Source organism: Anolis sagrei, chromosome X (assembly GCF_037176765.1).
Source record: "Anolis sagrei isolate rAnoSag1 chromosome X, rAnoSag1.mat, whole genome shotgun sequence".
NCBI lineage: Eukaryota > Metazoa > Chordata > Lepidosauria > Squamata > Dactyloidae > Anolis > Anolis sagrei.
Window position 1 is genome coordinate 89,782,306 of NC_090034.1, and position 120,267 is coordinate 89,902,572.

The following is a 120,267-nucleotide window of genomic DNA, read 5'->3' on the forward strand; positions in this document are numbered from 1 at the left end:
ATCAAGAACGTCAAGATGATGGAGAAGAGAACATAGAGGAAGAAGGAGAAGAAGAAGAAAACAAAGATGGGATCTCATGGAGTTTTCTCCAGAAAATTATCAATTAATACCACAAGAAATTCTCCAATGGGAAATGACAGAGAACAGCCATGAATAGGGACATCAAAATATACTCTAATAACATCAACGGTCTCAATTCGCCAAGCAAACGCCAAAAAGCCTTTAATTTTCTGAAACAGAAAAATTTGGACTTAATTGCTCTCCAAGAAACGCACATCTCAAGCAGACACACAAAGCACCTTGTGAACAAGAAATTAGGCAATGAATTTTACTCATCACACTGTGGAAAAAAGAAAGGGGTTGTGATTTATGCGAAAGACTGGTTAAACCCAGAGCAAGCCTTCAAAGATATGGAGGGGAGATATGTGGGAATATTAATTGAAATAAAAAATAAAAAATGGCTTATTTGTAATATTTATTCTCCAAATGGGGCCAAAGGCAAATTTATAAAAAAATTGAAAAGAGAAATAGATAAACAAAGTTGGGATGAATTAATAATATTGGGGGATTTCAATGGGGTAGTGGACATCAATTTGGACAAATCAGGGAAGAAAAAACAGAATAAAACTAGCCAGCTGCCCAAGGTCTTTATACAACAATTAGAAAGACTAAACCTGCAGGATACATGGAGACAACATAATGGGAATACAAGAGACTACACATATTTTTCAGGGAGACATCTTACGTGGTCCAGAATTGATATGGTTTGGGCAACGAACTCTGTAAACCTAAAAATTAAAAAAATAGACATACTGGCCAGAACCCTCTCGGACCACTGTGCAATTGAGTTCGCAATTAAAGGAAGGAAAACAACATACAGATGGAGGCTAAAAGATTATCTATTAAAAAAAGAGGAAGATATTGAAAAGAATAGGGCACAATTAAAAGAATATATTGAATTAAATAAATTAGAAGAGACATCTAAATATACACAATGGGAGGCCATGAAGGTGGTCATGAGAGGATATCTCATGCAACAAGATGCGGTAAACAAAAAAAATAGAAATAAAGAAACTAAGGAGATTCTAGAAAAACTAACTGAAAATGAGAAGTTACTAAAACAAAAGCCTAGGGAAAAAAAAGAATTCTCATCATAAACACACTCAGGAAACAACTACAGTTATTACAAAACGAAAATTTAGAAAAACAAATGAAATTTGCAAGGTTAAATTACTTTCAAAACGCAAATAAAACGGGCAAATGGTTAGCAAACAAAGTCAAGAAACAAAAACAAAAACAACTGATAACCAAAATACGAGTCAAAGATAAAACTTACACCGAGGATATCGGCATAGCCAATGAATTTACCACTTTTTACAAAGAATTATACAAAGGTTCAGAAGCAAATAAGGAGAAAATAACAAAATACTTATGTGAGCTTAATTTGGCAAAATTAACAGATAAACAAAGAGACATATTAAATGGAACAATGTGTGAGATAGACACAGCCATTAGAAAATTAAAAAATAACAAGGCGCCTGGACCAGACGGATACTCAGCCATCTTTTACAAAACCTTCCGGAATGAATTAGGCCCCCTTTTTCAGGAGATCTCAAACAATATATTGGAAAAAGGAATTGTCCCCAAATCTTGGGAAAAAGCAAACATAGTCTTAATACACAAAGAAAACACAGATACAACCGAAATTAAAAATTATCGTCCGATATCACTTTTAAATAATGATTACAAAATCTTTACACTCATTATAGCAGAGAGACTAAAAGAATTTCTAAAAGAATGGATCTCCAATGAACAATCAGGCTTTCTCCCCAACAGACAAATTAAAGACAACACCAGAACATTAATTAATATAATCGAATATTATGAAAGACATAATGAAAAGAAATTGGCACTACTTTTCGTAGATGCCGAGAAAGCATTCGACAAAGTAAATTGGGGATATTTGAAATTATTAACAAAAGAGTTAGACATGGGATTCCACTTTAGGAATGTAATAGATGCAATTTACAAAAATCAAGAGGCCACCATTATAAATAATGGACAAGAAACCCAAAAGACGATCCAAATTTCCCAAGGCACGCGGCAAGGATGCCCACTATCCCCATTATTATTCATTCTCATAATGGAAACTCTAATAAGAAACATAAATGGAGATGCAAATTTAAAAGGACCAAAAATTTAAAAATAACAATATAAACTCAAAACATATGCAGACGATGTGGTGTGTTTCATTGAAGACCCAATAGAAAATATTAAAAATTGGTTAAAAAAAATTCAGGAATTTGGAACATTAGCGGGATTTTATTTAAATAAGCAAAAAACAAAATTGATAGTCCAGAATATGGATGGGGAAGCGAAAGACACTCTACAAAAAATAGCAGGAATTCAAATTGCAACCAAAGTAAAGTATCTAGGAATTAATATTACTAAAAGCAATGCAGCACTAATAAAAAACAACTATGTAGTTCTATGGGAAAAAATTCAAAAAGATATGGTAAAATGGGGAAAGCAAAACATCTTCTTCATGGGCAAAATTGCACTAGTGAAAATGATAATACTACCACAGCTACTATTCCTCTTTCAGACCATCCCAGTCATCAGGAACAATTTCCTTTTCAAAAAATGGAACTCAGATATTTCTAAATTCATATGGGCAAACAAAAAACCGAGGATTAGCCAAAAAATTCTAACAGACGATAAAAAACGAGGAGGCCTGGGACTACCAGATTTAAGAAGTTACTATGAAGCCTGTAACTTAGTAGCCATCAAAGATTGGACAACACTCAAAAACAATCATATACTAACTCTGGAAGGTCACGATTTAAGAGCAGGGTGGCATAGCTATTTATGGTACGACCGGAGAAAAATAGAAAAAAATTTCACAAATCATTTCATTAGGGCAGCCTTGATAAAAACGTGGGAAAAATATAAAAGTAGATTCTTTAGGTATACCCCACTCTGGATTTCGTCAGTTGAGGCAAAACATAAAAAAGAAATAGGGGCAGAAATTTGGCTAACCTATAACCAGGCACTAAAGAAAAATGAGGAAGGAAAGATGGTACCAAAATCTTATGAAGAACTCCAAAAGTTGAACCCAAAAATTACATGGTTAAGTTATTTTCAGATTCGGGAGAGTTTTAAAGAAGATGAAAAATTAGGTTTTGAACAAGAAAGGGGGTTATGGGATACAGTTATGGAGAAAAATAAAAAAATAATAAAGCTATTATACAAACAACTACAAATATGGAACACGGAAGAGGAACAAGTCAAAGAATGCCAAATAAAATGGGCTCAAGATTTAGGACACAATATTATGATAAATCAATGGGAAGAAATTTGGACAACTAAAATCAGATACACCATTGCCAGTGACATAAAAGAAAACTGGTTTAAAATGTTTTACCGCTGGCACTACACGCCAGAAAAAATAGCAAAATTTAAAAAAACAAACCAGAACATTTCGAACAAATGCTGGAGATGCGAAAGAAAAGTAGGTACTTTCTTTCACCAATGGTGGGAATGTGAGAAAATTAAAAAAATTTGGAAAAAAGTTCATCAGGCCTCTCAAAAAATTTTAAAAATGAAGTTCCCATTAATGCCAGAGACCTACCTATTAGGAATAACAAAAGAAACTAAAATGAATAAAAATCAGGACAAAAATTTATTTTTATTAAGCACAGCGGCCAGAACAGTGGTTGCGAAAAAGTGGAAGCAAAAAGAAGCACCAACCCAAGAAGACTGGATTATAAAGGCTTTTGACATAATACAAATGGACAATTTGTCCCAAAGAATAAACGGAGTGACCAAAAAAACAGACTGGACCGGCTTTAAGGATTTCCTAAGAACAAAAGAAATCTCAATTATAATAGATCTGACCAATTTCTAGAAGAAATAAGGAAAAGAAATATTGTCAGCGTATGAATTGAAGAAATGGACTACTTTTCATTGAAGATGAAGACTCTTTAGAAGACCCTGGGAAGTCACAATCATGGACAGAACTGCTGGTGACGGGCTCTCACAAACCCCCCTTTCCCCCCCCCACCAATCCACAACCCTTAACCCCCTCTCTTCCATACCCCACAAGGATCCTTCCCCCCCCCCTCTCCGTCCCCCATCCCCTGTTACCCCCCCTGCCCCTCACAATGTTGTAAAAACTGAAACTCAATAAAAATTTATTTTAAAAAAAAAAGAAAAAAAGAAAAAGCATGAATGCATTCCTAGTCACACTGCACATATATTATTTGTAATGCAAAAAAAAAAAAACACTTTAAAACAATTCAATAATTCAAATGAAGAACAATTTTAACAAATATAAACATTAGTATTTCAATGGGAAGTGTGGGCCTGCTTTTGGTTAATGAGATAGGATTGTTGTTGTTGTGTGCTTTCAAGTTTTTTCAGACTTAGGTTGACCCTGAGCGAGGGCCGGGTAAATGACATTGGAGGGTCGTATCCCGCCCTCAGGCCTTAGTTTGAGGACCTCTGGTAGACAGTAGACACCATTCCCACACTTTACCAGGCTAAATAAGCCAGGTAAACCGTGGGAATACCCACCCCCCACCCCCCTCCCCCCAAGCCCCCAGACCCCTTAGAAAAGTAATAAAAACTTACCCATCCTTCATTACAAGCCTCGGCCGGCTCTCCCAGCGCATAGGAATGATGCGCCAGGAGAGTGGGGGGGGGGGGGCGCGGGAGGAGGAGGGAGGAACATCGCTTCCCTTCCTCCCCCCACTCTCCTGGCACATCATTTCTATGCGCCGGAAGAGCCAGCTGAGGCTTGTAATGGAGGATGGCTAAGTTTTTATTACTTTTCTAAGGGATCTGGGGGCTTGGGGGGAGAGGAGTAGGACCTCCACGCGTTCTCTCGGGCTAGTCCCAAGAGAACGTGTGGACACCCACCCCAGAAAGCATGCACTTTCTGGGCTGGGTGTAGACAGGCCCCCAGAAAAATCCAGTTTTTTTTAACACGTATGCTTCTGGGATAAAGGCCTGTCTGGATCTTGCATAAGACATCACTCTGCTATATTCCCAAACTGGAATGGGAGGCATTTTATTGGTTCTGCCATTAGCTGTGGGTGGGGTGTGTATGAGTATGACAATATCTCCTCAAAACAAACCATTCTTAACTATCTAAACTTGTCATACATACCTGTGCTGGGGTTCCTCCCAGACCTGTCTTGCGATCTCCGCCACTTGCTGTACCAGTGGTCCATTGTATGTCGCCGTAGTTGAGCATAACCATGGAAATGTTATTGCCATTTGTTAAGACACACTGGAAAGTGTTTGTCTGTTGCAAAGACATACAGAATGAGTTAAGTTACAGCATTTTTGCGCTATTGCACTGCTCATCCACTGATCTTAAGATCTCAGCAAGTTAGTAGAGGAAGCATTTGTCCATCTTCTTTTGCTACCGCTATTCACTTGCTAAAGTATTCTCATTTATTTGAGTTCTTTGTATTAGAACTGATAAAGTGATTAATAATGATATGGCAGGCAATGTTTAATACTGGAGTGAGCAAATTGATTTACTGAGATAATGGGCTCATATAACTTGACATGTCCTTATTGCTCAGGAGACAATTAAATTGGTAAAACTGTGCCTTAAAACAATACTACTTAAGAGTTTTCGTTTGTATGCTATGTAGCTTACCTTATTGGAACGACTTCCGAAATAGGCCACATGATCCCAGGTGGCAATGAAAGCCCATTTGGCAGTGAAAGGCATATCAGGAAAATGTTTATTCATGTCCTTGGTTATAGTATCTAACATTATTGGGTCTTTTGTCTCCCGATACCAGATATCTCCCCCTAGCTTATTGTTGACATCTCCCCAGTATGGGGCAACAAAAGCCTCTCCATCTGTCAAAGGGATAGCTTTGGGGGTATATTCAGAGACAGGTTCATCAAAGGAAACCACACCATTGTTGTTAACCTGTGATAACACAGAGAACCGCAAAGCATGCATTATTAAAATAGGCAGAAAAGGAAAATGCTGTTAAACCGGTCGGTCATCCTAAGGATTACTTACTTCTAGGTATCCCAGAAATTCAGTTTGTGCAAAACCCCTTTTAAGCCAGCCAAAAATGTTATGAATGTTAATTCTTCTGCTGTGAGTTCCTTGGGAGCCTGCATAGTATAGTGGTTTGGTTTGTCTGATCTTTTAATTTATTTATGCAATGTTTCAAAACTATTTGTACATTATCTTGGTAATCCCAGTGGGCTGACAACTGAGACATAAGTAGAATATTGTGTGGTTTCCAGGCTATATGGCTATGTTTCAGCAGCATTTTCTCCTGTTTTGCTTTCATCCTAGGCTATCACAGATGCAGGCGAAACGTCATGATAAAATGCTGCTAGAACATGGCCATACAGCTTGGAAACCACACAACACCCCAGTGATTTCGGTCATGAAGGCATTCAACGACAAATAAGTAAAATGATTGGAAAATGATGGTTCTGTAATCTGTCTCTGAGGGTTTAATATTAGTGGGTCATAGAAACCTAGTAATTATCAAGGCCTTCCATATTTTCAAAACTTTGCTCCTAGTCCATTACCAGTATCACCCTGAGTATTTCTAAATGGGATGTTGTAAAGCTAAAGGGCAAAGCTATGATCCCCAATGCTTTACTAATCGCATGGGATGAAGTCCTTAGTAATACATGTCCTTTCTTTACTGTTTGGAGACGGCTAGTATCAGCATTTGCTATAAGCTGTTTCCGTTCTGAAAATTGGCATGTTTCACAAAATGCCTTTTTCATGCCAGAGGGAAGTGGTAAGTGTGTGCTCCTCTAGATGCTATTTGACTCCATTTCCCAACAGTCCTAGTCAGCATAGTCAAGGGTTAAGTATGCTGGATGTTGTAGTTCAAAAACATCAGGAAAATCCTGATTCTTACCTCTGCCATAAGATAGTAACATAATTTTAACAACAACCTCCACCTCCCAAATAGGATAATTTTTATCATTATGCTCTTTTTGTGTTTTTCTCTATGACAAAAGAAATCATACGCACAAAACAGGTGGTATGGTTCACGCCAAAGTACTTGAAAGGCTCTGACATATGAATTTCTGGTGATGTCCCATCATCATCCTTGGGGGTCTTCTGATCTCCTTCAGCTTCCCCATAGGGATACATAACATCTCCTGCAGAGAAGTACATACAGATCATGTACAATGTCAATGCCAACACAGGGCTATAAGGAAGGGTTTTTGTTTTTGTTTTTGTAAAGTAAACCCTCATTTACTCTCCTCTTCCAGGAGGTCATCACTCTTCCTTTTCTGTAAGTGGGAAGCCTCCTTAAAATGCCTTGGAGAGTATGTGCGTGGCTCTTCCTCCCTCCTCCTTGGCTCTTGGAGCTGCCACCTTGTGTCATTGCTCCTGCTGCTGCCTCAGTCTCTCATGCAAGGAAGATGACTCCTCTTTCCCCTTTGCATCTCTTACTCTCCTTCCTCTTCTCCTTTGTGCAGCCATGGCAGCTCCAAGAGCTGAGGAGAGGGTAAGAGGCGTGAAGGTGGAAGAGGAGGACAGCTTCGAGAAGGTGCTTCCTTGCATGAGAGATGGAGAAAAAGGAGAAAAGTGCCCAGCACAGCAGCAGCAGCAAGCAAACCAAACCATGCCATTGCCAAAAATGATGGGAAGGGGAGAGAAATCCCCACCCCGCCCTACCCCCTGTTGCTGCCAGTCAAAGAAGTGAAATAGTGAGGATGGGCTCTGGGCTCTGTGTGTGTGGTGTGTGGAGCATCATTTAGCAGGAATGAATGGTGCCCACCCCACTTCCCTGCTGCTCCTGCTGCTCCTGGAGAAGTTAGAGGACAGGGCCAGCAGAGGGAAAGAGGGAATGTTTTAAGGAGATTTTATCTATAGAAAGAAAAAAATCCCTAAAAATTGAGGGATGGCCCAAATGTTATAAAACTTGATGGGCTAAGAGTGGTATATGTGCTCTCCATGTGTGGTAATTTTCAACAAAGATCCGCATATTCAAAGCAATGGTATTCCCCATAGTAACCTATGGATGAGAGAGCTGGACCTTAAGGAAGGCTGAGCAAAGGAAGATAGATGCTTTTGAACTGTGGTGTTGGAGGAAAGTTCTGAGAGTGCCTTGGGCTGCGAGAAGATCCAACCATCCATACTCCAGGAAATAAAGCCCGACTGCTTATTGGAGGGAAGGATAGCAGAGGCAAAGATGAAGTACTTTGGCAACATCATGAGAAGAAAGGAAAGCTTAGGGAAGACAAAGATGCTGGGGAAAATGGAAGGAAAAAGGAAGAGGGGCCAACCAATGGCAAGATGGATGGATGGTATCCTTGAAGTGACTGCTTGACTCTGAAGGAGCTGGGGGAGGTGACAGCCAACAAGGAGCTCTGGCTTGGGATAGTCCATGAGATCATGAAGAGTCGGAAGCAACTGAACGCCCTAAAGCCCAAAAACTGAAGGGAAGGGGAACCTGGGGAAGCCTGCTCAGAGTGGCCAATGGGTCAAAAATTTTGTATTTTTGATTGCAGAACAAAAACACCCATTCAGAAAGGTGTCCCTTTCAGAAAGCGTTGGAAACTAAAATGGGGGTGGGTGGGCTTACGAATGAAAACAAACAAAAATGGATAGCGACAAATACACAAGCCTAATGGTTACCCTTATCTGAGCCATCATTAGTTGCAGCAGCAACAGAGCTCCACATCAGTAAAAGAGCAATGGTCAGGACCTCTCCAAACAAAGCTGTGATGCCAAACAAAGCACAAAGTAAGTGCTGTCCTTGTTTTCCCTGCACCATGGAGTGAAGGGAAAATAGGATGGCAGCACTGGCCCATGTAAACAGTGAAACTGGTTCTAAATTGGAACTGACTGAGTGCAGGGCTGCTCCAGAGTTTCAGGGAAGCTCAGAAATGTTCCCCAACATGTGCTAACACAGAACAAAACAATAGGATGGGATGGAAGTGGGACCTTAAACCTGCAACACTCCGCCCAAACAGGAATGGGACAGAAGGTATATTAGGAGACCAAAGTCCTTGGGTGTCATCTGGATGTCCAAGAGTGACTTCTGGCACAATTTGGGGTTTGTAGTCTATGTCATTGGGCCCTAAAAACCTTACTAGAATAAAAGTAAAAATACAGTCTATGATTGTATACTTCCCCTTTGTGTCTTGCATATTGTTTCTTGCAATTTGAATGTTAAATATGATATTAAAAGTTGTTAATAAAAGTGTTAAAGTTAATGCAAGCCTTAGAATGAATGTAAACATCCCACCTATAGTTTTATACCTTCCTTCCAATTTTGAGCTTTGAGAAAAAAGGAAATAGTTGCATTATTAAAATATATATCTTAGGGAGCTTTCACACTACAAAGTATTCAATTGTAGCAGGCAGTCATGAGTGCATTTCACAGAATCCTGGTGTCTAGTTTGTAAGAAGCCCTCTAGCCTAGCTTTAGCTTAAGATATCACCATGGTAGCTGAAGTAGAATCAAATGCAATAATTGTAACGTGGGACAGCTTCTAACCACCTTGCTAGAACGCCTTCTCTTGCTCTGACCTTCCTTTGTAATTTAATAATCTCCCACTCCCCAACCTGCTTGTTTGTCTTTCTGTCTCTTATATTAAAGTTAAAGATTTCCCCCGACATTAAGTCTAGTCATGTCCAACTCATCTCCATTTCAAAGCTGAAGAGCCAGCATTGTCCATAGACACCTCCTAGGTCATGTGACCAGTATGACTGCATGGAGTGCCATTACCTTCCTGCTGGAGCAGTACCTATTGATTTACTCACATGTGCACGTTTTCAAACTGCTAGGTTGGCAGGAGCTGAGCCTAACAGCGGGAGTTCACCCTGCTCTCTGGATTTGAACTGCCGACCTTTCAGACAGTAAGTTCAGCAGCTTAGCGGTTTAACCCTCTGTGCCACCAGGGGCTCCCTGTCTCTTATATATTTCTCAGTAAACAAATTAAAAGCATCACACAAGCAATATGAATGGGGAGATCCTATTGTTTGGGACCCTAACCCTCTAACACCCCTCCTGAGTGGGATTGGGATAGAAGATATACCATATTTCAGCCCATAATACTTACACACACCCTTTCATAAAAAATGGGATGCGACTATTATGTGAGGGGAAAAAAATCCCTGCCTTTGATTCTCTGGTTTCTGTTTTTTGGGGGTTTAAAAATATATATAAAATGCCTCTGAAAGGGGAGGAGGATGAGGGATGATCCAGCTTCAAACAGACAGCTGTTTCCATTTGTTGTTTAAACAACAGGTTCTGATTTCCCCTTCCTTCCTTCTTTCTCCAAAGGCAAGACAGTTTAGAAACTATAAAATGGGGGTCTCTGGAGCTCCACTCTTCTTTCCTTCCTCCTTCCTCCAAAGACAATGTACAAAATCGGAAATGGAAGGAGGGAAGATCTGAATTTCAGATACCTCAGCTTCAGGTTTTTAAAGGAAGGAAGGAAGGAAGGAAGGGGAAGGGGAAGGGGAAGGGGAAGGGGAAGGGGAAGGGGAAGGGGAAGGGGAAGGGGAAGGGGAAGGGGAAGGGGAAGGGGAAGGGGAAGGGGAAGGGGAAGGGGAAGAGAAGGGAAAGGAAGGAAGGAAGGAAGGAAGGAAGGAAGGAAGGAAGGAAGGAAGGAAGGAGGGCGGGCGGGCGGGCAGGCGGGCAGGAGGGAAGGAGGGAAGGAAGGGGGAATCAGCCCTAAGCAGCTTTGCTCCACTCTTCTTTCCTCTCTCCTTCCTCAGAAGGCAATTTACAAAATCTGAAATAGAAGGAGGAAGGAGGAAAGATCCAAATTCCAGAAACCTCCATTTCAGGTTTTTTAAAGGAAGGGAGGAAGGGAGGGGGAATCAGCCCTAAACAGCTTTGCGACTGTTATGCAAGGGTCACAAAAATATCAGTGTTGCCACCCCCAAAACGGGGGTGTGACTATTATGTTGTGGTAACTATTACCACAACGTAATAGTAACTATTAAACAGGGGCTGGATGGCTATCTGTCAGGTGTGCTTTGAATGCGATTTTTCTGCTTCTTGGCAGGGGGTTGGACTGGATGACCCACAAAGTCTCTTCTATCTCTATGATTCTATATGATGAAATACAGTATTTAGACCTGGCATGACTCTTAGCTTCACCTCTGGTGACCCTATTCTTTACCCTGCCATTAGGTGAAATCTGCTTCCCTGTAGTTGGAGGATTTGGAACAATGGCTTGAACATTAGGAAGAACCTGAACATTAGGAAGAACTTTCTGATTGTGAGAGCTGTTTAGCAGTGGAACTCTCTGCCTCAGAATGTGGTGGAGACTCCTTCTTTGGAGGCTTTTAAACAGAGTCTGGATGGCCATCTGTCAGGGGTGCTTTGAATGCAATTTTCCTGCTTCGTGGCAGGTGGTTGGACTGCATGGCCCAAGAGGTCTTCTCTGATTCTATGACATGGTAGTGAATCAGCATCGAATAACTCAGGTTCCTAGAAATATAGAGAAAATCAGTTGGAAAACAACCACCCGCTCATCACCCATAGTGATTAATATTTTACCATTAGGCAAGTCTTCACGCACTGGGGAAGGCAGAGCCGATCCTGTAACAAAAAGAAGGAAAAGAAGAGGAAGTTGGATCTCATGCCATTATCTGTGCCGATTACAAAAAAATTGCCAGGTACTTTCTGGATGAAGTCTTGAATACTGTAGTAGCTACATAGACATGGGGGTTTAGCTGTTGGGTAGGGCCAAATCAGAATTCTGCCCTTGCAAAAATTTGGGGAATTGCCCCCTGAAGTCCCCAATTTTTAAGCATTACAGACAGTGAGGTCTTGACAACCATTCATACCTAGAACTTTTCTATTTGTTGTATCCTTATTCCCTTATTCCCTTGACCTGTCCCTTTCATTGATTGCCTAAACCTTATTTCTGAATGTTCAGCTGTAATTTTAAGTTATTGCAATGTTAGAAATTTAAAGGAACAAATTCATCCTTATTTGGGGGACAGTCCTCGACTCTTCCCCCCCCCCCCCCACCTCCCATAGCCATGCCTTGTAATTAATCAGGAAGATTGCTTGCTCATATATATGTATGTATTTAAAATTTGAGTAAAGGGAGGTATGCACTTAATCAGAGAAAGTGAGGAATGCTAAGAGAAGCTCCCATGCTTTCCTCTAGAACAGTGGTTTTCAACCTTGATAAAATAATAATAATAATAAACTTTATTTATATACCGCTCTATCTCCCCGAGGGGGACTCGGGGCAGTTTCCAAGTAACATCACCGAAACATACAAAATAAATATAAAATTCACAAAACAACATAAGCATTAAATTATCACAATAAAACATGTATATTAAAAATAATCCTGCTTATTCAGAGCAATTAAAAAATAAACATTCCTAATGTCGCGATACAGTTCCTCATGTTGTGGTGACCCCCAGGCCATAAAATTATTTTCGTTGCTATTTCATAACTGCAATTTTGCTGCTGTTATGAATTGTAATGTAAATATCTGATATGCAGGATAAATTTTCATTCACTGAAAATTTGGCACAAATACCCGATCCACCCAATTTTGAATACTGGTGGGGTTGGGAGGGGGATTGGTTTTGTCATTTGGGAGTTGTAGTTGCTGGAATTTATAGTTAACCTACAATCAAAGAGCATTCTGAACTCCACCAACAATGAAATCGAATTAGACTTGGCACACAGAACTCCCATGACCAAGAGAAAATACTGGAAGGGTTTGGTGGGCATTGACCTCGAGTTTCGGAGTTGTAGTTCACCTACATCCAGAGAGCACTCTGGACTCAAACAATGATGGATCTGGACCAAACTTGGCACAAATACTCAATATGCCCAAATGTGAACACTGGTGGAGTTTGGGGAAAATAGACCTTGACATTTCGGAGTTGTATTTTCTGGGATTTATAGTTAGCCTACAATCAAAGATCATTCTGAACCCAGCCCACAATGGACCTGCACCAAACTTGGCGCACTACTTACATGGCCAACATTGAATACTGGTGAGGTTGAGGTTGGCTGTTTTTGGAATTCTGGGAGTTGTAGTTCATCAACACCAAAAAGGAAGAGAAGGACAAGCGGAGAGATGTTCAACCTTCTCTGTCAAAAGGGTTCCTAAGACCATCAGAAATATGTGTTTTCTGATGGTCTTTAGCAACTCCTCTGAAACCCCCTCGCAATGCCCCCCCCCAGGGTCCTGACCCCCAGGTTGAGAAACACTGCTCTAGAATTCTCTTTGTCAGTCAAGTTCAAGTGTCTGCAAAGAACTTTTATAATGCTTGCCAATGATTCATGGAGAAATGGAGGAGATCTCACCATTTTTTTAAAAAAGCAGATGAAAGACCCTCCATCACAACTACCACTGATCTGAGCTTGGCAGGAGAAACATAGCAGCAGTGTCTATTGGATTTAATCCCTTTCCTTATTGTCATTCTCTTTTCCTGTCTCTGGCACATCTTACTTAGATTTATTTATTTTATTATTTATTTACCATATTTCTACCCTGCCCTTCTCACCTTGTAGGGGACTCAGGGTGGTTCACATATATAGGCAGCAATTCGATGTCATAAGAACATGCATCAATAAAATAAACATATATATCAAAACAATCATTAAAAGCATATCAAACATTAAAAAGCACATATTTAAAATCATGCAGTCTAATATCGTAGTCTGTAGCAGTTCGAGATTGTCATCACACTATTCTGTGTTCTCTTATTGCACTGGAAGATTAGTAACTGCACGCTTGGTCCCACATCCAAGTTTTTAGCTTTTTCCTGAAGGTCAGGAGGGAAAGGGCTAATCTAATTTCACTAGGGAAGGAGTTCCATAGCTGAGGGGTCACCTGTCTCTCATCCCCACCAACTGCACTTGCGAGGGAGGTGGGACCGAGAGCAGGGCCTCCCCAGAAGATCTTAACCTCCTAGCTTGCTCATAGAGGGAGGAACATTTGGACAGGTAAACAGGGCTGGATTCATTTAGGGCTTTATAGGCTAAAGCCAACACTTTGAATTGTGCTCGGTAGCAGACTGGCAGCAAATGGAGCTGACGTAACAGGAGAGTTGTATGCTCCCTGTACTCTGCTCCAGTGAGCAATCTGGCTGCTGCCCATTGGACTACTTGAAGCTCCCAAACAGTCTACAAAGGCAACCCCATGCAGAGCGAGTTACAGTAGTCTATCCAGAATGTAACAAAAGCTTGGATTACCATGGCCAAGTCAGACTTCCCAATGTACGGGTGCAACTGGCGCACAAGTTTTAATTGAGTTTTAACTGTGCAAAAGCTCCCTTGGCCATTGCTGAGACCTAGGGTTCCAGGACCAGCGATGAGCCCAGGATCACTCCTGAGCTGCGAACCTGTGTCTACAGGGGGAGTGTAACCCTATACCCTGTTTGGCCTTTTGACTGACCAGGAGTATCTCTGTGGTGCCTTCCAAACAGGCCCTATATTTCAGGATCTGATTTCAGGTTTTCTGTTTATCCCAGGTCTTTATACCCCTGGTTTCATTTTCTTCCTCCATGCTGTCATCACATGTGCCTTCTAATCATGCAAATAGTGATGAATGAAAGTGAACTATAAATCTCAGCAACTACAACTCCCAAATGACAAAACCAATCCTCCTAATCCCATCAATATCCAAATGTATGCATATTGGGTATTTGTGCCAATTTGGTCCTGTGAATGAAAACACACCCTGCATATCAGATATTTATATTACGATTCACAGCAGTAGCAAAATTACAGTAATGAAGTAGGAACAAAAATAATATTATGGTTGGGGGTCACCACAGCATGAAGAACTGTATTAAGGGGTCGCGGCATTAGGAAGGTTAAGAAAGACTGCTCTAGGTGGTTAGAATGATCTATTTAGCCCAATTTTATGGAACAGGTTTGGAGAGTGATTTAATATAAGGTTCAAATTAAAGCACTCCCTAAAGCTACAGATGTAAAAGGACAACATTTTTATACATAGGAGAAATTTAGAATACTGCCTAAACTCATATATTCTTGTATGACCCCACTTCAGTAGTATCTCAAATTATCAGGTTTGTACAAGCTTGTTGATCTGTGATGTGACCTGCAGCCAAGAGATCCCACTCTGTTCAGTTATTCTTTTTCACTGAGTCCTGATCTACACTGCCCTATAATCCCGATCAATGCAGTTATTCCGCATTCTGAAACTGGATTATAGGGCAGTGTAGATTCATCCTGAGCCACCAGCTTCATATTTGTCTTTCATTTTAACTTACCCACAAGAAGTAGCAGGACAGTTAAGCAAATCTTCATGTTGGCTTCCCCTTTGAAAGTAAGCAAGAAAGGAGGAGAAGGAATTTAAAATTGAATCAAGAGATTAGTGTAAGATTATAATTATATGTTTGTGGTTTGTTGTCTATTTCTGTAGTTCATTCTCATCTAATTCAGGATTGAGTGGATACTTCCCTAATTTCATACATACTTCAGCAGAACCTGGATCAATGGTCAAGTAATTGAAAAGTTGCCTTTTGGACTTCAGCATCCAGAACTCCAAACTACATCCCAGTTGTCTAGGGGGCTCTATGAATGATATTCCCCCACCCCTTCAAAAAGTATTTCCAAATCCCAAACTTTGGCTCAACTTCCATAGTAAGGTAAGGGTAAAGGTTTCCCTTGATATTAAGTCTAGTCGTGTCCAACTCTGGGGGGTGGTGCTCATTTCAATTTCTAAGCCAAAGAGCCAGCATTGTCCAAAGACACCTCCAAGGTCATTTGGCTGGCATGACTGCATGGAGCACTGTTACATTCCTGCAGAAGTGGTACCTATTGATCTACTCACATTTGCATGTTTTTGAACTGCTAGGTTGGCAGAAGCTGGGGCTGACAGCGGGAGCTCACTCCATTCACTGGATTCGAACCACCATTTAAAAACCACCAGCCTTTTAGTCAGCAAATTCAGTGGCTCAGTGGTTTAACCATAGTACATTTTGGCTTTTAGGTAAAAGCAATTTGTCCTTTCCTAGAAGCCCAATGAGTTAGAGGAAAAGGGAGGGAGGGACGGAGGGAGAGCGGGAGGAAGGAAGGAAGGAAGGAAGGAAGGAAGGGTGGTCAGAATTGAAAAAAAATCAATTGATAGGATCATTGTTCATGCTTAAAAGGAAGGATTGACAATAAAACTCTTAACAGAAATTAAAGTGGGGGGGGGGGGATGATCTCATCCCTGGAGTGCTGGAAAAAATGGCAAGGTAAATTCCCAATAAATAAAGTAGATATACTCCCAGTAGGGTTTCTAGACAATAAAAAAGAACAGATATTTGGCAAAGTTATAACAAATTTGAAACAGAATGGAATGAAATTGATAAAAGACCTCCTAAACCCAGATGTGACAATTAAGGATTGGGAGACAATATATAGTTGGAGTACAATATAATTTGAAGCAAGCACTGATAGAAATATGGAAAGAGGATCTAAAGAATAATGATCCAAACATTGAGCACTGGATCAATTCAATCAAAAACATCAAGCATATAAGGCTTTGAGAAACACAAAGGAAAATGCTGACTAAATGGTACAGGACCCCAATTAAAATAGCTCACATAACTAAAACAACCACAAAACTATGTTGTCACAGATGTGGAAAAACTGGCTCCTATATCCATATGTGGTGGGAATGTGACAGAGTACAATATTTTTTATAATAAGGTAAAGAAGGAAATGGAAGAATTAATAGGGCATAAATTGGTTTTGAATAAAAAAGAATTTTTCACCCAGAAATTAGACAAGAACGAAAACATCAAAGCTTGGGGGGAAATTATAAAATACATGATAGCAGCCGCCCAAGCAGCTGTGGCCTTGGGGTGGAAAGACCATAGGAAGTGGGAAGTTAAAAAATGGTACGGTTACCTAGCAGATTATATGCCTCTATCTCTGAAAGAAGAGCCAAATATACAGTATGCCGACTTAAGAAGACCTGGGTTCATAAATGGGGAAGACTGATAGAAAAAGTTGAAGTAAAAGAAAGATATAAAGAGCTGCTGAACCATTCTCTTTACACGATTGTTCAATTAAATTAATATTTGAATGAAAACAAGTACTGTTCCCAGAGGGTGGAGAGAGGGAGAGAGGGGTGTAAAATCGATAGACACAAGTGGGAGATAAAGGTGGAATTGATAAGAACACTATGAAAATAATATTTGATATGTTTTCAATATGTACTTCAATATTTGAAAATGGTGATGGATTGTGATATTATTCTACCTGTATCAGCAATAAAAAATTATAAATTTTTAAAAAAGGAAGGAAGGGTGAAAAGATTATTAGAAAGAGAGACAGGAGTGGAAGGAGGAGAAAACAGGGTGACAGAAAGATGGTGATTCCCACTGATTTTTCTCTTTCACTTCAGTTTGGTGCTGTCTTGCTCACCTCTTGGGTCCTCCTGTCTTCCAAGTCTTTATCCCACAGGTTCCAGCTACCTGAAAGAGTCTGCTGCTTATATAGACAAGCTCCCCAATCTGCCCATGCCCAGCCTGCCCGTTGAAGTCATGACCCATCTTCTGCCCTGTTCTTCCCCTTCCTCCATGTAACAAATCTGGCCATATGCCCTGGGGACTCATGGCCAACCCAACGATGAGAAGGAAGTTCTAAATCCATTCTTAATCCAACTGCATATACCTGATTCAGAAGGCAAACTGAGGCTTTATTCAAAACCTCACCCACCCCAAAAGACAGGGGCTAGAGGAGAAAAGGGAACAGAAGGATAAACCGTGAAAGGTTGCATAAAGTTCCTGTTGCTTGCTGATGTTCCAATAGGGCAATGCATTTTGAGATGGTTCCTTTAGCCCAGTGGTTCCCAACTTGTGATCCATGGACCACCAGTGGTCTGCAAGAACAAAAATATGGTCCATGGCTTCACCATTATTACACTGTTGCCTCAAAACCACTTGGCAACGAGAGGGATTGGTCTCACGAAACCCTCTTATTGTGCTGAGGCAATGGGGCTGTCGGGAGGGGAGAGGCTGATTGCCCATGAAAGATTACTACTTACACATCAGCTTTAGATTATTAAATATGCTTTTCTGTAGGCAAGTAGATGGCAACTACTGGATGACATATGTTCTGTATCAGAAACTAGAGCTAATGTGGTCTACCCAATGCAATGTTCTGAATCAACACTCCAATAATGCATGCCCAGTGTGGAACACATCTCATCATGCTAAAACAGTGGATGTGGCTCTTAATGAGACATGTCACATTATTACGGGGTGTCTGCTCCCTACACCACTAGAGAAATTACAAAATTACACTGTCTACCTGGTATTGCACCACCTGACATCTGCCGGGAAGTAGCAGCCAATAGTGAAAGGACCAAGGCAGTGACATCTCCAGCCCACCCCCTGTTTGGGTATCAGCCAGCACGTCAATGACATAGTTTTCTAAGATCTACAGAGACACTCGCTGGAACACCCCAGCAAGCGAGAGTCCAAAAGTGGCAGGCTCAAACCCAGAACCTCAATCAATGGCTGATACCAAATGAGAGACTCCCTCCTGGGCACACAGAAAACTGGGCGACTTGGAAGATGCTGAACAGACTGCGCTCTGGCACCACGAGATGCAGAGCCAATCTTAAGAAATGGGCCTACAAAGTGGAATCCACGACATGCGAGTGTGGAGAAGAGCAAACCATGACCACCTGCTGCAATGCAACCTGAGCCCTGCCACATGCACAATGGAGGATCTTCTTGCAGCAACACCAGAGGCACTCCAAGTGGCCAGCTACTGGTCAAAGGATATTTAATCAACTACCAAGCTTGCAAACTTGTTTGTGTTTGTTAAAAATGTAATACAAATGTCTGGTTGTTGCTGACACGATAGATAAATAAATAAATAAATAGCCCCAATAACCAAACCAAATCTAAAGTTGACCAAAAACTGATTTGCAACCCTTTTGGTACTGATGTTGGAGAGTGGTCCCTGGTCAAACTGGTCCCTGGTCAAAAGAAAACTTTGGGAACCACTGCTTTAGCCACTGAGAGAAGCAGAAGAAAAGAGCTGTGATCTGGATTTAAAGTGGATTCATTCCCCAGGGTGATGAGGTAGTTAGAATTGAAAGATACAATGGGAAGGCCTATGGAATTCATTAAGTCACCCCTTCTTCTATAATTGGAAACCTGGGGACTGCTGTTTAAATGGCCCATAGTATCATGGATCCATATCTGGTGTGTTCAAAATGCCTCCATGCCATAATTTCCTAGCCAAAGTTGAGAAATGAAAACATCTGGGGCTCTGCGCAGGAAAGAGCCTGATAACACAAGCCAGCTCAGACTTGATGATCTGGAGGCTGAATGGAGGAATTTTTGGGAGTTGAGGGAATGGAGCTTTGGGGATTGAAACGGAAGTTGCCCATGATGTCTTCATTCATGACATTGCTTAATAGTAGTAGCATTACAGAAATTTCAAAGAACTCATTATGAGTGGATTTAATTGCTACTAAGTTTCTGCAATCATCACACACATATACTGTGTTCTGCCTATAAATGAAGCAAATAAGAATATTAGATGTAGACTTGTCTGATCCCTTTGCCAATTGCAAGCCATTCACTTCTCCATATGCCCTCCTGAAGGAGGCCTCTTGTCCTGAGTTCATCAATTTTTGAGATAACTGTACTTTCTCATTATTTACACAACAATCCATAAAGTATGCACTGATTTATATAGCAATATGCGTTTTAAAAGACAATTCCTAGGGTGCATCTAAACTAGGCATGGCCCTCCAGGTGTTTTGGACTTCAACTCCCACCATTCCTAACAGCCTCAAGCCCTTCCCTTTTCTACTGTCAGCATAGCTTTAACGGCTGAGCGGAAAAGGAAGGAGTCTGAGGCTGTCAGGAACAGAGGCGGCCCTAGGTAATTTTCAATGGTAAGCAAACAGTATTTTGCCCCCCCCCCCCAAATCAAGCACTGATATATATTTTCTGTTTGTCGTGGGAGTTCTGTGTGCCATATTTGGTTCAATTCCATCATTGTGGAGTTCAGAATGTTCTTTGATTGTAGGTGAACTATACATCCCAGTAACTACAACTTGTATATGTCAAGGTCTATTTTCCCCCAAGAGCGCCTCAAGACCGCCCCTGGGCAAAATCAATTATACTGCAAATGCTTACTTTGCCGCCCCTGGTCTGGAATGGTGGGAGTTGAAGTCCAAAACACCTGGAGGGCCCAAATTTTGCCCATGCCTGATCTATACTGTAGTTTTAAGCCATTTTAATATCTATGGTTCAATGCTAGGGCACTTTCTATTCTGTCTCTATAATTGGGCCATAAACTTGGATTATGATTTCCATGCAGTCTCCTTGATATTACTTGTATTTTGCATTGTATCACCTTTTGCTTTTGATGTTTCTTGTCCTGTTCTTAATGCCACACTGTATCTTTGTTATTTCCAGAGTAAAATGCAATGTAAATATTTGATTCAAAATGTTCCATTGTTGTCTACTTTGGCTACCTCACCCCAAGTATTGCAATGTTTGCACGTTGCATGATTTCTAGCTTCTCTGGATTCGTGCTTTTCACATTAAATGCTCTTATTAAATGTGTTGTGCAGCCCCAGATTTCCCTTTGACCTCTGAGCCCATCATTTTTGATGAAGTCTTGTTTTCCTGCTACTATCTTGTTTGCTTTGTGTCATTACTATGGGGTTTTCAGTGTGAAATGCCTCAAGCATTTCACTTTGTACCACTGCAACCTTCTACAATGCATTAGCATGAATGTCTGTGAGATTTCAATCAGTATCACTCCGTAATACTGCCACTACCAAACAGCTATATGCCTCCTCAGCAAAAGCCTAAATGACTTAGTAGAGCTTATCAATATTGTGTTGCCGAAGAACATTAGGAAGAACTTCCTGACTGTGAGAGCCATTCAGCAGTGGAACTCTCTGCCCCGGAGTGTGGTGGAGGCTCCTTCTTTGGAAGCTTTTAAACAGAGGCTGGATGGCCATCTGTCAGGGGTGCTTTGAATGCAATTTACCTGCTTCTTGGCAGGGGGTTGGACTGGATGGCTCATGAGGTCTCTTTCAACTCTATGATTCTATGAAGGCTTTCGTGGCTGAATCACTGGGTTGTTGTGAGTTTTCTGGGTTATATGACCATGTTCCAGAAGCATTTTCTCCTGATGTTGCACCCACATCTATGGCAGACATCCTCCAAGGTTGTGAAGTCTGTTGGAAACTAGGCAAGTAGGGTTTATATATCTGAGGAATGTCCACAGTGGGAGAAAGAACTCTTGTCTACTTGAGGCAAGTGTGAATGTTGCAACTGTCCACCTTGATTAGGATTGAATGGCCTTCAATGGGGGGGGGGGGGGGTGCACACATCCCATGGCCTTTCCGCATCTTCTGCTTGTCTTTCCCCATTTTAAGCCATTTGGAGTCTGTTGATGTGATGGCCCCCATGGGACTCCATGGTTGTGTTATCCTTATTGCTTTGGGCCTCCACCACTGTCAAGGCTGAACAAGAGAAATACACATTGCCCAAAATACACATTGCCCAAAACTAGAGCTGACCCAAGAAATTTTACTTAGCCTCTGTAGAGTTCTCAATCCTGTCTCTATGAAATGCATTTCCTGATGTGCCAAAATGATCATACAACTGCTTTCTGTGCCATATAATTAGAGTATGTTAATACTAGTATTGTGCTTTCGAAGTAAACCTTGACCTGCTTCGTTCCCGGCTTTCAGTGGGGGCCCCAATCCTTTTTTGGGAGCCTCCCGAAATTGGGAGGGCAGATATCTGTTTTCACTCTGGGGTGTCAAAAGATCTGTTTTCAATCAGCCTATTAAGGGAAGGGGGGCTTCCTGGGTTCTCCTTTTGTCATTTCAGGCATTAATGCTGTTTTACTCTTGAGGAGAGGCGCTCAACTCCAGGCAGGTGCATGCTTTAAGGAGGCTTCTTACCTGTTTCTTACTCAAGAGGAAGTGCTCATCTACAGACAGTTGCATGTGCTTTCTGGGCCTGCTCCACATCACGTGCACTTTCCAAGGGAAGAAGGCAAGTTCTCTTACTCCAGAGAAGGTGCTCAGCTGCAGCACCAGGCAGGCACGTGCACTTTCTGGGCCTGCCACATACATTTTGCAAGGCAAGAAGGCAGCCATCTCTTACTCCAGAGGAGGCACTCGGCTGAGCACCAGGCAGGCACCATGCTTTCTGGGCCTGTTGTACACAACATGCACTTTCCAAGGCCAGGAGGCATCCTGCAAGTTCTCTTACTCCAAAGGAGGTGCTCAGCTGCAGGCAGCTGTACACGCTTTCTGGGCCTGCAGCACACCACATGCAATTTCCAAGGTAAGGAGGCTGCTCACAAAAAGCAGGCAAGGAGCCCAGATCAGCTCTCGCTTGCTTTCGTGTCGAGCTGATTTTTGTACCAGGAGGGGGCTTCCCATTAAATGCTCCCAAAGGTACAAAAGTAAAGAAAGAAAGAATGAAATGAAGAAAAACAGTTCTGCACACAACCCTAGTCGATACTACTCTCCTGGGTCCATCCAGTAGAATCCTAGGATTTTTTGTTTCATAAGGTGCTTAGAATCCATTGCCAGAAAGCTCTAAAGCAGTCTTCAGAGGAACAGAGAATTTCAAGTATTCTTTTTCTTGAATTCCAGGAAGTCCAGGAACAAAAAGACATGCCGTTATTTGATAACCAAAGTATTATTATTATTATTATTATTATTATTATTATTAACTTTATTTGTACCCCGCTAGCATCTCCCGAAGGACTCGATGCGGCTTACACGGGCCGAAGCCTCAAAACACAATACAATAAAAACATAACACAACAATAAACAAAGCAAATCAAAACAATTAAGCAAAATAACCACAATGACAATACATCAATACATCAAGACACTATTAAAACTGGTTCGGCCGGCGCAATGGGGTACAGGGTTAAAAGTGCTGAGATGGCAGGAGGAACGTAGGATTAAAGTGCGGTGTGCAGCAACATTGGTTGCGCTAAAGTGCTTCTAGGACTTGGGATGGGGATTCCTAATCTGGGAAGGCACATCGGAACAGCCACGTTTTTAGGTTCCTTCTGAAAACTGCTAGAGTAGGGGCCTGACGAAGCTCTTTTGGAAGGGCATTCCAAAGTCGGGGGGCCGCCACAGAGAAAGCCCTGTCCCGTGTCCCCACCAAGTGCGCTTGCGACGTAGGTGGGATCACGAGCAGGGCCTCCCCAGATGACCGGAGCGAGCGTGTGGGTTCGTAGATGGAGATGCGGTCACGCAGGTAGGGTGGTCCCAAACCGTTCAGGGCTTTGTAGGTGAGCACCTGCACCTTGAATTGGGCTCGGAAAATAAATGGCAGCCAGTATCCAAACTATACTGAAAATTAAGGAAGGACAGAAGGGGAGACTCAACAGTAGCTGCCATTTTCGACGTTTGGGTTTCATGGACAACACATGGCCAGAAGGAAATGTGCAGTCTTTCCATTTTTGCAATCCTTGCACCACCACCACCACCACCCCGCTCCTGAAACACACACACACAAACAAATAAGAACATTCCTTAGCAAAAAATACTTTAGAATTCCTTTGTTTCACATTGTGCACACATTGTTGTAGAGAAGAATGGCAGTTCCAGAGAGCATGTTTCACCTTTAAGACAAGATGCATGATTTACTTTTTTTAAATGTGTGTTTTTCCTAATTCAGAAATGCATTAAAAATCCACCCCTAAATTAACTTTCCTCTATGATTCCTGGCAAATTCAAGAGACAAGGAAATGTATATTAGTCCGCCAAAACTGCCATCACTGTGTCGTCTAGCTCTCCTTAGATACAATGCAGCTTGGCATTGCTTCTTCTCTCTCCCTCTCTCTTGCCATTTAAAAGCTTAGTATTAGCTTAATATTAATGGCCATTCATCCTCATTCCTTTGCCATAGGATAAAGTAAAATAAAAACCAGAGAGCAGAAAATGATTTAAGATCCAGCTTGGTGTTGAGTGAAAAATGTAGACCTAGATTAGCTATTGATCCTCAGTTGGTTTGCTTCTGCAAAGAAACTCGGGATTAGGTGAGTGTACAAGGTGCGGCTTCTGTTTGCCTTGGCCATTCCGCTTGTGCTAAAGTCCCAAATGTTTGCGAATCGAGCCTTGGAGGGAGACCAGGATCTTACTGTGCTCTGGGCTTTAGTGTAATAGAATGCTACTTAAAGTGGTGCTCTGTGGTGCCAGCCCATGAGCTTTCAGCTGCTAGTTTGTGTTAGATTAGAATCTATGTGACTATGATAATCAAATATGATACAAATTGGGAGAAAAACTGTTCTTTTGCATGAAATATTGAGAAGCACTGGTGCAAAAGAAGGAAAGGGAATAATAGTTAAGAAGAGGGAAAGAAGGAGGGAAGGAGAGAAGGAAGGGAAAAAAAGAGTAGAGAAGGAAGGGATGAGAGAAGGAGGGAGAGAAAGGAAGGAAACATTTTGCCTAATGTGGAAGCCGGTTAGGTTCTGAAAGCTGCCATGATATATTTTCTGCAATTTTTGGTCAAGGAAGTCATTACTTTTCTGGATATCGGATTGTTTTGCATTTTACTGCAACACAATCCAACTACTCTTGGATATGTTTCCTGTAGGAAAAGTGTCTCTAATTTGCCTTGTTGTCAGTCTTGAGCAGCCACTTTTTCTTCCTATGGGTCACCTCCCTCCTCTGCTGGCAAATGTCCCCCTTATTAGATGGTGTGTTCAATCCCCATGTACTTTGCAGAGTATGAATCTGTGTCACACCCTTGTTCTGTGCCAATATGCCTTGGGCAAGGGCAGAAGATGGATCATGTCCAAATCTTAATATGTTTGCTGACCATTACATTTTTTTCAACTCACAGTCATGCCATGCACTCGTCTTTAGATATTGTTTACCCATCCCATGAACATGAGGACATCTCCTACTTTTTTGCATCCTGGGCCTGATCTCTAGCTCCTAATGGGTGATGGGACACAAAGGATGAGACCTGAAAGAAACAGGCCGGCCCTGAACTCTGGTAAAGTGTATCCACCTGCATTTCATGCAGTATGATGAATAAGATGGGCTAAAGCTTTCCTGAGCAAAAGGGTCAGTTCTAAACTGATATTGTCTAAGGTTGCAAGATGCAAGATGAGAACCAATAATCCTTTGTTTTGTATCACTCTATTTGGAGTAAGATAGACAGACTTGTGGTCTCTTCCAACTCCATGAATTTAAGTTCACATAAATTTGCCAGACTGAAATCTGGAGAAACCTTCTGTACGACCCTAAGCTCAGTGACTACTTACTGGGCAAATCTCAGAATCATAGAATTCAGAGGGGAGCCAGAAATTGTGTGAGACTCCCCATTTCATGTAGGAAATCCAACTAGAGCAGCATTTCTCAACTCGGGTGTCGGAACCCCTGGGAGGACAGTCATGAGGGGGGTGTCAGAGGGGTGTTTTCTGTGGTTCATGGGGGTTCTGTGTGGGAAGTTTGGCCCAATTCTATCATTGGTAGGGTTCAGAATTCTCTGATTGTAGGTGAACTATGAATCCCAGCAACTGCAACTTCCAAATGTCAAGGTCTATTTTCCCCAAACTCTACTAGTGTTCACATTTGGGCATATTGAATATCTGTGCCAAGTTTGGTCCAGATCCATCATTGTTTGAGTCCACAGTGCTCTCTGGGTGTAGATGAACTACAACTCCAAAACCCAAGGTCAATGCCTACCAGACCCTTCCAGTATTCCCTGTTGGTCATGGAAGTTCTGTGTGCCAAGTTTGGTTCAATTCCATGGTTGGTGGAGTTCACAGTGCTCTTTGATTGTAAGTTAACTATAAATCCCAACAACTACAATCCCCAAATCACAAAATCAACCCCACACTCCAAACCTCAACAGTATTCAAATTTGGGCGTATCAGGTATTTGTGCAAAATTTGGTTCAGTGAATGAAAATACATCCTGCATATCAGATATTTACATTATGATTCATAGCAGTAGAAAAATTACAGTTATGAAGTAGCAACAAAAATAGTTTTATGGTTGGGGGTCACCAGCACATGAAGAACAGTATTAAGGATTCACAGCATTAGGAAGGTTGAGAACCACTGGGCTAAAGCTTTCCTGAACAAGAGGGTGAACTGTAAACTGATATTGTATAAGGTTGCAAGATGATAGTCAGTAGTCCTTTGTTTTGTATCGCTTTATTTGGAGTGTGGTAGTACCTCTTTTTCAGCTAGATAGACTTGTGGTCTCTTCCAACTCCATGAGTTTATGCTCACATAAATTTGTCAGACTGAAACCAGAGAAGCCTTCTGTGTGACTCTAAGCTCAGTGATCTGCTTGACTACCTATTGGGCAAATCTCAGAATCATAGAATTCAGAGAGCCACCAGAAGTTATTGTGTGAGACTCCCCATTTTATGCAAGAAATCCAGCTAGAGTATCCTCACCCGATAGCTATCCAGTCTCTTTGGAAGAAAAGGGAAGAGCCCCCTGTCTCTTGATAATTTGTTCCTTTGCCAGACCGCTTCTTTTAAGTTAATCAAAATCTCCCCTCCTGTAATAACACCATGGGCATATTGATAATTATCATATTATCATATCAGTCTTTTTCTGTGATGACCCGTTAATACTTAAAAGCTCAACCACTTAGAAATGTTATTTTCACCAGCTCCCACAACCTTTCTTCATATGTTTGTTATACGAGGGGCTGCTGATAAGTCTTTGGCTTTGTGTTCTTGCTTTGTTTCTATGGTAACAAATGTTACAACACATGAAAGCCTTATGTGTATAATATATGCTTTCAAAATTTCATGTTTGTAACTTATGACAACAGTGATCTAGGCATGGGAGAAAACAAAATGGCGGAGTCTGAGGCGTTATTCACAGCAAATGAGAGCAGAGGAGTGATCAAATTCTTCGTTTCTGCAAGGAAAATCTGCAAAGGATAATCATGGTAATATGTTGCAGACATTGGGGGAATCAATGCCCTTCATATTCTACAGTTAAGAACTAGGTTGCCAAATTTAAAACAGGCCACTTCAGCACCAATGATGAGGAATGTCCTGGATGACCGAGAGTGATTGTTGTTCCGAGATCGTGAATGCTGTGCACAACCTCATACTGGAGAATTGGCAAATTTCAGTTAAAGGAATAGCAGGCATCATGGGGATTTCTCGTGAATGTGTTTGTATCATTATCCATGAATGTTTGAACATGAAGAAGCTCTCTGCAAAGTGGGTCCCCAAATGTTTGACAAGAGTTCAAGCATGCGAGTGAAAACTTTCCAGTCCATTTGTCAGCGTTTCTGGACTGATAAGAACTTCCTGGATCAACTGGTCATTATGGATGAGACCTGGAGTTATTTGTATGACCCTGAAACCAAGGAGCAGTCAAAAGAGTGGAGGCACAGTGGTTCTCCTCATCCAAAGAAGTTCAAGGTGCAAAAATCCGCCACTAAATTGATGGCATCTGCGTTCTGGGATAAGGAGAAGGTCCTGCTAGTGGACTACCTTCAGAATAGTCCCACCATCAATTCAAGGTATAACACTGAACTTTTGGACAAATTGAAGGCAGTTCTGAAGGCCAAAAGACGCTTCCAAAGGAATCTTGTTCCTGCAAGACAATGCCTCCATTCACACTGCACAAGTGGCAAAACTGGTGGAGCTAGGCTTCCAGCTGATTGACCACCCACCTTCTTCACCAGATCTAGCTCCCTCCAACAATCATCTGTTTCCAAACCTGAAGAAACACCTCAAGGGTACCAAATTTCACACCATTTCAGATGCCATGGCTGCTATGGATGACTGGTTTGAGGCACAACTAAAATCCTTCATTTTGCAAGCTTGCTCCCTCCACCCTCACATATTTATACGTGGCTATCATGTCTCCCCTCAGTCTTCTCTTCTGTAGGCTAAACATGTCCAGCTCTTTAAGTTGCTCCTTATAGGCTTGTTCTCCAGAACCTTGATCATTTTAGTCACCCTCCTCTGGACACATTCCAGCTTGTCAACATCTTCCTTCAGTTGTGGTGCCCAGAACTGGACACAGAATCCCAGGTGTGGTCTAACCAAGGCAGAATAGAGGGGTAGCATTACCTCCCTAGATCTAGACAATTTACTCCTATTCATGTAGGCCAAAATCCCATTGGCTTTTTTTTTTTTTTGCTGCCGCATGACATTGTTGGCTCATGTTTAACTTGCTGTCCATGAGCACTCCAAGATCTTTTTCACATGTACTGCTCTCGAGCCAGGCGTCCCCCATTCTGTATCTTTGCATTTCATTTGTTCTGCCTAAGTGGAGTATCTTGCATTTGTCACTATTGAACTTCATTTTGTTAGTTTTGGCCCATCTCTCTAATCTGTTGAGATCATTTTGAATTCTGCTCCTGTCTTCTGGAGTATTAGCTATCCCTCCCAATTTGGTGTCATCTGCAAACTTGATGATCATGCCTTCTAACCCTTCATCTAAGTCATCTAAGTCAGATGAGGCCTGACTTGTACAGAATACAGTAGGAGTATTCCTCCTCTACTTTTTTTAGGACACTATGGTTCTAGGGAAGGGGTATTGTTTGCCTTTTTGGACACAGCATAAAGCTTCTGGAACAATGTTCAATTGATGATCTGTTCACAGAGGAACATGCCCTGTTGGCTTCCAAGCTGCACAGGTGCCAGCGGGGCAGTTTCCTGTTTTGGCAGAGAAGACCTTTGCTATATCATACCCATCTCTACACAGCTTCTCACCAATAGGTTCTTAGCATAGCCAATCTTGAGGAGTGCTGGGGATGGCAGTTCAAAAAGACATGCTGTATTTTGCCCTTCAGCATTTCAAAGGATGTCAAATTCTTGCAAAATGCTCCTTAATACACTCTTATTTTTGTACATTTTAAAAGACCATTAAATAAACAATCTGACTTAGAATGATAGAGTTGGAAGAGACCTCATGGGCCATCCAGTCCAACCCCCTGCCAAGAAGCAAGAAAATGGCATTCAAAGCAACCCCAACAGATGGCCATCCAGCCTCTGTTTAAAAGCCTCCAAAGAAGGAGCCTCCACCATACTCTGGGGCAGAGAGTTCCACTGCTGAACAGTTCTGACAGTCAGGAAGTTCTTCCTCATGTTCAGATGGAATCTCCTTTCTTGTAGTTTGAAGCCATTGTTCTGCATCCTAGTCTCCAGGGAAGCAGAAAACAAGCTTGCTCCCTCCTCCTTATGACTTCCTCTCACATATTTATACATGGCTATTATGAATTTAAAAGTACTATTAGATTACTGCAGTCCAAAAGAGCCAGGAGGAACCCCAATTGGGGAAAGCTATAATGAATGTTGGCTGAAGGTAGATTGTCTCCTAGGAGCATATTATGAGAATGGTCTTCAGTCAGACCTTCATCTGCTTTCTTTCCTACCTGCTCCACCCATCCCAAAAGTTCTTGGCTCTCACTGCTGCCACGTCAGAATATGCCAGTACAAGTCACAATTGGCAAGTTTCTTCCTTCTGCAAACTGTATAGACCAGCATATTGTCGAAGGTTTTCATGGCTGGAATCACTGGCTTGTTGTGCGTTTTCTGGGCTGTATGGCCATGTTCCAGAAGTATTCTCTCCTGACATTTCGCCTGCATCTGTGGCACACATCCTCAGATGTTGTGAGGTCTGTTGAAAACTAGGAAAATAGGGTTTATACATCTGTGGAATATCCAGAGTTGGAGAAAGAACTCTTGTCTGTTTGAGGTAGGTGTGAATGTTGTAATTGGCTACTTTGATTAGCTTTTAATGGCCTAGCAGTTTCAAGGTCTCACTTCTTACTGCCTGGGGGAATCCTTTGTTGGGAGGTAAATCAGGGACAGCTAATCACATCCCAAGAAAGGATTCCCCCAGGCAGTAGGAAGTCAGACCTTGAAACTGCTTGGTCCTTAAATACTAATCAAGGTGGCTAATTAAAACATTTACACCTACCTCAAACAGACAAGAGTTCTTTTTCTCCTACCCTGAACATTCTTCAGATATATAAACTCAATTTTCCTAGTTTCCAACAGATCTCACAGCCTCTGAGGATGCCTGCCAAAGGTGCAGGTGAAATGTCAGGAGAGAATGCTTCTGGAACATGGCCATACAGCCTGTAAAGCTCACAACAACCCACTATATAGATCGGCATTTCCCAATGAGAAACTGAAGTACCAGAAATTTGGGACAATTCGATTCAGCTTTCTGAAATTTAAAAAGAGATCCAAACTGAATGCTCCGTACACTACTCTGCCTTTCCCAATATAACTGATGTAAATGGATGCATTCCTCTTCTGTTCCACACCATCCCACCTTGGGGCAGGAGGGTTAGGTGCATCATATTTCTGAGAAAGTTAAAAGTTCTAGAAAGTTTCTAGACAAAAATCCTTCTAAAGTCACAAATGGATCAGTTTGTACCGTCCGATTATTGTCCACATATTCAGGAAGAATCAGTAAAGATAGCAATGGGCTCATAGAGAATGCAGTTGGAAGAACAGTTGCAAGGAATTTAATATTTAATGGAATGAGGAAATCTCCCCCTCAGCAAAAGGGATTTGAGGATAGTGATGGTAAAGTTTAATTTTTCTGCTCCTTTGCGTCCTCTCCACATAGTATAGACAGATTAGTGTAGTGGAGGCCCCGTCTACACTGCCATTATAATACATATTGAGCAGTATTATATAACAGCATTGAACTGGATGCTATGAATTTATACTGACCATATAATGCAGCTCAATCTCTATTATAATGGCAGTGTAGCTGGAGCCAGAGAAGGAAGACAGCAGGGAAAGTAGCAGGGGAATTCCATTCCAAAGATCTGAGTCTTAACTTAGATTAGGGCTAACGTCACATCCAGGCTGCGGATAACAAAACACAGACCACGGATACTGAGTTCCAAAAAAGGGATACCAGCATATTGGTGGACCGCCTGTGCACGTGGCAAGACAAATAAGCTAACCCAATGTTCGCCAATCAGGAAATCTCACCAAGTTGAAGAAGAAACCACCAAGGTAATTTTATTTCGATCCAGCTGGAAAGGATGACAGCTTGCGGTAAGCTGTTAAAGGAAGCTGAGATACCATACATAGCAAAAACAAGCATTTTTATACAGTCAAATCTTTTGTATTTCCCGCTTACGCCCTAGCTGGAGTCAGCTTCGCTGTGATTGACAGAGTCATGCTGATGTCACGTCCAGCTGGGGAGGATTCCCTTGAAGATGTGGGACTGTGGGACCCGTCCACCAATCAGAGACCTTCCCCGCTTATGAAGCAGATTTCTCCTCTCCAATGGCTGACGGGCCAGATTTCCAAGGAGACAAAGGAATACTGATTTCTGAATGGATTGCCGTTGTCCCAGCCTAGGGACAGCCTAGGGAGGGGGCTTCAACCTGGTGAGGTTGTTTTTCTGTCCTGCCCTATCTGGTTTATATTATACTCTCTGGGCACGGACCCTTTAACCATGGTCCTATTTGAAATCACTACATTACTGGAGAGATACAGAGAGGCGGGTTCTCAAACCAGAGATTATCAGGACACTACACCAGAAGCATCGTTGGAGCAGAGGTTGGTGGGCTTGAAACAGAAGTGAAACACCAGGTGCAACCTTCCATGTTCACAGGGAGGTATAATCTACAATCTGAAGATGATACAGAGTTGGGATGAGACTCCTTTGGAGTTCATTGAGGAGAGCCAACAATACTTCAACTCCAAATGCTGGAAGATGGGAGCGTAGCAAGAGAAAGTGTCTGGAAATGTCATCCATGGCAGAAATTAGAATTGATGTAATCATCTAAACTAGTACTAAATATCTTGTTGCTGTGGAGCCCCCTCCTGACCAAGTTCAACAACAACATGGACACTCAACATTTCTAGCTCTGCGACATGGGACCAAGATCTGAAATTTAAATGATTCCAGCTGGCTTCTTTACGTACATACTGTTGAGCAATGAGTGATTAAGCATACTGAAAATATAGAAGAATTTTCTTGGAAATACAGATCCAATGTTTCTCTTCTAATTAATCTTAGTGTTTCCTGAATAAAGATGTATAAAGCTTGAGACCAATCTAACCTGTACTCCCCATACTTTGAGTCTTCACCCAGGCCTGAAGGATTTGCCTGACTCCTGTCCCTCTTATTTATTCATGAACTTCTGGGATTATCCAGTTTAACAAATGGGACTGAACCATTACCAAATTTCCTTATACTCTCAGAACCTCGACCATCAGGGACTTGAACTCTCATGGCTGCTACTGATCCTGAGAAAGGCTAAGATTCTCACTCAGGGGCATAAAACCATGATTTGGACTTCACATGACTCACAGACTCAAACAATGGATTCAAGTTATATGAAAAGGAAGTCGGACTGAATATTACAAAAAATTGCCTAACTGTAAGAGATGTGAAGGAGCTCCCAATGGCACAGTGAGTTAAAATACTGAGCTGCTAAACTTGTTGACCGAAAGGTCACAGGCTTGAATCCGGGGAGCAGCGTGAGCTTCTGCTGTCAGCCCCAGTTTCTGTCAACCTAGCAGTTCGAAAACATGCAAATGTGAGTAGACTAATAGATACCGCTCCAGTGGGAAGGTAACATTGCTCCAGGCAGTCATGTTGGCCACATGACCTTGGAGGTGTCTACAGACAACGCTGGCTCTTCGGCTTAGAAATGGAGATGAGCACCAACCCCCAGAGCTGGGCACGACTGGACTTAATGTCAGGGGGAAACCTTTACCTACCTTTACCTAGGAGATGTGAAAGACCTTGAAGTGCTTCTTGCAGTTGAAAGTTGGGGAATATGTGGTCAACCAAATCCCAGGCCGCAACTCCCACCATCCATTACCAATGGCTTTGTTGATAAGGGAGTTATAGTCCAGCAAGATCCTTTGGGGTGGCTATCATGTCAAAAAAATGTGCTTGTGACACAGCCCACAGCTATCATGGGAATCAAACAGAATATCCTAATTACTTATGGTTTCTGGATCCACCTTACAGTGAGGAGCAATGAAAATAGGAAGTTAGCAAGAATGATAAACAAAGACATCCAATTTGAATTATATGGTTTTTCATTCCATGCCAGAAGTTTAACAGATGAGAAGAAAGTGAAGCTAATCATTCAGATGTTCTACAATTTACTCATAACACATCAATGCAGGTTTGAGTATATGCTATTGTCTTCCACCTTCGGCTTCTCAATATCACACAATAACTGTTCAGATATTTTCACATTAAAAAAATAGAACTCTCCATTCTGCTTCTTAATAGTTACTCCATTTATTTTTATTTATTTATTTATTTATTTCTTGCATTTATTGACCGCCCCTCTCAGCCCGAGGGCGACTCGGGGCGGTGAACAGCAACAAAGAAAGACAGTGTACAGTGAAACACGACAAAACAGACCAGACAAATACAACATAACATATACTTATACTAAAAATCCGCTTCGTCAAGTCCTGGGGTCATAGCCGAATTTCGTAATCCTAGTTCATTCCAGTGTCATTCCAAGATACACTCAGTTGAAGGCCTGTTCGAAGAGCCATGTTTTCAGGCCCCTACGAAAGGCCATCAAGGAGGGCGCCTGTCTAACTTCAGCAGGGAGGGTGTTCCACAGCCGGGGGGCCACCACCGAGAAGGCCCGCTCCCTCGTCCCCGCCAGGCGTGCCTGTGAGGCAGGCGGGACCGAGAGAAGGGCCTCCCCGGATGATCTCAAGACCCTCGTGGGCTCGTAGGCCGAGATGCGGTCTGCAAGGTATTTTGGGCCGGAACCGTTTAGGGCTTTGTAGGATAACACCAGCACCTTAAATTGGGCCCGGTAGCAAATCGGCAGCCAGTGGAGCTGGGACAGCAGGGGCGTTGTGTGCTCTCTGCGTCCTGCTCCCGTTAACAACATGGCTGCCGCGCGCTGGACTAGTTGAAGCTTCCGGGCCGTCTTCAAGGGCAGCCCCACGTAGAGAGCGTTGCAGTAGTCGAGGCGGGATGTGACCAAAGCGTGTACCACCGTGGCCAAGTCAGACTTCCCAAGATACGGGCGCAGCTGGCGCACGAGCCTAAGCTGTGCAAATGCTCCCCTGGTCACCGCTGAAACCTGGGGCTCCAGGCTCAGCGATGAGTCCAGGGTCACACCCAAGCTGCGAACCTGTGCCTTCAAGGGGAGTGCGACCCCGTCCAGCACAGGCTGTAACCCTATACCCTGTTCGGCCTTGCGACTGACCAGGAGTACCTCTGTCTTGTCTGGATTTAGTTTCAGTTTGTTCGCCCTCATCCAGACCATTACAGCGGCCAGGCACCGGTTCAGGACTTCGACGGCCTCCTTAGTAGCAGGTGGAAAGGAGTGACAGAGTTGGACGTCATCTGCGTACAGGTGACACCGCACCCCGAAACTCCGGATGATCTCACCCAGCGGCTTCATGTAGATGTTAAACAGCAAGGGGGACAAGATGGAACCCTGAGGAACGCCACAGGTCAACGGCTGTGGCGTTGAACAGGAGTCCCCCAGTAACACCTTCTGAGTACGACCCTCCAGAAATGACCGGAGCCACTGCAGAGCAGTGCCCCCAAGACCCATCCCTGCAAGGCGCCCCAGAAGAATACCGTGGTCGACGGTATCGAAGGCCGCTGAGAGGTCCAGGAGCACCAACAGGGACACACTCCCCCTGTCTAGCTCCCGGCGCAGATCATCCACTAAGGCGACCAAGACCGTCTCGGTACCATGTCCCGGTCTGAAACCAGACTGTGCCGGATCCAGATAATCCGTGTCTCTCAAGAATACCTGGAGTTGTGAGGCCACCACGCTTTCCATGACTTTGCCCAAGAAGGGAAGATTGGAAACAGGCCGAAAGTTGTCCAATTTTGTGGGGTCAAGTGATGGTTTCTTCAACAGCGGCTTTATAACAGCCTGTTTTAGGCTCGCTGGAATCTTGCCTTCCCGAAGGGAGGCATTAACCACCACCGTTACCCACTCGGCCAATCCCCCTCTGGCCTCCTTCAGAAGCCAGGATGGGCAGGGGTCTAGGATGGACGTAGTGGGTCTCATTCCTCCAAGTATCTTGTCCACATCCTCGGGTTTCACAAACTGAAAAGAATCCAACAAAATCGGACAAGCAGGTGCTTGTGTCACATCCACGGAGACTGCATCTAATGTGGCGTCCAGCCCAGAACGGATCAAAGCGACTTTGTCTGCAAAGAACCGAGCAAATGCTTCACAGCGCGCTGCCGAGTTGTCAGGGCTCCCACCTGAGGTAGGGGGAGTTAAAAGACCTCTGACAACCCGGAACAACTCCGCCGGACGGTTTTTTGCAGACGCAATAGTGGCCGCAAAGAAAGTTTTCTTTGCGGCTTTTATTGCCGCGGCATATGCCCTTAGAAAGGACACAAACCGTGTTCGGTTTGACTCGTTTGGGTCCGATCGCCACACGCTCTCTAGAACCCTCTTCCTTTGCTTCATCGCTGCCAGCTCCTCAGTAAACCAAGGGGCTAGTTTAGCTCGGTTACTTGAGAGGGGACGTTCCGGAGCGATCTTGTCAACAGCCCTGGTCATCTCCCCATTCCAGAGAGCGACCAAGGCCTCGACATGATCACCTACCGCGGTGGCGGGAAACTCCCCAAGAGCCGTCAGGAATCCATTCGGATCCATTAGCCTCCTGGGGCGGACCATCTTAATGGGTCCTCCACCCTTGCGGAGGTTAGGGGGCGCAGTGAGCCTAAATCTAATCAGGAAGTGGTCGGTCCACGGCAACGGAGAGATGGACAGCTCCTCCACACCGCCACCCTGCTCCCATCCCTGGCAGAAAACCAAGTCCAATGTGTGTCCAGCACAGTGGGTGGGGCTAGTTATTTGTTGGGACAGCCCCATGGTTGCCACGGCGGACATGAAGTCCTGAGCCGCACCTGTGAGGGTTGCCTCGGCGTGGATGTTGAAGTCCCCCAGCACAAGAAGCCGTTGGGACTCCACCGCCAGGCTCGAGACCACCCCCGCTAGCTCAGGTAGGGAGACTGTAGTGCAGCGAGGTGGACGGTACACTAACAGAATCCCTATTCTGTCCCGGTCACCCACCCTCAGGTGGACGCATTCAAAATTTGTGGTCTGCGGGATGGGGCTCCTGGTTAGATGGATGGTATCTCTATAGACCACTGCGACCCCGCCTCCCCGTCCTCCGGCTCTTGGTTGGTGTTGCACGGAGAAACCTGGAGGACAAAGCTGGGAGAGATTTACGCCCCCTGCTTCATCCAACCAGGTCTCCGTGATGCACGCCAGATCTGCCCGCTCCTCCAGGATTAAGTCCTGAATCCAAGTTGTTTTTCCATTGACAGACCTGGCGTTCAACAACACCACCTTCAAGCCAGAGGGCCCGCTCACCTGGTTACACCAAATTACCTTAGGAGACCTATTGGGAATGGTTAATTTGGAAAAGCGGTCCGAATTAGGCCGAATTCGAGGTCTCCTTCTCCCGCATCTCCTCCTTCCCACCACGACCTCTATGGGGGCCCCTCGGCTAATGGAACACCTCCCCCCCTCCATGCCGCAATTCTGAGCCTCTGTTGGAAACCATCTTACAGTGACATATGCAAATATAACTCAACCTTGCACCTGTGTAAATCTTTTTTTAATTGATGTAAAAGTTGGTATTCCTTTTCACACTCTTGCAGTAACCAAAGTCACTCCCATATGGATTTGCCAAAGTGCTGCTGGAGGTCCCAACTCAAGACAGTCTGTGGCAACTGGAAGGGGGTTCAGAGAAGCATCTCACAATCTCACTGTAGCCTGAAGCAAAATGTACACATAATCCACTTAGACCTCTAGATCAGTGTTTCTCAACCTTCCTAATGCCACGACCTCTTAGTAAGGTTCCTCATGTTGTGGTGACCCCCAACCATAAAATTACTTTCATTGCTACTTCATAACTGTAATTTTCTACTGTTATGAATCGTAATGCAATTATCTGATATGCAGCATGTATTTTCATTTACTGGACCAAATGTGGTACAAATACCCAATCATCCCAACTTTGAATACTGGTGGGGTGGGGGGAGGGGATTGATTTTGTCATTTGGGAGTTGTAGTTGCTGAGATTTATAGTTATTTGTTGTAACATGCACAGATATCTATAACAACAATTACAAAAACTGTAGATTGCCAGTCACAATTTCTATATTCTAAGAATTTCTACATTGAATGTAACACGAGAACATTCACACGATTAATTAAAGACTGTTTACAGGAATTGAATCCAAAAACTATAAATGCTGATAGGAAATCAAAACAGAACTGATAGCCACCTATAAGAATTGAATTACAACATCATAACACTTGATGAAGACATTGCGAAACAAGGGAAACAACCCGGGAGACCTTGTTGTGTGTCACTGTCATTGATGTTGTTTATGGAAGAAGATCTTTCGACAACATAGAAAGTGTTATTTTGTGCCACTGCGCCGGATATTGTTTAACTGTTGTTTTGGAAGCTCTAAGCTCATTGTGTTGACGAAATATTGATAAACCATGTGTCATTGTTTTTGATGTTGTTTATGAAAGAAGATCTTTCAATAATATAGGAAGTGTTATTTTGTGTCACTGTGCCTGACATTATGTAATTGTGATTTTGGAAGCGCTAGTTTTACTATGTTAACAAAGTATTGAAAAATTATCTTCCAATTATAAACAGTCTTTAATTAATCGTGTGAATGTTCTCATGTTACATTCAATGTAGAAATTCTTAGAATATAGAAATTGTGACTGGCAATCTACAGTTTTTGTAATTGAGATTTATAGTTAACCTACAATCAAAGAGCATTCGAACTCCACCAACGATGGAATTGAACTAAATTTGGTACACAGAACTCCCATGATCATCAGAAAATACTGGAAGGGTTTGGTGGGCATTGGCCTTGAGTTTTGGAGTTGTAGTTCACCTACATCCAGAAAACACTGTGGACTCAAACAACAATAGATATGGACCAAACTTGGCACAAATACTCAATATGCCCAAATGTGAACACTGGTGGAGTTTGGGGAAATAAACCTTGACATTTGGAAGTTGTAGTTGCTGGGATTTATAGTTCACCTACAATCAAAGTGCATTCTAGATCCCACCAACAATAGAATTGGGCCAAACTTCTCACACAAAATCCCCATGACCAACAGAAAATGCTTTGTTTTCTGGTGTTCTTTGGTGACCCCTCTGACACCCCCTGACCCGACCCCTAGGTTGAGAAACGCTGCTATTGCCTGAAGCAAAATATTCACATCATCCACTTAGACCTCTAGATGACCCCCAAAGACCTAGTTGATGTCTGCAAATATCATCATTTCACATCTGACTACAGGAACACAAACAGATTTTTCAGTATCTCAATGACACTCAAGACCTCCAACACCCATTGAATTGCCACAGAGAAGCTTCAGTGGCTCTAGAGCAGAATTTCTCAAACTGTGCTCCTCCTAGTGTTTTGGACTTCAGCTTCCACAATTCCTAACAGCTGATAGCCTGGCAGGGATTTCTGGAAGCTGAAGTCCAAAACACTTGGAGGAACATAGTTTGAGAAACACTACTTTAGAGTAATTCTGGAAATCAGCAATACACAGCTGACAACTACTTCAGCATGCAAAACTATGACACTAGACTGAGATACATAGGGTTATGGTCCTATAGTATTAGGAAACAGAGCAGCAGATGGAGCATTCAGGGATTCTTCAATCCCACTGGAAGGTCACATTTACATGCTGCATTTTCTCCTGATATACTCGGTCAAAGTATTCACTTTGTGCCACTGTCAGGTGATTCTTCCAGTCCCCGGAGACTCCTGGAACAACAAAAAGAGAAACAGTAAATGCACAGAAGGGCAACCACCACATTAAAATGAATTGCCTTAAAATGGCCATCCTTACCATTGTGCAAAGTAAGATGGCAGGTACTGAAGGACACTTGAGACATTGTACGTATCCAAGTCCTATCTATTCATTTACAGCAACTCATCACATTACCAGCAAATGGCCATCAAGCAAGTCCGAAAACAGTACCATGTGTATCACATGACATTCTCTACAGCAGGGATTCTCAAACTTATTCAGCCAGGAAGCCCTTTTTGAAGCAAAAGTTTCTCACGGAGCCCCAAGAAATGTTTATATATTATAGTATATATTATATGTATTGTGAATATGTCAAGACTCATTGCATGTTAAAATTTGAGAGACAGGCCTGGCCAGTGGCAGATGGGTGGAGAGTGTTTGTGTGAACTAATTGAAACACACATGAACAAATTCCTATTGACATTACACATATCTCATTTGTACTGCAAAAAAAAAAGTGTGTGTCGGGGGTGGGGGGGGGGGCAAGAGAAGAATACAATATTTAAAATAGGGACAATTTTAACCAACATTAACTTAACAGTATTTGACTGGAAGACCCCAGGGGCCATCCAGTCCCAGTCTCTTTTGCCATGGAGGAAAAGCACAATAAAAGCACCCCCAACGGATGACCAACCAGCCTCTGGCATAATAGTAATAGTAATAATAATAATAATAATAATAATAATAGGAGTAGCCCTAGGTGCCACCCAGGCAACCCCTTTATGCTATATAGCAGTGGTTTTCAACCAGTGGGCCACGAGAATGAAAATCCAGTCTGTGAACATCCGTCCTTTTTATTTTATTTTATTTCCGTTCCTTTCCACAGAGCTGACCGGCCCTGCCCTGTTTGGTACTAATGTTGGAGAGTGGGCCCTGGCCAAAATAAGGTGGGGAACCACTGCAATACAGAAAAAGCACAAAGCACCCCGGCAGATGGCAATCCAGCCTCTGTAGTAGTAATAGTAGTAGTAGTAGTAGTAGTAGTAACAGGAACCACCCCAAGGATCACCCAGTACAACCGCCTTCTTCCTGCAGGAAAAGTATAATCAAAGCACCCCTAAGAGATGGCCACCTAGCCTTTGTAATAATAATAATAATAATAATAATAATAATAATAATAATAATAAGTTATTTATTTTGTATCAAAAGCATTGCATAAATTTGTATAAAACTGATAAAAATAGAAGGAGCACAAGTAGCTAAATATCTTTTGACCAAAAACAGGCAACAGCGACCACATTGACTGTAGCCTCAAACAATTCTTCCTCTGTACATGAGGCAGGACATTGCAGACAAGCATACAGATGTTGTCTGTTCTGCTCCACAGTCACACAAAGTGGAGGCTTCTTTTAGGTAGTGCTATTTTGCCAGGTTGCCTTTTGATTTGCCCACTCCACGTCTGAATCTGTTCAGGGACTTCCAAGTTGCCCATTCTTGGCTTGCCCCTGGAAGCAGACCCAAAAGCATTGCTTTTAAACACAACAACAACAACAACAACAACCACAACAACAACAGAAACCCAGGGGGCATCCATTTCAACTCTCTTCTGCCATGCAGGAAAAGCACAATCAAAACACTCTCTGAGGTGGAGGGAGTGATATAGGGTATTGGAAGCAAAGAAGGTGAGGAGAGGGAAGGGTTTGTGCATCAAGGAAAAGAATGTGAGCAGCAAGGGAGCCAGGGGAGAAAGGATCTGTTTTCCCGAAAGACACTGCTGCTGTTGTTTTGGCAGCTCCGGACTTTAATTTCCTTTCATTTCTCAGGAGGAGAAGGAAACAGGAGGAGGCAGGAAGCAACATGGCACTAAGGAGCCTCTGACTATCTTTTGTGGGGCCCCAAGAGCTTCACGGAGCACAATTTGAGAACCTCTGCTCTACACCCATAAGATCAAAGTGCAGTCTTTAGGCTCAATGGAAGACCCTGCCCAGTTGCCAATGTCCATGTAAGATTCAATTGCTGGTCTAGTCATCTTATTTATATGGAAAGAAGGGGATGCCATCTGCTTCTGTAAGTTAGGAAGTAAAATATCAATGGCCACTCTCCAAGTTGAAGCAAATACCCATAAGCTCCCCATTTCACTTAAGCTTTTACCTTTTCTCATGAAGTTTCCTGTGTTGTGATCAAAATATTTATCTGGCACCTGAGAGAAGTTGGACATTTTGTTATCCTTCATCTTATGAAAAGATGCATTTTCCACCACAGAGTCTATCTGCTGGCTGTTCAGGGTTTTTCCAAAGATCTGACCAAGCTTTTTCACACTATCTCGGGGATTCTGGGGAAGACAAGAGTAAGTAAGAAAGACTGGGAATCTTCAGCCTCACACCAGATTCCAACTCAAATATTTGCCCCTTGTTCCATTTTTGCAGGGTGGGTGGTTGACTGAGCATGCTACCTGAATGTTTCTTGCCTTGCCTGCTATTGTTGGACAAACAAGTCAGTTGAACAGGAGAAGAATCCTGGCCTCAAACATTCAATCTGCCATCTTGTCCTAAGCTGTGTCTAGGAAGGACAGTTCCAAGGGATCGCCTAACAGCATAGACATGAGACTGGACATGGAATTTCAGTTTGTAGGACAAGACCTTTTCATCTGTTCAAGAGAGGTACTAACTGCAGGAATATTTAGTATGTATTCATTTATAATTCATGTTACGGTTTGACAATGCATGCAGACCATCTAAAAGATTGGCCCTTTGTATATTCAAAAATGAGCAGTCCAGTCCAGCGGAGTTGATGGTGTAGGGGCATCACTTCATTGCTGGCATCCAGACAATGTGGCCAGTCCAGCAGAGTTGATGATGGAGGACCATTGCTTCAATGCTGGTGGTCTTTGCTTCTTCCAGCATACTGAGATTTGTCCGCTTGTCTTCCCAAGAGATTTGTAGGATTTTTCAGAGGCAACACTGATGGAATTGTTCCAGAAGTTGCATGTGCCATCTGTAGACAGTCCATGTTTCACAGGCATATAACAGGGTTAGGAGGACAATAGCTTTATAAACAAGCACCTTGGTATCCCTACGGATATCCCGATCTTCACTCTCTGCTTCATTTGGAAAAATGCTGCACTTGCAGAGCTCAGATGGTGTTGTATTTCAGTGTCAATGTTGACTTTTGTGGAGAGGTGGCTGCCAATGTAGCGGAAGTGGTCAACATTTTCTAATATTACACCATTAAGCTGTATTTCTGGCATTGCAGAGGGATTGGCTGGTGACTACTGGAAGAGCATTTTGGTTTTCTTGATGTCCAATGAGAGACCAAGCTTCTCGTATGCTTCTACAAAGGTGTAAAAGTAGTTTGTAGGTCTTCTGAATACACACAGACTACATTATCATCGGCATATTGGAGTTCTATAACAGACATTGTTGTGACCTTGTGACCAAAATCATTCCCCAGCTATATCCCTTCAGGAATGGCCCAAACTTGTTGACCTTAATTACTCCAATTACTCAGCCTGTGGATTGCAATTCACCATGATGAGTCTTTTTCTCTTAACACATACACAATACATGGTAGGGATCCCACAAGAAATTCTCCATGCACCTTAATAATTCGGTGGTCAAATGAGATTAATGTTTATTTTAGAAACAAGAGTGATTGCCTTCACTCCGTTAATAGTGTAGCCATCCAAGAAATCCATCTAAAAATATTAGCGAATATATATATCTGTAGTTGAACCTTGTGTACAAGCTAGCAAGCCTTACTGGGAATGGAACACTTCCTATTTCCTACCCGAGAGACATAGAACAGTTTCTCAGACAAAGGAAACAAAAAGATTGGTCATCTTTCTCAAAGAAAGAAGAAGTGACCTCAATACATAGAAGCAAATAAAAAGGCATTCATATACCAATCTAAGACAGGAGAGGATACTGTTTTGCCTCTCACCTGCTCCCATGATCACTTAATAATATTTGCAGTTACAACATTTTGCATGTGCTAAAACTTTAAATTTAACTTTTCTTTAATAATTAAGAAGAGAAAAGGGGAGGTTGTTTATGGACAGAAATTTTTGTGATAGGGAACTAGGATTTTTTCACCAAAATGAATATTGGCAGTACAGTAGATATATGAGCATAGCCAGAATTCCAACCATACATGCAGCAGCTCTTCATAAGTGAAGAAGAAGAAGTTGGGTCTGTCCTTCAACTCCATCCAGCCTCTCACATGGTCAAACCAAGAGCCAAATGGCACTAGAAGAGGAAAGCAGAAACAACGATTGAATGCAAATGCATGAGAGAGTATTGTGGTGTTGGAATGGAACAGGTACAACAATGATGCATCTAGAGCAAACTTGTCCAACAAACTTCAACCTCTGATGGAGTTTCAGGGGGTTAACCTGACATCATGTGAGTTGTAGTTGACCCACAACCTTATGCATGTTGTACAATTAAAAAAATGACTTTTTCAAATAACCCGGGCAACGCTGGGTATCCAAGCTAGTCTATATAAATAAAAATGTAATGTTCGTTTGTGGGATTAACGTAACTCAAAAACCACTACACGAATTGCCACCAAATTTGGACAAAATACACCTACTAGTCCAAGAAGTGACCATCACTAAAAAAAATGGATTTTGTCATTTGGGAGTTGTAGTTGCTGGGATTTATAGTTCACCTACAATCAAATAGCATTCTGAACCCCATCAACAATGAACTTGAACCAAACTTGGTGCATAGGACTCCTACAACCAACAGAAAATTCTGGAAGGGTTTGGTGGGCATTGACCTTGAGTTTTGGAGTTGTAGTTCAACTACATCCAGAGAGCACTGTGGACTCAAACAATGATGGATCTGGACCAAACGTGGCACAAATACTGAATATGTCCAAATGTGAACACTGGTGGAGGTTGGGGAAAATAGACCTTGACATCTGGGAGTTGTAGTTACTAAGATTTATAGTCCACTTACAATCAAAGAGCCTTCTGAACCCAACCAACAATAGAATTGGGCCAAACCTCCCACACAGAACACCCACAACCAACAGAAAATACTGTGTTTTCTGGTGGTCTTTGGCGACCCTTCTGACAACCCCTCATGACCCCCTCCCCAGGGGTCCTGATCCCCAGGTTGAGAAATGCTTCCTCAAAGCCATCCAGTCCAACTCCCTTCACCAGGGCAAGAAAACATAATCAAAGCCCTCCTGAAAAAGAGCCACCCAGCCATAGATATAGATAGATAGATATGATTCAGACACACACATGTATATGACAAATATAATATCATAGATTTGAAAGGGACCCCTAAAGAAGAACAATTATATGTTGCATGTTCCAGAGTAGGCAAACCAGATAATCTCTACATCAACACTGAAAAAGAAACAGCAAGAAATACTGTTTACCCACGACATTACATATATTAGAAACCAACACTTTCTCGTTACTTTATTTTCCAGATCACCAGACTGGGCCACAGCAACGTGTGGCAGGGGACAGCTAGTATTAATAAAATACCCAGAGGCCAACTATTGCAACATAACATGGAGCTGCCATAGGTATTAGGATTCTCCTGACCTGGTATTTCTATCACTAAATTCCATTTCATTTCTGCCCTAGTCAATGCATTAGCAATTTGTCCCACAAATCAACAGATTCTTGCATTCCATCCATTAAGATATAACAATAACACAAGAGTCACGACTGTGTTCTCAAGGTCTCAAGACCTTATTTCTGATTCTGGCTAAAAGAAAGTAAGTACAATAGTCATTAATTGCCGGTCTGCTGCCGTCTATGCTGAAAATGTCAGTTGATGGGTTCTTTCCATACCATCTCCTTTCAGAAATGTCTCCAAGAACTCTTCTATTGTCCCAGGATCCTGGAATCCTTTAAAAGATTTGGAAAAGTGGTAATGTGAGACCAGAACATCTTTGGGGTTGCGCATGACATAGATAATCTGTAAGAAACAAAAGGATTGCTTTCAAGAGGGGGACATAGCCAGCATCCAACATCTTTATTTTCATATTATTATTTCATATTCTCCTAGAATCACATCAAGGAGCCTCCCACATGCTTTTCTACATGATGTATCATGGTGCTGCAGAGTCAGCCCATATCTCTGCTGTACTCCATGGGTGCTTCGACCCTATTGAATTGACACTACTTGAACTGCCATGGCTCAATGCTACAAAATCCTGGGAGGTCTCATTCACCAGAATTCTTTAAGAGAGAAGGTGAAATACCTTGTAAAAATACACCCCATGACAACATATAAAAGTTTACATTATGACTTCTCCTACCTTGGCCTTGGAATTGAGAAAGGACTTGGGGAAAATCTGGAATTGTAGGTGAGAAGACAGACGTCTGGGCGGAGAATCTGCCAAAGCTTTTTTCAGGCCATCTTCAGTCTCAATCCATGGTGACCGATCCCACACCGGTAAACTGCGTACCCATGATGGGTCCCCATCATGTTGGATCAACCCCAAGATCTCCAACATCCAGTTGGTACCTAGGCAGGAGTCCATTGATTATGAAGCGGCCTCTTTTTCCCCAGGACTCTTCATTTCTGCAATACACCCACCCATCAATTTTCCTATTTCCCTTCCCTACCACTGTCCAATGGTAATTTTCGCCATTTTCAAATCTGGAGACAAATCAGAAGAACCAGAATTGGTCTTTGTAAGGAGCTGGTAATTAGATCTGTGAGTTCCTATGAGATCAGGATGGCACTTGTTCAAGTTGATACCCAAATATGAATATTCCTTTGGGTTGGGGTCAAGTGAAGATCTTCAAAAGGATTTTACTTTTCTTTTTAAAATTCAAGGAGCTTTAATAAAAAACATGACTGCAAGTTTTGCTTGAATAAAATTAGGTGTAGAAAGATATAGTGACGTGTAGAGGATAAATTGTTTTCAAAAGTTGTTGTTGAACATGTTCCTGCTCTCCTTCAACCAACAGACCAAGAACTTCCTATTTAAACAGATGGATTGTTTTTAATCTGGTTGGGGCAGTGCAATAAGGAGATTTATACATGCTTTTCATTGTTTTAAATTAATGTTTTGTTTACAAGGATTTCATTTAATGTTGTTTATAGAGATTGAATATCCCTTATCCAAAATGCTTGGGGTCAAAAGTCTCTTAGATTTTTGATTTCTTTCAGATTTTGAAATGTGCTTACACACAGTGTGAGTTATCATGGAGATGGAACCCAAGTCCAAATACAAAATACATACTTTTATACTTTACACCAGGGGTCCTCAAACCTTTTAAACAGAGGGCCGGGTAACAATCCCTGAAACTGTTGGAGGGCTGGATTATAATTTGAAGGGAAAAAAACCTGAATGAATTCCTATGCACACTGCACATATCTTATTTGTAGTGCAAAAAAAAACACTTAAAAACAATAATTAAAATGAAGGACAATTTAAACAAATATAAACTTATTAGTATTTCAGTGGGAAGTATGGGCCTGCTTTTGGCTGATGAGACAGGATTGTTGTTGTTGTGTGCTTTCAAGTTGTTTCAGACTTATGTTAATGAGGGCCGGGTAAATTACCTTGGAGGGCCGTATCCGGCCCCGGGTCTTAGTTTGGGGACCCCTGCTTTACACTTTTACCCTGAAGCAGGCCCGTAGCCAGGATTTACACGGTAGTACACGCTCTGGTCACATCCCGCCTTGACTACTGCAACGCTCTCTACGTGGGGCTGCCCTTGAAGACGGCCCGGAAGCTCCAGCTAGTCCAGCGCGTGGCAGCCATGTTACTAACAGGAGCAGGACGCAGGGAGCACACAATGCCCTTGTTGTCCCAGCTCCACTGGCTGCCGATCTGCTACCGGGCCCAATTCAAGGTGCTGGTGTTGGCCTACAAAGCCCTAAACGGTTCCGGCCCAAAATACCTATCTGACCGCATCTCGACCTATGAGCCCACGAGGACCTTGAGATCGTCTGGGGAGGCCCTTCTCTCGATCCCGCCTGCCTCACAGGCACGCCTGGCGGGGACGAGGGATAGGGCCTTCTCGGTGGTGGCCCCCCGGCTGTGGAACACCCTCCCTGTAGACATCAGACAGGCGCCCTCCCTTATGACATTCCGCAAGAGCCTAAAGACGTGGTTGTTTGAGAAGGCGTTTGACTAAGTGCTATAACAAATTGGCAATGATGAGTGGAACGGAATATGGATAACATGATTGGATTGTGATTCTATGATGAGACGTCGCGAATGATTTAGTGTAATGGTATTATTAATAGTGATGTTGTTATTGTTGTTTATGATATTGCTTTCATTGTAAATTGTCTTTTTATATGTTGTACACCGCCGTGAGTCGTCCTAGGGCTGAGAATGGCGGTCAACAAATGCAGTAAATAAATAAATAAAATAAATAAATTTTGATTCGGAGGGGGGGGGGCTGAGTTTGATTCGGGGGGGGGGGTGCTGAGTCTGAGAGAAAGAGGGTCTACCCTAGCAAACCTTTTTTATCGTTACCCCAATACCCTCATGCATATGGAATATATTGAGCATGGTGATCAAATCATGATATGAATAAACATAACAGTTGAAATAATGTACCAGTAAGGCATTCTCGTGCACCACCATGAGAATTGGGGGGGGGGGGGGGCTGAAGCCCCTGAAGGTAATTTTATACATGTCTGCCCTGAAGGTAATTTTATACAAAATATTTAAACTCTGTACATGAATTCTGTGTACATTGAATCATCAGAAAGCTAAGGTGTCATTCTCTTAACCACCAATATGGATGATTTTGGAGTATTTTGAATTGTGGAGTTCCGGGTAAGTGATGCTCAATCTGTACTTTTGTATTCCTGACTCTTTTAGCTATGTTGTTTTAACTTTTGTTGTGAACTACTTTGGGTCCCATGATGGAGAAAAAGGAGGATCTAAATTAAAGAAAGAAAGAAATTATTAAACAAAATTATAACGTATTAAACATGCACTTTCCTTCTGGTGCATCTGGAATGTAGCAGCTGTAAAATGAGAGTTTTCAAGTGCCCAGTTTAAAGGACTGACTTAATTTAGGAAGCCAGTGTTTGGATGCTCAAAAGGCCAGATTAAATTGTTAAGTCAAACAAGGTGTCAGAGTGTGGACACCTTTGATAGTCTAGGACAGTGGTTCTCAACCTGGGGTCCCCAGATGTTTTTGGCCAACAACTCCCAGAAATCCCAGCCAGTTTGCCAGCTATTAGGATTTCTGGGAGTTGAAGGCCAAAAACATCTGGGGACCCCAGGTTGAGAACCACTGGTCTAGGACTTTGAGAGCAGTGTGGTACAATGCTGTGTTTTTTGAGTGGCCTTATAGCTAACGCTCTGATAGCTGAGATCCTCTAACTTTATCCTAAAGAGATCCAAAACAATCCCTGTTTCTCCTTCACATTTAAATTAAGTTAAAATTGCCATCCTGCCCTTAAACCTGTCATCGGTGATGGACTGGATGAGAGCTAATAAGTTGAAGGTAAATCCAGAAAAAAACCCAGTTACTCCTGGTCAGTCAGAAGGTGGATAAGGGTGTGGGATTACAGCCTGTGCTGAATGGGGCCACACTCTCCCTGAAGACACAGGTTCGCAGTCTGGAGATGCTCCTGGACTCATTGCTGACCCTGGAACCCCAAACCTTGAGATGCCAGGTCTGGCCATGGTAGTCCATGCCTTGGTTACTTCCCATTTGGACTACTGCAACACTCTCTAGGTGGGGCTACCTTTTAAGATAGTTCAGAAACTGCAACTAGTTTAGAGATCGTGGGTCAGGTTACTAACTCGAGTACCATATCGTTAGAGGACGATTCCCATGCTGTGGCAGCTCCACTGGCTGCCAATTTGCTTCCAGGCTAAATACAAAATGCTGGTCATTGCTTATAAAGCCCTAAATAGTTCAGGGCCTGACTATTTGAAAAACCACATCTCCATATCCAAACTGGCTCAAGCACTGCAATCTGCGGAGGAGGCCCTTCTCTCGATCCCATTCGCATCTCAAGCATGGCTGGTGGGAATGAGAGAAGAGACCTTCTCCATGATCACTCCCCACTTCTGGAACTCCCTCCCAAAAGAATTAAAAACTGCCCTCTCCTCACCTTTAAAAAGTTGCTAAAAACACACCTATGCACTCTGGTATATGGAGAGGAGGAAGACTAATATGTCTCTATATTTATTACTGTCTAGATATGCTAAATCCTATCTAGATACTGGAACTGAGCTCAGTCTGTTGGCTGTTGGAACATTCCTACTATTTAATGAAGTCATTGTTGTTTAAAATGTTTCATCCTGTTAAATTTATACTATATGATTATGTCAGTTTGGGTTATTTAAATCTGATTTTTTTTGGTTAATTCTAATTCCATTTGGTATTAAGTTTTATATTGCTCGATGCATTGTGTTTTGCTGTAATTTGTTTATATGTTCTTTATAGGCATTGAATGTTTTCCATATGTGTTGGAAACTACCCTGAGCCTCCTCAGAGAGATAGGGAGGTCTACAAATAAAGTGTTATTATTTATTTATTATTATTAAGCTACACACATTATCATGTAAAGAAGCCCCGATAAGAATGTTAGTTCCAGAGTCCGCAATTACATAACTACACCACTGACCTGACTTTGGATAGGTGACAGTCACGATATCATCATCCAATATCTGGAATTCATTTTCCAAATAATTCAGTATTTTCACAGAAGATGATATGGTGGGGAACAAGATCCCCTTATAGTTAAAATATAACATATCTGATGTGGAAAAGCTGTATACACAGGAGAGAGAAAGAGAAGGTTTGTCATGCAGCAGCCTTAAGCCAGTTTCAGATAGGTTCCCTTCCTCATCACTTGCAATAGGTTAGAAATAGAAACTAGAAAGTTATTTACAGAAGGAATTAATTATAGAATATTTTTGACAAGTTTTTAAGAAATGCTTTCCATAATGTAGTAGCATTTTTGCTTCTTACTTTTGCACTGCTTTTTAGTAACCAAGCAAATATCTTAAACATGACGGGGTAAAGTTGTATTCAAAATTCCTCTTCAAATGTCTAAAAATGCCATTTTGGAGCTCTGAAAAGATCTTAATATGCAAAGTTCTAAATACATAGAACAGTTATAATATCAGATATCAAACTAAAAGTTGATAAACAGTTTCCTTCCCATCATTAAAATGATAAACCTGTGGTCAATGCAGGATCTCTCTAAATTAAAGGAAAACATTATATAAGGATAGAAGGAATTAGACAGCAGTCCTGGTGGAAACTTCCACTTACACACACCACACACATTGCTTGGGAACAGCTCTGATACTATGAGTTTGGGACTGACGTTCATGGAGCTATTTCACAAAACCGAAAATATAGCAAAGACATTCCTTAACCTACTATCATAGTATGTCCCAATACTTTGGGACCCCAAAGGATTCCCGACTCACCTCAAAACTCAGTGTGTCGTCCCACGCTTTGCTATCAACTGCTTATGATCTTTGCTCTCTCTCTTGCTTTGCTGTGTTGCAGGAGCATGCCAGCTGCCCTTTAACATGAATTAAAGCAAGGCATCACATGCCCATAAATGTACAACTCAAACAATAGTGTGTGTGTGAGGGGGGGGGGGGGCAATTCAGACAGAAAGTGACAGAGGGTCAAAGTTGCCTAAATAAAATGGAAAACGTTCAGGAAGAAGAGGAAGCAATTAACATATTCATGAAGATTACATGAATAAAAAGATAAAAATTCTGCTTGTACAGCTGTGTGAAGCTGTTCCATGCAGAATGCAGTTTCTCAGTATGGATGGTGCCTTTAAAGCAGTAATTCTCAGTCTTTTTTTGACCAGGAATCACTTTGACCATAGACCAAAAGGGTTACGATTCGGGTTTTGGTGAACTTTAGATTTGGTTTGGTTATTTGGGGTGTTGATTCAGAAAACTGCATTGGAGAGACCACATCAGGTCTAGTTTCTGATACAGAACATATGCCCTCCAGTAGTCACCATCTGCTCGCCCACAGAAAACCATAATTAATAAGCCTTGGCACTATAAGAGGGTTTCGTGAGACCAGTCGCTCTCGTTGCAATGTTGTAGTAACGGGTGAGGCAGCAGACCATATTTTAGTTCTTGCAGACCACTGGTGAAGCAGTTTGTTTCATCATCATCTATATTCTGCCATTTCTCCAAAATGATACTTAAAGTGGCTTACAAATAAAAAAAACCAGATACACTATAGTTAAAACACACAAAGGTCAACATAAAAATGGAATTATACTTTAAAAAATGATTTTATTAATTTACAAACTAAATAGAAGATAGAAAATGTTACAGTTAAAAATTTTAAGTTAAAAGGTTGAATTAGATGGGGAAAAGTATGGAAAGTCTATTGGGGTATCTAAAAATACTTACCTAAAACTATGTAGGGTCGATTTGGGATATGAAGAAAAGTAGAAAGAGAAAAAAATGACTTTGAATCTTATCATCTGTAGCATAAATTATCCAAACATAATTCCTTATGATTCTGCTGTCCCCTCTTCATTTCTTCTGATCAGAGAACGGTTATTCTTTTTGTCTTCACTTTAGTTCTATTATCAATCCTATTTTCTTGTGTCATATGTTATTTCACTGGTGTCCAGTTGTTGTTGTTGTTGTTTATTCATTCAGTAGCATCCGACTCTTCGTAACTTCATGGACCAGCCCACGCCAGAGCTCCCTGTAGGCCGTGGCCACCCCCATAACCTTCAAGGTCAATCCAGTAACTTCAAGGATACCATCCATCCATCTTGCCCTTGGTCTGCCCCTCTTCCTTTTCCCTTCCATTTTCCCTCCCATCGTTTTGTCCAAGCTTTCCTGTCTCCTCATTATGTGGCCAAAGGCCTTCATCTTTGCCTCTAATATACTTCCCTCCAATGAGCAGTCGGGCATTATTTCCTGGAGAGTGGACTGGCTGGATCTTCTTGGGGTCCAAGGCACTCTCAGAATTTTGCTCTACACCACAGTTCAAAAGCATTTATCTTCCTTGGCTCAGCCTTCCTTATGGTCCAACTCTCACATCCATAGGTTACTATGGGGAATACCATTGCTTTGACTATGTGGATCTTCATTGCCAGTGTGATGTCTCTACACTTCAATATTTTATCGAGATTGGTCATTGCTCTCCTCCCAAGAAGTAAACATCTTCTATTTCCTGGCTGCAGTTTACGTCTGTAGTAATCTTTGCACCTAGAAATACAAAGCCTGTCACTTCCTCCACGTTTTCTCCCTCTATTTGCCAGGTATCAATGGGTCTGGTTGCCATAATCTTTAAAGCACTCCATCAGTGCTCAGCTCCTGGACAAGAGACTGAGTCAAGCTGTTTCGCAGTCTTTCACACAGGATGAGGAGTATTTTATTACTATTTATAGGACAGCAATTATTTCCAAAATTTGCTTCTGTGTCAGTTAGCATATTATTGCTTTTGGTTTTTTAAATGTTTTTATTGTAAACACAGGGAGAATAATATCAAAATCAGTCACCATCTCAAAATACATACAGACTGTTGTAACATTGCTGATTCCACATTTATCTCCCACCTGTGTCTTTCAATATTTCTCCCCTCCTTCCTCCTCTCCCCCACTCTCCAGGAACAGTACTTTCCTTCATTCAAATATTATTTTAATTGATCAATCATGTTGAGAATATGGTTCAATTCTGTATATTTTCCTTTTCCTTTGACTTTATCTTCCCCATTTCAGATTCCAGTTCTTCTTGATTCGACCAGATGTGTATTTAGTTCTCCTTTCAAGGATGTAGTCCTGGAACATGAAGTCTGCTAGATATTTTTAAAAAATTAACTTTCAATTTTCTATGCCTTTCCAACCCAAGGCCACAGTTGCTTGGGTGGCGGCTGTCATGTATTATATAATTTCCACCCTATTAATTCTTCCATTGCTTTCTTTACCTTGTTATAAAAAAATTGTACTTTGTCACATTCCCACCACATATGCATATAGGTGCCAATTTCACCACATCTGTGCCAATACAACTTTGTGGTTGATTTAGTTATATGAGCTAGTTTAATTGGGGTTCTATACCATTTAGTCAGTATTTTCCTTTGTGTTTCTCTAGTCATTATGTACTTGATTTTTTGGGAGAGAATGTGTGACCCAACCAAGGTTTTCCTGGTAGAGGTGGGATTCAAGTCCTAACCTCATGTACTCCATTTCTATAAACTGGCATGTACAGGTATGGAAATCGCTGGCTGTTTTTTGTGTGTGTGTGTCAGGAGCGACTTGAGAAACTGCAAGTCGCTTCTGGTGTGAGAGAATTGGCTGTCTGCAAGGACGTTGCCCAGGGGACGCCCGGATGATTTGATGTTTTACCATCCTTGTGGGAGGCTTCTCTCGTGTCCCCGCATGAGGAGCTGAAGTTGATAGAGGGAGCTCATCCGCCTCTCCCCAGATTCGAACCTGCAACCTGTCGGTCTTCAGTCCTGCCAGCACAGGGGTTTAACCCACTGCGCCACCGGGGACTCCTGTCTGTGATCCTATAGATCCTATATGATGTCTACAAAGCATAAAACTTTGCAAGTGTACTTTGGGGACTTCTTATCTGTCCCTTTCCCACCTCCCACAAAAGACAGCTTCTTAGTTCTTGCATGCACTCCTTTAAGAGGCCAGGGAAGAGTAGGATGCACCCAAATAGCACCCAAAGGCACATCTAAAGCTATGAGAAAGCACCAGCCACCACACCTACCAACTCTGGAGATGTATGAGGTCAACAGCTGCTTTGCCTTCCAGCTGCAGAACTGCAGGCAGACACTGCCCGGACGAACTCTCCATTCTCTTCCTCTAGCTACTAAATAATACATGGAATACAAGCATACTCTGTATTGCATTGTACAATGAGATGTGAGATGTGTTCCAGGATTTGAGTGTAAAGTCTGTAGACAGTCTATGCTTGCAAAACGTGGACTGTCTACAGACATCACACTCAAATCTTGGAATGATTCAATCAGTGTTGCCTCCGAAAAATCCTGCGAATTTCTCAGGAAGACAGGCAGACAAATGTCCGCATGCTGGAAGAAGCAAAGACCACTAGCATTGAAACGATGCTCCTACACCATCAACTCCACTGGACTGGCCACATTGTCCAAATGCCCGATCGCCATCTCCCAAAATGGTTACTCTACTCCCAACTCAAGAACAGGAAACATAATGTTAGTGGACAGGAAAAGAGATTTAAAGATGGGCTTAAACCCAACCTTAAAAACTGTGGCATAGACACTGAGAACTGGGAAGCCCTGGTCCTTGAGCACTCTAACTGGAGGTCAGTTGTGATCAGCAGTGCTGCAGAATTTGAAGAGGCATGAATGGAGGGTGAAAGGGAAAATGTACCAAGAGAAAGACGCATCAAGCCAACCCTGACCGGACCGCCTTCCACTTGGAAACCAATGTCCTAACTGTGGGAGAACATGCGGATCAAGAATAGGGCTCTGCAGCCACCTATGGACCCACCACCAAGACACTACACTTGGAGAACCATCATCCTCGGGCTACAAGGGATCGCCTAAGTAAGTAAGCAAATAAGCATAAATACAATGAGATATTAAAAGACTCCATGTGAAAGTCAAAGCACGTACTGCTTATGTAACATTTGGTTATATTAGTCCATGTAAGTAACAGGATTCCAATTAATGTTCTTTTAGTAAGCTGACTTGTGCCAAGTTCATTCTGTCCACTATTGTTAACTTGCAGCAACTCTCCAGAATTTCAAGGTGTTACCATCCAAGAGCTCTTGGTATTCCCTGATAATTTCCCTTAATTTCTCAAAACAGATAAGTTAGACCTGCTCTGTGGCACTGCTCTTGTAGTGAAACACCCCTTCTTCCGGCAACGCAATAGTGGACACCTTTGAAAACTCCATCTATAATCAAAACAAGTTTAATTTATTGAAATCATCAAAATTATGCAAATATATACAATCTGAGTGCACTGATCCATGGTCACATAAGACAGCAGAGAGCCAATACAGTAATCTATTTACACAACAAAGTGACATAATAAAAGGAATGTTCTGGGGTGCTTCCTAACCCCAGGTAGATATTGACCGCTGCCATATCTGGGGGGAAAGGAACATTTAGTATGTTTGGTCAGCAAACATCAAACATATCTGATTAGCCCAGCCAAGAACACATGACTTTTTCAGGAAATCAATAGGTGGAAAAGTTTGTGCAAGTGTACATAAATATGCTTTAGGACAATCTAAATGGTTGTTCATATGGTTGGGATTTGCAAAAACATCTACTTATATCTGCCTTGTCTTCATATATATTTCCAGTCTACCATTTCACTCTGAATAGTGCTTCACAGATGGGGGAACTGCCTTGTAAAATTCCGATGGCACCTCAATATACTCCTACCCTGAGGCATAATGAAAAATTTAAATGGGGGGTTAGATTCGGTATTTAAAAACTCTAAAATCATAACAGTAAATAAAAACAGAGGAGCTCCAGACAAGAAATAATCAAGGATACCTAATCACCTCTCAATAAAGGATGTCCCCAGGCAGTATGAAGTCACACCTTGAAAACTTCTGGGTCATTAAATGCTAATCAAGGTGATCAATTGAAACATTCACACCTATGTTGTTGTAGGATGTGTGAGGATGCTTGCCACAGATGCAGGCAAAACGTCCGGAGATAATGCTTCTAGAACAGTAGTTCTCAACCTGGGGTCCCCAAATGTTTTTGGCCTTCAACTCCCAGAAATCCTAACAGCTGGTAAACTGGCTAGGATTTCTGGGAGTTGTAGGCCAAAAACATCTGGGGACCCACAGGTTGAGAACCACTGGTCTAGAACATGGCCATATAGCCCGAAAAACCTATAACAACCCAGTACAGTGGTTCTCAACCTGTGGGTCCCCAGGTGTTTACCAGCTGTTAGGATTTCTGGGATTTGAAGTCCAAAACATCTGGGGACCCATAGGTTGAGAACCACTGACCCAGTGATTCCAGCCATGAAAGCTTTTGACAATACATATTCACACCTACCTCCCAACAGACAAGAGTTCTTTCTCCCACTCTGCACATTCCACAGATATATAAACCCCATTTTCCTAGTTTCCAACAGACCTCATAACCTCTGAGGATGCCTGCTATAGATGCAGGTGAAACGTCAGGAGAGAATGCTCCTGGAACATGTCCATACGGTCCAAAAAACTTACAGCAACCCAGTGATTCGAGCCATGAAATCCTTCAACAACAGTACATATTTATCTACTCATATTTGCATGTTTTTGGACTGCTAGGTTGGCAGGAACTGGAGCTGACAGTTGGGAGCTCACCCCATCTCACAGGTATGAACTGCAAACCTTCAGGTCAGGAGTTCAGCCAAGTTCAGGTTGGCACCTCCAGAAGCCAGAAATGAAAGGAGAAGCCTCTGCCTTTGTTTGTGTTTGTGCGTCTCATTGTATATGATTGTACAGACATTGAATGTTTGTCTTTGTATGTAAACGCTGAGAGCAGAAACGCTGTAATCTGCTCTGAGTCCCCTAGGGGAGAAGGGCGGAGTATAAATAAAGTGTATTATTACTCCCCATCCCCATCTTAGATTGGGGCATCTGACGATTTGATCTGAGTTGTTGCTCCCTTTTTCAGACTTGAAGACAACACACAAACAACAGCTCCTGAACGCACAAGTCATAGCAGCACACAAGCAAAACTCCTGAAGGCTCCATTGAAACACTAAAAGATTAAAAATAATCCCCACCCAATGAACTTAAAATACTATGGTTGAATGAAAAGTAATGCTTCCACCTTCGTTACTTGGATTTGGATGGGAATATTTTAATAAATCAAATGCAGAAATAACCCTTAGGATGTGCTCTTTAACTACCACTATTTACTTTTCCACATAATCACCAGACAATTGGATACATTCCTGCCAACGATGAACAAGTTTTCTGAAGCCGTCACGGAAGAAGTCTTTGCGTTTTCATTTCAGGCATCAGCATTCTGGGTATCCATCGTGCACAGATCTTCCGATAGCCAAGCAAAGCATTAATGTGACCCACACGTTCTTGTGAAATGCCTATTATGCTTGAAATTTGGGGTGACACCTACTGCTGTCAAGAATTCAATTACTGCACGTTGCTTAAGTCGCATGGACCGGCCGTCTGTGCAGGGTTCCATACTTTGCATTTTAACAACATAACCGTTCAATGCCAAGGCTTCCCACCAAAATGGAACTGTAGAGGAGAGTCTACTGTACAAGCTAGTACCTGCCGCATACCGGTACTACCATCTGTTGAGAAGTTACTAAAGTGGAGGCATTACTTTTTATTCAACCCTCGTAGTAGCTATCCTAGAGGTAAGATTAAACAGGTACATGTAAATAACTTATCACATCTCCTTCTGCTTCATTTTGCCTATTCAGAGGAAAACACGATCCTAACAATTATTGGGTGTGTTGTCGGAGGCTTTCATGGCCAGAATAACTGGGTTGCTGTTAGTTTTCCGAGCTGTATGGCCATGGCCAAGAAGCTAGTTGGGATGGCAAGAGGATTTTTGGAATTCTACCCCCAAAATGTAGTGTTTCCAAGCTCTGGAAATGTATCTATAGGAATAATCTCCCCTGACCATTGCCTTTCGACCCACCAGAATCAAAAGCGGAACACTTTGGAGCATGGATCCAACATTAGTTCCAACAGGATCCACTTTTATTTGTCACTGTAGGCTCAAACAGTTCCATCACATGGTGTTCTAGATCTATTTCCTAACAAGCATCCTTAACATACTTCATGATTTCCTTTTCCAACTGTTATCCTCTCCAGATTGTGAATCTCTTCCTTTAGGCCATTACTCATGATATGAAATACCTTATTCTATTCTCTATCTCTACCTCTTTTTTAAAAAACACCTACACAAAAAAGGGTGCAGAGAAAAAAGGATGGAGAGGCCACTTCAGCAGCCTCCCTTAGGTTAGTGCCAATTATCTTCTTACAGCCAATCATCTACAGATAGAGCCCTCAGTAGCGCAATGGGTTAAACTCTTGTGCCAGCAGGACTGAAGACCAACAGGTCAGAGGTTCGAATCTGGGGAGAGCGTGGATGTGCTCCCTCTGTCACCTCCAGCTCCCCATGCAGGGACATGAGAGAAGCCTCCCACTAGGATGGTAAAACATCAAAACATCCGGGGATCCCCTGAGCAACACCTTTGCAGATGGCCAATTCTCTCACACCAGAAGCGACTTGCAGTTTCTCAAGTCATTCCTGACATGAAAAAAAATCTACAGATATTTGGAAAATGAGACCCAGTAGTCATAAACCCTGAAAACAAATCTTTGGGTGATGAGAATCACTTTTGTGAGGGTTTCCTTCTTTTCTTAGAAGGATTGTCAAGAGTTTCTGGGGATGTATACATTAATCTAATCTGAGGATGCCTGCCATAGATGCAGGCAAAATGTCAGGAGAGAATGCTTCTAGAACATGGCCACACAGCCTGAAAAACCTACAACAACCCAGCTTCCAATCTGTGTCTTCACTTTCAAAAAGGGAACTGCAATGGCGTATTTTTATAACCCAATATTGTTCAGAACCTTAATTCCAAGTGCACTTGTCATGCAATCTGAGAGTGAGCTAGACCAATCTTTGAATCCACAACAGCCTCATATTAACCAACCCAAAGTGTCCTGAGATGCAGGGTGGAAATTCATTCATAGTTGAGCAGTTAAAGGATGAGAAGCACCATTCGTGAGACAAAAATACAGCAGCAGAAGTTTCCTATCAGTAGAGTGAGAGATACTGCAAAGGCTGGCAAAGCACGATGACTGCCAGTTGGCAAGGACTCCCTTGGTTCATTTCTGTAACACTGAGCCAGTCCAAAGTACAGTCCAACAGGTGCCTGTGTTTGTTCCCTTGCAAATGTTGTTTTCTCTGGTTTGGCTTTTTTTTTCTTTTTAAAGCAGCAACATCTCACTGAAAGGGAAGGAGGCTGGAGCAGCCGTGGCTCATTGTCACACTTTCTGTGGCTTCAGTACTGGATCACCATCCCGCTGGAGTGGGAGTGAGACTGCAGGAAGAAAACAAGAGATGGATAGCTTGAGAATTCTCTCATTGGCCACAGAATTCGGTTGAGAGGATGGAAGAGAATGAATGGCACTGAGAAAGAGGGTTACCAATCGCCATTATGCCCTTCCACCACAATGTACTAGTTCAGTGTTTCTCAACCTTCCTCATGCTGCAACCCCTAAATACAGGTCCTCATGTTGTGGTGACCTCCAACCATAAAATTATTTTCGTTGCTACTTCATATGTCATCAGTTGGGGACCAACTGCTGCTCTGAGCCAGAGTGAAGAGGGGGGGGGGGGGCACCGTGTCTCCTGTGCTATGCTAATAACATAATATAGCATAATTTAATATAAGATATTGTATATACATATATTATTTATAATATTATAATATAATGCAATATAATACTACTAATAATATGATATTATAATTATATATTTATATTACATGTAATATTACTAATAATATTACAATATAATGGTAAAGTACAATATAATAATATTTAATACTAATATTGTACTATATTACATATAAAAGTACAATACTATAACGGCACTCCATGCAGTGATGCCGACCACATGATCTTGGAGGTGTCTATGGACAACGCTGGATCTTCGGCTTAGAAATGGAGATGAGCACCACACCCCAGAGTCAGACATGACTGGACTTAATGTCAGGGGACAACCTTTACCTTTACCTTATTGTACTATGCTAATAATATAACATATAATATATTGTGTGTGTGTGTGTGTGTGTGTGTATGCCGCCCTTCTCACCCTGAAGGGGACTTAGAGCATCTTACAAGATATATATAGGGTGAAAAGGGCGGCATATAAATGTTATAAATAAATAAATAACTGTGATTTTGCTACTGTTACAAATCGTAATGTAAATATCCGATATGCAGGATGTCTTTTCATTCACTGAACCAAATTTTGCACTTATACCCGATACGCCAAAATTTGAATGCTGGTGGGGTTGGGGGAGAATTGATTTTGTCATTTGGGAGTTGTGGTTGCTGGGATTTATAGTTCACCTACAATCAAAGAGCATTCTGAACTCCACCAATGATGGAAATGAACCAAACTTGGCACACAGGACTCTCATGACCAACAGAAAATACTGGAAGGGTTTGGTGGGCATTGACCTTGAGTTTGGGAGTTGTAGTTCACCTACATCCAGAGAGCACTGTGGACTCAAACAATGATGGATCTGACCAAACTTAGCACGAATATGCAATCTGTCCAAATGTGAACACTGGTGGAGTTTGGGGAAAATAGATCTTGATATTTGGGAGTTGTAGTTGCTGGTATTTATAGTTCACCTACAATCAAAGAGCATTCTGAACCTCATCAACAATAGAATTGGGTCAGACGTCCCATACAGAACCCACATAACCAACAGAAAATACTGTGTTTTCTGATGGTCTTTGGCTACCTCTCTGACACCCCCTCGCGATCCCCCCTCCCCCCCCCCCCCCCCCGCCCCGGAGTCCCAACTCCCAGGTTGAGAAATGCTGTATAACTTATTAATTATTATTTACAGTATTTATATCCCACCCTTCTCAACCCTGAAGGGGACTCAGGGCAGCCTTTCAAAGGCAATAATTCGATTTCATATACACAACAGACATAAAATAAACATATACATAAAAGTGAATTTAAAATCCTATAAAGATTAAAACACATTATTAAAATCACGCAATCTGAGATCATAGTCAAAAATCCATTCCAATTGTCACTGCACATTTTCCATCATCACTTATTGCACTGCACTATTCGCCAAAGGCTTGGTCCCAAAGCCATGTTTTCAATGCTTTCCGATGTCAGGAAGGAGGAAGCTGACATGATTTTGCTGGGGAGGGAGTTCCATAACCAAGGGGCCACTACTGAGAAGGCTCTGTCTCTCATCCCCACCAGCCATGCGAAAGGGTAGCAGGGCTTCCCCAGATGATCTTAACCTCTAAGTTGGTTCATAGAGGGAGGTGTGTTCAGACAGATAAGTTGTGCCAAAACCATTTAGGGCTTTTTAGGCTAAAGCCAGAATTTTGAATTGTGCTCAGTAGCAGATGGGCAGCCACCAAACAGCTTTCAAACTAGACCACAGCTTGGAAAAGTTACTTTTTCAGATTACAGCTTCCAGAACCCATGCTAGATTATACAGTCCGAAAGCTGTAGTCCAAAATGGCAATATTTTAAAGATCAGGGATGGAGTCCTTCTAATCAGCGGCTCCAGGGAAAATTAAAACAGTGGGCTCCATAGAGCCTTTCAGGGGTATTGTGTGTAGGTTGAATGGCAGATAACTTGAGCCATCAAGAGCTGTCAACTAATGCTATTTCTCTTTCAAATGGATTGATGTCAGGGCAAAACATGGCAGTAACAGTTATCATAAGAGTTGCAACAACAAGAACAATCTGTTAAATAGATAACATACAGAAGTTAACAGATTATTCGGGGAAATATACTATACAGCCACATACTTCACAGTGTCAGGTAATACCCTGGTCAGAAACTAGGCTCTTTATCATAAGAGGAGCTCCCAGTGGCACAGTGGGTTAAACCCCTGTGCCAGCAGGACTGCTGACCGAAAAGTTGGCAGTTCAAATCCTGGGAGCAGGGAGCTCCCATCTGTCAGCTCCAGCTTCTCATGCGAGGACATGAGAGAAACCTCCCAGAGGATGGTAAAATCTGGGTATCCCCTGGGCAACGTCCTTGCAGATGGCCAATTCTCTCACATCAGAAGTGACTTGCAGTTTCTCAAATTGCTCCTGACATGAAAAAAACCCATAAAGCATCACCACTAAACCTTCATGGCAATCAAATTCTCAAAGCCAGGGATGTATGCATCTGCCCAGAGCCACCCAATCTCCCCCAGCCTTGCCTGTTTTGTTTCCTGAACACTAGCCAAAAACCTGCCCATGAGATAAAGTGACCAATCATCCTCCCATGTCAGCCACTTTCCTTACCTGATTAAATGAGCCCAGGTCCACAAAAGTCAATACCAGTATATATTTACTCATGGAAAAGGTACCACGTGGTTTCCTTGCTGGAACTGAGCTACACAGCTCCCCTTTTAGAAAAAACCATACCTACATTCTCTTTACCTTCATGGCATGGATGATCCAGCCTTGGAAGTCATTGACCTTGGTGTAAACACCGGGCTTATTGGGCAGGGCACATCCTGTACCCCAGCTCACAATGCCACAGAGCCGCCAACGTGAACTTTGGGAGATGCTATCTTCACACACAAAAGGTCCGCCACTGTCACCCTGTCACATGAAAAAAAGGAGAAGTTTCAGTCTCCCCTAGTGCCACTGTCTCCTCTAGACCAGCCCAACTATTTATTTATTTACCAGACTTTTATCCCACACTTTTCAGTCCACAGGCGACTCAGGGCGGCATACAGACTGGCAACAATTAGATGCTGAACACACATAACTACATCATTTAAAACAGGTTAAATCACATAATAAAATTCATATAAAAACAATTTTAAATTATAAAAATCAATGATTTCTGGATATTAAATCCGTAATCATTTGCATTGCTAAGCCATTCTATATTTCCTCACATAACTGAGTTTGTCTGGTTACAATGAGGTTCCAAAAGCTTGCTCAAAGAGCCAAGTTTTCACTTTTTTCCTAAAAGTCAGGAGAGAGGGGGTCGATCTAATATCCTCAGGGAGGGAGTTCCACAGCTGAGGGGCCACCACTGAGAAGGCCCTGTCTCTTGTCCCTGCCAAGTGCGCCTGTGAGGCAGGCGGGATCGAGAGCAGGGCCTCCCCAGATGATCTTAAATTCCTGGAAGGTTCGTAAGGGGAGACACGTTCGGATAGGTAAGTTGGGCTGGAACTGTTTAGGGCTTTATAGGCTAAAGCCAGCACTTTCAATTGTGCCCAGTAGCAAACTGGCAGCCAGTGGAGCTGGCGCAACAGCAGAGTTGGATGCTCCCTGAGTGCTGCTCCTGTTAGTAGCCTGGCTGCCACCCACTGGATCATTTGAAGCTTCCAAACAGTTTTCAAAGACAACCCCACATAGAGCACATTGCAGTAGTCTATATGGGATGTAACCAGAGTGTGGACTACAGTGGCCAAGTCAGACTTCCCAAGGTACAGGCACTATGGCAGACATACCACCCACCTGGCAGGCATCTGTGCCCCCAGCAGCAAAGCCAGCACAGAACATCCGTGGCCTGATCTGATTGTTGTAGTACTCAGGACTGTTGCAGACACTGCTACTAATGATGGGCACGCTGGCCTCTTGCAGCACATCCGACTGTTGGCCTGTGTAAGAGGAAAGACTGGGGATTATAAGAAGTTCTAACAGGTCTATTAATCCAACAGGTTCAGAACTGCAAGAACAGGCTGAAGATAAATTGAGATGATTTAATAAGTAAATAATCAAGCAAACAAATAGGGATACCCATCCCCCAGAGGTTTAGCAAGTAATCCAAGGCATGGGACCTATTTTGTGAGCTCAAATTCATCACTCTGGAGAGCTCCTGAGACTCACCACTCCACTGACACCAGAGTCACCAGACACCAGCTATGTCACCTATTCTGTCATTAAAAAAAACTTGATGAAGTGGAGAAGCATCAAGAATAGATTTGTGTAAGTTAGCTTTAGCTTCAGGTTTTGTACTAAAAACTATAGTAATATGTGACAGAGCTCAAAGATAACATTGAACAAGACAATACATTGAACAAGATCATAATTATACATTTTTACAAAAGAGCTTAGGCAATGTGTAACATCATTGCTTTTTTCTATGTAACAACTTATGTTTCATCTTCCTTCTTCCAAAAACTTGAAATGAAATGGGGAAATCTTTGGCCATTTCAGCATTAAGAGATTTTTTAAGTAAACCACCTAGAAAGCAACATGCTATTAACTCAGGCATGGGCAAATTTTGGCCCTCCGGGTGTTTTGGACTTCAACTCCCACAATTCCTAACAGCCAATACTTGTACTATTGACTATTATAAAGTCTTTGACTGTGTAGATCATAATAAATTGTGGCAAGTTCTTGGTGGTATGGGCATACCAAGCCACCTTATCTCTCTCCTGAGGAATCTGTATAAGGACCAAGTAGCAACAGTAAGAACTGACCATGGAACAACAGACTGGTTCGAGATTGGCAAAGGTGTATGGCAGGGTTGTATACTCTCCCCCAACCTATTCAACTTGTATGCAGAACACATCATGTGATGTGCGGGGCTTGATGAATGCAAGGCAACAGTCTTGGACAGCAATAGCTCCCATTTAAGTTGGAATCAGGTGTAAAACAGGAATGTGTTATTGTCCCAACCTTATTCTCCATCTTCATTGCTATGATTCTGCACCCTGATAGTGGGAACCTTCCCACCTGAGTGGAAATCATCTATCAGACAGATGGCAAGCTATTTAACCTCAGCAGACCGAAAGCCAAAACCAAGGTCACAACAACATGTTATAGAACTCTAATATGCTGATTGATAATGTGATCTGTGCTTGTTCAGAAGAACACCCATAAGCCACTCTAAATGACTTTGCAGAAGCATATGAAAATCTTGGCCTCTCACTGAACATAGAGTAAACAGCTCTTTCAATAGATGCCAGCCAATCCCTCTGCAGTGCCAAAAATACAGCTTAATGGTGTAATATTAGAAAATGATGACCACTTCCACTACCTTGGCTTCACAAAAACCAGCATTGACACTGAAATACAACATTGTCTGTGAGTGCAGAACTCTTCTGAATGAAGCAGAAAGTGTTTGAGTATCAGGACATTTGTAGGAAGACCAAGATGCTTGTTTATAAAGCTATTGTCCTCCCAACCCTATTATAGGCCTTAGAAACATGGACCATCTATAGATGTCACACTCAACTCCTAGGATGATTCTATCAGCGTTGCCTCCAAAAAAAATCTGTAAATCTCTTGGGAAGACAGACAGACAAATGTCAGCATTCTGGAAGAAGCAAAGACCACCAGCATTGAAGCAATGCTCCTACACCATCAACTCCTCCACTAGACAGGCCACGCTATCTGAATACCTGATCACTGTCTCTGAAAGCAGTTACTCTACTCTACTCCCAACTGAAGAACAGAAAATGGAAGGTTGGTTGACAAGAAAAGAGATTTAAAGATGGGCTTACAGCCAACCTAAAAAACTGTGGCACAGACACTGAGAACTGGGAAGCCCTGAACTTTGAGCTCTCTAGCTGGAGGTCAGCCATTGCCAACAATGCTGTGGAATTCAAAGAGGCACAAATGTAGGGCAAAAGAGAGAAATGTGTCAAGAGGAATGTGGATCTAGCCAACCCTGACCAGGACAACCTGGAAACCAATGTCCTCACTGTGGAAGAACATGTGGGTCAAGAATAGGTCTCCACAGTCACCTACAGACTCACCACAAAGACCTTATGCTTGGAAGGCCATCCTACTTGGACACGAGTGATAGTTGATGATGACTAACTGAATAGTATGAACACATTCAATAACATTAATGAGTAACATGATTAACAATAATGTTCCAAGTTCTGGTAAATTTATGCCTAGACCAAAATTGAGTTTGGAGGCCTTTCGTTCCTAAGCTTCCATTTTTTTTGAAACTGGCTGGATCCCAGAGTTTAACAAGGGGAGTCGATTCCACATGCCTAAACTCTTCCCTCTCTTGCAGCTTTTCCTGTGTTATCCAGCAGTGGCTCCCTACTGCCAATCCAAGATGGTTCATGGCAGAAAAAATAGGCATACTATTTCATTCCATACACATGTGCTGATCAGACTGGCAGTAGAATATTACTTCAGCACAAGCTGAGAGGACAAGCTCTTCAATTGCCTGTGTACAGGCAGGCCACATGACATTGAATTTTCTCCTTTAGCACTTTGTCACTACGTCTTAGCAATCATCTCTCTCTCTGCCTTACTTTAACTTGAGAGATCAGCCCTCTCAGGTGGCGAGAGCTCTCCCATCACCTAATACTAGAAACTATTAGCAGGAAACAACAAGGACTGAATATGGGATTTTCTGGAAATGATGGTCCATCTCCACAAAAACTGTAGGATCTTCACTTAGCAGGAAATAGGAGCTTATCATAGCATATCATGGGAGTCAAGAGCTGTGAGCTCAAAACTCAGTAACCTTACCAAAGTGGCGCTCCATGCAGTCATGCCGTCCACATGACCTTGGAGGTATCTACAGACAACACTAGCTCTTTGGCTTAGAAATATGGATGAGCACCAACCCTCAGATTCAGACATGACTGGACTTAATGCCAGGGGAAAACCTTTACCTTTACCTACCATAGCCCAAGATAAATGTAGGGGACTTCAGGCTAACATTCAACAAGCTGAGCTACTTTCGGCAACGTATTTGAATAATAAGTATGCTACCCTTCTTCAAAGCTGATAGTGAATTCCACAAGAATCATCTGTGATTAAGAAAATTATGAAATATTTGAATACCATTCATGCTCGTGAGCAACATAATGCCAGGTCCAGCATGCTCAAAGGGAATGCTGCAAGTGGAACTTGTACCCCCCCCCCCCCCCCGCCATGCCTGCAACTTGAAATGTACATATTACATGGATGAATACATGGATTGTGGGATGGACAGAGGCAGACTGACAGACACATTTATGCGCAGAAAAATATACCAGAGCTGGTCACTGATAATAATAAAGTAAACTTGAACTATACAAAAACAAGCCAAACATTGCAACCTACATACATTGGAAAACAATAATCAAACCTTGCATGTATTGTTTTGCTTTCTTATTGTTCTGGCCACAAATTAGATCTAAAATAATGAAGGTTATTCATACCCAACCTCCTGTCTTGTAGTACTGTTTAGAGCTCCCTTTGCATATTTTGGTAAGCTTGACCCAAATAAGCCAACTTTGCTTTTAGGAATGGAAAATTATCTTTATAATTACTATTTGAAGAAAGATGTCTGGGTCTTTTGCGTGAATTGAACCACTCAGGAAAAATTCTGTATTCGCACAACTAGACTGTGGAACACACCTAGTCCCAACCATCATAGTTAGCAAGACTTGCTGACATATTTCATGTGTAAGTAAACAGCAGCTAGTGCTTACCATAATACTGTGTGTTGCCCCAGCCAGTAACAGTACAGCTCTTACCATCGACCAGAGGTTGTCCCAGTGCTGGAAGGCAAACAGGCTGGATAAATTCTGTGGAAAGATAATATTGCCATCAGAGCAACTATTCTCTGTTCCTTAGTCTCTAGGTTGCTCACATATCACTGGAGGCTATCAAATTAGAAAAGGCTAATAACAGTGAGACAGCTATCAGGGAGGAGCCCCCGGTGGCATAGTGGGTTAAACCCCTGTGCCAGCAGGACTGAAGACCAACAGGTCACAGGTTTGAATCCGGGGAGAGGCGGATGAGCTCCCTCTATCAGCTCCAGCTCCTCATGCGGGGACATGAGAGAAGCCTCCCACAAGGATGATAAAAACATCAAATCATCCTGGCATCCCCTGGGCAACGTCCTTGCAGACGGCCAATTCTCTCACACCAGAAGCGACTTGCAGTTTCTCAAGTTGCTCCTGACACGACAAAAAAATAGCTATCAGGGAGAACCTCCAGTGGTACAATGGGTTAAACCCTTGTGCCAGCAGATCTGCTGACTGACAAGTCAGCAGTTCAAATCCGGGGAGAGCGGGTTGAGCTCCCTCTGTCAGCTCCAGCTCCAGCTCCCTATGCAGGGACATGAGAGAAGCCTCCCACAAGGATGGTAAACATCAAAACATCCGGGCATCACCTCGGCAACATCCTTGCAGATGGTCAATTCTCTCACACCAAAAGCAACTTGCAGTTTCTCAATGTAAGTTTTTTTTTCTGACACAAAAAAAAGCTATCAGGGGAGGCAAAATGTAGCTATTTTACTCTATTATTATTATTGTTATTATTACATTTACATTATTTATTATTTTACTCTATTATTATTATTACATTTATTATTTTACTCAATTATTACTGTTGTTATTATAGGAGCCCCGGGTGGCGCAATGGGTTAAATCCTTGTGCCAGTAGGACTGAAGACCGAGAGGTCGGAGGTTCGAATCTGGGGAGAACGCGGATGAGCTCTCTGTGTCAGCTCTGGCTCCCCATGTGGGGACATGAGAGAAGCCTCCCTCAAGGATGGTAAAACATCAAAACATCCAGGTGTCCCTTGGGCAACATCCTTGAAGATGGTCAATTCTCTCACACCAGAAGCAATTTGCTGTTTCTAAAGTCGCTCCTGACACACACACACAAAAGCTATCAGTGGAGGCAGAATGAGATTGTTGTCCTCAAATAAAAATTATGCCACCCTACATGAAATATTTTTTTCAATATCCTAATTCTATTTCTGCAAAAAGGGTGACAATGGAAAGAATTAACTTTTATAACTTATACTTGTCATATTCATGTTCCCTTGTAAATTTGACTGCCCAACATTTTCGGATGCTGAAACTATATTTCTAAGTTCTCAACTGAAGTTTTTAAAGTAACATCAATACTAGAAATGTAAAGACCAAAATATATATTGGGGGCATATTTCTTATGGGGGTAATGCCCATCTCCTCCACCATATTTACACCCCTAACAAGTGTGGAAAAAGGAAGTTTAGCAGTTTCAATTTGCATTTTATCTATCTGGAAAGTGATTCCGATTAGAGCAAAAGGGAGAAGACAATAAGGTAACAGTGACAATGGTGAATGAGGTGAGTCTACTTAGAGAGGGCAATTTGTTTCTCCAGATCTACAACTTGAAAAAGTACCTTTTTGAACTTCTAAATTTCTTGTTTGGACCATAATTTCTAGATCAGAACAAGGTCATTTGTCCAAGCTCTTGCCAAATTTGGAGGCAGCCCTGAGCTTACAGGTTTTCTTGACAATTCTCCCAGGCCTTCCCCCATTGTCTTCAATGACGCCAACAATCTTCTCACCATTGAAGGAAAGGGGTGCCGCCAAGTGCATCAGGGCAATGTCGTTGCTGTTTTCCTCACTGTTGGGATCCTGGAAGGGGTGGTAGCCACCGTGGTACACAATGCTCGTCACACCCACCTGCAGCCCCTTAGCAGAGGACTGGGAAACAGCGCCCACAAAGACCCGCCACCGGCTCACCACTCGATTCCTCCTGCAGAGAGATGGGACAACTCAAAATGGTATTGTGGCAGAACAGCCGGGGTCAACCCTGTCCCTAGGCATAATGAAGCAGCTGTTGCAGGCAGCATGGCAGAAAGGTATTGGAGAGACAGAAAAAGATATTTAAAGATGGGCTCAAGGCCAACCTTAAAAATTGTGTCATAGACACTGATAACTGGGAAGTTCTGGCCCTTGGGCGCTCTAGCTGGAGGTCAGCTGTGACCAGCAGTGCTGTGGAATTTAAAGAGGCATGAATTGAGAGCAAGAGTGAGAAAGATGTCAAGAGGAAGGCACTTCAAGCCAACCCCAAACAGAACCGCCTTCCACCTGGAAACTGATGCCCTCACTGCGGGAGAACATAGAGGTCAAGAATAGGGTTCCAAAGTCACCTACGGACCCACCGCCAGGACACCGAACTTGGAGGACAAACTTTCTCAGACAATGAGGGATCGCCTAAGTAAGCAAGTAAGTAAGTAAGTAAGTACATTTCAAGTGTTAGTGCTGTTGGGCACCATTTTTATACTTTGAGTTGGGCAACAAAATATCTTGAGACAATCCTAGGGTCAGTTGTACAACACATAATAGTTTTAACAACCACCTGAAGGGAAGAAGAAAGGAAGCGAATAAATCATCTTGGATCTGGATTTCTTACTTCCTGGCAGTCCTCACATTATTTCTCAGAATAGCCTATAAGTTGTATTGCCTGGGGCACACAGCATTTGACTGGTACTTACTCTGGAAAGCAGTGCGCTGCTGTGATAACCCATTCGGAAGAGATGACAGAGCCACCACAAAGATGCGTCCCATCGTAGCGGAGACTGACTTGCCATGGCCATTTCCCCAAGCTGGCATCTTGGCCTCCCACAATCCTGTCCATAGACAATTTTCGCCGTCCACAATCTACAAAAAGTAAGTTAGACATTTGTTCTGCAAGAAACAAATCTGGGACAGAAATGTTCCAAAGTTTCAATGATGTCTCTAAAATCTTGGTAGCTTCCCAATGTCTTTCCAAAACAATCATGTGATCATGTTGTTGCACATATGTCCACAAACACAGTTCCACATCCTTACACTGTCTAGAAGCTGTTACGCCCTAGGGAGGGAGGAGGAGGTGGTTAACCATAGAAAAGCAGCTAGATTGTTTTGGGGGGAAGAAACAGAGGCATACTTTCAAATACAATCATCTGCCTTTTCCTTCACTCAGCATCTTAGGGCATGCAAATCTTCATGTCTGAATTGCCGAAAGTAGAGGGAGATGTTGGAGTGAAGTGTGAGGGCAAGTGAACTGTCCCCTAATGTAAACTGAATGCATGTGTGGATATGAATTACACATGAATTATCCCCAGTGGTGCAGTGGGTTAAACTGCTGAGCTGCTGAACTTGATGACCGAAAGGTTAGCGGTTCGAATCCGAGCAGGGTGAGCTCCCACTATTAGCCCCAGCATCTGCCAACATTGCAGTTCGAAAACATGTAAATGTGAGGAGATCAATAGGTACCACTACTGCGAGAAGGTAACAGTACTCCATGCAGTCATGCTGGCCACATGACCTTGGAGGTGTCTACAGACAACGCCAGCTCTTTGGCTTAGAAATGGAGATGAACAACACCACCCCCCCCCCCAGAGTTGGACACGATTAGAGTTAATGTCAAGGGGAAACCTTTACCTTTACCAATGTCAGTAACAGGATGCCAGTAACTAGGCAAAATTTAAATGTGGCTACCTGATTTTGACAAGATAGGTGCCCAACTTAAGAGAGGGCAGTCCTCTGCTTGAGCAGTTGTTAGCAAAGGCAGCTTTTAGCTACGGTCTCAGCCGAAAAGTTCCCTTGGGCTTTAGTCTAAATCTTAAGGAGTTACCAAAGCTGTTACGCCCTAGGGAGGGAGGAGGAGGAGGTTCACCATGGGAAAGCAGCTAGATTGTTTTGTGGGGCAGAATGGAGGCATTCCATTCTGCCCCACAAGGTGCTGAGTCTATTTGGGAGGATTCTAGTTCAATAACTAACTCCTTCAAAGATCAGAACAAAAATCCAGAATGAATTCATCATCTCACCAACATGGAAGCCACCAGCCAACATTAATTGTTAGATTACATCGGCTTTTTGGAAGTGTCTTTCCTTTGATGGGCTGTTCAATCTATGCCCAGTTTAAATATAAATACTGTAAGAAGGAATAGCAAAGCCTTTGAAGGTATTAATCTACTAATAGCATCTGGGTCCCTTTAATATTACACAATTATAGTGCTGGTTTCATTTCATCTGCTATGGTCACATCCTATGGAATCTCTCAATGTGCAGGAAGGATATTTAAAACTGTCCATCAGAGAGCTCTAGTGTCTGCCCAAACTACAAATTTGAGGATACCATAAGATGCCAAAGTGGACTATAGTGATAAAACTGCTTAATGAAATTTTGTAAGCTGGCCCGGGTCCCTATGGGAGATGGCGGCGGGGTATATATAAATAAAGTTGTATTATTATTGTATTATTAATGTAAAAAAGTCCCTGGACAGCATACACACAGAGGTGACTGGACTGGGCATTTTTTCCAGTGTATACTGCAAATTGATTGAGGTTATACTCCTATAACCTAAATCAGGTTCAAGATATTTGGGATATTTAGGTTATTTAGGGTATTCATAAAGGTTGCACATGCAACCTTTATGAATATCTGAGGCCCCTCTTCTCTTCTTTTGTACTTTTGCACCTATTCTTTACTTCATTGATCAGTCCCCATGCCAGATGCAGTTGGTAGAAGCACTGCTATAGGACAAAGAAAAGAGATATGGGGATGGCAAAACCAAAACTTGCACTTAGGCCCATCAGGGACTTTCAGGTGCCCATACCTTGACAGAGTGTGGCCAGGAAGCGGCCTGTTGGACACTCACTGTAAAAAGACAAAAAAGAGAATATTTAGTGGGACAGAAAGGCAACAACATCAAGGATGTATGGATTCCAAATTCCTTACCAGTCAAGTTTTCTATTGGACAGAGAATTCACATTTCCAAACATAACAGCTTTTTATTTTGTATTTTCACCTTTAATCATTCAACATCTCACTTTCTTCCATACAGGCATGCCAGATAGTATAAATGGAATTCAGGCTCTAGTGGAACCTATAACTAGTTCATTTCAGCACTTAAACACTTGTAAACCATATTCAAAGACCAGAATGGAACTATACAGAATACAGTGTTCCCTCACTTATTGAGGGTGTTACGTTCCAGGACCACACGCGAAAAGTGAAAATCTGTGAAGTAGAAGAGCTACACACACACACACACACACACATCACATATTCTGAGGGTGAGGCAGAAGCTAGGAGAGATTTAAAGACACCGCAAAAAAGCGAGTCTACAAAAAGCAAACCGCGAATTAGTGAGGGAACACTGTACACTTGAAATTGGACATACGCTTCCTGTTAACTCTAAATATTGCCTTGAGGTCACTAGGACCCCTCCAAGGATGTTTTGTGGCTTTTGAGGCCTACAGAATCCACACATCAATCTGGTGAATTGCTGCTCCTGGAAGTCTCCAGATGCAACAATTTAATTTCCTTTCCTGTGTAACGTCAAATAATATCCATTTTTGAACACCAAAACCAGACTTCTTGCCACTTTGTATTTACATTGACATTTATTTTTATCATGTTGGAACAACACTTGGAAACTAAGGTTAGTAGAGAACCCAGAATCTCCCTCACAACAGCCATCATTGACTCATAGGCTGAACAGGAAGATTATGGACTGAGCAGGAAGAGTGCTTCACCCTAAACTTTTGGGATGAAAAGTTATGCAATCTCCCCCCCTCCCCCCCAAATCTCCATTAAGGGAGCATCCAGACTGCCTTGGCAATGGTGCCTGTTCCTTAACCACTAACTAATGCTAGCAGTCAAAAACATGCAAATGTGAGTAGATCAATAGGTACCGCTCCGGCTGGAAGGTAACAGCACTCCATGCAGTCATGCTGGCCACATGACCTTGGAGGTGTCTATGGATAACACCAGCTTTTAGCGTAGAAATGGAGATGAGCACCGTCTCCCAGAGTCAGACATGACTGGACTTAATGTCAAGGGGAAACCTTTACCTTTACCTAATGCTTTTCCAGAGATGATAGATGATATTCTAATAATATATAAAGCTTGATGTTTGGGAAAGCTGGTCTAGAGACCCTGAAGAGAGGAGGTGCAGTCCATTTTGAACCTTACCAAACAACAAGGGCCTCACTGAGCATTCGTGCATAAGGCAATCGAGACCCATCCACACAGAAGTAACCGGATGTCCCATTGGCCCCTGCGCTGTCAGCAGCCAGCACTGAATGGGAGAGGGACCTGCAGTGGAGGCAAACACAGAGAGAATCAATTGCTCATGCAGCCACACAGCATTATTACAGCAATCTCGGTGCTTTCGGGAGTGTTAGCTTTGATCCAAAAGTGGGAGTGCTCTATAAAAGTCTTCTATCAGATTCAGATAAGATCTTCCTTTATTTCCCAAAGAAGTAATGATAGAACGGCTCTAAAAATATATGTTTTAGAATTGATTGATTCATGGCCTATTGCGCTACACAACTATGGCACGATGATTCGACTACATATGGAATGCAGGGATTTGTAGTTTGGTTAGGCGCCAAAGCTCTCTAACTGTGCATGCAAGCATCCCATTCCAAAACTGCAAATTCTATTATTCCATAGGATGTTGCTATAGCAGTTCCAGTGGAATTATAACTCCCCAATTCTTTGTATGAAAAGAACCTAGGTGCTAAGAATGGATTGGTAACTTTAAGGCCTTTGCTGTGCCTTCTTATGGTTATTATTTATCCTTAAACTGGGGCTAGGATTGTCCAAATAATTATTACTGGAAGCAGGCCCGTAGCCAGGATTTTGGTTCGGGGGGAGCTGAGTTTGATTCGGGGGGGAGGGCTGAGTCTGAGTGAAAGAGGGTCTACAGTAGTAAACCTTTTGTATCGTTACCCCAATACCCCCATGCATATGGGATATATTGAGCATGGTGATCAGATCATGATATGAATAAACATAACAGTTTAAATAATGTACCAGTAAGGCCTTCTCGTGGACCACCCTGAGAATTTGGAGGTCCCCCCCCCCCCCCCCCCCCCCGCTACATGCCTGACTGGAAGGTACTGCTCTTATTGTCAGAAAGTCGCCTGCATAATCTTGTCCTCCCTGACTGTCTGCATTGCCATAAATTTACCAGATAATCTACCGCATATACTCAAAAGATTAGCCCGGTTTTTGAACCCTTCTTTTGAGCTGAAAAAGCCTCCCTCTGCTTATAATAGGATCAAGGCCAGGCATCCAGGCAGGGAAGCCTGGAAGCCATTGCTTGCAATGTATGATATATTTCTCTCTCCTCTTCACCTCCCTTGGCACCTCCCTTGGCACTGTGTTTTCTTTTCCAGTCAAAAGGGAGGGAAGGAGGGAAAAGAAATCTATTTCATGTCTTCCTTGTTTGTATGGCTCTCTTTCAAACCCACCCAATTTCCTGGCTTTGTGTGTGTGTGTCTAAATGTTTTACCTTTATATGTGTATTTTTTCCCTTGTAAGTTTTCCTCTCATATATTTGCATGCCTTTGCAAATCCTATATACATATAGCTATCTATAGATTTCCAGATATCTGTATATCTGCGTATATATATATATATATATATATATATATATATATACACACATACATACATACATACACATACACACACACACACACACACACATATTATTTTATATAGGAATTTTCCCCTCACATGTTTGCAAGTCTTTGCAAATTCTATATAGATACAATTATCTATATATAGAGAGATGTCTAGATAGATATACAGTATATGAATATAGATATATAGGGCTTGCAAATATTGCAGGGGGGAATGCACATATATAGAGAGAGGATTTACAAATGTTTCAGGGGGAAATGCATATGTGAAATTTGTATATATAATTGTTGATCCATATCTAGTTCTGCATTGTTTATATAGGCATTGAATGTTTGCCTATTACTATGTTGGAAGACACCCTGAGTCCCCATGGGGAGATAGGGCAGGATACAAATGAAACTCTATTATTATTATTATTGTTATTATTATTAGTAGTAGTAGTAGTAGTAGTAATAGGAGTAGTATTTGAAACACAACAAGATGATAATGATGATGATGATGATTATTATTATTATTATTAGAAACACAACAAGACTAGTACACAGCAAACAAGATCACTATGTTGAATGTTGTATTGGATCACATGTCGAACACTTCACAAGTGTCTAGGACTGTGTGATGTATCTGTGAATAATTCGTGCAGATCCAAGTAGGGAGGAAGGGGCTTTTGCAGCTGACAGATGGTAATTTTGTCAGTGCTGGTTGTGTTTAAGTGCAGGCCAAGGTCTTTAGCACTGCACCAAGTGTGCCGATTACTATTATTATTACGTTTTTGTTGTTACCATATTGTTTTGATGACTACTTTTCCACTTACAGAGCTAGTTTACTGTTTTTCTTTGAAATACGGTAAATATTCAAAATATTTAACCTACTGATGCCTTAATTAATATAATTTTATTGGTATCTATTTTTATTTTGACATTTCCCAGTAGCTGCTGCATTTCCCATCCCCAGCTTATACTGGAGTCAATAAGTTTTCCCAGTTTTTGTGATAAAATTAGATGCCTCCGCTTATATTTGTGTTGGCTTATACTCGAGTATATACGGTAATGTTAACCTGTGATCCCAATTCACTTTCAGAATTCTTGAAGACCTTTTTTCCAAATAGGGCCAAATAGAGTAAGCCAAATAGTCACCTTATTTTAGTCTATAACTCTTACTCTCAATAACTAAGGGAGCATCCAGACTAATTGAAATGTCTCACATTTTGTCCCTATTCTTTCCAATTTTATACTAGTTAAAATAAAGTAACCTGGGGAGCTGGTATAAAAAGTACCTAATCATACCAGGAGTTGAGAGAAAGTATTCTACAATAAACAAAATGCATATGGATCTCCAGACTAAAATGGGAAAGAACAGGAACAAAATCTGGGACTTTCTGGTCTTTTTAATCAGCCTGGAATGTGCCTTAGGTTATAAGAAAAATACAAATACAGTAGAGTCTCGCTTATCCAACATAACCGGGCTGGCACAACATTGGATAAGTGAAAATGTTGGATAATAAGGAGGGATTAAGAAAAAGCCTATTAAATGTCAAATTACTATATGAGTTTACAAATAAAGCACAAAAAATAATGTTTTACAACAAATCGACAGAAAAAGCAGTTCAATACACAGTAACATTATGTAGTAATTACTGTATTTACAAAATTAGCACCCAAACATCACAATGTATTAAAACAGCTGTGGATCCGGGAGGCAGAATGAGTTGGATAATACAGAACATTGGATGAGCGAAGGTTGGATAAGCAAGACTCTGCTGTAGTTGCAAAACATTATTTAAAAAATAAGAAATCACTAAATGATGATGACAAGAGGACATTGGGATGCCTATTTAGGAAACCTTGGGGCCCTGGCTTCAAAGCACGTGGTTCCTCAGCCTTGCTTGAGAGCTAATTATGCCTAGACAAATAATCTTATGCATGCAAAACATATACTCTGAATCAGTGAACAACAGCTCTTTTGACCCAATTAGTGGCACAATGCAAATCCTCTGGGATAATCATACGATGATTTAATTTTACATTGCAAACTGGTTCAGATGCATGTGAACTCCACATGATCTTTGGAGCAATCATTCACTGGCATAAAACAGACTTAAACATTACCATTTAGTTCAACTTGACCCAAGCTGGGTCAGATACATGAAGAAAACAACATGTGCAGCTCCACCCATTCATAAGCTTGGCCAACTATCTCCGGATGATTCAGCCCAGAATAACTCGACCCATCCCTGGATTTTCCTTGTCTCTTTGTGTATACCATCTCTGAAGCTTTATGCGTTAGCCAAACTTGGAAAGTTTACACTTACACAGTCAGTAAATAAAGTTATAATTTCAAGAAAGGCAAGTACAGAATTGTCCCTCCACATTAGCACTTTTGACTTTCCAGACTTGTTGATTTAAAATGTTATCTCTAAGAATCTCTAGAGCCTCCATTGCAGGTAAGGGCAAATCAAGGCCCGGAGGCTGGATGCAGTCCCTTGGGCTCTTTTCTCAGGCCCTCCTCTCTCTCACCATCCTATCTTTCCTTCCTTTTTCTCTTTTCTCCCACCTTCCCTCTCTCCCTCCCTTACTTCCCTTTTCCCCTCACTCCTTCCCTTCCACATTTTTGCCCTTCCTTCCCTCCCTCACTACCTCTGTCTCCTCCTTCCTTCCCGTTTATCTTTCCTTCCTTCTCTCTCCTTCCTCCTTACCTCCCTCTCTTCCCTCACTCTTTCTCCTTTCATCCTTCCCTTCCACCTTTTCATCCTTTCTTCCCTCTTCCCCCCCTCCCTTGTTGTCCTTCCTTCCTTCCCGTTTATCTTTCCTTCCTTCTCTCTCCCTCCTTACCTCCCTCTCTTCCCTCCCTCTTTCTCCTTTCATCCTTCCGTTCCACCTTTTCATCCTTTCTTCCTTATTTCCTCCCTCTCTCCCTCGTTGTCCTTCCTTCCTTCCGTCCGTCTGTCTTTTTTCTCTTTTCTTCCTTCTCTATTCTCTTTATCCTTCCCTTCCTTCCTACCATCCTTCTCTTCCTCCTTTTCTTCCTTCCTTCTTTTTCCTTCCTCCTTCCCCTCCATCCTTCCTTCCTTCCTTCTTTCCTCCCTCCGTCCCCCTCTCCCTCTTTCTCCTTCCATCCTTCCCTTCCTTTCTTTCATCCTTCTTTCCTTCTATCTTTTCTTCCTCCTTCCCTTCCTTCCTTCCTTCCTTCCTTCCTTCCTTCCTTCCTTCCTTCCTTCCATCCATCAGCAGAAAGCTAGTCCTCCTAGCAGGGAGAGTGAGCATGTGGCCCCCAAGTTAGAAAGTTTGCCCGTGCCTGCTCCATTGTGATTCTATGGCCAACTATCTCTAGTCATGTTGGAGAACCTAGAGATTTCTAGAGAGAACATCTCTCCAGGAGAGTCTAGGTCCTCCAATGCAAATCTATGATCTGTTTCCAGCAGAAATTAGCCACAGAGTCATGTTAGAAGACCTAGAGGTGTCCTTCAAATGAAAAATTGTGATTTCTTTATTTGCAGTTTTGCACTTTCCCGGGGTCCTGTGCCCTTAACCACAGTGAATGTGGAAGGCTGATTGCAGTCAGTTGTTGTTTTAGGTATCTATTTTTAACACTGCCCTATTAATTCTATGCTTCTCGACAGTAAATAAAATAGTCCCATTTTGCATTGCTTTTTGTGAGATAAAAATGTAATAGCCACCAACCTTTTGATTGTGGCATACAATGTATTCTCTGTCCAGGAACAGTACAAGGGAGCATTTGAAGCACCATATATACTCGAGTATAAGCCGAGTTTTTCAGCCCTTTTTTCAAGTTGAAAAAAGTTGACTCGGTTTATACTTGAGTCAAGGTTATTTATTATTTTACCGGGTTATTATTATTATTATTATTATTATTATTATTATTATGTGTATTACATTTATTTTTGTACTATGTTTATTATTATTACTTCTTTGCATTGCTCTATTATTATTATTATTATTACATTTATTATTTGTTATTTTACTCTATTATTGTTGTTATTACATTTACATTATTTTACTTTATTATTATTGTTATTACATTTACATTATTTTACTCTATTATTATTATTACATTTATAAATGTACTCTATTATTACTGTTATTAGTACATTTCCATTATTTTACTCTGCTATTATTATTACATTCATTATTTTACTCTCTTTATTATTATTATTGGAAGGATACATAAACACAATTACATTGAAGAAGGTTAGAACATTAATTTAATCAGAGTTGGACAGTTAAATTGCTGTTTTATGTAAATATTCAAAAACATTTAACCTCAACTAATGTACTTTTATTGGTAACTGTTTTTATTTTGAAATTTACCAGTAGCTGCTCCATTTCCCACTCTCTGATTATACTCGAGTCAATAAGTTTTCTCATTTTTTTGTGGTAAAATTAGGTGCCTTGGCTTATATTCGGGTCAGCTTTTACTTGAGTATATATGGTATGTAGGATTTGTTTCCAAATATTTATGGAGTCACACTCTGTAACCATAAAAATAACTTTCAATGCTACCATTACATCACCGAAGGAGGGATATTATCCCTTGTTAAATTACCATCCTAATGTGGCACAGTAATACCTAGATTTTGTAGCCATTAAGTCCAGAACTTCTCTTTAAATACCTGACAAATCCCATCTCTTCACAACTTAGGGATGCCACCTGGGCATTGTGTGAGGAAGAGCAAAGGAGCCTCCATTTCCCTTCATTCTCATCATAGACGGTGAGGCGCAGGTCTCCAGGGCTCACTTGAACTGAAGAGACCAAAGAAAAGCATTAAAATGGTCTAGTTATCCCTCACCAAGCCTTCACTGAAGCATCGCCTTGGACTGAACCTGAACCACTTCTTGGAAATCTTTCAGCTTGTATGCTATTCATTAATGCTTAGATCATAGGCCAGTCACATATGAAAAATAAATGACATATAAAAGTACAATACTATAACAGTGCTCCATGAAGTCATGCTAGCCACATGACCTTGGAGGTATCTATGGACAACGCTGGCTCTTCGGCTTACAAATGGAGATGAGCACCAATCCCAAGTCAGACGTGACTGGACTTAATGTCAGTGGAAAACCTTTACCTTTTACCTACTATAAAAGTACTAAATAAAACAATTGGTATAAATATCTTGCCTATTCGAACCCAATGCCAATAAAATACAGTATAGTGCATCAAATATAAACAACAAATTTAGATTAGACAAAACTCCGTTAGCTAAGGGCATCCCCATGGCAATCAACCGCAATATCAGCATTTCATGTAACTTAATCTATATATGTAATATATTCATACAAATGCCCCAAGTGCTGCAGCGGGTTAAACCACTGAGTTGCTAAACTTGCTGACTGAAAGGTCAGCAGTTTGAATCCGGGGAGAAGGGTGAACTCCCACTGTTTGCCCCAGCTTCTACCAAACCTAGCAGTTCAAAAACATGCAAATGTGAGTAGATCAATAGGTACCACTTCTCCGGGAAGGTAATGGCGCTCCATGCAGTCATGCTAACCACATGACCTTAGAAGTGTCTACGGACAATGCTGGCTCTTTGGCTTTGAAATGGAGATGAGCACCACCCCCCAGACTCCGACACAACTAGACTTAATGTCAAAGGGAAACCTTTACCTTACATACAAACACCCCTTACTAAAATTTGCATTAGCTTTGGTCCAAACTACCAAAAAATAATTTGCACTAGGAGAATAAACTCAGAATGTCTGGACAGATGTGTCTTTTTCACACATGAGAATAAAATGGTGTGAAACATTTTCCTATTTGAAGTTATTGTTAGCATTTACTTCGCATGCACTTCAAGTTTTTTCTGCAGAAATGTACTCCAGAAATGTATCTCCAGAAATGTACAAGTTTTCTGAAGAAATATTTGGGCTTTGTAAATATGAAACCTTCATTTGCTCTGATGCTGCCACAAACACTCACCACCATATAGACTTTCCTTTTCGCTTCCCAGCAAAGTAACCACTGCAAAAGAGTAGAGATATAAGGATGAAATTATGACAGAATTCCGTCACAGAATAGATGCAAGAACACAATCAGCAAGGGCAACGTAGATATGTGCGGATTCCCAGTAGTACCTTCACCGTGACTCTGAAAGTACCCCTGCTCTTTAGGATTTAGAAGCTCACCAGTAATCATTTAATGAGTAGTTTGATGCTAACTTTTCCCCTCTTTCTTCCTGGCAAAAGGCTATATACCTTTTCAAAATACAGCCTGGGGACAATTTCTGCAGTCCTCCATGCAGAAATAATTTTGGATAAAGTTTTTTCCTGCTTGCAAAGTCCATAGAGGGGAAGGATTCCAGAGTTGAGAACCTCCTTTTTTTTTGTTGGAAATAGCAACCATCTCAATCCTCCACTAGTTATTTGTTATATATATATAATTGCTTCCTGTATTGTATGTGTTTATTGGTTTGCAATTTTACTTAACCCCTTTCTTGTGGGGAGGGCTGCAGACCATGTGATCAGGTCTGGACATGTTCAGGACTAAGACTTCAGTTTATTTTGCTTTAGATTTCAGTGGAGATAGAAGCCATTAGACTCTTAGAGAGAGTAGAAGCAAGCAGATGCCTTTACGTGTCAATGTGTGTGTTTACATCAGCAACAGTTATACAGTTTAGACTTCAGTAAGATGTATACTTAAAGACTCCTTTGGACTATGGACTATTGTTTCTAAGATGTCCTGTGTTACCTACACAGAGAAACTACTACTTAAAATCCTATTTTTTAAGCAAAGTGCCTGTACACTGTATACATGAAGTTTTGTGAGTAAACTTCGGAAAGAAGAGTGCTTATTTTGTCTCTTGAGAGCATGATTTAAAGGCAAATGTATTTTATGGGAGAGTCAGGCCCATAGCCAGGATTTCGTTTCGGGGGGGGGGGGGGGGCTGAATTTTTTTTCAGGGGGGGTTTCGGGGGGGCTGAGTTTCGGGGGGGGGGGGCTGAGTCTGAGTGAAAGAGGATCTAGCCTAGCAAACCTTTTGTATCATTACCCCAATACCCCCATGCATATGGGATATATTGAGTATGGTGATCAGATCATGATATGAATAAACATAACAATTTAAATAATGCACCAATAAGGCCTTTTTGCGAACCACCATGAAAATTTCGGGGGGGGGGGAGCTGAAGCCCGCCGAGCCCCCCCCCCCCCCCCCCCCAGCTACATGCCTGGGGAGAGTAGATGTTTTGGGTAACTAAAGGAACACTTCTAAAACTCTGCTGAATATATGTTTTTGTGCACTGGCATGTCTTTGTCCCTGGCAGTTCAAAGACATCAGTTTAACAGCTGAGAGACATAGTTGCCTTGCATGAATGCTAGTGAGCATCACTTTTCAAAAGGTTGTGATTTCCCACAAGGTCATGCCTTTCCTTGCCCAGTGGTTTTCCAAAAAGGTTATGAATCCCATTTCCCAAATGGTTATGGAGATTCACATGTTCCAAAAGTTTTAATGTGCATCAGGATCTGTGAACGCTGACTCTCACCTGCAGCCCAGATTCCAGCTCCAATTCCAGCCAGGAACAGAAAGCCAGTGGCAATCACAGCCACTACTTTAAGTGGAGTCCAATGGCATGCTTTAAGGCCTCCTGCAAGACAAAACAAAGGTGAACACTCCAAACAGGGGGATTTCTAATGGGGCTGCAAGAACTCGCTAGAAAATATTTGTAAAGGAACAGAAAAGAGGAGAAGGCTCTTTGCAGCACTTTTGCTAAGATATTTAAGGTGGTGGGGAAAGTGTGGTGGGGAAAGTGGAGTGGGGGGGGGGGAGAGAAGAAGAAGGAAAACTAATCAATTAAAAGAATATGGAGTTAGCTTTTAAGGACAGTCAAATGATGAGTTAAAAAAAATCCTTGGTTTAAAAAAAAAGGAGCACAGAAACCCCTTCCGGAGTATAGCATGAACCCAGAAAGCGCTGCTATACCAGTGCACAATAAGCAAGACTACACTGGCAAAGTTTGACTTTTTGACTCCCTTGCTTAACATTACCTGTCATTGCACTGTTGTGTAACCAAAGAGTCCTTTTGTTCACTTTGGCAGGAGCAGTAATGCAACCCAATTTACAGGAGCAGAATTTCAGTCATTCCAGACATTTACAACTGCCCTCGTATTTCCACCACTTCCCACTATTCTCAAGCAAGATCGGCTCAGCAGACCACTGAACTGAGGGTCAACTATAAAGTTGTTTCTCTCGGGGCACCTTGAGGATCAAGTTAAATGGTAGGCAAGTACATACTGAGCGTACAATAGACTATATAATAGAAATGCTTGTGATTTTCTCCTTAACTGAGCCTCTATGAGTCATTCCAGCTGGCACAGCTCTTCGTTTCTGTTCTTTAAGTGTTTGGTTAGTATGAGTTCTCATATTCATTGCATCGCAGGTTCAAATCCAGGGAGAGTGTGGATGAGCTTCCTCTGTCAGCTCCAGCTCCTCATGCGGACATGGGAGAAGCCTCCCACAAGGATAGTAAAACATCAAAACATCCAGGTATTCCTTGGGCAACATCCTTGCAGACGGCCAATTCTCTCACACCAGAAGCAACTTGTAGTTTCTCAAGTCACTCCTGACACGAAAAAAAAAATCTTGACTGATCCTTGTGTGGAAATGTTGCATATACAGTAATAGAAGAAAGAAAGGTTTTTTTTAAAAAAAAAAGTCAAAGAGAGGCTGTTCCAATAGTCAGTCTTCCCATCATTAAAAAGTTGTTGTTGGGGTTTTTTTTGAGGAACACATATTGTAGGTCCAATGAGCCTTCAAACAGATTCCAGGAGAAAATCCAAAATCATATAATCATGGCCTGATTATCAAGGGTGGAATTGATGCAGACCAGTGGAGGAAAACTGTAGTTTGCATCATTTTCTTCCCCATTCATTTGCTGAATTTCTTGATATTTCTGTTGTTATCAACCTAAGTAAAAATGTAAAGGATCTGGCTTTTAGTGTCACTGAAGTAGGATGACTGAAATGGGTTCAAACTTAATTTTCTGGGTGGTCTATGGAGATGCTAAAAAAAATGCCACATGGAAGAGCAGAAAGCAAAAACATTAGTGCAACAGGGTCAGTAGCATCAAAACAATTCCAGCTTTCGCGAAGATGGTTGTTTGTTTGCTATTCAGTCAAGTTCATCTTATAATGATCCTCCAAGATCATTATAAGGTCATTGATTTCCCCTCATTTCCCAAAATGGGGAGTGGGAGGGGGGATGTATCACTCCAAAAGATGCCAAAGGAGAAAGGTGCCAGATTAGGTGGAACTGTATTAGAAACACAGTACATTCTACCAAACTGAGCAACACAGTGTCCTGGTGACTCTGCCCATTTTATCTGCTGTCCAATTGTTGATGAGCAACTTCAAGACCCCTTGTTGTCTCATTGTTGTTCTTTATCTGCTACGGGCATGTTAATAGGGCAATTGAATCCACTCTGAATTTTCACCCAAACATTTTAAGAAGCTGTCCAAAGTGCTGGTTCTATTTGGGGTTTAGGGTTCAGCACCCTGGATAGCTCATTTAGACTTCAGAGCAAACCCATAACAGCAGTAGTTCTCAACCTGTGGCTCCCCAGATATTTTGGCCTTCAACTCCCAGAAATCCTAACAGCTGGTAAACTGGCTGGGATTTCTGGGAGTTGTAGGTCAAAACACCTGGAGACCCACAGGTTGAGAACCACTGCATAACAGATTTACTCCCCCATTTGTGTAAAGTCCATAGTTCAAGCAATGGAGGCATTCCATAGCAAGGTGAAGTGCCCTTTCTGTATCGATCATGGAATGAAGCTGTCTTTATCTTTATATGGGAATTAGACATGCTAACAACCATTTACATGAATTTACATGAAGAATGTCTTCAATCATGGTTTATCCTCTCTCAAATAGGGCTACCTTAGTTTTCCCTGTAGAATGCGTCCTTCCATAAAGAAAAGTGTATCCTCAAGAAAGACAAGGAGTAAATCATGTAATTGGCAAATTTCGTCACTGCATTTTCCAGGCCAACCAACAATGTTAATGTTTAAGTTCTGTTCTGTCTCTAAAGAGGGGGAGGAGTTGGAGTGGAAGGGTCATAGATGCAGAAGGGGAAGGATTGGGAAGTTCTAGGGCCTTTTTCAAAAGGACAACTCACCGTCCTTTTCAGCCATTTCAGAAGAGGTTAATCATCAATCCTGCCACACCGTCCCTTCAGAAATCCTGCCTTTCCAGGCCAGGAGGCCTTCAGAAAAAGTCTGGGAACCCCTAAAGACAAAACAGGAAGAAGCATAACTGTCCAGAAACTGTATTGCCCAATACAGCCAGTGCCAGAGTGTGGCTTGGCTGAGCACTTGCCACAGCCACTAAGACCAGCAAAGGGATCACCATCCTGATAGTGCTAATATTCCCAGTCTCCATAAAAACACAGTCTAAGACATTGTTTCTCAACCTTCCTAATGCCATAACCCCTTAATACATTTTCTCATCTTGTGGTGACCTCCAACTATAACATTATTTTCATTGCTACTTCATAACTGTAATTTTGCTACTGTTATGAATCGTAATGTAAATATCTAATATGCAGGATGTATTTTCATTCACTGGACCAAATTTGGCACAAATATCCAATATGTCCAAATTTGAATACTGGTGGGGTTGGGGGATTATTGATTTTGTCATTTGGGAGTTGTCGTTACTGGAATTTATTGTTAACCGACAATCAAAGAGCATTCTGAACTACACCAACAATGGAATTTAACCAAACTTGGCACACAGAACTCCCATGACCAAGAGAAAATACTGGAAGGGTTTGGTGGGCATTGACCTAAATTTTGAAGTTGTAGTTCACCTACATCAAGAGAGCACTGTGGACTCAAACAATGATGGATCTGGACTAAACTTGGCATGAATACGCAATATGCCCTTATGTGAACACTGATGGAGTTTGGGAAAATAGACCTTGACATTTGGAAGTTGTAATTGATGGGATATATAGTTCACCTGCAACACAGCAGGAGCAGGGCTTTTGGTAGGAGGATTCACCATCTGTTTCCAAAAAGGAAGAGAAGGACAAGTGGAATGATCTTCAACCTTCTCTGCCAAATGGGGTTCCTAAGACCATCAGAAATATATGTGGCAACCCCTCTGAAACCCCCTCGTGACTCCCCCCAGGGGTCCCAACCCCCAGGTTGAGAAACGCTGGTCAAACTTTTCAGTTTGTGTGATGGCCCTTTCTAGATTATGAGGCCATGACCCAGGGCCCCAAAAATGCTGCAGTCAGCACTACCAGCTTGTCCTTTTTGGAGTTAGGGTCACATATAAAAGAGACTGAATGATGCAGTGGAAAAAGTTGAAAAGTCATGAGAAACTACTTTGGAATAGGTTCCATTCCATAAATTCCATTAAAGCTTGGAAACATTGCTTTTTTGATTGTTGTGCATCTTCAAGATGTTTCTGACTTATGGTGACCCTCAAGTGAACATGACATTTGCTTGGCAATATTTTTTTAGCAGAGGTTTCCCTTTTACTTCCTCTTAAGATGAGAGAGTTTGATTTTCCAAAAATCAAACAAAGATTTTTTTTTGGCCAAGTGCACATTCAAACACTGGCCTCCAGAGTTGTAGTCCAATATTCAAACCACTACGTCATACTGGCTCTCTTAAATGCCTTGATCCCAAAATTAGGATAGCCAAATTCTGCTCCTGCTGGAATCAATAGGTTATGTTTCTGGCCGGAGATCATATAACTGGATAGCGAATGTCTTCCATATATAAGATGCAAAACTCAGAAGACACTAGGTCAGATTTTATTTTAACCATGTCACACTGACTTAGTGTATCACCAATTGCAGCATGAAGATACTGCTACTCAGAAGAGCAAGGTAAGGGATCCTGCCATCATGTTACTGGACTCTCCTCCTGCATCTGCTCCAAGTTGAACAGGAGTTCTGCCAGTATAGAATTAAGTCCAACACTCATAGAGCTCTTGTTCAACTCAAGGCAGCTTCAGTGAGAAAAGCAATAAAATCAAGCATGGATTTTGCACATCCTCAAAGAAGCCGATTCATTGGCTGCTCCTACTAATCTACTTCAAGGAGCTGCTCTAATGATCCCAAAGGTGATTCTTACAACTCACTTTAGAGAGACCATATATACAATTATTTTTGGCTCATTGTTATGCCACATGCATACATTTTGCACCAGATATATAATCCATTTTTGGTGATTCTCCTAAAATGCATCTAACACGTACAACAATGGTGAAAAGTGAGTTAGGCTAAACAAGTGCTCAAAATACCTTGTTACATAAAGCTATGAAAAAGATAGTGTTCCCACCTATTGATTCCATACACAGAAGCTAACGAGACAGGTAATTTAATCTGATTACAGCAATCATTTGATAGTGTCTTCCACTATATATGAATAATTCAGCAGTGTTGGTCTTTGAAATCAGAAGGAGCATAGAAGCTACCCTCTGAGATGGTTCCAACTGCCTATTGATAGGGCTGGCTCCACAATCCAAGGCTTCCCAGTTGCTTTCATGCCTCCGTGGACCTTTAAACCCAAGTCTAACACATAATATTAGCAAAACATGCTTACTGTTGAAACGCACTACCTCTAAATATGTTTAGAATTAAGCATTAATCAATGATGTCAGAGGGTGAAGATGATTTTACAAATGAGGATCCATCAACCAATAGGGGAAAGAAATGATGCTGCCTAGAGTGATGTTCGTTGGAGTCAATGTGGCTGAACACTCAGATGTTGAAATATTTTAATTTTCCACACCCATTTACCTACCTACCTACCTTCCTTTCTTTTTATCCCACCTTTCTTCCAACTTTTTTCCACAAGACCAGTCTCTCTCGTTGCAACAGTGTAGTAATGGTGAGACTGCAGACTATATTTTAGTTCTTGCAGTTACCAGCCAATCACTCTCCAATCCCTCTCTATCTCCAATCGCTCACCAGCCAACCCTTCTTCAGTTCTTTAGTGACCAGCCAATCCCTCTCCAATGCCAGAAATACAGCTGAATGGTGTAACATTAGAAAATGTTGACCATTTCCGCTACCTTGGCAGCCACCTCTCCACAGCATTGACGCTGAAATACAACACCACCTGAGCTCTGCGAGTACAGCATTTTTCTGAATGAAGCACAGAGTGTTTGAGGACCAGGACATCCGTAGGGATGCCAAGGTGCTTGTTTATAAAGCTATTGTCCTCCCATACCTGCTATATGTTGTGAAATGTAGACTATCTACAGACGTCACATGCAACTCCTAGAACAATTCCATCAGCGCTGCCTCCGAAAAATCCTGCAAATCTCTTGGGAAGACAGACGGACAAATGTCAGCATGCTGGAAGAAGCAAAGACCACCAGCATTGAAGTGATGGCCCTCCGCCATCAACTCCGCTGGACCTGCCACATTGTCCGAATACCCAATCACCGTCTCCAAATGCAATTGCTCTACTCTGAACTCAAGAATGGAAAACGGGATATTGGTGGGCAGGAAAGGAGATTTAAAGATGGGCTCAAAGCCAACCTTAAAGTAAGTAAGGTGAGGCTGCAGACCATATTTTAGTTCTTGCAGACCACTGGTGGTCCACAGAACCCAGATTGGGAAGCACTGCTATATTGGAATGAAGTGCTTTTTTAGAACAGAGAGAGAGAGAGAACCAGAAACAGCCCTATGTGGAGGACTAATCATGAATGTCTGTTGCCATTTACTGAATGTCTGTTGGCCCAGTGAAAATTGAAAATGCGGATGAGGAATTAGAATAGAAATCAGCCCCCTCCCCCGCCCCCCAACAATGCAATATTTTGCTTCTTGTCCCATTTGTATCTCTATAATAAACTCTTTCCTCAAAACATATTTCTTGCATTAACATTTTAGACTTTCAGGGGAGGACCAAAAAGAACTCGCCTGCACAGTTTAGGTGAAGGAGGTATGGACACAGTAGTTGAAAGTCTGCTGCAAATTGCCAGACCAGGTCTGACATAACTAAACGTAAATCTCTCTTCATCCATGAAACTGGTAAGATGGTTCTCTCTGTTTAACCTTCTTCAAAGTATTGTGAGAAAAATCAGGTACCCAACCCCAACTTTCTTCAAGGAAAGACTGAACAGGTCTGACCACTTAATAAATACCAGTGATCTAATTCAGGATGGAGGAAATGAGGAGTAGTAAAAACTGCAATGAAATCTCTTGGAATTATCCACAATATTAGCTTAATTGTGGACTCCACAAACTTGAAAAACAGTACATTGAAAAACAGTGTATATTGCTTATTGTTTTTGCATTTTACTATGTTGTTGATTGCGTTTTGGTTTCTATTTTATTGTATTTTATTTCATTGTCATTTGTTCTTTGGGCTTGGCCTCATTTAAGCTGCCCCGAGTCCCCGTTGGGGGAGATGGTGGTGGGGTATAAATAAAGATGATGATGATGATTATTATTATTATTATTAAATAAAGCAAATATCCCCAAACCTAAGGAGTCACCCCATAATCTAAATGCTGGGCAGTCATTTATTTTCAAGGTATACTCCAACTTGTATATGGAGCCATACTACCAGTACTTACTTACTTAGGTGATCCTTTGTTGGCCAAATAGGATAGTCTTCCAGGATCAGTGTTCTGGTGGGTCCGTAGGTGACAGTGGAGCCCTATTCTTGATCTGCATCTTCTCCTGCAGTGAGGGCATTGGTTTCCAGGTGGAAGGCGGTACCAGTCGGGGTTGGCTTGACGTGCCTTCCTCTTGGCATGTTTCTCTCTTTTGCCCTCCATTCATGCCTCTTCAAATTCTGCAGCACTGCTGGTCACAGCTGACCTACAGCTGGAGCGCTCAAGGGCCAGGGCTTCCCAGTTCTCAGTGTCTATGCCAGAGTTTTTAAGGTTGGCAAGATACTATCAGTAAAGGTAGTGTGGCTCTATATACAAGTTGATGAGGAATGTGAATGGAAGGGTGGTAGTATTTTAACTATTTTAACAGAATTTAAATTGCCTTGGTTAGAAATCAATATACTTTCTTGTGCTTTTAGTATTTTGAAATTCCCCAAAAGAAAAATAAGAGAGAGAACAAGAGTCCTATTTCTGGGCTTTCCATGAGGGTCTGGTTGGCCACTGAGAGAGCAGGTCTTTGGTCTCATACAGCACCGGTCATTTCATGTGTTCTTAATGGCGCTCCATGCAGCCATGCTGGCCACATGACCTCGGAGGTGTCTATGGACAACGCCAGCTCTTTGGCTTAGAAATGGAGATGAGTACCAACTCCCAGAGTCAGACACGACTGGACTTCATGTCAGGGGGAAACCTACCTTTACCTTAACACACCAGGGACATACTACAAAAACTTTCCTCCTTGTTCTCAACTCAGACTAATGAGTCACTTTGCAAACAAGACCATCCGATTTCAAAGGTAAGTTCAATTTCCAGGAAGCAGCTCCTGGCACAATAAGCTGTTTTCTAAATCCTACGCCATAAACTTCCTTGTCAGAAAGGGGAGTATAGTGCAGAAGCCAAGACACAAAGTTACACATCTTCTTACCCCAGTCCAAAGTTTAGCAGTGGAATCTGCTTTGCAAGGAAGGGTGTTATCACAGAAACTTTTGGGTGCAACCATCCTGTGCCAAATTCATGAACACGTGGAAGACTCAAGGTAAGCACAGTAGATAGATGAATGGGGCCAGTGAAAAGAACGTGCATTCTTCAGCAGAATGAGCCTGTCAAGCCCCAAATACAGCAAGGTCGACTTACCACACTTTGAGAAACACACTATCATTGAATCTGAGGACTCTTCCCCAAAGAAAACTTCATTAAGTTGAAATCCTAAAACTGTCAAACTTCACTATTTAACATAGGAGCCTGTGGGGCTGCCATCCTAACCTACTGTTGTCCCAAGAAATATTAAATTGATCAAGGCTGTGGATCCAATCCTGGCTCTTGAAGATAAGAAGAGATCAGAGCAATAGTACCATATAAACTCGAGTATAAACCGACACAAATAAAAGCGGAGGCATCTAATTTTACCACAAAAACTGGGAAAATGTATTGACTCAAGTATAAGCCGAGGGTGGGAAATGCAGCAGCTACTGGTAAATTTCAAAATTAAACATAGATACCAATAAAATTACATTAACCGAGGCATCCATAGTTTAAATGTTTTTGAATATTTACATACAACTGTAATTTAAGATAGGACTGTCCAACTCTGATTAAACTATTATTCTAACCTTCTTCAATGTAAACGTGCTTACATATCCTTCCAATAATAATAAAGTAAAATATTAAATGTAATAATAGAAGTAATAATAGAGTAAAATGATAAATGTAATAACAATAATAATAGAGTAAAATAATAAATGTTATAATAAAATAGAGTAAAATAATAAATATAATAATAGAGTAAAATAATGTAAATATTATAATACTAAATGGAATAAAATAATAAATGTAATAGTAATAATAATAACAACAACAATAACAGAGTAAAATAATGAATAACCTTGACTCAAGTTAGGCTGAAAAAGCCTAAAAAGGGGCTGAAAAGCTCGCCTTATTCTCAAGCATATATGGTACGTTTCTGCTAGTCATTCTTCAAACCTGAGCGGAAACATCATCAGGCATCCCATCCTCCATCATCCTTAATTTGTCTGTCCTCTTGAATATTGTAACTTGCTCCCAAAAGCTAAGTCAACAACCTTTGCAAGATCAACATATAGGTGGTAGGAAATATAACACTGAGAACAAGTGTAATGTAGTTGATTGTAAAGTGTTTGCTGTGTTTTTCAGTGTTTTTATGAGTGATGGTCACTCGTTGGCCTGATTTGTGTATTGTGTCCACATTTGGTGTCAACTCGTCCAGTGGTTTTTGAGTTATGTTAATCCCACAAACAAACATTACATTTTTATTTATATAGATTGACTCATATACTCCAGTTCAAAGCTGCTACTATAGACTATCTGCTTTTATAATCAGATAATATAATATACCCTCCACTCATAAAGGCAAGAGTATTCAATCTGGAGGTCAATGGAATGGGGATGGAATTCTCTTTGCCTCTGGCAGACAGTCCAAGCCAACTTGAACTAGAAAAAGGTAAAGGTTTCCCCTTGACATTGAGTTTAGTTGTGTCCAACTCTGGGGGTTGGTGCTCATCTTCATTTCTAAGACGAAGAGCCGGTGTTCTCCGTAGATGCCTCCAAGAACATGGGGCTGATGACTGCATGAGGCACCATTACCTTCCCACAGAAGCAGTACCTTTTGATCTACTCACATTTGCACGTTTTCAAACTACTAGTTTGGCAGAAGCTGGGCCTACCAGCAGGGGCTCACCCCTCTCCCTGAATTCAAACCGCCAACCTTTCAGTCAGTAAATTCAGCAGCTCAGCAGTTTAACCCGCTGTTCCACCAGGGAACAATTACCTTCCAAAGCACAAATTCAAAATTCAGAATTCAAAATGATCTTAACAGATGACAGAGATGGGCCAAAACTAACAAAGTGAGGTACAACAGAGACAAATGCAAGATACTCCACTTAGACAGAAAAAAATGAAATGCAGAGATACATATTGGGGTGCCTGTCTCGACAGCAGGACATGTGAAAAAGATCGTGGACCACCAGTTAAACATGAGTCAACAATGTCATGTGGTGACAAAAAAAGCCAATGGGATTTTGGACTGCATAAATAAGGAGTATAGTGTCTAGATCCAGGGAAGTCATGCTGCCCCTCTATTCTGCCTTGGTCAGACCACACCTGGAATAACACTGTGTCTAATTCTGGGCACCACAATTGATGAGAAATTTTGACAAGTTAGAATGTGTCCAGAGGAGGGTAACAAATGATCAAGGGCCTGGAGAACAAGCCCTATGAGGAGTGGCTTAAAGAACTGGAAGAGAAGGCTGAGAGGAGACATGATGAAGGCTATGTATAAAGATGTGAGGGGAAGTCATAGAGAGGAGGGAGCAAACTTGTTTTCTGCTGCCCTGGAGACTAGGAAATGGAACAATGGCTTCAAACTACAGGAAAGGAGATTCCACCTGAACATTAGGAAGAACTTCCTAACTCTGAGAGGTAATATAATAATAATAATAATAATAATAATAACTTCCTAACTCTGAGAGGTGTTCAGCAGTGGAACTCTCTGCTCCAGAGTGTGGTGGAGTCTCCTTCTTTGGAGGCTTTTAAACAGAGGCTGGATAGCAATCTGTCGGGGGTGCTTTGAATGCAATTTTCCTTCTTGGCAGAAGCGGGGTTGAACTGAATGGCCCACGAGGTGTCTTCCAACTCTATGATTCTATGGAAATTGGAATCAAATCAGAATACATGCCATCTCTGAGTTACAAGCTTCTGATTGACCGACTCTTAGTTAAGAATGGAGGTAAGACAACAAGAAGTGAGAGAAATATTCCTGCTTCTTGGCAGGGGGTTGGTCTGGATGGCCCATGAGGTCTCTTCCAACTCTATGATTCTATGATTCTATGAAACCTAGCAGTTTGAAAACATGCAAAGGCGTTCGATGCAGTCATGCTGGCTACATGACCTTGGAGGTGTCTACAGACAATGCCGGCTCTTCAGCTTAGAAATGGAGATGAGCACCGATAGAATCATAGAATCAAAGAGTTGGAAGAGACCTCATGGGCCATCCAGTCTAATCCCCTGCCAAGAAGCAGGAATATTACATTCAAAGCACCCCCGACAGATGGCCATCCAGCCTCTGATTAAAAGCTTCCAAAGAAGGAGCCTCCACCACACTCCGGGGCAGAAAGTTCCACTACTGAACAACTCTCACAGTCAGGAAGTTCTTCCTAATGTTGAGATGGAATCTCCTTTCCTGTAGTTTGAAGCCATTGTTCCATTGTGTCCTAGTCTCCAAGGAAGCAGAAAACAAGTTCGCTCCTTCCTCCCTGTGACTTCCTCTCACATATTTATACATGGCTATCATGTCTCCTCTCAGCCTTCTCTTCTTCAGGCTAAACATGCCCAGCTCTTTAAGCTGCTCCTCATGGGGCTTGTTCCCCAGACGCTTGATCATTTTAGTCGCCCTCCTCTGGACACATTCCAGCTTGTCAGAGGAGGGCAACTAAAATGATCAAGGGTTGGACACGACTGGCCTTAATGTCAGGGGAAAACCTTTACCTTATCTATAAATCAGGCATATTATTTAGCATTTGTGCCAAGTTTGGTCCAGATCCATCATTGTTTGAATCCACAGTGCTCTCTGGATACAGGTGAACTACAACTCCCAAATTCAAGGTCAATGCCCACCAAACCCTTCCAGTATTTTCTGCTGGTCATGGCAGTTTTGTGTTGGTGGAGTTCAGAATACTCTTTTAATTTAGGTTCCAGCAACTACAACTCCCAAACGACAAAATCAATCCCCCTCAACCCCCCAACCCCCTAGTATTCAAATTTGGGCATATTGGGTATTTTTGTGATGAGGTCCTATAGATAGAGGTGAAAGATAGAGGTTGAAGAAAGAGCTAATCTCTTTGATCAAAGACTCCAAAAAGGTTTGTTCCTCCGAAGTTTGGAGGCTGGCAGTGCTTACCTGGCTTGGCCCCAATCTAGGGGGGTCCTATGGGGCTATGGCTGGCCGAGGCGCTCTCCTTCCAGCCCTGGGGGGCTCTCCATGGCCCTCTGCAAAAGGCAGAAGGAAGGGGCCGGAAGAAGGGGAAAAGCCAGGGAAGCAGACCTGCAAGCGGTGGCTGCTTCACCTGGGAAGGAGGAGGGGAGAGGAGAGGAGGGAGGGCACAGAGAAAGAGGGGCGGAAGGGGGCTGGGAGCCAAGGGCAGGCCTTGCAGACAATCCCTTTGGAAGGCTTCAGCAAACCAGAATCCCCAGCCAGGAGGGCCCCATCCATCAGAGTTTCTGGGAATTATCAGAGCAGTTGGTACCAGAAGCAGAAATTACCTGGAAAGGAGAAGAATTGCTTCCCATACTATGAAAAAACTATGGCCTATTTCATTAGTTATTATTAGTGGGTTGCTCTGAGTCTTTTTAGACTCTATGGCCAGGTTCCAGTAGCACTCTCTCCTGACGTTTCACCTCCATCTGTGGCAAGCATCCTCAGAGGCAGAGGCGGCCCTAGGTAATTTTCAATGGTAAGCAAACAGTATTTTGCCCCCCCCCCCCCAAACCAATCTTTGATATATATTTTCTGTTTGTCGTGGGAGTTCTGTGTGCCATATTTGATTCAATTCCATCATTGGTGGAGTTCAGAATGCTCTTTGATTGTAGGTGAACTATACATCCCAGTAACTACACTTGCTGCACTTGCTCCCTTGCCTGGCCCGCTTTGGGTCTGGAGGCGTGCCTGAAGACCCCGGCGTGTGCACCAAAAGTCACCTCTTCTCCTGATTTTCTCCTCAGACATTGGGACCGAGAGAGAGAGAGGGAGACAGAGACAGAGGTGGAGATGCCCACCTTTCCTGAAGGTAGGCGCAAAAACAAAGGAGGCATCTCCTCCAAGGCCATGAGCATCATGAACTCCTTCGTCAACGACATCTTTGAACGCATCTCCGGTGAGGCCTCCCGCCTGGCGCACTACAACAAGCACGAGATCCAGACCGCCGTCCGCCTCCTGCTTCCCGGGGAGCTGGCCAAGCACGCCGTCTCCGAGGGCACCAAGGCCGTCACCAAGCCTCTCTCTTGGTCCCAATGGCTCTCTCTCTTGGTCCCAATGGCTGAAGAGAAAGTCAGGAGAAGAGGCGACTTTTGGTGCGCACGCTGGGGTCTTCAGACACGCCTCTGGACCCGAAGCGGGCCAGGTGCGGCGGCTCTGCCCCTTGGCCCACCCGCGGATTGGGGAGAGGAGAGGAGGAACGCCGGGGGATCGGGAAAGGGAGCTGGTCATGGGGAAGGAATCGAACGTGGAGAACGATTGAGCGCCGGCTCTGCTCGCGCACCCGGTGACCGGGTGGAGCAGGAACGAGAGGGACCAGGCGAGGCGAGAAAGCTGAGGCTCCCCCCGGACTGCTAGGGCTGTTGTGAGCTGAGGGGGCGCTCCTCAAGTGGCAGTCGAAGGGCATTTACAGAGGCGCCTCTGCGCCCCTGGCAAAAAAAAGTGTTCTGCGACTGCCTACTTCGTGTAATGGACGGGCCGCCCCTGCTCAGAGGTCTGTTGGAGGTATTTATTTATCCCAGGGGTCCTCAAACTAAGGCCCGGGGGACGGATACGGCCCTCTAAGGTCATTTAGCCAGCCCTCGTTCAGAGTCAACCTAAGTCTGAAATGATTTGCAAGCACACAACAACAACAACAACAACAACAACAACAACAACAACATTCGTATCTCATCAGCCAAAAGCAGGCCCACACTTCCCACTGAAATACTAATAAGTTTATATTTGTTAAAATTGTTCTTCATTTTAATTATTATATTGTTGTTAGGGTTTTTTGCACTACAAATAAGATATGTGCAGTGTGCATAGGAATTCATGGTTTTTTTCAAATTATAATCCGGCCCTCCAACAGTTTGAGGGACTGTGGCCTGGCCCTCTGTTTAAAAAGTTTGAGGACCCCTGATTTATCGTGTCAGGAGCAAACTAAAAAGTTGTATTGCATTTTTAAACAAACAAACAAACGAAACACAAAGGTTGCAAGCTTGGTAGTTGATTAAATGTCCTTTGACCAGTAGCTGGCCACATGGAGTGCCTCTGGTGTTACAATAAGAAGGTCCTCCATTGTGCATGTAGCACGGCTCAGGTTGCATTGCAGCAGGTGGTCAGTGGTTTGCTTTTCTCGCATGTCATGGATCTCACTTTGTAGCCCCATTTCTTAAGATTGGCTCTGCATCTCGTGGTGCCAGAGCGCAGTCTGTTCAGCACCTTCCAAGTTGCCCAGTTTTCTGTGTGCCCAGGGGGGAGTCTCTCATTTGGTATCAGCCATTGATTGAGGTTCTGGGTTTGAGCCTGCCACTTTTGGACTCTCGCTTGCTGAGGTGTTCCAGTGAGTGTCTCTGTAGATCTTAGAAAGCTATTTCTTATTTAAGTCGTTGACATGCTGGCTGATACCCAAACGGGATGAGCTGGAGATGTCACTGCCTTGGTCCTTTCACTATTGGCTACTAATTCCTGGCTGATATCAGGTGGTGCAATACCGGCTAAACAGTGTAATTTCTCCAGTGGTGTAGGGCACAGACACCCCGTGATAATGTGGCATGTCTCATTAAGAGCCACATCTACTGTTTTAGTGTGGTGAGATGTGTTCCACACTGGGCATGCATGCTCAGCAGCAGAGTAGCATAGCGCAAGGGCAGATGTCTTCACTGTGTCTGATTGTGATCCCCAGGTTGTACCAGTCAGCTTTCGAGGTAAAACAAGTGGAATGTATGTATTTATGCATCTGTGGAATATCCAGGGTGGGAGGAAGAACCCTTGTCTGAAGGTTGCAATTAGCAAGCTTGATTAGCATTTAGTCAAGGTAAAGGTTTCCCTCGGACATGAAGTCCAGTCGTATCCGACTCTGGGGGATGGTCTCATCTCCATTTCTACACCGAAAAGGCGGTCTTATCCATAGACACCTCCAAGGTCATGTGGCCAGCATGACTGCGTGGAGCGCCGTTACCTTCCTGCTGGAGTGGTACCTATTGATCTACTCACATTTGAATGTTTTTGAACTTCTAGGTCAGCAGAAGCTGGGGCTAACAGTGGGAGCTCACCCCGCTCCCCGGATTCAAACTGCTGACCTTTTAGTCAGCAAGTTCAGCAGCTCCGTGGTTTAACCCACTGTGCCATCGGGGTTCCATTATATTTATAGAAATATATTCTATATGCCCATAATAGATCTGGAAATGATGTTGATAAAACACATTGCAGATTAGATCTTGAAAGCAAGAAGGGTCTGTCTGTTTTCCCCATCCTAAAATCCTTGAGTTGTTCTTACCCATCTGTGTCATGTTTTGGTGCTATTTGCTAAAACTTCCCCCTTCCCTTCACTGCTCTGTTGGCAGGGTTCCTTTCTCAATGAGCCCATTGTCCACAGCTCATGCTGCACCTGCAAGTCAGGAGCTTCTCAAGAGGGAAGGCGGAGGAAGTGATGACAACACATCTCCAGCTTCGCTCTCTGCCTCTCTCCGTTTTTAAAATAAAATACCAACAACTTCATCTTCCAGGCATGGATGCTTGCCAAGACCTGTTTTTGCAATACCCACTGGGTTCCTTTCTCAGCAAAATTACAAAAAGTCTCAGTAAAAGATAAAGGTTTTCCCCTGACATTAAGTCCAGTCGTATCTGACTCTGCAGGTTGGTGCTCATCTCCATTTCTAAGAGCCGGCATTGTCCGTAGACAGCTCCAAGGTCATGTGGCCATCATGACTGCATGGAGTGCCGTTACCTTTCCACCTGAGCGGATCTATTAATCTACTCACATTTGCATATTTTTGAACTGCTAGGTTGGCAAAAGCTGGGGCTGACAGTGGAAGCTCACGCCGCTCCCCAGATTCAAACCTGTGATCTTTTGGTCAACAAGCTCAGCCACTCAGCCGTTTAACCCACTGTGCCACCGGGGGCTCCCACAAAAAGTCTTATGGCACTGTAAAGGGCAACATATTTTCTTTAGCATAAACTTTTATGGAGTCAACCGGTGGTGCAGCAGGTTAAACCGCTGAGCTGCTGAACTTGCTGACTGAAAGGTCACAGGTTTGAATCTGGGGAGCAGGGTGAGCTCCCGCTGTTAGTCCCACCTTCTGCCAACCTAGCAGTTCAAAAACATGCAAATGTGAGTAGATCAATAGGTACCACTCTGGCGGGAAGGTAATGGCAGTCATGTCGGCCACACAACCTTGGAGGTGTCTATGGACAATGCCACTCTTTGGCTTAGAAATGGAGTTGAGCGCAACCCCCAGAGTCGAACACGACTGGACTTAATATCAGGGGAAAACCTTTACTGACCAAACTTTCATAAGCCACAGGCTGCAATCCACACAGGCTTAGGCCAAATATAACATAGCCCCTTGATGGATTGTCACCTTGTCGTGGTAAAGGGGCTTGCGTGTTCCAATGAACTTGTGGGCATAACCATCAGAGTCATTCACAGGGCAAGTTGCAGACCGAACACAATCCCAAGACCTCAACGGCAGAACAAGCAGAAGATAATATGGTGCATGTTATAATGGCTGTGAAGGTGGAAGAAGGATGCAACAGATTGATATGCCACCATCGTCATGTTAACCACACCACTGGTTGGGACCCTCATTCTGTGAAGACTGTGTTGATCAGCTATGCAACATTCACCACACATTAAGAAACCTCACGTACAGGCGTCTTCCAAGAATTTGTAAGACCATCATACTCAGACAATGAGGGATAATCTAAATAAGTAAATATAACATGTTAGTTTTTAAGGTGCTACTATAAACCCTATTTCATTTTAAATAATGCAGTAACTTTCCCCATATTCTAGCAAGGAGGAATGGGAGAAACCAGGAAGAATAAGAAGGTAAACAACTGAGCTGGGTTTACATCAGCTAAGAACATTCATCTTAATTTCCTGGAGTATGAAATCATTCTGAAATTCAACCTGGTTAGCTATTGTCATGTGTTGTCAAGTCAACTTTAAATAATAATAATAATAATAATAATAATAATAATAATAAGAAGAAGAAGAAGAAGAACCAGCAACCTTCATCAAGACTTATTATTAAAAGTCCTGCTCAGATTTTACTAACGGAGTTGTTGCTGCCTTGATGAAAGGCCCATCTACACTGTCCACTTAATGCAAGGCTGGTCCAGAGTAGCAGCATTTCTATCTCGTCTTGACAGTGGGAGTCTTGATGAGCTACCTTTAACTCTATCACTTTTTTGTCACTGTAGTGACAACCACCGAGCTCTTCGCCATTGCAGGATGCCTTTGCCAATGTTAACAACTCTGCCTACGTGACTTGGAGAGGGGCGGGGTAAAGAGTAGCATGAGTGACTTTGATGACATTAACAGGATGGTGGCACTGACCCATGTGAATAAGGAACCAATTCCAAATAAGAACCGGTCCTGCTATTTACAGCACCACAAAGCACGCAGCTGCCCTGATTTTTCCTAAAGTGGGTCAAAAACCATGTTCATTCGTTTTACCCCATGCCGAGAGTAGGAAAAAACCTGCTCGGACACCCAGGAGGAACCTCTCAGTCACTTTGGAGTTTTGGCCGAAGTGGTCTAGCCATCTATAAAATACTTTTACTACTGTGTTGCATTTCACAGTGAGTCTTATTTTCTCATGATGCTCTTAAACATTGGATAGATAAACAAGACTTGGACACATATGGCCAAGCAATATCAGTGCAGTCAAGATGACAAAGCTATAAATGAGGAAAGACAGAGACATTTGGAGAGGCTGCAACAGTTTGCTTTTGTCTAGACCAGTGGTTCCCAGGCTGTGGTCCCTAAAAACCAAAATATGGTCTGCGGACTCATCATTACTACACCGTTGCAACAAGAGTGACCGATCTCGTGAAACCCTCTTATAGTGCCTGCCAAGGCAACAGGAATGTTGGTAGGGGAGAAGCTGACTACCCATGAAAGCACGACAAGACTCCTGACTACTGCTTCTCCTCTTCCTCCTTCCCTCCCCCTGAGCGGAACAATTCTATGTGATGCCTGGAAGCAGGGCACCTTGGTGTCTTCATTTTTAGGTCTGTTCCTGGGGTTATGTGGTGTGCTGATTCAAAAAATTGCATTGGATAGACCACATCTGCTCTAGATAATTAAATATGGTTTTCTGTGGGCAAACAGATGACAACTACTGGATGGCATATGTTCTGTATCAGAAACTAAAGCCGATGTGGTCTATCCAATGCAATTTTCTGAATCAGCACCCCAAATAACCAAACCGAATCTAAAGTTGACCAAAAACCGATTCATATCCCTTTTGGTACTAATGTTGGAGAGTGGTCCCTGGTCAAAGTGATCCCTGGTCAAAAAAAGCCACTGGTATGGACCTAGTGGGAATGGCACACTTTTGCCCCTTCCTATCTTCTCCCTCCTACTGAATGCAAGCTACTTTTGCACTTTGAGCTTAGTATGTAGCAACAGAAGTAAACTGGACAAAGTGGGAAAGTGTGAGGAGGGGGGAAGAAACAGGGATATTAAAAAGAACAGCGGAAAAGTATGAATCACAACTCTCCAAGCCAAATTGGGGCAGTTGAAGGATATAAGCTGAAGTACAATTCGTTCTGATTTATGTTTCCCTTGTGTCTGTGATTTCCTGGGGAAAGTAATTTAATAATAATAAAAAAAAAGAACTTTCATCCGGAGCTGAACACAGAACAAGCGGTGAAGATGCTGCCAAAACAAACAGGTCATTTAGTTTTGAGTAGGGACACACAGCAGGAGTGGGGGAAAGAGAGGGGAGTCAGCAGATCACCTGTCCGTCAGGAGAGGCTTATATATAAGAGAGGGAGAGATGCTTTGGCTGCACATACTGGGTTACTGATTACCTCTGTGGCACCTTTCTGAGCAGAACTGGGGACAAGGGAGGCAAAGACCATCCAGGAGGTGGGCAAAGAAGCAGCGGTTCCCACCAACTTCCCTATTCCATCGTCACTAATGTGTAAAAGCACAAATATACCTGAGCTTGTGGTCAAAATGAAAATTTTCTTCCAGAGGTAGGAGACTTCCTCTCACCCTATGCTCAAAAACTCAGCTTTTGTAAAGGCTTGTAGTTTGTCTAAGTGAGCAAAGTACACAGCTACCCAGCCAACTATGAAGGAGCAGGGAACATAGGGCACCAGAAAGAGTTACTTTCAAAATGCAATTCTTTTTTACTTGCACATTTATGTCCTTTCCATCTATGCAGGTCTTCAGGACTGTAAATTCTAATTAGAACAAACATGCAGCCATTACCAATAATTGTCAACTAACTAGGGAAAAAACATTTATAGATAAGGTTCAAATTCAAAACAATCCATTTTAAAGGTGCTTCGCCTATGCCTATTTAAAATAACAATGTTGTTAAGATTTAAGAAAGACTAGCAAAGGTATAACAATAAACAATTCATTCTATGAGTCACGACAGATGTATGGAGCCACCTTGGATGTAAAATAAGTGTGTATTAATGAACATACCCTCCAACATTTCACAAATGAATACTGGGCCACTAGGGTTGACTGTTCAACGTAGATTTTAACCCTGTCTGGAAGTGGCCTAGCATTGCCTTCACCAGTTGTATCTTTCACCCTTCAGCAAAGGATATGTCCAAACCGCTTTGGATACTGGGGACATACTCTCCAACTGTCCCAATATGGCAAGAACAATCCCGGTCACTTTTTGACATGGTATGTGTGTTCCTCACTCATAATGTTTGCCATCTTGACCAAATAGTAGAATGTGGTCAAGATGGCAAATTTATGACGGAGGATTAATTGGGACTGTTCCTGCCATATCAGTACAGTTGGAGAGCATCCTTTGCTTAAGGGTGAAAGGTACAACTGGTGAGTGTATCCTTTGCTGAAGGGTGGACATATCCTTTGCTGAAGGGTGAAAGATACGACTGGTGAAAACAATGTTAGGCCACATCCAGACAACGGTCAAACCCGTGGGTTTTTGTCGCCACAAGCTGCCCAAAACCCAGCCACCCAGAAATCCCCCTCCAAAAAAAATAACCTCAAAAGAAAGAAAAACCTGCCAGGCCACCATAAAGGTCCTCCTTCAGTTCTCCTAACATGATGCACCAGGAGATTGGGGGAGGGAGTGATTTTCCTCTTCACCCATATACCCCATCTCCAGGTGCATCATTTCTATGCACGGGAAGACTAAAGGAATGCTTTGATGGTAGCCTGGTAAATTTTTCTTTCTTTTAAGGGGTTATTTTGGGAGAAGGGATGGGTACCTTCTTGAGTTTTCAGGTTAATTTGATGCAGTTCCCGGACCCAATCTACACTGGTTCTACACCTGGTAAGACCCAGAACTTACTTAAGATCTGGTTCTTACCAGGTGTCTAATTAATTCAGAACAAAGCATAGAAGCTTTGCCTTGTTCCAAATTAATTCACTTTTACCCGAGGCATCAGCTAAAAGTGTGACAGTTCCCGCATTTTGGGGCCTGTCTGGAAGGGCCCTCAGATGAAAGAGATCTTTGTTCTGATTCTACGTGTCCTTTTAATGTTCTTACATTTTTATTCTTATTTAGCCCTATGGCAACAGAGTAGAACTTTGTTATAAACTACAACTCTCCCCCCTCCTATAGACATATGTTCCACTTGAAAGTGTCTTTATTCCACAGCAATTAATTACCTGCAGTATTTGCTTCTGTGATTTTCATGCATCTGACACAATGGCCTACAGTCCACAAAATGTGTTGTCGGAGGCTTTCATGGTCAGAATCACTGGGTTATTGTGAGTTTTCCGGGCTGTATGGCCATGTTCCAGAGGCATTCCATCCTGACGTTTTGCCCACATCTATGGCAGGCATTCTCAGAGGTTGTGAGGTCTGTTGGAAACTAGGCAAGTGAGATTTATATATCTGTGGAATGTCCAGGGTGGGAGAAAGAACTCTTGTCTGCTTGAGACAAGTATGTATGTTGCAATTAGCCAACTTGATTAGCATTTAATGGCCTTGTAGCATCAAAGCCTGGTTGATTGCTACCTGGGGGATCCTTTGTTGGGAGGTGTTAGCTGGCCCTGATTGATTATTGTCTGGAATTCCCCTGTTTTTTTAGTGTTGCTTTTTATTTACTGTCCTGATTTTAAATATTTTTTAAAATACTGGTAGCTAGATTTTGCTCATTTTCATGGTTTCCTCCTTTCTGTTGAAATTGTCTACATGCTTGTGGATTTCAATGGCTTCTCTGCGTAGTCTGACATGGGAAAAACAGGGGCCAGCTAACACCTTCCAACAAAGGACCATCCAGGTAGCAATCAGCCAGGCTTTGAAGCTACAAGGCCATTAAATGATAGTCAAGATGGCCAATGATGACATTCATGCTTGCCTCAAGCAGACAAGAGTTCTTTCTCCCACCCTCGACATTCCACAGATATATAAACCCCACTTGCTTAGTTTGTAACAGACCTCACAACCTCTGGGGATGCCTGCTATAGATGTGGGTGAAATGTCAGGAGAGAATGCTTCTGGAACATGGCCATACAGCTCAGAAAACTCACAGCAACCCAATCCACAAAATGCTATGCTGCAATAGATTTAGGGGTTTATTAAGATGCCACTGGACCCTAGAGCTTCATAGGACAGACTGTCCTGAGCTGTCAACTGTCTATCCTTGCCTTGACCTTTCTCCAAGAAGTAGGAAGTAACTCTAGCTTTGCTTAGGAAGTAGTGCTCTTCGGAAGCTGTCAAGAATTTCAGATGCCTTAGACTGAATGGCTTTCATTAGATGCTGTCCTTCAGGGATCATATTTCTGTTTGGTTTTTTTTAAAAAAAAAATCTCCCTAACAAAGCCTAATTGTTACTTTATTCCCTTGGCAGTTAATGAAAGAAAGTACTTTCCCTCTCTCTGTCATCATCTGTTTGAAACACACACAAACATGCATAAGGCTTTTAAGGCTGCAGTGGAAGTTTGCGCTCAATTAAATTTCTTGGGACCAATATTCACAAATTAAATCCAGGAAACTCTGAAGACTTTGGTTTCTCAGATCTTTTGCTCTTGGACCAATTACTGGACAAAGGAATTTCAAATACATTCCAAAAAGGATGTGCTAAACAAGAATTTGTTGAAAGTTTTAAGTACAGCCATCCAGGCCCATAGCCAGGATTTCGGGGGTTTTTTTTGGGGGGGGGCTGAATTTTTTTCAGGGGAGGTTTCGGGGGGGCTGAGTTTCGGGGTGGGGGCTGAGTCTGAGTGAAAGAGGGTCTAGCCTAGCAAACCTTTTGTATCGTTACCCCAATATCCCCATGCATATGGGATATATTGAGTATGGTGATCAGATCATGATATGAATAAACATAACAGTTTAAGTAATGCACCAGTAAGGCCTTTTCACGAACCACCATGAGAATTTCGGGGGGAGGGGGCTGAAGCCCCCCGACCCCCCCCCCCCCCCCAGCTGGGATTAAGGACATAAAATCCCATGAAAGTGAAAAAACCACAAATAAGGAATTGCTATTTTTATTTTATTTCATTTTATTTTATTTAGGAGCCCCCGGTGGTGCAGTGGGTTAAACCGCTGAGCTTCCGAACTTGCTGATCGAAAGGTCGCAGGTTCAAATCCGGGGAATGGTGTGAGCTCCCTCTGTTATTCCCAGCTTCTGCCAACCTAGCAGTTCAAAACCATGCAAATGTGAGTAGATCAATAGGTACCACTCCGGCGGGAAAGTAACAGCGCTTCATGCAGTCATGCCGGTCACATGACCTTGGAGGTGTCTACCGACAACGCTGGCTCTTTGGCTTAGAAATTGAGATGAGCACCACCACCCCAGAGTCGGATACGACTGGACCTATTGTCAGGGAAAAACCTTTTACCTATTTTTTTTTAATTACACAAGAGAACACCTCTTTGAAAATCTAGGTCTTCCAGCATAACTTTATGGTCAATTTCTCCTGGAAAATTAACAGAATTGCATTGCAGGACCAAGATATTCTTAGAGTGGTATTCACTCTAGGAAACCCCATATCTTTCAGAATGGCTAGATTAAATTGACCATAGAGATGTTATCAAAAATTAGACACCCATACATTCGTTAAAAATCAGACAATTTGATTTTCTGGATGTGTTTTCTCATGTTATCTCTCATAGTTGAGGTCTACCTATGATGTCTCTCATCTTTTTAAGTAGAAGAATTTGTACATTAAAATCTGACTAAATATTTTTCCTCCATTGTATGTGAAAGGATGCCATAAGGAAGAGAGAGAGCTGCCCTGGAAACTAGGACTTGGAGCAATGGGTTCACATAACAGGAAAGGAGATTCCATCTCAACAACAGGAAGAACTTCTTGACCATAAGAGCTACTCAGCAGTGGAACTCTCTGCATCAGAGTGTGGTGGAAGCTCCTTCCATGGAAGCTTTTAAACAGAGGCAGGTTGGACATCTGTCAGGGATACTTTGATTGTGCTTTTCCTGCATGGAAGGGGGTTGGACTGAAGGGGAACAGCATGTTCAACATGCTACTTTATCACACTAGAGAATAAATCCACTTTAAATCCGGTTTCTGCCTCCTGCAGAATTCTGGGGTTTGTAGTTTAGTGAGGCTGTTAAAGGCTCCTCCCTAAACTACAAACCCCAGAATTCTGCAGGAGGCAGCAACTGGATTTTAAGTGGATTCATTCTCTACTGTGATGGAGTCACAATGACTTTGTCACACTAGAGAATAAATCCACTTAAAATGGTCTCTTCCATCTCTATTATTGGTCTCTTCCAACTCTATTATTGTATGAGTCTATGATTTTGACAATAGCTGATGTCTCCTCGTGCCCTGTATTGTTATTCAGGCTATGCTATAAATGCTATAACTGCAATATAGTATTGTGAACTGAAAGCAACGGTGGGACTTGGTAGATGTTATGGCCACAGTTATTGTTTGTTGTCTGTTTGCCTTCCTGCTCAGTTTCAGGGCCCATTCCAGTGAAGGAGCAGCCTAATAAAGAAAAGATGCCATTTCAGTTCTACCTCCAATATCAGCTAAGGCATGTGTATCTTTTTTTGTTTGTCTGTCTTTAAAAAAAAACCAACTGCATGGATTTTATTTGCTCCCCTTTCCTAGCTTCACCTTAGATGAGGCTTTCCCCATGTTGAGTTTATTTGGTCACAATGGGAGTGGGGGGGATGACTGTGGCATAATGAGGGATAGGCAAATGGTGAGCTTTCTGAGCTTGACCTGTTTCTGCAAATACAAAAGCATTCTGCGGGTGGTAAGCCAGCATTCACTTCATGGGTTTGGAGGGAGGAGCACTGGTCCAGGGAGCTTCCTTGGATTTGGGTGGAAATGAGTACTAGAGCTGTGTGTCTTCTGCATACAGATGACACAGAACTCAAAAATTCTGGATGACCTCACCTAGCGTTTTCATGTAGATTGGTTACCTCAAGATTAGACTTCTGTAATGCACTCTACGTAGGGTTGTACTTGAAGACGGTTCGGAAACTACAGCTGATGCAAAGGTCGGCGACCAGATTGTTAACTGGAGCAAGTTACAGAGAGCAGTCAGCCCTCCTGTTTAAACAGCTCCATTGGCTGCCGATAAGTTTCTGGTCCCAATACAAGGTGCAGATTATCACCTATAAAGCTCTAAATGGTTCAGGACCTGCCTATCTGCGCGACCGCCTCCTCCCTTACGAGCCCATGCAGTCCTTAAAATCTTCCAGGGATGCTCTTCTCTCGCTCCCACCCCTGTCTCGGGCACGACTGGTGGGGACAAGAGAGAGGGCATTCTCGGTGGTGGCCCCCCATCTCTGAAACTCCCTCCCCAGGGAGATTAGGCTGGCACCCTCCCTAGCCACATTCCGTAAGGAATTAAAGACGTGGATGTTTCATCGTGCTTTCGATTGACGACTCCTATGACAAATGACCTGTATCATGACTTGAATTGTCATTCAATCTGATGTCCTATACTATATTAACTGATCCTGTTAATTTAATCTGTTTTATTTTAATTTTATTTTCTCTCTGCCAGTCTGTCCTTTGTTGTTGTTGTTCTGTAATTCCAACAATCAAATTCTCCCAATCTGATAAACAGATGCAACCTGGGCAAGAAGAGCAAGAAAGACTTTCATCACCAGTCATCACACCTGCAACAAACTTCATCCAATCTCTTCTTCCTACTGGCATGATCTGACACTCAATAGAAAATGGTTGGTACCATCCTCCAAAGAGTGTGAAAGCTTTCAGTCATGGGACAAATATAACCTAGGTCTCTAGAGAGCCTGTCCAACCATGAGGCAAAATGAGGCAGTTGTCTCAAGTGTCAAATCCCAAATACTGTGACTCAAAGACTCCTGTTCTCTTGGGTTGTCTGTTTACATTTATTTGATAGCAGTCTTCTCATGGATGCACATTTTAAAATAGCTGATATTATGACATTTGGTACATTACTCAGTTTGTTCATTTCATTTATTTGATTTTTGCAGTCTGTTATTATGTATTTCCTGATGCTCATCTGCTTTCTGCAAAGACACCCCATATATGCATGTACTGCTTGTGATTTGGAGTTAATCTATACTACAGAATTAATGCAGTTTGACACTACTTTACTTTCCGTGGCTCAGTGCCATGGAATCCTGGGAATTGTACTTTTACAAGGTCTTTAGCCATCTCTGCCAAAGAGTGTTGATGTCTCACCAAACTAGAAATCCCAGGATTCCAAAGCATTGAGTCATGGCACCTAAAGTAGTGTCAAAATACATTCATTCTTCAGTCTTTAGTTCTGCTTTGCCCTTATATGTATCAGAATTTTGAATTGATCACTTTGATTCATATAACGATTAGCTTTCCATTTATAAGATGGGACCATATAATTATAGAGTCAGAAGGGATCCCAAAAGTGCCAATCTGGTGCCAGAATCCATCATTGAAGTACCCTGCATTGATCCCTGTATAGTAATTTCTATTTGTTTCTGTTTGCTACTACAAGTTGAGCATGGGCAATCCATGGTTCTAAATGGTTCTAAAGTACTTACAAAACTGCTGGTGCTTTGCTTCTAAAGTGTTGCTAAAGTTCTGGTGGTGAAAATTTCAGAACTCTAACAAAACTTTCAAAATGTAATTGTTATTGGCTATTTTTAAGACAGAACCAATTAGGAACTGCCATTTATAATGAAATGTTGAAAGTTTTGTTAGAGTTCTGAAATGTTCATGACCAGAACTTTAGCAACACTTTAGAAGCAAAACACAAGCACCCCTAGTTTTGCAAGTACTTTAGAACCATTTATAACAGTGGTTCTCAACCTGGGGTCCCCAGATGTTTTTGGCCTACAACTCCCAGAAATCTGAGCCAGTTTATCAGCTGTTAGGATTTCTGGGAGTTGAAGGCCAAAAACATCGGGGAACCCCAGGTTGAGAACCACTGTTTTAGAACCATGGATTTCCCATGCCTAGTAGCTTTTGTTAGCTAGCTTAGCTGTGCTAACAGATGTAAATTTCTAAAACAACCACTAGGTGGCAAGCTACATACATTTTTCACAACCCCAAATTTAGTAAGGGGACCGCAAATTGGGTCCCAACCCAAGAGGAAGTGGAATCTGAAATGGGGGAGATGGATAGAGAGTAAAGGGAAATGGAAAATGCAAAGAACTGAACCGTAGTCAATCAATCAATCAATCAATCAATCAAACAAAGGAAGCTATTTTCTATGCAAGCATTAAAGGCACAGGAGTCCACTTTGGCTTGCATTTTGGCAACTATAGCCCTGGGTTAGTATGATGCCTCTTGAAAAGCTATAAACAAGGGACCCAGGGAAAGGGGGAAGAAGGGAAGACCAACCCTCCTAGAATATAGATGAATGGCATTTTTTCTTCCAATTAGTACCAGCTATACAGAGATCATCGTGGATTTGGCAGTGACAGCAGTGACACATCCAGCTCTATCCAGGGCGGCAGCGCTGAGAGCCAAAACAACATCCTCCGCTCAGCTAGCAGTTCACCACACATGTTGGATGCATTGCTGGCTGAATTGACGCTCCCAGAGAAAACTCCAGCCCACAAGTCACCTCGGACTCGGCCCGGCCGCAGCAGCGCAGTCGTCCCAGTGGATCTCAACATGAGCGATGGGGAGACAAGTGTCTCAGACAGTGGCTCAGAATCCCCAGTATGTGTGGAAATGCCACCACAGCCCTTCATTCATGAGCACACCAGCAGCAGCTTCAGTGCTCAGGTTGGTATAGTAAGTAAAAGCATGGGAATTTTGAGTTTTGGGAAGTATCTCCCAGAAGACCAAGGTAGCATGCTGACTGAGCTTTTCTGGGAGATATAATGCTCCAAACATGCACAAGCCTTACTGATTGCTCATTCAGGTTCATCCACACTATTCGGTATGCCAAGGCCTCCTGGAACCAAACAGAGTATTAATGCTCAAGTGTTTCTCAATGCTATAACTCCTTAATAACGTTTCTCATGTCGTGGTTTTCCCCAACCATAAAATTATTTTTGTTGCTACTTCATAATTATAATTTTGTTACCTTTTTGTTACTTTTATGAATCGTAATGTAAATATCTGATATGCAGGATGTATTTTCATTCACTGGACCAAATTTGGCACAAATACCAGATGCGCCCAAATTTGAATACTGGTGAGGTTGGGGGAGGGGGATTGATTTTGTCATTCGAGAGTTGTAGTTGCTGGGATGTATAGTTCACCTACAATCAAAGAGCATTCTGAACTCCGCCAACAATGGAATTGAACCAAATTTGGCACACAGAACTCCCATGACCAACAGAAAATACTGGAAGGGTTTGGTGGGCATTAACCTTGAGTTTTAGAGTTGTAGTTCACCTACATCCAGAGAGCACTGTGGACTCAATGATAGATCTGGGCCAAACTTGACACGAATACTCAGTATACCCAAATGTGAACACCGGTGGAGTTTGGAGAAACTAGACCTTGACATTTGGGAGTTGTAGTTGCTGGGATTTATAGTTCACCTACAATCAAAGAGCATTCTCAACCCCACCAGTGATAGAATTGGGCCAAACTTCCCACACAGAACCCCCACCCTTGAAGGGACTTGCTGGCATGAGTCTGCCTCCAGCCCTGCACGCTCTCCTCATTCAGACATGTGCTAAGCATGCCTGCTCTCCCCTCCCCACTTGGAGTCTCAGAAACAACCCTCTCCTTAGCTGAGAGGCTGGCCAATCTCAGCAGAAGGAGGGCTTTTAGTGAGAGGATTTGCTGTCTGTTTCCAAAAAAGAAGAGAAGGACAGGTTGAGAGATTGTCAGCCTTCTCTGGCCTAAGACCATCAGAAATATATGTTTTCTGATGCTCTTTGGTGACTCCTTTGAAACCCCCTTGCAACTCGCGCAGGGGTCCAAACCCCCATGTTGAGAAACGGTGGTCTACAACCCGTATGCAGAAATCTTACTTTCAGCATTAAAGATACTGAAACCTTTAATGCTGAAGGCAGCATGCGGGGGGGGGGGGGATCTGGATGGCATTGTCCCAAAAAGTGATATTTTTGCCTCTGCCTACTGCACATTCATATCATTGCCTCAACGATAGGCATTTCTTTGACTCAATTGCTCCTTCATATAGTCAATGAATGAGGGGACACTATAGTATCTGAGCAGGAACAGAACTTTGACAATGCGTTTGAGTTGGGAACATACATTACTTGTACTCTTGCCTGTCCAACAAGAATATGTGTGCCAGCCAAAGTCCTCAACTGTGGCATAGCAATGAATTTTGAACTGCAGGTGTTCATGAAAGTCCCCATAACCACCTCTCAAAGGGCAGTTAGAAATTTCAAGCAGATGTGCTGATGCAAATACTATTTCTGGCATTTCCATATGCAGCAGGAAGACATCTTTTGTAAATGTAATGGATTTTAAGTCAAACTACTGCAAAATGTGGGGTATTACATTGTTTCCATGATATTAGAAGCCTACTGAGATGTCTACATGTAATTTCAATGGAAGAGGGGAGCCTGATGAGGAAAGGATATGATATTACCATTTGTGGCACAATGGCTTAAACCAGTGGTTCTCAACCTGTAAGTCTCCAGGTGTTTTGGCCTACAACTCCCAGAAATACCAGCCAGTTTACCAGCTGTTAGGATTTCTGGGAGTTGAAGGCCAAAACATCTTGGGACCCACAGGTTGAGAAGCACTGGCTTCACACTGCTGACTGAATGGTTGGTGGTTCGAATCTGGGGAGCAGGATGAGCTCCCGTTTGTTAGCTCAAGCTTCTCATGCAGGGATACGAGAGAAGCCTCCCACAGGATGGTAAAACATCAGAGCGTCTTTGCAGATGGCCAATTCTGTCATACCAGAAATGACTTGCAGTTTCTCAAGTCGCTCCTGACATGAAAAAAACCCATTAGTTCCAATAAAAAAGCCCCATCCTTTTTGTCCTTACAAACCCGACTTCACTAGAGCATTGATGTTCTGTAATATCATAATGTGATAGAAGTTCCTTGTTAGTATTTCACCCTCTTAGGTCATAGAAAGCTATTGGTTTGGACTACAAAGTTGAGGATTGTCAAAGATGTAGTCCAAAGCAGTTCCTTTTCCCAGGCTCTGCATCATATCTGTCTATTCATTCATTCCTGCTGTGCTCTCAGGTCCTTGTTGTGAGAATAATCATTTTACATTATTTTCCAGAGAGAAACAGTTTTGTTAATGAAGTAAGTCAGTATATTTCCTCTGTGGCCTTTTGGCATGATGCTAACCATCTTTTCCTTGCAGATCTCTTGGACAGGACCACAAAACCGCGAGCTTATTTCCTTCTATGAGCTTGAACTGCAGGAGGCCCGACTGGATGGCCAAGGCAAGAATATCCACTGGTTTTGCTCACGGACTGAAGAGCACCTGGAGAACCTGATTCCTGACACTAAGTACGTGATCCGGGTGAGGGCTCTCAATGTGGCAGGTGCTGGGAAGTGGAGTGCACCTTATACGGTAAGCACCAACCTGGGAATGCATGATGTGCCTTCCAGTTACCCATGAATTTCATATGGTTTTATTAGGCAAGGAATATTGAGATAGAGGTTGTATTTTGCCAGTTTCTTCTGAAATATACGCTACAGTGTCTAGTATTCATTGCTGGTCTCCACTGAAGTGCTGGCAGAGCTGACCTCACTTAGCCGTCAAGATCAAAGAGGACCTGATGCTTTTAGTGTATTTAGGATTATTGTAGGGCTTAGGGATACTTTATTTACTATTTGTTTTCAATATTTCACATTTCCTTCAGCAACATCATGTGTTCTTTATTCTCTTTATCATCACAAGGATAATATGAGGTAAGTCTGTTGGTCCTGGGATTTCTACCTCCTTCATTTACACTTGCAGCCCGCAAGATGGACACCTCAGGACTTCCGTCGGACATTTTAGCGGTTTTTAAAGATGCAAATCATTATATAAGTTCTGTTCCTGGGTTGTATAAGCTTCAGAGCCATCTGTGCAGACAGGGTGTTATTCTGGGTTATACATGTCTGTTCCTGATTGCTCTTACTGTGAAAAGATGTACAACGTTGACTAGGGGCCACAACTTTGTCCTGGCCAGAAAAAACATGCCCTCCACATATTTCATGAAGTTTCTGGCACACAAACAAAGTTTTTGCCTTCTACTCAACTGTCACCTTCTTTTTAGGAACAAACCCAGATAAAAAAAACTCATATGATTTCCGAGTGCAGGGACATACAAACATTCAAAGATGCGGATTTCTGGTTCAGAACCTGGATATTCCCACATCTGAAAATCTCATGGTTTTTGTTGTTTGTAGTGATTGCTTCCATGTTTACAGGGAATGGCTTTTGGCCACCCTCCAGTTTGCCGCGGGAGCTCCTAGGGTAAAGGTAATGTCTGGACAGGACCTCAGTGAAGACTTTAATTGGGATCTCTCCTAGGTTCTAATCTGGTACGCCAAACACACTCTCTCACACAGCAGAGATTAGATTTCCAAGAATATACTTGTTACAGATGGATCATTTAGAGTTTATTTCTAGAATACTGATCGTAAAAGAAAGTCTCAACTATAGCAGAGGTAAAGGTTTTCCCCTGACATTAAGTCCAGTCGTGTCCGACTCTGGGGGTTGGTGCTCGTCTCCATTTCTAAACTGAAGAGCCGGCATTGTTCATATACACCTCCAACATCATGTGGCCAACATGACTGCATGGAGCACCGTTACCTTTCTGCTGGAGAGGTACCTATTGATCTACTCACAATTTGCATGTTTTTGAACTGCTAGGTTGGCAGAAGCTGGGTCTAACAGCGAGAGCTCACGCCACTTCTCAGATTCGAACCTGTGACCTTTCGGTCAACAAGTTCAGCAGCACAGCCATTTAACTCACTGTGCCACTGGGGGCTCATTGTGCAACTATAGATCAATGCAAAAGCTATAACTGAGCATAAATTAAATTTATCACAAGCTGAAAAGGTTTTCCATGTTCTCCAAATGTCATACCTGTCCTTCCAAATGTGTATGTCTTGGGTCTTTTTTTTAATGTACACATTATCATTTTATATGCAAGATAATCTAAAGGTGATTGATGCAAATAACTCTACTGGCTATTTTTGTGCCAAATTTGATAATTTCATTCCCTTTTATAAACTGCATTAGTGCTTATAAACCATCAGACTCTAATAACACTAGTAAATTCAAAATGTGCAAACTCCATGATTTGCTGTTTAATTGGAATTGCAAATATTTCCTTATGAAGTTTTTCCTTCGAGTATAAGAGTAGAAGCAAAATATGCATTCATCCTTCTGCCTCTTTAGGCATCCATTTCTCTGGCTCCCAAAACAGCATGCAAGATCCTCATAATAACCCTGTGAAGTATATTGAGTCAGATGAGGTCATCCACCACCTCGTCATATGTTTGGTGGTCAGCGGCGGCAGCGCTCTGCTCCGCCACAGGGTGTGGGGAATCTGGTGCCCCGCACCACCCAGATTCAAGGGAGGACGATCATATAGGGGAAAGTTCTCCCATGTTGCCCTGCAGACAGCATATGCCGGCTCCACCCTCCTTTGGCCATGAAGCCAGCAGAACATCATGTGATGGGAGCTGGACAGCTCCATAGGTAACCTGGGCTAAAATCAGCACATACCACTAATTTTAGCCCAGTATGATGAGAACTTCATTGGGATTTGAATCCAAGGCTCGCTAGATAGCTCTACTCCAGAACTCTAACCATAACTTCTTTGGGAGAATCAGGTTGGCCAAAATTATCAGTGACAGCACTTCAAGAGGCAAGCTCACCCATGGTTTACATCTACCCCTTCTATATTTGCAATGTAAAGCACCCGTTTAAGTTTTCTGCAACTTATCAAGTCTCCAGGTTGCTACTTTGCATTTTCTCCCTAATAACAAGAGCTGGCTTTTCCTTCTTGCAGTTCAGCACAATGCCTCCAGTGCCAGGCATGCCTCTGGATCCATGTCCTGTCACTGTCACCGTGCGACGAAGCAGGAAGTCCCAGAAGAAAACTATATTTGTTTCAGCACCTTAAGAGGACCTGTAACATGGCAATAAAAGTCAGCAACTTCCATTGGCTCCTGTATTTATGAGCTGTGACTGCTCTTGAGTATCACAATGGATGTCTTGCACAGATCACATCCAGTATAGCTGAACAGCAGAGCTTGTAATGCCAGTTTGGAGGATTCTGGGAGATTTAGTCTTAAAAAGACTGGCATTCCGGTTGGTAATAATTAGAATGTCACAAGGCCAATTTAGGACACTATTACACTTTTATAGTTATTGCTCCATCACCATGACTGACCAAAACCTACCCCTTAACCAGGGGTCAGGAACCTTCGGCCCTCCAGGTGTGGTGGACTTCAACTCCCACAATTCCTTGGGCCAAGGTAAGCCTTTGGGGCGAATGCTGAGCCTCAAGGAATTGTGGGAGTTGAAGTCCACCACACCTGGAGGGCCGAAGGTTCCCCATGCCTGCCTTAAGCTATTCAGCCCACATCCTCAGATGAGAAGAGTCTCCAAATCACCATAAAACAAGATGGTAAGCAATGGTGGTGTCAGCCCTTTTGTAGTAGCAGGACATGGAACAACAGACAATGGCAGGGAGCATGATGGAGTCATGTCTCTACTGCCTATTGCACCATTTCCCACTCCTGGGAAAGAGCCAGATTGATATATTGTCTCTCACCACACAGTTTCTAGAGCTCCAGAAACTCCTCTGTTGTGGGGGGACAAAAGGTTTAAAAGTAATTTTGGAGGGAAGCAATAACACTGGCAGACATAACTATGACATCACACTACCTTGACATGGCTATATCTTTTGATGTAGGATTTTGACCAATTTTTCCAAATGGGAAGCTGCAGCTAGAACTAGACACTAGGGCTCTGCAGAGAGCAATTTTTCAAAATGGGCTCTGGCTGTTTCGTTTGGTTTTCCAGCCGCAACAGACTGTGTGGCTGCTGACCATGGTTACTTTTGGTTTTAGCTACACGTTGACTGTGGAGAGGCAGCCACACACCCGCGTGGGGGTTTTCCTGTGAGCCCTGCTTGTTTATTTATTTATTTATTTATTTTATTTTATTTTATTTCTATACCGCTTTTCTCAGCCCTTAGGCGACTCAAAGCAGTTTGTTGAGCCAATCAGAGCAGAAGAAATCCATGATGTGCCTTTTAGTCAAGCTGAGCCTCCATTTTTCTGTTGCGAGCAGGCTTCTGAGAAAGACAGATTGTGCTCCAGTCTGCTGGTAATCTAAATTCTCAGTGATGCAAGCTTCAAATGTGGGGTAGCTACCATAAAATGAGGAGCGCACACACACACACACACTCACAAAATGGCTAATACTCCTTCAGGTGGTGTGGCTCTCACCTAAATAAGTGTTTTAAAAGGGTGCCTTGACGCAGCTTCATTAAAAGGGTGTTGAAGGCAAATCATCCCAGAAAAGGTGGTTGATGCCTTAACCCAGGTCTTACTGAAAGATATGAGGAGAAACTATCCCAGAAAAAGCAGTTTCTTCAGACTGATGCCCTAAAAATGATGGAAAGGGGAGCCTGGGAAGTTCTTCCATTGCCACCCATGGGCTGAATCTTCCTGGAGCAAAAAATGGAACTTTGGGCTGCCAGATCAAAAAATTGAATTTTTCCTGCTTGAATTCGGAAGGCTCCTGAAAAACGGATTGGAGGAGGGGTGGGGGGGTACCAAAATCTGGACACTGAAAAACTGCATGGGTTTTAGCCAAATTGCACACACCTACTGGGCACTTGGCAAAACATGAGGGCAGTTGATTTAAACTAAAGATCTTTGTGCTGCCAGATCGAAAAATGGAATTTTTCCTTCTCAAATTCGGAAGGCTTCTGAAAAATGGAGGGGGGGGACCAAAATCTGGACACTGAAAACTGCATAGGGTTTAGACAAATTGCATACCCATGGCTAAACAGGAGGGCAGTTGATATAAACTAAAGCTTTGTTTGATTAATCTAGATCACTGCTTCTTAAACTTTGGGTCCTGGCCTTAAATGGGGTCCCCCTAAGCTCAGTGTTGGGATCATGAAACATTTGGCAACAGTAAAAGATTTCTGAATGCCACGCATTTACATGAATCTGTTAGCACCGTTTACAGTGTTTACAGTGAACTCTGCAGAAATTGCTTCAGGTGTGCACCACGAAAAGGAAAATCAATCTGTTTAGCAAGTCTTGTAAATGCTGACTTATTTTCTTTAAATGTTTTGATTTTTATACCTATTATATATATTTGTATACCTGAAGTCACATAAACATTTCTCAGATCAAAAGGGGTCATGAGTGGAAAAAGTTTCAAAAGCCCTAATTTAGACTTGCAGAACTCTATCAACAAAGAGAACTGTTGCAATGAAGGGGTTGTCTTAAGTAACAACAACTATGAAGATAAAGGTTCACTTCCACATGTTTCAAGAGTTTATGATGATATTAGGATTAGATGTGCTTTCAGACAGCATTATGTAGGTTTGCGAAAACCGTGGAAGGTAAAATAATTAGATGACCTGCTTGCAAAAAGGTGCAATAACTTTGAGATATTTTAAGGATGGGAGGTTATAAACATGACACTGTAAGGTGTGAGCGATATAATCCTGTGACTGGAAAGGTAGGGAATGTGTTTTTTATCTCACCATGTCTAGGGAAACAGGATCATAAACTGGATAAGGATGTCAAGCCATTCCCCCCATCCCCGTTAAATTTTATTTTAGTCCTCAAAATTCTTGCATTGTAAAGTAACTTAAAACTTTGAGATGCAGGTGAAACATCAGGAGAGAATGCTTCTGAAACATTGCCATACAGCCCAGATAACTCACAACAACCCAGTGATTCAGGCCATGAAAGCCTTCAACAATACATTGAACATCTTTATGGGGAAAAACTGTTCCAAGACATGGAAATTGGAAAAACTAAGGCCTAGTTTCCAACAGACCTCACAACCTCTGAGGATGCCTACCATAGATGCAGGTGAAACGTCAGGAGAGAATGCTTCTGAAACATAGCCATACAGCCCAGATAACTCACAACAACCCAGAGATTCAGGCCATGAAAGCCTTCAACAATACATTGAACATCTTTATGGGGAGAAACGGTTCCAAGACATGGAAATTGGAAAAACTAAGGCCTAGTTTCCAACAGACCTCACAACCTCTGAGGATGCCTACCATAGATGCAGGGGAAATGTCAGGAGAGAATGCTTCTGGACCATGGCCATACAGCCCTGAAAACTCACAGCAACCCAGTGATTTTGGCCATGAAAGCCTTCAACAATACATAGTTTCAATATAGTTTAGGCATACAAAGAAAAGGGACAAAACTACCAAGGAATTGAAACTCAGCATATGGAAGAATTCTAGATGAGAATGACTGACATTATCTCAGTTTCTGCAACGGTAAGAATCTGAGAAGTGAAGAAAAAATTCATTTAGGAGGAAGAATTCTGATTGGGGCAAAAACCCTTCATTTCCCCCCATAACTGTGCTCTTGTTAGACTTCCAGATTCCCAAAGGACACACAAAGAGCCAGATAACCAACTGTAGTGTAAGTGGGATAAGAACGTGCAACACAGTCTTATGAAGGATTATGTTTTTCTAAGTTTGGCTGAATATGATTTATGACAGTTGCCCTATTGCGTGCAAAAGGAGGGGCCTTCATGTATATGATGTATTTGCTAATTTAAGATATGTTTTGAATAAAAATGGTTTTAGAAAAGGATCTCCCACGTCCAACGCTCTTTCTCTCACACCTGCACCTGGTGTATGTATCTTCATCTAGAAGTCCCTTCTCCCATGGGAGGGAAAGGAAAAATCTCTGGAAAAGAAAAGAAGAAAAACAACCTCCTGCTAAACTGTATTAAACCTGGAACCCAGTAACAGATGCTAATAGAAATCCGGCCTCTTCTCTCCTACGCAAAACTAAAAAGGGTTTCTGATGTCAGAATGGGGCACCTGTGATGGCCAGGAGCTTACATGCCACCTTATTGCACTTATTACAGTTTTTATGGGCAGCCACCGTAAATTAAGTGGGAATCACGACTTCTGGGGGGTTTTTTTCTGGTCATCACTTGTGTCAATCGCACACCCCCTTCCCCATCACAAAACTACAGAACAATTGTGAAGTTGGGCAGGTCTGTAATCATGGGAAGAAATTGTGATTTTAACCAAAAGAGTGCTAAGAACCCATTATTTTGGCTCAAAACAACATGTGATTGGGTCCATGATTGTATCTGTTCTGTTTAGGAGCTTGCCATGGTGAGAAAAGGCATTCCGGTGGGTGGTCCTTAGCAGCGAACTGTCATCTCTCTTTTCTGAAGTGCATAACAACTCCTTCCCTTCACAAATTTAGTTTGACACCCATGCATATGTATTTTGTATTTAAAACAACTAAGATGCACTGGAGTGGGGAAACACATTTGTATAGATCAGCATTTCTCAACCTGGGGGCTGGGACACTTGGAGGAGTTACAAGGGGTTGCCAAAGACCATCAGAAAACACATTATTTTTTGTTGGCCATAGGTATTCTGTGTGGGAAGTTTGGGCTAATTCTATTGTTGGTGGTGTGCAGAATGCTCTTTAATTGTAGGTGAACTATAAATCCCAACAACTCCCAAATGTCAAAGTCTATTTTCGCCATACTCCATTAGTGTTCACATTTGGGCATATTCAGTATTCATGCCAAATTTGGTCCAGATCCATCATTGTTTGAGTCCACAGTGCTCTCTGGATGTAGGTGAACTACAACTCCAAAACTCAAGGTCAATGCCCACCAAAGCCTTCCAGTATTTTCTGTTGATCATGAGAGTTCTGTGTGCCAAGTTTCATTCAATTCTATCATTGGTGGTGTTCAGAATGCTTTTTGATTGTAGGTAAAGGTTGTCCCCTGACATTAAGTCCAGTCATGTCTGACTCTGGGGTGTGGTGCTCATCTCCATTTCTAAGCCAAAGAGCTGGTGTTGCCCATAGACACCTCCAAGGTCATGTGGCCAGCATAACTGCATGGAGTGCCGTTACCTTCCCGCCGGAGCAGTACCTATTGATCTACTCACATTTGCATATTTTTGAACTGCTAGGTTGGCAGAATCTAGGGCTGACAGCGGAAGCTCACGCCACTCCCGGGAATTGAACCTGCAACCTTTCGGTCAACAGGCTCAGCAGCTCAGCGCTTTAACACTCTTTGATTGTAGGTGAACTCTAAATCCCAGCAACGACAACTCCCAAATGACAAAATCAATCCCCCTCCAATCCCACCAGTATTCAAATTTGGGTGTATCAGGTATTTGTGCCAAATTTGGCCCAGTGAATGAAAATACATCCTGCATATCAGATATTTACAGTCCGATTCATAACAGTAGCAAAATTACCGTTATGAAGTAGCAATGAAAATAATGTTATGGTTGGGCGTCACCATAACATGAGGAGCTGTATTAAGGGGTCACGACATTAGGAAGGTTGAGAAACACTGGTATAGATGTAATCTAGAACATGTAGGAAAAATGTAAACAAAATGTTCTGCGTGTGTGTGCATTCAAGGGGCTTTACCAGCTGCCCACTTACCAAGAAAGGAATCCATCAAGGGGATAATGCTGGCCAGAAAACCCAACTCTTGTCAACAGAGGGCCCTTCCACACAGCCCTATATCCCAGAATATCTATCTATCTATCTATCTATCTATCTATCTATCTTTCTATTTACTGTATTTGTATACCACCCTTCTCAGCCCTCAGGCGACTCAAGACAGAAAATCTCACAT

At 42.4% G+C, this 120,267-nt stretch overlaps 4 protein-coding genes across 6 annotated transcripts in view; 1 reads left to right on the top strand and 3 right to left on the bottom strand.

Annotated features, from left to right (window-relative positions):
- LOC137094847 (alpha-tectorin-like) overlaps positions 1-8,789 on the bottom strand; it is a 15,089-nt gene extending 6,300 nt beyond the window's left edge. The window contains exons 1-4 of the mRNA XM_067460756.1: positions 8,651-8,789; positions 7,034-7,164; positions 5,672-5,953; positions 5,171-5,308 (exon numbers count right to left, since the gene is read on the bottom strand). Of these exons, the coding sequence (XP_067316857.1) occupies positions 5,171-5,308; positions 5,672-5,953; positions 7,034-7,164; positions 8,651-8,789 (690 nt within the window). The remainder of the gene's footprint in view (positions 1-5,170; positions 5,309-5,671; positions 5,954-7,033; positions 7,165-8,650) is intronic.
- A 28,954-nt stretch (positions 8,790-37,743) lies between these two features.
- On the bottom strand, positions 37,744-50,242 carry LOC132780226 (sulfotransferase 2B1-like). Of its 2 annotated transcripts, XM_060783813.2 has the most exons (7): positions 50,134-50,242; positions 49,320-49,465; positions 45,022-45,230; positions 44,552-44,678; positions 42,886-42,980; positions 40,888-41,068; positions 37,744-38,750 (listed from the first exon to the last, which is right to left on the bottom strand). In XM_060783813.2, the coding sequence occupies exons 2-7, from the start codon at positions 49,447-49,449 to the stop codon at positions 38,641-38,643; spliced, it is 852 nt and encodes a 283-aa protein (XP_060639796.2). In that variant the 5' UTR covers positions 49,450-49,465; positions 50,134-50,242; the 3' UTR covers positions 37,744-38,640. The 2 variants fall into 2 exon arrangements, with proteins under 2 accessions (XP_060639796.2, XP_060639797.2); XM_060783814.2 differs by lacking the exon at positions 49,320-49,465.
- Positions 50,243-54,589: 4,347 nt separating this feature from the next.
- Positions 54,590-94,222, bottom strand: LOC137094819 (serine protease hepsin-like). 2 transcript variants are annotated; one of them, XR_010908728.1, is made up of 13 exons: positions 94,055-94,222; positions 84,659-84,768; positions 82,029-82,130; positions 80,467-80,508; positions 79,157-79,286; positions 73,066-73,188; positions 71,705-71,745; positions 69,597-69,762; positions 68,782-68,854; positions 66,808-66,903; positions 62,873-63,015; positions 61,838-62,002; positions 54,590-58,733 (listed from the first exon to the last, which is right to left on the bottom strand). XR_010908728.1 is itself a non-coding variant. In XM_067460681.1 (13 exons), the coding sequence occupies exons 2-13, from the start codon at positions 84,672-84,674 to the stop codon at positions 58,695-58,697; spliced, it is 1,254 nt and encodes a 417-aa protein (XP_067316782.1). In that variant the 5' UTR covers positions 84,675-84,768; positions 94,055-94,221; the 3' UTR covers positions 54,590-58,694. The 2 variants fall into 2 exon arrangements, 1 of the variants encoding a protein (XP_067316782.1); XM_067460681.1 differs by having other exon boundaries at positions 68,664-68,854; positions 94,055-94,221.
- A 98-nt stretch (positions 94,223-94,320) lies between these two features.
- On the top strand, positions 94,321-114,578 carry LOC132780228 (fibronectin type III domain-containing protein 8). The gene is made up of 5 exons (XM_060783817.2): positions 94,321-94,607; positions 107,119-107,233; positions 108,903-109,250; positions 111,778-111,990; positions 114,428-114,578. The coding sequence occupies exons 2-5, from the start codon at positions 107,231-107,233 to the stop codon at positions 114,539-114,541; spliced, it is 678 nt and encodes a 225-aa protein (XP_060639800.2). The 5' UTR covers positions 94,321-94,607; positions 107,119-107,230; the 3' UTR covers positions 114,542-114,578.
- The last annotated feature ends 5,689 nt before the right edge of the window (positions 114,579-120,267 follow it).

Coding starts and splice junctions, on each gene's coding strand:
- LOC132780226 (XM_060783813.2), bottom strand. CDS start 49,449: ATGTTATATTTTAACTATAAGGGGATCTTGTTCCCCACCATATCATCT. Junction 45,231..49,319: donor TGTCACCTATCCAAAGTCAG/GTCAGTGGTGTA, acceptor ACTCCTGCCTAG/GTACCAACTGGATGTTGGAG. Junction 42,981..44,551: donor GACATTTCTGAAAGGAGATG/GTATGGAAAGAA, acceptor TTCCTCTTCTAG/TGCCATTTGGCTCTTGGTTT.
- LOC137094819 (XM_067460681.1), bottom strand. Junction 80,509..82,028: donor AGCTGGAATCTGGGCTGCAG/GTGAGAGTCAGC, acceptor ACTCTTTTGCAG/TGGTTACTTTGCTGGGAAGC. Junction 63,016..66,807: donor GGGCAACACACAGTATTATG/GTAAGCACTAGC, acceptor CCTCTTACACAG/GCCAACAGTCGGATGTGCTG.
- LOC132780228 (XM_060783817.2), top strand. Junction 109,251..111,777: donor GCAGCAGCTTCAGTGCTCAG/GTTGGTATAGTA, acceptor TTTTCCTTGCAG/ATCTCTTGGACAGGACCACA. Junction 111,991..114,427: donor AGTGGAGTGCACCTTATACG/GTAAGCACCAAC, acceptor TCCTTCTTGCAG/TTCAGCACAATGCCTCCAGT.